This window comes from Silene latifolia, chromosome 7 (assembly GCF_048544455.1).
Source record: "Silene latifolia isolate original U9 population chromosome 7, ASM4854445v1, whole genome shotgun sequence".
Classification (NCBI taxonomy): domain Eukaryota; kingdom Viridiplantae; phylum Streptophyta; class Magnoliopsida; order Caryophyllales; family Caryophyllaceae; genus Silene; species Silene latifolia.
Genome location: NC_133532.1, coordinates 120,178,233 through 120,299,658, shown reverse-complemented (window position 1 = coordinate 120,299,658; position 121,426 = coordinate 120,178,233). Strand labels below are relative to the sequence as shown.

The 121,426-nt window shown below is 38.8% G+C and overlaps 8 protein-coding genes across 19 annotated transcripts; 7 read left to right on the top strand and 1 right to left on the bottom strand.

The window, feature by feature from the left end:
- The first annotated feature begins 17,756 nt into the window (after positions 1-17,756).
- LOC141591317 (PKS-NRPS hybrid synthetase cheA-like) lies at positions 17,757-21,184 on the top strand. The gene is made up of 2 exons (XM_074411640.1): positions 17,757-17,928; positions 18,536-21,184. Exons 1-2 carry the CDS (start codon positions 17,908-17,910, stop codon positions 20,972-20,974), a joined length of 2,460 nt encoding a protein of 819 aa, XP_074267741.1. The 5' UTR covers positions 17,757-17,907; the 3' UTR covers positions 20,975-21,184.
- A 32,221-nt stretch (positions 21,185-53,405) lies between these two features.
- LOC141592775 (phosphatidylinositol 3-kinase, nodule isoform-like) lies at positions 53,406-63,349 on the top strand. Of its 11 annotated transcripts, none has more exons than XR_012521219.1 (10): positions 53,408-53,719; positions 56,489-56,581; positions 56,697-56,775; positions 57,860-58,031; positions 58,143-58,948; positions 59,513-59,623; positions 60,085-60,167; positions 61,408-61,484; positions 62,246-62,408; positions 62,759-63,349. XR_012521219.1 is itself a non-coding variant. In XM_074413594.1 (10 exons), exons 3-5 carry the CDS (start codon positions 56,734-56,736, stop codon positions 58,157-58,159), a joined length of 231 nt encoding a protein of 76 aa, XP_074269695.1. In that variant the 5' UTR covers positions 53,414-53,719; positions 56,489-56,581; positions 56,697-56,733; the 3' UTR covers positions 58,160-58,568; positions 58,853-58,948; positions 60,085-60,167; positions 61,408-61,484; positions 62,759-62,895; positions 62,993-63,349. The 11 variants fall into 11 exon arrangements, 6 of the variants coding, with proteins under 6 accessions (XP_074269692.1, XP_074269691.1, XP_074269696.1 ...); XR_012521220.1 differs by lacking the exon at positions 59,513-59,623 and having other exon boundaries at positions 53,409-53,719; positions 58,143-58,327; positions 58,428-58,948; XR_012521217.1 differs by lacking the exon at positions 59,513-59,623 and having other exon boundaries at positions 53,410-53,719; positions 58,143-58,568; positions 58,853-58,948.
- Positions 63,350-78,858: 15,509 nt separating this feature from the next.
- On the top strand, positions 78,859-79,336 carry LOC141592774 (uncharacterized). The gene has a single exon (XM_074413589.1). The coding sequence runs from the start codon at positions 78,906-78,908 to the stop codon at positions 79,143-79,145; it is 240 nt and encodes a 79-aa protein (XP_074269690.1). The 5' UTR covers positions 78,859-78,905; the 3' UTR covers positions 79,146-79,336.
- A 39-nt stretch (positions 79,337-79,375) lies between these two features.
- On the top strand, positions 79,376-83,841 carry LOC141592773 (DEAD-box ATP-dependent RNA helicase 35-like). Of its 2 annotated transcripts, none has more exons than XM_074413587.1 (3): positions 79,376-80,098; positions 80,280-81,230; positions 82,775-83,841. In XM_074413587.1, exons 2-3 carry the CDS (start codon positions 80,293-80,295, stop codon positions 83,637-83,639), a joined length of 1,803 nt encoding a protein of 600 aa, XP_074269688.1. In that variant the 5' UTR covers positions 79,376-80,098; positions 80,280-80,292; the 3' UTR covers positions 83,640-83,841. The 2 variants fall into 2 exon arrangements, with proteins under 2 accessions (XP_074269688.1, XP_074269689.1); XM_074413588.1 differs by having other exon boundaries at positions 79,985-80,098; positions 80,288-81,230.
- Positions 83,842-85,348: 1,507 nt separating this feature from the next.
- Positions 85,349-90,032, top strand: LOC141592772 (3-oxoacyl-[acyl-carrier-protein] synthase I, chloroplastic-like). Its single transcript, XM_074413586.1, has 7 exons — positions 85,349-86,698; positions 87,469-87,900; positions 88,277-88,450; positions 88,913-89,026; positions 89,120-89,221; positions 89,472-89,538; positions 89,650-90,032. Exons 1-7 carry the CDS (start codon positions 86,258-86,260, stop codon positions 89,715-89,717), a joined length of 1,398 nt encoding a protein of 465 aa, XP_074269687.1. The 5' UTR covers positions 85,349-86,257; the 3' UTR covers positions 89,718-90,032.
- An 828-nt stretch (positions 90,033-90,860) lies between these two features.
- Positions 90,861-99,433, top strand: LOC141592771 (DNA replication licensing factor MCM3 homolog 2-like). The gene is made up of 17 exons (XM_074413585.1): positions 90,861-91,010; positions 91,109-91,224; positions 91,859-92,067; positions 93,577-93,707; positions 93,788-94,026; positions 94,125-94,361; positions 94,591-94,745; positions 94,827-95,035; positions 95,309-95,474; positions 95,587-95,783; positions 96,012-96,071; positions 96,156-96,254; positions 97,128-97,339; positions 97,904-97,972; positions 98,066-98,207; positions 98,325-98,426; positions 99,111-99,433. Exons 1-16 carry the CDS (start codon positions 90,945-90,947, stop codon positions 98,379-98,381), a joined length of 2,364 nt encoding a protein of 787 aa, XP_074269686.1. The 5' UTR covers positions 90,861-90,944; the 3' UTR covers positions 98,382-98,426; positions 99,111-99,433.
- Positions 99,434-105,366: 5,933 nt separating this feature from the next.
- LOC141592770 (vacuolar protein-sorting-associated protein 37 homolog 1) lies at positions 105,367-110,830 on the top strand. The gene is made up of 7 exons (XM_074413584.1): positions 105,367-105,580; positions 107,389-107,619; positions 108,141-108,228; positions 109,121-109,160; positions 109,239-109,285; positions 109,401-109,521; positions 110,454-110,830. The coding sequence occupies exons 1-7, from the start codon at positions 105,567-105,569 to the stop codon at positions 110,615-110,617; spliced, it is 705 nt and encodes a 234-aa protein (XP_074269685.1). The 5' UTR covers positions 105,367-105,566; the 3' UTR covers positions 110,618-110,830.
- Positions 110,831-111,103: 273 nt separating this feature from the next.
- LOC141592769 (malate dehydrogenase, chloroplastic) lies at positions 111,104-114,980 on the bottom strand. Its single transcript, XM_074413582.1, has 2 exons — positions 114,794-114,980; positions 111,104-112,669 (listed from the first exon to the last, which is right to left on the bottom strand). Exon 2 carries the CDS (start codon positions 112,626-112,628, stop codon positions 111,414-111,416), a length of 1,215 nt encoding a protein of 404 aa, XP_074269683.1. The 5' UTR covers positions 112,629-112,669; positions 114,794-114,980; the 3' UTR covers positions 111,104-111,413.
- Between the last annotated feature and the right edge of the window lie 6,446 nt (positions 114,981-121,426).

The following is a 121,426-nucleotide window of genomic DNA, read 5'->3' as shown; positions in this document are numbered from 1 at the left end:
AATGTGTTCAAATATTATAATATCGTAACAAAATTAGAATATCATTCTACAAGGAGAACATAGAGTACCCCATGTAAACGAAAGTAACAAAAAAACAACATAAAAAAAAAAGTGTATTGAAGAGGGAGAAAAACAAAACGAAAAAATAAAGACCATCAAATAACAGCTTTCACCATTCCCCTTTTTATGTTCATTTCAGAAAGTCACTTCATCATGTTTTATTTAAAAAAGAAAAAGTTGGAAATATATCATTAATTAAAGCACAATAAATATTAAATTTTGCTTCTTTTCCCCCCTTAAAAAAAATAAATAACAATTAAATATCAAAGTATGTACAAGTATGTACTCTTCAATACATTTTTTTAGGTCGTATATACAAGTATGTACTTATGATTCTATATAAGAGAACACAAGTCAGTCATGAAAATGAGTTTCACATGTATCGATTATTCAATTGACATGATTAATTTTGCATCACAATTCTGAATGTTCAATTACGTAGTTTCAAGTTAAATTATTACACCACTACATTACTTACCCGTTTAATTTCTTAATTCATGTGAAATTGTGGAATTTAATATGTTGTTCTGTTTCTCACCAAAATAAATAAACTACTTCATGTGCAACAATTTTGCTTGTTATCGTATTTAACAAGTTGTCAACATATTTGAAATGAAAAAAATTACAAAATGTATGAACTTACACAGTTAAACTCAAACGCACCCCGAAATTTCATGGGCACAAAAACTAGTTGTGTACTTGTGTTTTAAATGTTTTGATTGAATTGTGTTGTTTTAAAGAGTCACACTCCTATTCACTATTTTCTTCCCTATTTTCTAAAATGGATTATTTAGGTTTTCTTCCTCTTTCTTATTTTAGAAACTTTTACTCATATTTTATTCATCCCTCTCTCCTATCGCCAAATCCCACTCAATTATCTTACTCCTATTTTATTTCTTTTTTTAATGTTTTGGCCCCACAATTTCTTATTTAACTCATAATTATTCATTCTCTCTTCTATCACCAAACACCACTCAACTTTTTTACTCTTATTTTATTGTTCGCCTTAATATTCGTGCCCACATACAATGGGAAGAAAATAGAGACTAGGAGAGAGTATTAATGATGAAGTATGTATAATGAGGTTTTTTTTTCAACAGTAAGAAGTACTCTCTGTTATTCAATATGATCTTTCACATTGGTTTTGGACCAATATTTAGTAGGGTAGTAATATGTGGAGGAAAATGAAAGTAGATGAGAAAATGTGAGATTACATGTTATATTAATCACAAATGAATAAATGATAGACAAATAAGAAAAGTGGAAGATCTTTGTGACTTTTTCATTCTAAGAAATGTGGAAAATGTTAGTGAATATAAGGGAATAGTAATTTACATTGTACATATCAGACTCTTAGGAGTATGTATAATGAGTTAAACTAGAGAATGAGTGAGTATATAGAGATTGAAAGTTGTTCTCACGTAATATGTTGCTTTTAGTTCTTTACTACAACTACCATTTACCATTGAGTCCACTTAAAAAAAGAAGTCTCTAAGTCCTATTCTAAGCCATTAGATCTTTGAAAATTAATGGTTGAGATTTAAAGCAAAATCACACTCACCCACTAGTAATTAATGATAAACTAGTGTAGATCCCGCACATGTGCGGTATATATAGAGATTTTATTTTTGGTTATTATTTGCGGTATATATAGAGATTTTATTTTTAGTTATTATTTATATTTTGAATTGACTCATCAGTAATTTGCCATACACCTCACGTTCATTTATATGCTCCCGTATCCAATAATAGCGCCTGCAGTTACGACCCGTGCATTTTTTGCACGGGTTTAAAACTAGTCAATAAGATTAAAGTTATAAAATGTATATTCACTGGAAAAAAATCTATTTTTTCTTTACCATAAAACTAATGATTACAATTTATAATTTTTCTCAATTTATTTTAATGATCTTTTTTTTTACGAAACTAATAATATCCGTGTTAGGTAATTCTCTTATATATAATAATAACAATAAAAACTTAGAAATTTATAGTTTATAAAATTATAGCAAATTTATCTTAGTTTAATTAAAATATTATAATTTAGATTTTAATGAAAATATTATGGGATATTCTACATGGTACCCCTCAACTTTTCGACTTTCTATATGATACCCTACATTTTTTAAAACATATATGGTACCCCTAATTGTTGTCATTATCACTAAATATACCCCTAAACTTTATTTTCCGCCAATTAAAATCAGTTTTAGGCGTTAAGTGATTACTTGGACGCGTAACCAAGCTTATCATTTATCATCCCATGACATAAGGACTCTATTAGGCTTAATATCCATCTTTGGACGTGATAATTTGGCATGGGATCAATAAATTTCCCGTCAAAAATTTTGTAGCCCATATTTATCAATAAATACTAGGATCGAGATGGATATTGAGCCTAATAAAGTCCATATGTCATGGGATAATAAATGACAAGCTTGGTTACGCACCCAAGTCATCACTTAACGCCTAAAACTGGGTTTAATTGGCGGAAAATAAAGTTTAGGGGTGCACTTAGTGATAATGACAACAATTAGGGGTACCGTGTATGTTTTAAAAAGTGTAGGGGTACCACGTAGAAAGTCGAAAAGTTGAGGGGTACCATGTAGAATATCCCAAATATTATTATTTGATTAAAAGATTATTTTTTAATGAAATGCTAATAATGTAATGAATAGTCTTTTCGTTTTCTTATTTAACTTGATGCTTTTGGAGGAGAATCTTGCAGAATTTTATTCTCTTAGTATATAGGGGGATGAGATAATTTAATTATAGCAATGATTGATGATTCATCGAGTTTACATTATTTTTTTATTTTATTTTTTGAGCTTGCAGATTTGGCCCATAATGTGCTTAGAAGAATGCAAAATTAAAGGCCCAAATAAAAGATAATATAGTTAGGCGGGAAAAAACGTAGAATCACCTATTCATTTAGTAAATAGGGGATTAATTCCTCTTTTTCATACATACAATTCCCAATTATCCATTAATTACACTTTCTTTCACATCAACTCACTTTATTATGTAATTTTCAATTCAAATATAAAAATAATGTTTCTAAAATCTGAATTTTTATTCCCGCGTAAAATTGAAGCGGTTTTTTAAAAAGGTTCGAAAATCTTCATAAGACTCCGATTAAGGCGAAATAAAAACCTAAATTTATTATTTTTTTCGAGCTCGTCGCAATGGTAGAATTTTCGTATACCATTGCTTTTTCGAAATTTTCAGTACTGCTCGGTGAATTGGAAGTTACGTCATATCCCATTGAAGTTCCAAAATAACCACTTGAAGTTACACCCAATTTACATCATATCTATTTTAAGTTAATTAAATAATCTACTCATATACTTGAATTTACACCTTATCAATTAAAGTTACACCATATTTACTTGAAGTTACACATATTTGCTTGAAGTTACGACATGTGAGCTTTAAGTGACACCATATCTATTTTACATTATATCTACTCAAAGTTAATTAATTAATTTGCTCATAAACTTAAATTACACATTATCAATTGAAGTTGTACCATATTTTCAAACATATCCGCTTAAAGTTACACACAATTTAAACCACATCTACTTGAAATTAATTAATTAATTTACTCATATACTTGATTTACATATTATCAAGTGAAATTACACCATGTCAAATTAAAGTTGCTTCATATATACTTAAAGTTACACTATTTCTGATTAAAGTTACACCAAATTTAGTTCAAGTTATACAATATCTGATTAAAGTTTCACCATATCTACTTAAAGTTACACTATTTCTGATTAAAGTGACATCATATATGATTAAAGTTACACCATTTCTACTTAAAGTTACACCATATCTACTTAAAGTTACACTATTTTTGATTAAAGTTACGCCATATATGATTAAAGTTATACAATTTCTGATTAAAGTTTCACCATATTTACTTAAAGATACACTAATTTTGATTAAAATTACATCATATATTATTAAAGTTACACCAAATTTATTTCAAATTATATGATATCTGATTAAAGTTCACCATATCTACTTAAAGTTACACTATTTCTGATTAAAGTTACGCCATATATGATTAAAGTTATACAATATTGATTAAAGTTTCACCATATCTACTTAAAGTTACGCTAATTCTGATTAAAGTTACATCATATATGATTAAAGTTAAACCAAATTTACTTCAAGTTATATAATATACACTATTTCTGATTAAAATTATACCATATATGATAAAAGTTATATCATATCTACTTCAAGTTACACAATACCTAATTAAAGTTATAACATATTTATTTAAAGTTACATTATTTCTGATCAAAATTACACCTTATATACATTAGTACAAAATATTTTACAATGCGAACAGTCTATTATCTATTATTCAATTCAATGGAATATAATCGTGTCATAACCCCACTCAAAGCTATCAAATAATTGCTGCGTTGAAGCTTCGCATTCTTGTTGAAACATGGTGCTCCAGTCACGTAGTCATGCTTGGCTTTTGTATCATAACCCCACTCAAATCCATAAATCTTCTTGAATCCATGAGCATATTTAGACAAGTAAGGAAGAACAAGCAGCTTCTTAGGTACACATCCACGGACAAGACTATTGGAATCACCAGACATTATAAAAACTGATTAGAAAAAAATGATACACGGTTACGAAAACACAAAACACAATTAAAATTAATATAAATTATTCAAGCATCTCAATACGTCAATACAAATTCTAAGATGGAAAAGTAAAAGGCAAGCTTAAAACAATGAAGGATCGTATGAGTTCCATGAGATAGACATTTTAAAGTTACATAACATTTACTAAAACATTGAGGATAGACATTGTAGATTTAAAGTTACTCACTTTGAGCATTGAAGTTACACACTTTGAACATTTAAATTATAAACTGTACAATTTTATATAAAAAAAAATCAATTTGAAAATGCACAATCTAACAATTAAACATAGTTTGCGTACAATGTATAATACATCAAACCATAATAACAAGGACATAGAATATATACAAATTCATTTAAAAAAACTTGTAGGTTTGGACGAGGACTCAACTTTCAGCCATAATCAAACCCCACTTCAAAACAAATTATAAAAAAACTTATAGATTAAAACTGGATTTGTATATAGCAAAGAATACTAGGTTTGTAATTATGAAGATAGTTGATAAAATAATGTTAATCAACCTTGAATCCATAAATCAGCAAGACAAGAGCTACCGAAAAAAAAAAGTGGTGTTAATAAGCTTGTCACGTATTAACAAACTAACCAAATTTGGAAAAATATGAACGAGAATGTTAATAAGCTTACCGAAATAATGTGGTGAAGGTGACAGGAGATGAGAAAGAGAACCATTTATTAGGTAACATGAAAAGGAAATTGAATATGTGTATGTGACGATGTGAGTGAATAGAAAATGAGAAAAATATTGGGATATAAACATAAACAGGGGCATTGGGATTTGGGAAGTACTCGGCATTGGGAAATGAATAAGAGATCGGTAATTGGAAAAAAGAATTAATGAAATGGGGCTGAGTGTGTTTTTTAATTTTAATCTCAATCATTTATTAGGTAACAATTCAAGGGTTTAGATGAGGATTTATGGACTCATTTAAACTAAGTGGACTTAGTTGAACCTATTTCTACCATTATATTCAATTACTTTTAAATAACTTTAATATTTTGACCATTTTATATGACAACTAGTTTTTATACACGTGCAAAAACACAAAATTGTTTAAATTTCACATAATTCCGAGAAATCTTTAATTTGTAAAAATTAAGCTTCATTATACAATTGAGTTGAATTTGGTAAAAAAAAAAAGTTTAATCGCTTTTGTATGAATTAAATTACACATAAATTTTCTGAAAGTCTTAATTCTTCCTATTTTGAAATCTCTAAACAAACTAACTAGTCTACATTGGGCGAAAACAAATAGTGAAGATGTTCCAATTTGAAATAATGACTCAAATATTCAAAAATAAATTAACTTAATGTGTATTTTATTCGCGAAAGTGGCAATTTGCCTCCTTAACTTTAGTCACTTTTGGTATTTTATACGGACATGGTCACCTGTTGATTTTTGCGTTAATTCTTCTGCTTTATCTCTCCTGACAAGAACTAAAAACATGCACATGCTTGATTTCGTTCGTGTTGCGTTCTAGAGTAATTTGAATCTTTGATCATCATCAAAAGTCTCCCGAAGTATGAAATATACTTAGCCTGCACATACTAAAGCACTGCCACGTTATGTTTTGTAACATAAATAACGGAAAATAGGTAAGATAATGGTGCAATTTCGAGCATCTTAAAAGTATTAAAGCCCACAACTACATTCATATAGCATTAACGTTTTCTAAGAAAGGCTCAGTATTAGTGGTATTTAAAACGTTTTTGTTTGTGACGGGTACATTTCGTCATAAGTTAAAGATGGGGTAAAATGTGACCAATTTTAAATGAAAATGTAACAATTTTACCTAAAAAATTACCAGAACAATTTCCTAAGCTATAATAATTTGTCATTAAAATGGTCACATTTTGTCGTTAAAATGGCGACATTTGGTCCGTCTTCAGCTTGTGACGAAAATGGTCACAAGTTGTAATTCTGTACAGAAGCTCAATAAGCATACTAGCACACCAGTTAACAGATCCTACAACCAATTGTATGGTGTAGAATCCGAGTTTTATAATAAAGTTTTCGAGTTATGTTTTAAAGAATCCAAGCTATAACATAAAATTTCTGAAATCGTCCACTTAAACATAAAAAAGTTAACTTTAAAAAGGCTCGGAAAAATTACTCATACACTAAGAGAGTGTTTGGTTCAAACACAAAAGGTATGAGGTATGAGTTTGGAATGAGCTAAACCCATAAGTTGAAGACGGGGTAAAATGTGACCAATTTAAGATGAAAATGTAACAATTTTACCTAAAAACTTACCAGAACAATTTCCTAAGCTATAATAATTTGTCATTAAAATAGTCACATTTTGTCGTTAAAATGACGATATTTGGCCCGTCTTCAGCTTGTGACGAAAATGGTCACAAGTTGTAATTCTTGTAATTCTGTACATAAGCTCAATAAGCATACTAGCGCACCAGTTAACAGATCCTACAACCAATTGTATGGTGTAGAATCCGAGCTTTATAATAAAGTTTTCGAATTTTGTTTTAAAGAATCCAAGCTATAACATAAAATTTCTGAAATCGTCCACTTAAACATAAAAAAGTTAACTTTAAAAAAGCTCGGAAAAATTACTCATACACTAAGGGAGTGTTTGGTTCAAACACAAAAGGTATGAGGTATGAGTTTGGAATGAGCTAAACCCATACCAAGTGTTTATTTGATAAATACATGAGTTTCGTACCCATACCTCAAACCCATGAGGTATAGGTTTCTCATACCCAAAGAGGGGGGTGGGTATGAGATTAATACATATGAGTATCAAATTTAAACAAACAAAAATGTGAAAATAGACATGTCAGTTTAGAGAGATTAAGAGAGAGAAAGTAGAGAGATGTTAAGAATAGGGTTTATGATTGTGGGTGATTAACAATGGTTATTCTAAAACAAAATAAATCAATAATTAATAAATCTCTACGTAAAAGCAAATTATCTAGTAAACCATCTTATTTTTCTTCTAAAACTACTACTTCTATGGAATCTACGAGTGAGCAGATCGTTGTAGCGGCGGAGGCTGTCGATACTGAAGCAGGATTGAGCCCGTTCAGCATTTCATCGGAGTTGGAATCTATTGAAGAAGAGATTGAGGATGATGACGGGGAATGGACTGAAGTGGGGAGTAAGGGGCACTCAGAATCTGGTATGCTTCAATTAACTTCCGCTGATGTTCAATCTGAGCTTGAGTATTGGTCTAATGCTGTCTATTGCTATATTTTGGGGGCAAATCCGCCTCGTAGTGTTGTGGATGCGTATGTTAAGAGAGTTTGGGATAAGGAGGCTATTGATAAAATCGCATTTAAGTCTAATGGCGTCTTTCTAGTGCGTTTTAAAACTGTGGAAAGGAAGAAGATTGTGTTGCAGGCGGGTCCTCTATTTTTTGATAATAAACCTGTAATTGTCAAAGAATGGACCCCAACTGCGAAATTGGTTAAGGAAGACCAGGATACTGTTCCTATATGGATTCGTCTGTATGGGTTGGACCTTAAATTCTGGGGGCTTGCACTGCTGAAGATTGCGGGTTTGGTTGGAGAACCTGTTAGGTTGGATATTGATACTCAGGAGAAAACCTTTCTGGGTTTTGCGAGGATCATGGTTAAAGTTAAAATTGGACAAGAACTGCCAGAATCTATCAGGTTTGTTGATGAATTGGATGTTACGCAGCATCAAATCATTCATTATGAATAGAGACCTATCAGATGTGATGAATGTAAGGGTTTGGGTCATGAGACCAAAAATTGCAGGAGGAAAGAGATTAGACAGGAGAGACAGGAAAGACAACAAGAAAAAAAGAAGCAAATCTGGAGGCCTAAACAAGGTACCCATGTACCTGTTCCTGTTGAAACTGGTTTCACGTTGAATCCCCAGGAATTCCCTGAGATTCCCATAGTGCAGACTGCTGGTGCTGGTGAGGTAGTAAATACTCCTGCTCATACTGGGATAGGGGTCTCTCTGGTTACTCCAAATCCAGGGGGTAATAGAGTTTTCTCTACTTCTACGAGGTTGCTCACTATTTGAATAGACAAGAGGTCACTCTTTGCTAGGGAAGGGATCTAAAACGTTTATTGCTGCACTTAAGTCTCCTGAAGATGGTGGGGGAGAGAGTTCTACTGAAGTCACATTGGATCATGGCTAACCTAAGTTTTTGGAATGTAAGGGGGTGTAGTAGCCTGAATAAGCAGAGAGACATTAGGTGGTATCTGCACAATAATAATATAGGGTTAGCTGGTTTGATGGAAACTAGAGTACGTAGTTGTTCAATCAATAAAGTTCATGAGGGACTTGGTAATAAATGGTCGTTAGTCACTAATAATAGTATTTGTGAAGGGGGGAGAATTTGGGTGATTTGGGATGACAGTTTGTTTCAGGTGGATGTTGTTAGGACTGAAGCACAGGTCATACATTGCAGAATTGGATATATGCCTAATGGGAGTTGGTGGTTTATGTCTTTTGTCTATGGTTTTAATAGAATTGGGGACAGAATTCCTCTTTGGGAATCTCTAGAGAATATGCACAGGACCATTACTGAGCCATGGATAGTTTGTGGGGACTTTAATAATGTCCTTGCCTATGATGAGAGAATTGGTTCAGTTGTGACTGAGGGAGAAGTTAGAAGATTTATGGAGTGTACTGAGCAGTGTGGGATTGCTGATATTCCTGCACAAGGGGCTTTCTATACCTGGAGTAATAAACAAGAGGAGGATGGGAGAAGATTCAGTAGAATTGATAGGGTCCTGGTAAATTTGGAATGGCTTATGGAATTTCCAGATACTAGCACTACTTTTCTGCCTGAGGGATTGTTTGATCATAACCCTTGTGTTATGGATATTTGGAGGCAGCAGAATAGGAGGAAAATGAGTTTTAAGTATTTCAATATGTGGGGGAGTGATGAGAAGTTCCTTCCTACAGTGGCACAAGTTTGGGACCAGAATATTAGTGGAATTACTATGTTTCAAGTGGCTAGGAAACTGAAGCTTTTGAAGCAGGGGTTGAAATCTATTAATAGGGAAGCTTTTGCTAATGTGGAAGCTTCTGCCAGGATTGCTAAAGTGAACCTGGAAAATATTCAGATTGCCTTGCAAAAGGATGTGACTAATAGAGAACTTTTGAGGCAAGAAAAGGAAGCTGGCCTCCTGTATCAAGCTATGGACAAGGCTAGGAATGTGTATTTAGCTCAGAAGGCCAAAACTCAGTGGATGGAAGAAGGTGATGATAATACTCACTACTTTCATAGTGCTATTAAAAGTAGAAGGATCTTAAACAAGGTCTATGCTATCAAGGACATTGATGGGAATCAGTGTGTGGATGAACGAGGGATTGAAGGGGCTTTCTTAGACTATTACAAGAAGCTCTTGGGGACTAATAAAACAGTGAAGAGGGTTCACTTTCCTACAGTGCAACGTGGGAGGGATCTCAGTGAGGTGCAGAAACAAAAAATGATGCAAGAGGTAACTGATGAGGAAATTAAAACAGCTTTGTTTTCTATACCAGCTACTAAATCCCCAGGCCCTGATGGGTACACAAGCCAGTTTTTTCGAGATGCTTATGATATTGTGGGGACTGATGTGTGTAAGGCAGTGAAGGAGGTGTTTAGGACTGGCAAGTTGCTTAGGCAAGTCAATGCTACTGTTCTAACTTTGATTCCAAAGAAGGCTAGGCCTGATTCAGTGGTGGATTTTAGACCAATAGCGTGTTGTAATGTGCTGTATAAGTGCATTACAAAACTCATTTGCAATAGAATGGCTGATGTGCTTCCTGATATAATCAGTCCTAACCAGAGTGTGTTTATTAAAGGGAGAGAAATTGTGGACAATATATTGATTTGTCAGGATCTTGTGAGGCTTTATAACAGAAAGGCATGCTCTCCTAGGTGTCTTATGAAGGTTGATTTGAGGAAAGCTTATGACTCAATAGAATGGACTTTCATTGAGCAAATGCTATGTGCTTTGGGATTTCCTGAGAAGATGGTTGTGTTAATTATGGAGTGCATTTCGACCCCTATGTATACTCTAGCACTAAATGGGAATACTTTTGGGTACTTTGAGAGTAAAAGAGGCATTAGACAGGGGGACCCTATGTCTCCTTTAATTTTCACAATCTGTATTGAGTACTACTCTCGTATTCTGGATGTGGTTGTGGATAGGAGGGAGTTCAGGTTCCATCCAATGTGCAGGCAACTCAAATTGTGTCACCTTTGTTTTGCAGATGATCTGCTGCTTTTTTGTAGGGGTGACAAGGAATCTGTGCAGGTTATTTTGAGAGCTTTTCTTACTTTTTCTGTTGCATCAGGTCTGGAGATGAACAAGGATAAATCTGAAATTTATTGTAATGGGATCAGAGGGGAGGAGTTACAGATGATTATGAAGCTGTCTGGTTTCAGGGTGGGCAATTTTCCTTTTAGGTATCTTGGCATTCCTATTTCCTATAAGAGAATTTCTATTGGGGATTGCTCCAAACTGGTGGAAAGGATGGTGGATAGAATCAGAGGTTGGGGGTCTAGGAAGCTTAGCTATGCTGGTAGGCTAGTCCTAGTCAAGTATGTCCTATCTCAGTTACACTCCTACTGGGCTAGGATCTTTATTATACCTAAGGGTATCATCAGGAAGATAGAGAGTATTTGTAGAACTTACTTATGGGAGGGTGTTGATCAGTACCATAAAACACCTGCTGTGTCTTGGGAGAAAGTTTGTCAGGATCAGAAGCAAGGAGGTCTTGGGATACTTAATTGTTTGGCTTGGAATACTGCTTTAATAGGCAAATACACCTGGTGGATGGCATGTAAAGAGGATCATCTTTGGATACGTTGGGTGCATCATGTTTATATGAAACATCAGGACTGGTTTGAGTATATTCCTAATGCTAATACCAGTTGGACTTGGAGGCAAATATGTAAAGTGAAAAAGAAGTTGAAGCCAGGTTATGAGGCAGGCATTTGGGATCCTAATGGAAATGCTTATAGGCCTGATGCAGGATATAGATGGTTGGTGGGTGTAATACCCCGTATTTTTATATAATAAAATTAATTAAACGGATATTATTTTATATTAATTATTATACATTTATATTACTAGTTATGTCGGGTTAATTGTTAGTCGAGAATTATGTTAAGTTATCGAGCTAAGTTAATTAAGACGGGTTTATAAGGATTCGAAAGGTAAACTAAATAATTAAACATCGGACCCAAAATAATTATGGGAAACCGTATTAGGGTGGTGTTTCGTGCCATGGGACAAGAAATAGGCATGCTTGATTATTCTATTCAACCCATACTCCCTTGTTCACATCAATCTCCACACCAACTCCACGCCTACATCAACACCCATACTTCATTGTTCTTCTTCTTCCTCATTAAAACCGACAATCATACCATTTTCCTACCATGATTACTCACTCAACTGTACAAGTGAGAAAGAGAGAGAGAGAGTGGCTGTTGACGGTGCGGCAGGGACGAGCTTAGGACTATTGACGACGACCTAGGGTGGCCCTGGTGGCTGTTTTGGTGGCGGTAAAGGTAAGCATTCACTTAACTCCTCTGTTTTCGCATTGATGTCGGGTAGTTGGTTGTTGTTTCGTATCTTATAGAAGTGGTTATGGTGGTTGTTGTCGGGGTATGTGGGTAGGGTGGTCAGGGTAGAATGTAGTGGTGGTTGTTAGGGTAGTTATAGGTGGTGGTATTGGCAGGTAGAGGCGACATCGACAGGGGTGTAGAAACTGGTTTATATACGGGTTTTCAGGCGAATTTAAATGGGTAGCTTTGGGTGGTGCCACCGTCGACTAGGGGGGAGGTCGACAAGGTGGTGTTGTGGTGTCTAGGCGCGTGGGTTGGCGGCGAGTAGACTGGTGTTGTTTGGGCAGAGGGTAGCTAGTGGTTGCGGTGTTGGTGCGTGGAGAAAAGGAGGTGTTTGGTGAGCCGTGGTGGTGAACCAGGCCAAATGACGGCCTGGGTTCGACTCACCGGCGGTAGTCGACCCCAGTGGGGGTGGCCGTTGGTGGCTGGGGCAGAGTGGGGGTGTGGTCTGGTGGTTGTCGTGGTGGTGTGGGTAGTGCGTGTGGTGTGTGTGTGCGTGTGAAGGGGCATGGTTGTTGATGGGTTATGATGGGTTGTGTTCGTTTTTGGGAAACGGGTTTTTCCATAGTTTAATCATTATATTCCGATTAATGGGTCGCATTCTTAATTAAATAATATAATTTCCGAGTTATTAAATAATTAAAGACGGGTTGAGTTGGTATTGCTGAGTTATTCAAATAATTAATTCGGGTTTCCCTTAATCGAATAATCCGTTTAATCCTTTAATTATCAATCGATTTAATTTCCGAGTATCTAAAATAAAATAATAATTAATAAAAGTTAAATGATTGGAGACGGGTTTTGAGACGGGATTGTTTAAGTTGTTAAGGAATTGACTCGGGTAATTATAAATCATATAATTCATTTAATTATCATATTAGTTATCCAATTTAATTCCCGAGCCGGTTAAATAATTCAAGTCGGGTTTTTGAGTCGGGTTTGTTAAAAGAGAAAAGTTACTATATCGGGAAGGTTTCCATTTTAAGAAATTATACTTTAATAACTTCTATTTTGGGAAGTTGGGTCAAATACTAATTGGGTTACTTTAACTATCAGCCGGGCATATGTTGGTGTCGGGATTGTATGTCGGGAAGACTTCTATTTGAGGGATGTCTATATTTGGTAGTTAGTAATTATAAATATTATAATTGTTTTAGGTGACGGATTCGTGAAGGATCGATAATCAAATTCATTGCTTTATTCTGGACTGCTTAATTGGATTTGCTGGCACTTGAGGTAGGGGAAATACACTTGTCTTAATATCGTTGTTGTTGAATTGTATTGGTTGGATTCGTGGTTGATTTACGTTATCATTTATATTCGGAAAGGATTGACTGAATTGATCATAGTGAGTGTGATATTACAATATCAGATAACTGGCATGATTTTATGATTCATCATTTAATTGGTTTATATGGATAATGTGTTGCATCTAGGGGTGGGCATAATCCGGTCCGGACCGGAAAAATGGACCGGTCCGGACCGGAATCAAGTGGACCGGAACCGGAATTAAAAATTCCGGTCCGGTCTCCGGTCCACCATTTTCCAAGATTCCGGTTTCCGGTCCGGTCCGGTCCGGGACCGGAATTTTCCGGTCCGGACCGGTTTGGACCGGAATGCCCGGAATTATTGTTATTTTCATTTTTTCCTTAAAGTTGTATTTTTATTCCGGTCCAATCCGGTCCAACCGGTCCGATCCGGTCCAATGGACCGGAATTTTTGGACCGGAATTTGAAAAAGTGGGTGATTCCGGTCCAACCGTCCGGTCGATCTTGGACCGAATTTTTCGTCGGTCCGGACCGAATTTTTGTAATCCGGTCCGGTCCCGGTCCATGAATTTTACCGATTCCGGTTCCGGTCCAAACCGGTTCCGGTCCGGTCCGGTCCGGTTTTGGACCGGTGCCCAGCCCTAGTTGCATCAATTTATCTTGAGCATTCATATGCGCTGGAGTTGGAGGATGGTGTGGATATTATTCAGGGTCTGTGAAATGGTGTGGAAGTATTCAGGGTCTGTGATATGGTGTGGAGATTATTCAGGGTATGTGATACAGTGTGGAGATTATTCAGGGTATGTGATACAGTGTGGAGATTATTCAGGGTATGTGATACGGTGTGGAGATTATTCAGGGTATGTGATACGGTGTGGAGATTATTCAGGGTATGTGATACGGTGTGGAGATTATTCAGGGTATGTGATACGGTGTGGAGATTATTCAGAGTATGTGATACGGTGTGGAGATTATTCAGGGTCTGTGATATGGAGAGGTGGAGGATGTGACGAATTGGAAATGGAGTTATGTATTTTGTTGTCGTACTTATTTTGTTTTCCCTACTCAACCTCGTGGTTGACCCTGTGTATTCGTGAACACCTGTGATGATCCGTTTTATGGGGAGCAGACTTGACAGGTTTAAGAGATAGGACGGGAGCTTGATGGGCGTGAGATATTGGATCAGACGACTTAGTGGCTAGATCATCATCTAGAAGACTTCCACTTTTAATTATGTCAGTTCTTGTAATTCGAGTTGAAAAGAGTATTTGTAATAATTAAGTTGAAAATATTACATAAATTGCCTTGGAGTTTAATTTGCTATTCACTACCTCGGGAAACCGAGATGGTAACAGTCCGTTTTATTAGAGAATGTCTTGACGAGGACTTCTTTTATAAACCGGGGTGTTACAGTGGGTGAGCATGAGAAGGTGGAATGGTACCCTGTTATTTGGAATAGAATGAATTGGCCTAAACACTCTTTCATTGCTTGGTTGTGTGCAAGGGGTAGGTTACTTACTAAAGACAGATTGGTTAGATTTGGTGTAATCACTGCTGGAGATTGTGAGTTGTGTGGTGAGGAATCTGAAACTGTTGACCATTTATTCTTTGAATGCAAGTATAGTCAGTTGTGTTTGGTGTTGATCAATGAGTGGCTGGATAGTGCAATACCAGTCAAGGATTGTATTCTTTGTGTGTTGCAGATCAAGTTTAGGTCTCTTTGAAGAAGAAGTTGATTCAAATGGTGGTAGTGGCTCGATATATCGGATATGGAGTATGAGAAATCGAGTGTCGAGTGGGAGCATTTGGTTTGGCATCCAAGAGTCTTGGTTAGACGGGTTCAAAGAGAGTTACGATAAGGGCAAAAAGAAGATTTGTTCTGTCCCACATAGCTTAGATAATGATTGGTGTAGTAGATTTTTGATATGTTAGTTGTTATCTGAGTGATGTTGGGAGGAGTAATGGGTTGGAGTATTTTGTAAGGTGGTCAAAATGAGTTGTAATTGTTACATTTTTAATTAATGAAATTAACATTCCACCAAAAAAAAAATGTGAAAATAAAAATTACAGCAATATTATAAATGAACTTTCATATAACTATTTGATTAAAATTATGATTTTCATGAATTTTTAATATTAAAAAAATATTATTTAGGATATTATATTTTACATATTTTAACTTTAATTATATTTCAAACCCATACCACTCGAAATTGAAACAAACACCAGGAATGAGGAATGAAGTTCTAACCCCATATCACCCAGATATGATTCCTGATTCCAAACCCATACTCATACGCGAAACAAACGCCTTCTAAGTAGATATAAGTTAATTGTACGATGTTATTGTACCAATAAATGTATAATGTTATTTGTCTTTGCCCACTTGTTATAGCACGGTTTGTGATTTTTCAAACGCATGCAATTGTAAACATACTTGTGCGTTTCTCAAGTTGCCCAAGTAAGGCCCTGTTCTTTTGGACTTAATTTCAGTTCTTATAAGTTCAGTTCAGTTCAGTTCAGCTCCATTCAGTTCAGTTCAGTTTATTTCAACATTAATATTATTATTATTATTAATATTATTATTATTATTATTATTATTATTATTATTATTATTATTATTATTATTATTATTATAATTATTATTATTATTATTATTATTATTATTATTATTATTATTATTATTATTATTATTATTATTATTATTATTATTATTATTATTATTATTATTATTATTATTATTATTATTTTTAATTAATTAATTTACTATTTTTTTAATTATTATTAAATTAATATTTTTTATATTACTATTATATTTATTATTACTATTATTATTATTATTATTATTATTGTTTATATTATTATATTTATATTTAATATGTTTATTTATTATTATATTATTATGATTAATGGCAATATTAGTAGTATTAATATTTATTATCTTTATTATTATATTGTTATATTATATTTATTATTTTATTAATATATTCATTATTATTAATATTACTAATAACATATTTATTATTATTATTATTATTATTATTATATTTTATAGGATTATATTAATAAATTATTATATTAGACCTATTATTATTATTATTACTATTATAAATTATTATTATTATTATTATTATTTATTACATTTATAATATTTATATTATTATTATATTATACGTATCATATTTATTTTTTGGTTGTTATTATTAATATGTTATATTATTAATAATAATATTATCATTTATATTGTTAATGTATTATTATTATATTTATTATTACTATATTTATTATTATATTACTATTTTATTTTTTATATATCTTATTATATTACTATTATATTATATTAATATATTATTATTGATAATGAATAATATTTTTATAATATTTATTAGTATTATTGGTATTATTGTTATTATAATATTTATTATTATTATTGGTATTATTATTATAATCCTTTTATTATTATTTCATTTTAGTTCAGTTCAGTTCATCTCTATTAAGTTCAGTTCAGTTCAGTTCAGCTCCATTAAATTCAGTTCAAAATTTCAGTCTAAAAGAAGAGGGCCTAAGTAAGAATTGCACCAACTATCGTATTATGATAGTTTTCAAATGTATATTTTGGGTGTGTTTATATTAGAATCGAGATTCGGGAAAAAATATCGTTTGTATTATTCGTAGTTCGTGATGTTCCATGAAACACACATCTCTATTTATAAATAGAGTGTCATAATGACCTAAGGAATTTAGTAGAAAATCTACTGTACTTATCGAAGTACATCGCATTCCAAATCGTACATCTATCTTCGATAGACTCGTAATTCTCCTATTAGTTTGTCATTGATTTCATAAGTCATTATGTATTTTTCCCACTATTGTGAACCGCTTTTATTAAAGTTGGAGTCTTTCTCATCACTAAAAAAAAGGTCTCAAATACAATCCCCCAAAACAAACTACAATCATTAGATCTAATTGTTAAAATTGAATCAGATACAATTTCTCAAGTGTTACAAATAATCTACGAGTATATCCGATCTGTTATAGTAAGAACTCATATTCAAATTCACACTCACTCTTAAAACACAAAATCATGAACCGAGACCATTGCCGATTTATTAATACGTTCAAATTCCGTCACATTCAATGTAGGAACTTTTCAACTTGTTTAGGGGGCTGATTTATATCGACGACGTTTTAGTAAATATCGACGACGTTTTTCATAAAAAAGACGATGAATGCCCTTTTGACTTTATCTCTCTAAAAAAAATTCTCTCAAATTCAACTAAATAAAAAACAAAAAACAACAACAACAACAACAACAATTAACAATATGTCGGATCTCGATTCAACGGTATGTAAACAACTTAATCATTTGCTTAATTTTTCAATTTTTTTTTGCGCATCGTTCATTCTATTCGATAGTTGAATTAATTGACGTATTAACTTAATAGTAGCGAATGTTAGAATTTGTTGCGTAATCTGAAAAATGTCCCCCGAAAGATGAACCATGGCCAAAGTTGGAAACCAGCGTTGGACCACGGTCCAAGCGTTGGAAACCAGCGTTTGCCACGGACCAAACATTGATTTCCAACGTTTGGCCATGGTCCAACATTGGATTTCAACGTTTGGCCATGGTCCAACGTTGGATTTCAATGTTTGGCCGTGGTCAAACGTTGGAATTCAATGTTTGGCCGTGGTCAAACGTTGGATTTCGTTGTTTGGCCGTGGTCAAATGTTGATTTTCATTGTTTGGCCGCGGATTAAAGTTGGTTTTCGTTGTTCGTCCGCGGTTGATCGATGAAAAGTAATGTTTTGTGATCGTTTATTGAGTCTCGTTGGAATTCAATGTTTTAGGCATGAATTACTCGTTTTTACATGTTTTTCTTTCGTTTTACGCAACTTATGTTGTTTATTAATCCTTTTTATTGTCTTACTATAGTCCTTATTGCTTGTAACAGGAATCGTGGGAGGATTTTGGCGAGAATCCAATTGATTACAACCCGTTGTTCGAGACTAATAAAGATTTCGAAACGCGTGACGATGCTTTCAATTGGGCTCAGAAAATCGCATTCGAGAATGGGTTTGCTTTGGTTAAAGCAAATAACGGAGCTAAAAATAGGAAAAAGAACGGGTTGTTGGCAAGTTATTTTCGATGTAAAAGACATGGTAAACCAAAAGAAACGGACGATCTTGAAAAGCCAAGGAGGTCGCAGAAGTGTTCATGCAAGTTTCGTATTCGTGCCGTTCAAAATTTCGTGTCTAAAAATGATAAAGAGACGGTGGTGTGGAACATTCTAACCTCCGAGGGTGGTGGACTACACAACCACAACGTAGCCGTTTATAAGGACGGGGATCGGCACTTTGCGGGATTGGATGCGGAAGAGAAGGCATATGTTAGGCAACAAACATTGGCCGGGGTTCAACCGAGGGATATTAAAAATGGTCTTCATTTGAGATCCCCCGATAAACCTCAACCGTCAAGCACCCAACTGTATAATGAAACAAGGAAAATTAAGAAAGAAGAAATGGGTGAAAGAAACACCGCTCAGCAAATGTTGGCTCTAGCGGTGGCAGCGAAATACGTCCACTTCTACGAGATTTCTTCCGAGGAGTCAAAAGAGTTGACTCACATTTTCATGGCTCATCCTGAAGCGATTAAGTTGTTCCGGGCTTATCCTTATGTGGTCCTCATGGATTCGACTTATAAAACCAACATTTACCAGAATCCACTCATTGAGATGGTTGGTGTGACACCCACGGGATCGTCCTTCTTAATTGCATGTGCGATGATTCCTAAGGAGAATGACGTGAATTACCAGTGGCTGTTGAGAAAGTTAGCTGCGATTTTAGATGCCACCGGAGTTGCGTCCCCCTTTGTATTTGTCACCGACCGGGAATTGGGTTTGATCAGCGCTCTTGAGCAAGTATTTCCCCGGGCTGAGCATTTGTTGTGTAGATGGCATGTGAACAAAGCCGTCAATGCAAAAGCCTTGACAACATACCAAACTGAAAGTATGAGGAAATTTGTCATCTCAAATGATGAAGATGGTTGGTTTAAGGTGATCAATTCTACCACCGAGGAATCGTTTCAGCGTGCGTGGCAGTGTTTCCAACGTAAGTGGCCAAAAATGGTGGATTATGTACGGACAGCATGGGGTCCACACGCAGGGAAGTTCGTTTTATGCTATACAAACGAGGTCTTACATTTTGGTAACACGGCAACTTCCCGTGTTGAGTCAGCACATTCTCTATTGAAGGCTTGGTTGAAGTCAAAGCATCTCACACTTGACTCCATGTGGTCCCGTATCCACGGCATGCTTGAAAGTCAACACTCGAAGATTAAGAAAGAACTCGAAGATGAAATGAGTAAACCTAGGAGAACATCTCGTACTTTCTCCTTATTGCAAGGAAACGTGTCTACTAAGGCCATAGAGTTAATGGAGAAAGAACTTACTAGAGGCCTTGGTTTGGGTATCGGATTGAATAATCGTTGCCGACACGTGATGCGAACGACTCATGGATTACCTTGTGCATGCAATTTGGTATCTTTGCACGGAAAAGGTAGGAGGGTCCATCTCGAGGATATTCATGTCTTTTGGAAGACATTGGTGTATGATATTCCTCAACAAATGCCGAAAAATGACGGTGATTTATGGGATGAATTAGCGAATGATATGAGGCAAAGTGACCCGGTTAAACTAAGGGCGGCCATAGACTTGTTGCGTGATTTCCAGCACCCGGAGGACCAAGAGATTTTGCCACCCCCTATTAATGAGCACCCGAAAGGTCGTCCAAGAGGTTCAACCACTAGAAACAGGTCGGGTTTTGAGCATGCAGAAAGGAAGTTCGGGACACCAAGTACTCACTGTTCAACAAATGCAGAGGTTCAACAAAGAATTGGTGATTTCGAATCAGGAACTCCCGGTGCTCCTTTGGGAATGAACTTTACCATTGGCTTTATATCAACATGGGTCAAACGGTGGGGTATACCTGAGGTTTTGTGGGGCCACTTCGATGGTTGGGTGGATGTTGGAGATGACGGTCATTGTGGATTCCGGGTAATATCGCACGCCCAGCGAGGCCGAGAGACAGATTATATAGTTATGCGGGAATGGTGTTCGAGGGAGATGAGGTCCGACTCTATCTACGCAGAGTTATATGGAGGTTTTCTATCACCACTCAGCGGTATGTCAGGGTTAGATTTAGCAGTTCGACGAGTTGAGTTTTTTCAGCAGATTGGTTGTGGGCAGGACCATTGGATGTGTAGCGACGATTTGCTAGTTTTTGCAACGATGTTCAACTGGACGATATGTGTGATTGGTCATACAACTGCGAGACGGGAAGAATGTTTGGGAAGGAAGTTGCAAAACTATCATGCCATTGAAGACCCGAGTTGAAGGCCGACTACCGTGTGGTATTTTGTGGTTTGTCCTACATCATAGCCATTGGATGCGGTTGCATTCTAGCGACCCCCTTGAGAGTCTCCCTATGCCGCCACTTGATCCCTCTTGGTTGACCTTCCGAGATCCCAGTGTCGTTCACCTAGAGACTTTGTACCAACATAACATTGAGATTTGGCAAGCGTTCATGTTAGAAACTCCGAGAACACGTCGTAGAAGTCAGGTGTCTGATAGTGCGTGATTATCTCGATTAGTAGTTGTTCGCATTGAAAAAACTATTAAGTTCACTTGTGTAATGTAATATATTAATGAAAATCATAACAATTACTAATTTAAATGTTACCGTTATAATTCAAATGTTACCGTTATAATTCAAATGTTACCGTTATAATTCAAATGTTACCGTTATAATTCAAAATAACCGTTATAATTCAAATGTTACCGTTATAATTCAAATGTTACCGTTATAATTCAAAATAACCGTTATAATTCAAAATAACCGTTATAATTCAAAAATAGCCGTTACAATTAATAAATAGCCGTTACAATTACTAGCTTATAAATAGGCCATTCTATTTCAATTTCAATCACAACATCCAATTCTAATCACAACATCCAATTCTATTCACAACATCCAATTCTAATCACAACATCCAATTCTATTCACAACATACAATTCTAAAATGGATCTCACAAATGCACAAAAAACCAGAGTTTATCAAATAAGAATCGACCTAATTGTTCAAAATTTACCAATTCTAATTGAGCGTCTTGAATCGGTGCTTCCCGGTGCCCATTTGTATGGCACATGCTTGAAGAGCCTCCAATTGGTAGCCTTTGTATAATTTTACAAGGAAACCGAGAAGATGTGCTAACTCCAGCAATTACAGATGAGGTTGTCTACGATGAAGCATTAACCGAGAAGATGTGGGAGTTTCGTAGGTTAAAAAGTGACATCTTAACATATTTTGAGCGCATTCTCACCGTGATCGATTACCCAAGACTATCAGACTTATGTGCTGGTAGAGTGTCGGGCCAAGGAATTCTATATCTCTACTTGAATGATTTGTTGACTGAATATATGTCTACCCAACCTGAAGAAATTGAGGTTCATGACCATGAAGAAGATAAGGAATCGTCGTCTTCATCATCGGAAGATAATTAAGTTCGATAGTTATTTAATTATGTTATGTTTTAAGTAATAATCGTTTATGGTTTGGGGTTTAGGGTTTAGGGTATGGGGTTTAGGGTTTAGGGTATGGGGTTTAGGGTTTAGGGTATGGGGTTTAGGGTTTAGGGTATGTGGTGTTGTTGTTAGTTTTAAATTTATGTTTTAAGTGATTTATGTTTTAATCATATTTTTAAGTGCTTTATGTAATGTCCTTGTATTTCAATTAATGAATGTTTTAATTAAATTATGTTTAAAGTCATTTAATTAAATATCGTTGCATTTACTTAAATACCGTCTCCAAACAATAATAAAAATAAAACATAAAAATTATCCATACAAAGACACTAAAAAAACCATAAAAACATCATCCAAACATACATAATCCAACGAAATAGAAAAACATAAGAAAATGAAAAGAAACTAGTCATCATACACGTACGCATAGTAAGGACGCAACCCCTCAAACAAATCCTCTAGAGTCTCTCTCTCGGTCTCCTCATCATCTTCTTTGGAAGACCGTCTTCAACTTACGACTAACAGCTAGGGCGACTTAGGCTCCTCATGAAACTCGACAGGCCGAAAATGGACGCGGTGTGAGGGGGGATAAAAGTAGGGGTGTGAATGCTCTACATACCAAGTCATGTATCCCTTAGTACACTCGAAAGGCATATATGCCTTCTTTGACAGGTGTCGGAGTTGTATGATGGATATCTCGGACATCCATGTCCTATCGGGCTCTTGCCCGAAATCCAGCCTGTAAGACCCGTTCGCGGGCCGAGACTCCTTCACCGCAATAGGCATCGAGGCCGGGACATCCTGACGGTACCCAAACTGACGCATGCATCGATCCGGCTGGTACGGCTCTACTATATCAAGATGTCTGATAAAACCCGAGTAAAGCGATACTCTGCAAGCTCCCTGAGGACGGTTCCCGTAAGGCAACCATCGGACATGCTCTGCCGTAAGATCGTCCAAACTATGACGATACAACTGAAAAGTACGAGACTCGCCCTTACTCCGAGGCAAGTTGGCCCAACCCTCAACAAGAGGACGGTCCTCAAAACAGAATCCAAAGACCACCGGGTCGGAACACGGGAAAGTACTCGTATATCCACGCCCGGAGTAACGGTAGACACCCACTAACACCCAAACTATCTCGGCGCGATGCCATCCCCTTTGTCGGTACAAGTAAGCCAAACAAGCCGCACCCCAAGCATATGAACCAACCCGCTCAAGACTATCAAACAAGGGCAACAACTGAGCGGACACCCTATCACCACTCTTATCCATGAAAAGAGTGTGACCCAGTAACATCAAGAGGTAAGCCCGTAACGAGTCATGCTCGTTCCCTAGGTAAACAACACGACTCAACTCCGATGTTAGTAAACCGCCATTCTTGTAGAGCGGTGGTACAACATCGGACTCAGGAACTCCATAAAACCTCGCAATCTTGCCCCGCAAACCACTGTCATCATCCTCGCCCGAACCGGCCACAAGAACCCGATCACCACTAACAGGTATCCCAAGAATATCTTTGGACATCATGGAGCATGATACTAATCTCTCCAAAAGGCATATGGAAAGTGTTAGTATCCGGGTGCCACCTCTCGATAAAAGCACTAAGGAGGTTATCATCTAGACCGGTGGTAAAACACCCCTTCAAAACCCCAAGCCCGCTCGCCTCTACCCTACCGTAACACCCTCGGTGAGAACCATGTGCCTAATCTCCCTCGCAGACTTTCGGCCTCTCGTAGAGCTTGATCCACGACCTCATATTCTCCGGGTTAGGGTCCGACCAACTGTTGAACGCAACGTGACCACCAAAACTCCGTAGGGTGCTAATGTTCCTAGGACCACCAGGAACGGGCTCTCTCAGGATCCAAGAACTATCCCTACTCGGCCTCCTCGACCTATCGGTGCTAGAGGACTCTCTAACACTCGAATAACGTCCTCTACTATCCCGGCCCAACTTCAGACTCAACACTCTCGGCGGTGCCGGGTTCGGTTGGACCACATACTCTCCAGCGTCCTCCTCCTCCTCCCAGAACCGTCATCCGACGGCTCATCCTCTCTATCATGCTGGTAACTACCAGCAACCTCCCGAGACCTCGCCTCCTCCGACTCGCTAACGACGTGACCGGGAGTAGGCATCATAACCATACCAGACGTCTCTCGAAGTGGGGGTGGCTGCTTGTGGGCACGCTTAACTCGCAGAACGACGCTCGAGCCGTAACATAACGCCCATGCGGTACGGTCGTGTATGTTAGGCGGAGCCGAGCATTCATGATTGCCTTTCCTCTCTCATTTCGATCGCCATCCGCATTAGGAAATTGGAAGTTGTTAGAAAACACGTTAATCGACTAAATATCATATAAAGTAACAAAAATCGGCAAATAATAGCATAAAACACGGTTTTTAAAAAAAAATTAATTTACCGCGGACAAACATTTTTTTTTTTTTTTTGGACCGCGGTTGAACAAAAAATCCCTTACTTGACGGTGGCTAAACATTTTTTTTTTTTTTTTTTTTACCGCGGGCAAACATTTTTTTTTTTTTTTTAACCGCGGCCAAACAACGAAAATGGATGTTTGACCACGGCCAAACCTCCAAAACCAACGTTTGACCACGGTCAAACGTGAGAATTAAACGTTTGACCGCGGCCAAACCTCCAAATCCCACGTTCCACTGCCCTTTAACGTTGGAATTCAACGTTTCACCACGGCCCAAACGTCCAATTCCATCGTTTGGCCGTGGTTTCGCCCACAAAACGCAACAAATTCACTCCCAATCCGATTAACAACAACAAATTTCGACTCAAAAATAAATCCCAATCAACTATATTTCGCAAACAACATATAACAATACCAAAATTTACATAATAACAATTAATTAACATGAATTTTAATAGAAAAACTATCAATTTCTAAACTAATTCAATTAATTTTAATAAAAACCTAACACATAACCTAATTTCAATTCTAAAACAAAATCTAATCAATTTAATCGATTAACAATAATAATAAAGGAAACAAAACAATTTAATTTCATAGTTTAATTCAATTACATTCAATTTCTAAACTAGTTTAACAAAAAAAAAAAAAAAACGGCACTTACCTTATGTAGCAGCGGCGGCAGGGGCGTGGTGGTAGCAGGGCCGTGGTGGTGGCAGTCGCGTGGTCGTAGCAGCGGCGGGGGTGTGGTAGTGGTGGTGGACGAATGGATTGAATGTTGGTGGAAGTTGAATGTTGGTGGAAGTTGAGTTTTGAGTTAGAGAGAATAGAGAGAAATGGTGAAGTGAGATAGCAGGGGCAATGACGTCTTTTTTATGAAAAACGTCGTCGACGTTTACTAAAACGTCGTCGATATTAACGAATCCGGCTTGTTTAATCATTTGCCTTTTGATGGGTGGACTTTCTAATTTTCGTAATTTAAAAACCAATATATTAGGTTGTTTATTCCGCACAAATATTATTATACAACTGGTTGTAGAAGAGCATTATGCAACCATAACAAATTTAACTTAGTTTATGTATATTTTTCTCGAGCTTTTATAATGTTTTATTTATATTATTTTATTTTTTAGTTTCATCATAATTTTGTAAGTTCAATATTTTTATAATGGAGTTCAATTTTTTTTTTAAATAAAGCTCTATAAATTTAAACTCAAGTAATGCATTATAAAACTCCGGTTATTATGTTCTATAGGCACTGTTTGGTAAATAACAGATTAATTTCGGCATAAGCAGATTGCAAAAGCAGATTATAAATGACAGATTTAAGGTTTGACTAGCATATTATAATTAGCAGAATTAATTTGAGTGTTTGGTAATTGACAGATTACGATTAGTAGATTATTAGTTTTTTCCTTGTAAAATAGAGAAAAAATTTCTATTTTACAATATGCTAACCAATGTGCTGGGGCAAACAACATATTGTAAAACAACATATTGACCCCAAATATGTTGTTTCAATATGCCGTTTACCAAACACTAAAATTAGCCTATTGATTGGTCAAACATGCTAAAACCCGTGAATATGCTAAAAATTGGCTAATATGCCAGTTTACCAAACCGCACCATAGTCTAATACAAATGTTGTATAGTTGACTTATTCGTCAGGAGACTTTACTAAATTCCCCTTTCATTTTTACTCCTCTTAGACGGTGGACACCCCGATTTACAACAAAAATTTTTTTTTACTCCTCTCACGTTCATGAAAAATTCGTCGTCGATAACTATGTCAACGCGTTTAGGTTCAATGATTTATTCTCATTAAACATTTAAACTTCTCCACCCCATTCCAGAAAGAGGAGACCTCTCTATTCACCTTGCTCACAAATCATGGATATTCTCACAATTATATCATGGCTCATCATAATAATACCGCTTCACATTGTTTACATTTTTTGTTTGATTTGGGTCACGCTTCGCCTTAAGGAATTCATACAATACCGAAGCATTTTGCATCGTTACACCACAATCTTACCGATTGCAGGAGTGCCTTGGTTATGGTCCAATATGGGTGTAGGTCTCGTTTATCTCCTTATTTTATACATTGCTACGTTTATCTGTTATAACTGTACTGGGACATGGATATGTATTGAGGGTATATGGAACCGGGAGGAAGATCGTAATGGAGAGTATTGCTGGTATATAATTTGGACGGCTGGATGCCTATTTCAATCTATTGTTGGAGTATTGTGGTTGTGGTCTCACAAGATACCGCTTCTCTATCTTACTCTCTTTCCTTTTGTTGTGCTCAGCATTGCTCTTGTCATTCTTTTTATCTGTGGTTTCATATTATCATCTCCAAGCTCTGACTCCAGCAACAACAGTTTGTCTGCTGTTCCGACCGTTAGTACAACTACAACAGGTCCTTCCTTGCAAGCAATTATCGGTCAAAATGTTAATCACGGTGGTACACAGGTAATCGAAAGCGTTAGAATTGTAGAAAAATATTTCGACCTCCAAATCACCGCAGGTCGAGATGTAATTATTAACATTATATATCGAGTGGTGAAAAAAAAATAAGTGATGAGCGATACATGTTCGATTATTCTCACTTACTAAACACAGCGGGATCATGGTAATTGATGCATTTACATTTACTAACTTGTAAAGTTGTAATTCCTGTAATTCTGTACATAATAAGCTCAATAAGAATACTTGCACACTTGTTATAGCTCCGCTCAGTTTGTGGTTTTTGAAAACGCAATTGTAAACATACTTGTGTGTTTCTCAAGTTGCCCGAGTAATTAAGAATTGCACCAACTATCGTATTATGATAGTTTTCAAATGTATATTTTGTGTGTGTTTGTATTAGAATCGAGATTCGGGAAAAATTATCGTTTGTATTATTCTTGTTCATGATGTTCCATGAGACACACATCTCAATTTATAGATAGGGTGTCATAATGATGTAAGGAAATTAGTAGAATATTTACAGTACTTTTCGAAGTACATCCATTCCTAATCGTACAATATGTCTATTGTTTTAGCCAGAAATTGACCAAACCTTATTAAATCGTTTATGGTGGGTCAAAGTGATCTACTCTATTTAGCCTCGAAACGCGGGTTTATATGTGATTTATGGTGAAATATGAATGAAAATTAAGCGAAAATAACAATGAAAACAAAGTAAGGGAATAATGACATGAGAGATTGGTGACGCGGAAAACCCAATGTGGAAACAATCGCGGGAGGAGTCGGCATCCCACCAAGTATGCACTATGATTCTTTAAGGAATTTCTAGTGAAAGTACAAGATAAAGGCTGGGAAATAAAGCTCTTTAGGAATGTTTTCTATTGAATCCTAGCTTCTGCTAGAGCCTGAAAGAATTCATGGATCCTCATGTTTAGGAAGATGAAGTTATGAGTCTAAATGATCAAAGAATGTAAGACTAGAACGAAGTGTTATGAGAAAGAGAAAGAAGAATTATTGTAAAGAGAATAGTTGAGAATTGTATTGAATGAATTGAATGAATACTGTAATTATAATTATGTATGGTAGATGCCTTATATACACAATGTACACCGACATACTTCCTTGTAACAAACTTCTAACTAATTCCTAACAGATTTCTAACTCTAGTTAGGTTAGTTTAACTGAATAAAATTCTTTATATTCCTACACCCTCCCTCAAGTTGGAGGATGTTGAAGACATACCCAACTTGGATTGAAGTAATCGGTGTTGTGGTCCACTGAGAGCTTTTGTAAACATGTCAGCAGGTTGCTCTTTAGTTGGAATGTAGGAGAGGGTTATGAGACCTTGGAGTAATTTCTCACGAACAAAGTGACAGTCAAGGTCTATATGCTTTGTCCGTTCGTGGAAAACTGGGTTTTTGGCGATGTGAATAGCTGCTTGGCTGTCACATTTGACAGGAATGCCAGAAATATTAGGGACATCCAGTTCAGTGAGCAATCTACTCAACCAGGCTAACTTGGCAGTTAATCTCCGTAGTGATCTGTACTCAGCTTCAGCTGAGGATAGAGAAACGGTTTGCTGTTTCTTAGACTTCCAGGAAAGCAAGCTTCCTCCCATGAAAATCACAAATCCACTGACTGACCTCCTAGTATGAGAACAAGCTGCCCAATCAGCATCACAAAACCCCTCTAGTTTGAAATTTGCATTATTATTGAGTAAAATTCCCTGACTTGGGTCTTTGGACAGATATTTGAGGACGTGTATAGCTGCTGTCCAGTGATTATCTCGGGGAAAAGACATGAATTGGCTCAACAATTGGACGGAGAAAGCAATGTCAGGCCTTGTGTTGGTAAGGTAGTTTAGTTTGCCCACCAATTTCCTATAGTCTGCAGGGTTGTCAATGAGATTGCCTGATTCTTTGTCAATCTTTATTGTTGGATCAAGAGGACAACTGACTGACCTACTTTCTGAACAGCCAAACTCTGAAAGTAACTCATTAGTGAATTTCCTTTGTGAGATAGCCATTCCAAACTTGGTGTTTGTAAATTCCATTCCTAAAAAATAGTGAAGTGACCCAAGGTCCTTGATCTTGAAAGACTTGTCTAAAAAGGATTTTAAAGAAGTCATTTCCTCTGTGTTGTCCCCTACCATCATGATATCATCAACGTAGACAGCCAGGAATACTACTTTGCCATTTGTCTTTTTCTTGAATAGAGAATAGTCATTGAGAGACTGTGCATAACCTCTTGAACGCAATGCAGAAACCAGCTTAGCATTCCACTGCCTTGAGGCTCGTTTCAAGCCATAAAGAGACTTTTGGAGCTTGCAAACTAGATTCTTTCCAGTCACAGACATGCCAGGAGGGATCCTCATATAGACCTCCTCATCTAACTCACCATGGAGAAAAGCATTGTTCACATCCAACTGTTGCATACTCCATTTTTTCTTAACTGCAACAGCAACAAGGCTTCTGATAGTAGTGATCTTAACTACAGGTGAGAAGGTCTCAGTGTAGTCTATACCTTCTTTTTGAGTATAACCTTTAACAACCAGCCTTGCCTTATACCTCTCTATGGAACCATCTGATTTTTGCTTTACTTTGAACACCCACTTGCAGGAAATAGCCTTCTTTCCAGTAGGTAAAGGTACCACAGTCCAGGTGTTGTTGTCAGCAAGTGCTTTAAACTCTGCTTCAATAGCTCCTTGCCATTCTGGAAATGCTGCTGCCTGTTCATAAGAAGTGGGCTCTTGGATGGGGACCAAGGCCTTGTCCACATCGGTGACATTGAAACAAACAGAGGATATATCTCTTCCAACAGACAAGTTTTCACACAAAGATGTAAGAGTATTACTGCAATAAAGATCATGAACTGTGTTGCAAGAACTTCTAGACTTAGATGGACACACATAATGTTGTAAGTATGCAGGTGGTCTGGTTGCCCTAGATGATTGCCTAGGCACATTGTTTTGTGTAGACTGTGTAACTGTACTTGGAATATTAGAATTATTATTAATAACAACAGAAGGACTTGCAGTGTTGCCAACATCAGTGACAGCAGGTTCAGTATGAACAGTAGCATTGTTAAACATATCAGGGATTGTATCATTAACTTCTTGCACAGCTACAGGTATAAAATTATGTGTAGAATCATTGATATAAGGGAAAACATCCTCATGGAATACAACATCTCTAGATATAAGAATGGAGTGATTATCCAAATTTAGCAACTTATAAGCCTTTTTACCAAAAGGATATCCCAAGAAAACACAGGGTGAGGCCCTTGGGGAAAACTTATCCCTCCCTGGCTTAGTGGTGGATGCATAAACAAGGCAACCAAAAGATCTCATATGGGTCAAATCAGGAACCTTCCCAAATAGAACTTGAAAAGGTGACACATTTTGGATGACTTTGGATGGTAGTCTATTAACAATGTAGGTAGCAGTGAGAATACAATCACCCCAATATTTAGTAGGCAAATTAGATTGAAATTTTAAAGCTCTAGCCGTCTCTAAAAGATACTTGTGTTTACGCTCTACAACTCCATTCTGTTGAGGAGTATGAAAGCAAGTAGTCTGGTGCATAATACCATTATCAGATAAAAACTTAGCAGTGACATCACTTGTACCCAACTCAAAAGCATTGTCTGATCTTATGATCTTTACCTTCTTATCAAACTGAGTCTCCACCATTTTAATAAAAGACTTGATGAAACAAAAAGCATTGCTCTTGCAAGTTAATAAATGTGTCCAAGTACAACGGGTAAAATCATCAACTATAGTGAGAAAATACTTATATCCATTATAGGTAGACGTATGGTAGAGACCCTACAAATCAATATGTATTAATTCAAATGGATGCATAGAAGTAGATACACTAGATGGAAAAGACAATCTGTGCTGTCGTGCTTTAGCACAGATAGAACAGGTTACAATTTCATGCTCAAATTCAGGAAAAATATTACAAATCTTCAGATGTTTTAGTTTGTAAACAGGAACATGTCCCAACCTATGATGCCAGGTTTTACAAGAGATTTTATTAACAACAGAATTTAGACTACTATTGCAGTCCTCTTTATTCCCTAATGTAGTTGGTTTGGTAGCATCAGACTGCAGGAGATAGAGGTCATTGTGATTTCTACCAAGGATCAAGTGCTTCCTGGAAGAGTCCTGCAGGTAGCAAAGGTCGGGGGTAAAACTCACGACAGAGTTTAACTGTTTGTTTAACTTACTGATTGAAAGAAGGTTATACTTGAAACATGGGACATAAAGTACATTGGATAGGACAAAATCAGAAGTGATATGCACAGTGCCTACTGTATCAATGGTTACTACTTCTCCATTTGGTAAGGACACAGTGTAAGGTTTCCCAAGAGAGTGAAACGAAGTGAATAAAGATTTATTAGAACAAAAGTGGTCACTGGCACCAGTGTCTAAGATCCAAGTGTTAGAGAAACTAGAACAACAAGCATTACAAGACAAGGAAGTGAGAATAGAACTCATACCAGCAAAGTTAGCAGAAGAGACTTGATTATTGGAATGCTGATTAGAAGTACTAGCACCATCATCCCTTGCTTGGCTTGATTGTCCCTGACCAGAATTAAAACCGGGTACTGCAGCAGAAACAGCACCAGAGAATTGACCATTCTCAAAACCAGCAGTTGGGTTTTCTTGATTATTGTAGTAAACATTTGCAGCTAACTTCCTTTTCCTATTCATTAAATGATAACAATCGTCAACTGTATGGCCATATTTCTTGCAATATTTGCATAAAGGTGGTTTATCTTCACCAAAAGTACCAAAACCAGGATTTTGTGCTGTGCTTTTATTGAAACCATTAACACCAGCAGGATTTGACTTGTTACTGTAATTCCCATGATTTCCATTGAAATTTCCACGATTTCCAGTGAAACTCCCATGATTTCCATAGTTTCCTGAATTATTACCAGAATTCATGTTCTTGTTACCTTGATACCCCTTGTTATTCCAGGAATTTCCCTTATTTCCAACATTTTTTGTCATCATGGCAGAAGAATCACTCTGAAACTGAGTATTGTTATGAATCTCTCTCTGCCTCTCTTCCTGTAAGAGGTTATTGTAGATAACAGACATCTTTGGTAAGGGATTTTGCATTAAAATCGTCCCTCTGATTACAGCATATGATTCATTTAATCCCATTAAAAATTGAATCACACGCTGACTTTCTTGAAACTGCAATTGTTTTTCTTGAGCTCCACAATTACAAGCACAAGAACATCTAGGATTCATACCCATGCTTGCTATCTCATCCCATACAGATTTCAGTTTGGTAAAGTAAGTGACAATATCATCATTCCCCTGAGAGAAATCACTCAATTTCTTATGGACGCCATATAATTGTGCACCGTTTGACTGTCCAAACCTTTCTTGAAGCTCGTCCCAAGCATCTTTGGCTGTGTTGTTGAAAAGAATTGAATCAGCAATAGTGGGAGACACCGAACTCAGAATCCAGGAGAACACAACATCATTGCATCTTTGCCATGCTTTGGCTGTGACAGCAGTTGCAGCAGGTCTTGGAATAGACCCATCAATAAATCCAATCTTGTTTTTAGCAAAAAGAGCAATGAGCATGGATCTGCGCCAACCACCATACCCAGTTCCTTCAAAAACATTAACAACAAGCTTTCCACCAGGTGCATCAGAAAGATGAACATAATGAGGATCATTAACATCTATATTGTTGTTTTCTACTATTTCAGGCATCTTGAATTATATTCAAAACTTCAGAGAAGAAGATAAAGTGTATGCGGAAGCGTAATGAAGACGAAGATGAAACAAGAAAAGAAAAGAAACCAGAAACGGGAGACAAAAACAGGAGCAGGATCAGAGAGCTCCTGCTCTGATACCATGAAAGAATTCATGGATCCTCATGTTTAGGAAGATGAAGTTATGAGTCTAAATGATCAAAGAATGTAAGACTAGAACGAAGTGTTATGAGAAAGAGAAAGAAGAATTATTGTAAAGAGAATAGTTGAGAATTGTATTGAATGAATTGAATGAATACTGTAATTACAATTATGTATGGTAGATGCCTTATATACACAATGTACACCGACATACTTCCTTGTAACAAACTTCTAACTAATTTCTAACAGATTTCTAACTCTAGTTAGGTTAGTTTAACTGAATAAAATTCTTTATATTCCTACAGAGCCTCCGTCAGAATTTCTGCCGGAACTATTACTGGAGCCTGAGTGTATTTTATGGATTTAAGAGTGTTGTTGTTATGTAGGTATGGATCAATGATTGTGATGGTGGTTGTACCTATGTGAGAAAAGATTATAGGAGGCTGGTGAGATGGTTATGTGGTGAGTGTAATGTTGAATGCCCCTTTCTCTTCTGGTTCTTGCTCTTTTTATAATGCATAAGCCTTACAAGCCCCTTTTGTAACTGCTTCTTGATTCACTCCAACATCCCTATTTTCATGCTAGCCGTATTGACCAATTCCCCCACCTTTTCCTCCATTTATTGCTAATCTTTATCCCATGTGTGCTTTTCCCTTTAACCATCGTACGGCCTAGACTCATCCACGTCATTGATCCTCCCAAGTCTTGATTGTCCACTCGTTGCTTGCCACGTCAGCAAGGGTAAATTATAAATTTTACCCATAACACTTGCCCCCAATTTTCCTCTTCAGCCTTAGGATGACGAGGGAAATCAATTTTTAGGTTCTGGATGTTGTCGCCATTCTGCTGGAATACTCGATTGTTATTCTGCTGGAATACTCGATTGCTATTCTGCAGGAACAACCTGCTGCTGTTATGCTGGACCCAGTACATGTCTACCTGCTCGACACATTGGATATAACTCTGAACCATTGTTCTGCACCCAGAATTTCTGCTTCTCCCTGCCTTGCTGGTCTGGAAATAAGGTCGGGGTAGAGTCCTATATCAGACTTGTAGATTCCTACTAGCAGATGCTTCGAGTAACGGACTCGAGATGAGGTAGATGATGGGATCTGGCTGATGGACGCAGACAGATCATAGGTCTAGTTGGTAGATGCCGAGAGATGCTGATGGACGCTGGGTCCAGCTGGTGGAAGTTGATGATTGTTGGGTCCAGCTGGTGTGAGCTGACGGATGCTTGGTCCAACTAGTAGATGCTGAGTCCATAGTTGGTAGAAGTTGCTGGACGCTGGGTCAAGCTGGTGAAACTGGTGGATGCAGGGTCCAGCTGGGAGCAGCCTCCTCCTGATTTTATTGTTTTGCCTCTGGTTGTGAAGGTTGATTCTGGTGGTGAGAACCTCGATCAAAACTTGCGCATGCAGTTAGTATGCACCTGGTACCTGAAAAATGTTAGTGATGCAATCTAGGTGTATGCGACGACCTTCTAATTCACGATCTAGCCTATATGGTGGTTAGGCATGTTGTGATCTTTATATGTTGTGAATGCGATATCTATCAATGTGCCGTGAGAATAATGATCGCGTTTGAGCGCGCGTTTAACGTGTGTTGCGAGCGTCTCGAGTGTTCTATCGTTTGTTTGTTTTGTATTATGCCGTTTTTGGCGTACTTTTGTTTCGTTGTGTGCATGCACTTTTTACGCTGTTTGTTGGCCGACTTTTGTTGATTGGGGGCTCTGGGATTACTTTGCCCACGCTATTCAGAGGAGCCCCGCTTGCGTGGGTGTTAAGTAGCGCATGAGGCTATTTGTCCCGGTTGTAAGTACTTAGCCATAGACACACGCTCTCTGTTTGAAAATACAAGCTCCGCCAGATCAGTTTTGCAATTTTATCCGGAACCTGGCAGAGTTGTATCTGGCAGACTATGTACCAAAATATGTCGTCTGTAGGTCATGTGCGACCTTATGAAAGATATTTCAATTATCATAAGTGCCTGCTGGTGAATTGCTAGGGAGGTCCCTGCCCCCTGCATGACTTGCACAGCTCCATTGTGGAGGGCATGCAAAGCAGCTTGACTCATGCTAGGCTGTTGCGGGCAGGTTGCACAGTGCCCTTGGTTAATGCGTAAGTCTTTCTTCCAATAGTATCATTTTATCTGCTGCTTGGAGGACTACTCGCCCTTTGATACTCTTTTTGCTTTGGTACCTTCATGCCCTGACTGATTGTAATTGTAGTGATTTTTTTTTTTTTTTTGCGAGTGAGCACCTGCGAGAATTTGGTATTGCAGCATTCTGGTTGCTGCATATCTTCTGAATTCTCAGGGTGTTTGGACCCCTTGGTGGTTCGTGATGCGTGCATTTTATATAGTCTTTTTAAGCCTTATATGCACGCATTTCTATGCAATTTCCGTAGTTTTAGGCTACGAAATGCCCCAAATAGTCTACTTTGGTTCGTTTATCTTTAGTTGCAGGAATGGACGTGAAAGAATCAGAATTGAGCCTTTTACTGTCCCTTTAGATCGCATTTAGGAGATGGAAGAATTGGAGCGAGAATACTACTGTCTTGGGATGCGTGAAGTCGTCTTGGAAGCTAAATCAAGCGTCATGTGGCTGGTTCAGTGGCATATCCTTCGATCGAGAGCTTTTGCTGACTTGTCTGCTCGATCGAGATCTTTTGTATGGTGAACAGTCCTCGATCGAATCCCTGCTGTGTTCGATCGAGAGGTGCCTTTTTGGTGGTCCTCGATCGAGTAGTTTTTATACTCGATCGAGATGTTTTTGCTGGGAGTTGTTCGATCGAGAAATATCAAAGTGCTCGATCGAACACTTTGAGATCTGACGCGGATTATCTTACGTGAACTTGTTTACTTAATATCTTAAGTTACGTATAAGATTAATAAAATATCTCTCCTATAAATAGAAGAGACTTAGTTAGGTTTTAGGGATCTTTTAATCATTCAGTTTTCCATTAACTTCAAAACTTAATTACTCTTGTCAACGTTGCTTCGCTTTCATTTTCTGGATCTCGAATTGTGTAATTTCTTTACTCTCTTCTCATTTAATTTAATTCCCTTTGCAATCCTTAATATCTTGTCCCTTTAGCCGATTTGCGTAATATCATGGTGAACCGACATCCTGGCATCTTTCTCTTTATTTGATCAATCTCTATTTGATCCTTGTTATCTTTAATTGTTATTTCTTTTATTGCTTTTGATTCGGTTCATTAGTTTAGTCAAAATAACTCAATCAATACCCCCAATTTTGTGACCGTAGACAGACTAGATAACAAGTAGATAGTGACCGCCTCCCTGTGGATACAATACCCTGCTTACCTGTACTGCATAAGTTTAGGCCGGTTAGGTTTATTTTTGATAAGGTTGCGACAGCCGTGTCAAATTTTGGCTATAGAAAATGATCACTATGCCCCACGGTGGGCGCCAAACTGTTTTAACCAAAAAATGACCAAACCTTGTTAAATCGTTTATATATGGTAGGTCAAAGCGATCTACTCTATTTAGCCTCAAAATGCGGGTTATTTTATATATGATTTATGGTGAAATATGAATGAAAATTAAGCGAGGATAACAATGAAAACAAAGTAAGGGAATAATGACACGAGAGATTGGTGGCGCGGAAAACCTAATGTGGGAACAACCGCGGGGGGAGTCGGAATCCCACCAAGTATGCACTATGATTCTTTAAGGAATATTCTAGTGAAAGTCCAAGATAAAGTCTAGGAAATAAAGCTCTTTAGGAATGTTTTCTGCTGGATCCTCTGTCAGAGCTTTTGCTAGAGCCTCCGTCAGAACTTCTGCTGGAACTATTACTGGAGCCTGAGTGTATTTTAAGGATTTAAGAGTGTTGTTGTTGTGTAGATATGGATCAATGATGGTGATGGTGGTTGTATCTATGTGAAAAAAGACTATAGGAGGTTGGTGATCGATGGTTGTGTGGTGAGTGTAATGTTGAATGCCACCTTTGTCTTCTGGTTCTTACTCTTTTTATAATGCATAAACCCTAGAAGCCCCTTTTGTAACTGCCCCTTGATTTACTCCAACATCCCTATTTTCATGCTAGCCGTTATTGACTAATTCCCCCATCTTTTCCTCCATTTATTGCTAATCTTTATTCCTCTATATAGCTGCTTCCTCTAGGGTTTTGCTTCCTCAGGCTCCTCCCGAATCTGTTTCCTGACTTTTAGGTCCAGTCACCCAAAGATAGGAAGTAGTTGAGTTGACCCCTAACTTCTTTGACTATGTTTATTTTAATATCCCATGTGTGCTTTTCCCTTGAACCATCTTACGACCTAGACTCATCGACGTCATTGATCCTCCCAATTCTTGATTGTCTACTCGTTGCTTGCCACGTCAGCAAGGGTAAATTGTAAATTTTACCCATAACATCTATCTTCGATAGACTCGTAATTCTCCTATTAGTTTGTCATTGATTTCGTAAGTCATTATGTGTTTTCTTCGATAGACTCGTAATTCTCCTATTAGTTTGTCATTGATTTCGTAAGTCATTATGTGTTTTCCCCACTACTGTGAACCGCTTTTAAGTTGTAGTTGTTAACTTCTTGAATTGTTCTCTTAACTCGTAAGTGTATATACAAGATTCCGGTGTATCTATAAGGAATTTAATGATGGGATTTTTATAATTTTTGGACTATCTATATTTTTGTAAAAATTAAGTTAAAGGGTCATGTAAAAAAAATAAAAACAAAAACAAAAGCCCAGGGGTATATTTTTCCCTTTGTTGCTAAATCAATCTCATTTTAATTTTTAAATTAAATGAATATTGTATGCAATGTTATTTTTATACAAATTTCAAATAGGCTACTCCCTCCATTCAACTCCACTTTAGAAGTATTTCTTTTTCGTCCATTCAACTCCACTTTACATGTTTCCTTATTTGGCTAAGAAAATGACCATTCTATCCTTATTGAAAATCTATGTTTACAAAAAATGTCATCTATACCACATTAATCCACCATAAAACCCCACCTTTATATTTTTTTTTAATATTTTTAACCTTTCAATTCTCCTTTCCTGTGTCCTTTTAATACTCCCTCCGTCCCGGTCATTTGTTGTCCTTTGGTTTTGGCACAAAGACCAAGAAAAGGGGAGAGGGTCAATTACTAAATGACAAGTGGAATGAATTGAGTGTGAATGATCAAATTACTCATCAAATTCATTCTTAAAATAGAAATGACAACAAATGACTGAGACACCTCAAAATGAAAAAAAAACAACAAATGACCGGGACAGATGAAGTAGTTTTTTTTTAATCCACTCCTTAATACCCGTGCAAAAAACAAACTTGCAAAATGGAGTTGAATGGAGGGAGTAGTATATAGGAGACATATGGTGATTTCTTATTTCAGCACAAAGATGGCTCAACACATGATTCATTGCTAAAAAAATACTCATTCCCATTCACTCTTTTCTTCCCTATTTCCTAAAACGGATTATTCAGGTTTTCTTCCCCTTTCCTTTTTGAGAAAGTTTTTATTAATATTATAATCTTACATCTCTCCACTCATCAAACCCTACTATATACTTTATTAATATTTAATTCTAATTATTCCTACCTCTCTCCAATAACCAAACCCCACTCATCTCCTTTATTAATATTTAATCCTAATTATTCATACCTCTCTCCAATTACTAAACTCACTCATATCTTTATCAATATTATACTCTCACCCTTAATCTCCGTGCCCACTTCAAATGGGAAGAAAAGAGTTCTAATCAGTCAAAGTTTATTACAAAGACTTTGACCGATCATATATCCGACTACAAATTCAAAAAAACAGTTGTTGTTTTTTTGTTTGTTAAAAGATCTCGTAAAGACTTATAATATGAAAAAAAAAAAAAAAAAAAAAAAAAAAAAAAAAAAGTTACTGTTTTCATTCATAGATAAATCTGTCAACGCCTTTGGATGATCAACGATTTATTCTCATAGACATTCCTCACCCAAATTCCAGAAAAAAGTTTACCTCTCAATTTACCCTGCTCAGAAATCATGAGTATTCTCACAATTATATCATGGCTAATCACAATACCACTTCACATTGTTTACATTTTTTGTTTGAGTTGGGTCACGCTTCGCCTCAAGGAATGGATACAATACGGAAGCATTTCAGAGCTGCACAACCGAATCTTACTGATTGCAGGAATGCCTTGGTTATGGTCCTACACGGGTGTAAGTCTCGTTTGTATCCTACTTATCCCACTAATTGCAGGAGTGCCTTGGTTATGGTCCAACACGGGTGTAGGTCTCGTTTATATCTTTATTTGGGCCATTGCACTATTGATCCTTTATTACCGTAGTGGGATATTGATATGTACTGAGGGTAAATGGGACCTGAAGCTGAACGAGAATGGACTGTATTACTGGAAAATCATTTGCAGGGTTGGATGGCTATTTCAATCGATTTTCGGAGTAATGTGGTTGTCGTCTCGCAATAAACTGCTTCTTTATCTTGCGCTCTTTGGTTTTCTTGTACTTGTCATTCTTTTTATCTATTGTTTCATATTATCATCTCCAAGCTCTGACTCCAGCAACAATAGTACAACTACAACACGTCGTTCCTGGCTAGCAACGGTCGGACAAAATGTTAATCACGGTGGTACACAGGTAATCGGAAGCGTTGGAATTGGAGAAAACTTTTTCGAGGTCCAAGCCACCGCAGGCCGAGATGTAATTTTTAATGCTATTGTAAATCCTGTACATAAGTTCAATAAGCATACTTGCACATTTGTTGTAGGTTTGTTTGTGGTTTTGTGTGCATATGAGTTTTTAGAGTTAAGACAGTACTATTCATTTTCATTTGGGTTATTTAATGTCATTAATCCATCCTATGCCCCTCATTCCCCATTTAATCCATCCTATTGATTATCGCATATTAATCCTATCTTTACTATCATTTAACTTAGGTTGCGCCAGGCGTGAAGGAGACTTGTTATAGCCGGTGAATGTCACTAATTAGCAGGTTTCCTTCTTAATTAATCATTTCCTCCCTATTTTAAGACCTTTAATTACATCCTTCATCTCTCTTCTTCATTTTTCTGGGTTCTTCATTTCTTCCCCTCTTCTCTGTCTCTCATTCCCACTGTAAAATTTCCGCCCCTTTCATTTGAGGAGCAAAGCAAATCAAAGATCAACCTTGACTTGAAAAACCAATTCACCAAACCATTTCAACCTCTGCTACTTTCATTGCCATTTTCTTCTACCTGCATTTACCATCAACACCAATAACCTTTCACATTCCCCATTACCCATATTCTCCTACTATAAAATACACCTCCCATGGCAGCCCTCTGTTACGACATCAACCAAAAAATTGACCGGAGTTCAACCACCACGAGTTCCACACCGAATTCCACCACAATCGCCAATCAACCACTTCGATGCGGTCTTTGAAATTGAACCCGACACCAACTACTAAATTCACCACCGGATGTGTCAATTCCTAGCATCCATGGTCGCCCATTTCATCTCATAATCCGCTCCTCGATTCCGGATCAAACCGATCTCAGACGTGGCTCAATTGAAGCCCTAATTGATAAGAATGAAGAAGGGAAAAGGAGAACCTTTCACCAAGGTCAAGGTCAAGGTTGACTTTATCCATGGTGAAGCTTGAATGTGCAGATGTCAAACCTTCAATGCGCCTTCAATATTGACGATAATGGGGATTCAGTTGAATGAAAATGAAAAAAGATGAAAAAGGAAGAGAAGAAGGGTGGTGAAAGGTTAAAAGTAAACAAAAGTGGGTGAAAGATGTGTTTAAGAAGTCTTTAATTTGGGCGTTCAAGATGAAGGGTGACCTTTGTAACAGGTTGCCCTTCCACTGTAGTAATATAAGTTAAATGATACTCCCTCCTATTCACTAACATCTTCCACATTTCCTAAACGGGTAAGTCACAATGATCTTCCACTTTCCTTATTTGTCTATCATTTGTGGTTAATATCACATGTAACCCCACCTTTTCTCTTCTACTTTCATTTTCCTCCACATGTTACCATTCCACTAAATAATTGTCTAAAACTAATGTGGAAGAAGATAGAGAATAGGAGGGAGTAGTAAAGATGGATTAATATGGGATAATCAATAGGATGGATTAAATGGAGAAGGATGGGCATATGATGGATTAATGGCATTAAATAACCCTTTTCATTTTAAGTTTAGGATGAGTCAAATATAATCATGTAAGATAAATATGACAAAAGGAGAATGCATTGGGAATAGAAAAATATTTTTCTTATCTGCCCATGTGGCCTAAGGTGGTATTTGACTTGTTTTAAGTTTAGGCACGTATTTTTGTTATTAAATAAACATCTTGAATGAAAACCAATGGTAAAACTTAGAACATAGGGTCTCCATTCCAACAGGCTATATATGATCCATTTACAGTCAGATGTGATACTAGTTGCAATATTATGTTGTTAAATAATTATATTTTACCATAAAAATGATCACATAAGGCCGTCTAAAACCTTCGGACGGAATAGTCCTGAAATGAGAATTAGTGAACTTACATTTATAAACTTTTATTATTGTACAACACATGCATTTCTCAAGACGATCCAGTAATTAAGAATTGCACCAACTATTGTATTAAAATAGTTTTTGAACGTATATTTTGGTTGTGTTTGTATTAGAATCGAGATTCGGAAAAGATTCTCCTTTGTATTCTTGGTGGGATCTTTTACTAAAATGACCATTTTCAGTAAAGTATTTCCCAAACTAACCATTTTCAAATTTTAATTCCCATTTTAACCATTGTTAAGGTTTTAACAATATATTTGATTTTGACAATGGTTAGTTTGGGAAATAATTTGGGTAAAATAGATAATTCGGTAAGAGATCTATACAATATCAAAAATTAGTTTCTCATAATGACAGTATGTACCTCGTTTATATATATCGCATGGATATTAACAGACTTATACTTTTCTTTTAAATATTTATTTTCTCTAATCTCATTTTTGCAAATGTCACACTTATGTTAAATCACTTATATAGTTATATGAGTATAATGTATGATTATATAAAAAAACATGTGACGTGAATTGTCTTCTTTCACTATTTAATAAATCAGCGTTAGTCATTTTGCGATTCTTACGAAAAGGAAAGTCAATATTTAAATTATGAGCGAAGTGATAAAGTTACAACTAAATATTAAAAACTCAAATATAACAATAATTGAAACTAAAATTATGACCATTTTACTTCTTCCTCTATTTTATAAATCACCCCATTTTAACCATTTTACTTCTTCCTCTATTTTATAAATCATCCCATATAATTTTTTTTTTCAGTAAACATATTTGTTACGAAGTATTTTTTTTACATTTAGAGTAACTTTTATATGAAAGACCAATATGCCCAATGAAAAATTATAAAAATTAGAATAATAAGTAATATAAAGATTTTAAAAAAGCACACATATTTAAATATCCATGGATTGATGAAAAGTATATACTTCATACTAACTGTGTTGAACTTGATAGTTCATCATGATTAAGATGTGATTGGACTGTTGATTTGGAAAGCTGATTAGAGAGAAAACGAGAGAGAAAGAGATTATGAGAGAAATACTTGTGTTTGTATTATGAGTAAGATTATTACAATTGATGAGATAACTCTATATTTATACTATGATTAAACCGACTTATAGAGGAATAAACAACCTCTAACTAACTCCTAACAAACCTAACAAACTTCTAACTAAGTTTGTTGGTTTATATTCCATCAAAATGCCATCATGAAAAAATAATTAATTTTGATATTATTGTATTTTTACCAAAGTAGCCATTTTGTCAAATTTATTTCCCAAACTAGCCATTATCAAGATTGATTTTGTTTCTAAAGTTTCAAAAACGGTTAGAATGGTAATTAAAATTCGAGAATGGTTAATTTGGTAAATACTTTAGGAATAATGGCCATTTTAGCAAAATACCACCCTTCTTCGTGGTTTGTGATGTTTCATTGTTTCATCTGATAGACATCTCTATTTATGGTTGTTCCGGGTGTAATTCCAGAGCAAGTATAGTTACCACCCGTGGCTTGTTGAATGATGTCTTGAGTTGGATTCTCCTTTGGTCTTAATCGTTCCTCTCGGCCTCTCCTGCAACAATGAACGAACTGAGGGCTTGGCTTTGTGCCAAGCGTACTCACTCCGACGCTCAAGTAAGTAAACTTAAGGGATAAGTTGTTACTTGGCTGAATGTATATTGTAGAGAGATAAGGAAGATATTACCAGATGAATAGTGTATTTAGGTTTAGTTGTGGATTAGTTGGATCCTTTCCTCAATGAAGGTTGAGGAGTATTTATAGACTTTCACCTTTTGTCACGTAGTGGCCAAGTGGCTAGCAGGTGGAAAGACTGATCTACCCCTCGGCCGAGGGACCTATGGCAGGCCGGCGGGCCCTGTTGACTCACCGCCGAGGGGTCTTGGATGTGAGTACGCGGGTATGCGTCCCGGTGGCGAGTTGTCATGCCGAGACCAGTGACCGGCCGATGGTCCATGTCGGCTAAGTGTCTAAGTCGTTGACTTCTTTGTGGATATCTTTGACCTTGCTCAATATGTTGACTTGGTCAGCGGTGCAGAATATGCCCCATCAATTTGCCCCCAGCGTAGTCTATGCCGTGGTATGGGCTCCGATGTATGTGAACGTATATTCTGCGCAAGTAATTTGTAAAAAATTTTTCAGATCGGCTTCTTCTTCGGCGGCTTCTTTTGCCTCGGCCTGGTCTTTCTTAGGCCGTACCATATCCCCCCTCCACATGGATGTGTAAAGGGCATCCGATGTGGAAAAGGAACTGACGCTGGCCGAGACCAGGGTTGAGAGAGCCGGTTGTTTTTGATTGCCCCCGACCGGCGCTACTTAGCTTGGTTGATCATGTTGCCGGCGGAGAGCAGATGCTTGGGAATTTGTTGAGGAAGGTGAATAGGCAAGGAGATATGAATAGGCGTGTTGAAGACGCTTGGTCACTGTTGCATTGATTGACGTCTAATCGTTGCAACAATTGACATCCCGTGGTTGCATGTCCGACACGTGTCCGCACCCCGATTGGTTGACGCTTCATGGGGTGTTCTCGATTGGTCCTACTTCATGGGCTTTTCCCTATAAATAGGGCAGTTATCCCGTGAAATTGGCCACCAATTTCATTCTCCAAAATTTTCTCTAAACTTTCAAGGGTTTCATTGTCTTCTAATTTTCAGAGTTGTTACTCCGGCGGGTGTTTTTCTTCAAGGTAAACAAACTTTCCAATTTCTTAACTCTGTAAGTTATTATTGTAAACATGTCTTCTGCTGATGCCGGGCCTAGCAAACCGACGCGAGGGGGTTCCCCGTCGCGTCTTGATAAGGAGGAGAAGTTGGATGCCCTCCTGATAAGACCTGGGGGCCCTAGGTCTCCTTCTCCTGAAGTCGATCCTCGAATTTTGGAGGAATGGGAGGATGACTCTGATGTCGATGATGACGACGACGATTTTGGTGATGATCTTTGAAGAGGCTCGTCCCAAAGAGGTGAGGCGGATGCGTTATGGATCACGGTGACGTCGCAAGGTATGCATTGACCGAGCTTGGACACATAAGTTTGCCGGTTGTTCGGTGAGAAATTTTTCGAGGGTCACTTCTTCTTTGGCGGGGATACAAGATTGTTATCCCCGAGGAGGGCAGCCGTCTGTTGCCCTCCGCCGGGCCATACCGGCGTATACATGCGACATTTGGAGTATGGGCTCCGGTTTCATTTGAATGAGTACGTCATGGCCATCATTAAAGCTATGAACGTCGCCTGTGGCCCAACTGCATCCGTTGGCCATGAGGACGATAGTCGGCTTTGTGTGGCTTTGTCTCTTCAAGGGGGAGGCCCCGACGGTAAATTTATTCCGCCGGCTTCATTATCTCCAACCGTCAATCTCCGGCCGCGTCGGTTGGTACAGTGTGCACACGGAGAAAGGTTATGTCTCTGTTGACAAACTTACTTCTTGCAAAGACTGGAGAGATCGGTGGGTGTATGTTAAGGTGCCGGATGACTATCCGCTGCCCCTCTCCTTTCAGCACCAAGTGAATTTGCGGTGTGAGACTAAGGCGGAGCATGACAGATGGGTCAGCCGGAAGAAGCTTAAAATGGATGCCAGCAAGGTCCTTCTTAAGGAGGATGAGAAGCTGGCGATGAGGCTTTTTGAGTTGGACAAGAGTGGGCTGCCGAAAAGATGGATCCCCCCAACGCAGATCATTCTTCAGGATGAGCCGCTTTGCCATGTCGGCCTCATACCGGCCCTAGCGCAGGGTGAGTGGGGTCGGTGTGAGGCCCATCACCGTTCTCATTGTGTCTCGAACTTTAATTTATTTCTTCTACTTAACTTTTGCTTTTATCTCTTTTGCAGACCACTTTGGACGGGATTTGTCTGAGGATTTCCTCCGGAGAATGGGGCTGCACAAAGACAAAACCGTTGCTAACTTGCATCCCAAGGCTCTGACCCATGACCGTAGGACGTCGCCGAATGATCTTATGGATCAGCAGCTGAAAAGCTTGAATGTGGTGGAGGCCCAGGCGAAGGTTGTTAGTAACATGCCGCGCCATACGCGAAAAACAAAACCTTCGGCGGTGATGGCATCGACGTCGGCTCCGCCTTCCATCCCCCCTGTTGAGAAGGAGACGGTGGAGGTCGTTTATATCTCCAATGGGGATGACTCCGATGAAGAGGAGGGGTCGCCCCTTGTCCGTAAAAAGAAAGCATGCCTTTACCGCGTTGATTTAGCCGCTGGCCGACGAGGAAATGCGCCCTTCGGCCAAGAAGGCCAAGCACGGTATTGATCTATCATGTGGCTCAGACTTAGCCGGTTCCTTAGGCGCTGCCGGTGACAGGCTCTCCGGCATGTCTGTGTATGTTGGTACTGATGCTTACTTTAAATTTTGTAGATCAGCCGCAGTCGTCCGCCGCTCTTGTTGGGCAGCAAGTGGAGGGAAATTCTGTGCAGACTGGTTATCACAACGTCACCGTGAACTCTTCGTCCCAGAAGGCTTCCTTCTCCCAGATACAGGCCGGTGATAAAAATGTCACCACTGTCTCTTCATCCCAGAAGGCTTCCTCTCCCGGCCTACTGGTAGGTGATCAAAATGTCACCACTTGTTTCCTCATCCCAGAAGGTTTCCGTCTCCCAGCTTATAGAGGAAGGCACGGAGCTGATCAAGGAGCTGGAGAGGTGGAACGATCTTACCGGTGCTCGTATCATAGAGCAGGAGAAAGTCGTGGCTCAATCCGCTTTTGAGCTTAATGCCACTAAGAAGGTGGCCGCGAAGGCGAAGCTGGATCTTCTCAATGAGCAGAGGCTTAGGGGAGATCTTTGAGAAGGCGCTCTTGGTGAAAGAAAACTCGGGCGGGACGCGAAAAGGAGGTCCTTCTTTGAGAGAGCCAAGGCGAGGTGCGCGGCGGCGAAGCCGCGAAGCTCTTTGGAGAAGTGTAAACTTGTTCGGAGGCACGCCGACCTCTACCTCCCAGAGGAATGAATCCGGGGACCTATTTAAGGCCGGGCGGAGGTGATTCGGAGCAAAGAGGCCGTCACCAGGCAAAAGGAGAAGGACATTGAGATGCTCCAAACCGTCATGCTCCCTAACATGTGTGCTGAATTCCGGGATTTGGCCGAAGGGGCTGCTAGGGAAGTGATTGGGGAGCTCTTCCCTCTTGATGGTTCCTTTCCGTGGGGAAGATACGACGAGCTTCTTGATGACAAGCTTGAAGCCAAGGAGAAGGCTGTGGCGGAGAAGGCCAAGGAGGCGGTGAGGGCGAAGATAGAGAAGGAGGCGGCCGCGGAGAAGGCAGCTCTTGCTGAGAAGGCTAAAGCGGCCAAGGAGGAAGCCGATCGGGCAAGGGCGGTGAGGCCGCCGAGGCTAAGGCGATCTTCTTTGAAAGCCGAGGTCGCTAAGGGAGCTGGCCGGGTTACCCATCGAAGAAGGTGCTGCTGCCGCTGCTGATGGCGAGCAACAACGGACATAGGGAGATGATATCTGTAACCTTTTGTCTTTTGGCTTATCCTTGTAATTCTTTGTAATTCGTTGAACATTTTTAATAAGAGTTCGTTTCTTCTGCCTCCGGCCTGGCCGAGGTTTCTACCTCACTTCTTTTTCTTGCGCTAGTATTTGAGCGTCTCAATTGTGCTTTAGCGTCTATGTCTTCGTCTGGGTTGTCTCTTTACGTTATTAATTGAGTGTCTCTTTTGTTTCCACCTCGGCTTGGCCGAGGCGGTCTAGAGTGCGTATCTCAATCGTGTTAACGTTTCTGAGGCATTTTGAACGCTTTGCGAGTATCACTGCTGGTCGTTACCATCGAGGTGTCGCTCTGGTGGTGATTGCGCTCTTGTCGGTGTGTGAAAGTGTGAGCCAAAGATCTGCTTCTTGTTATTGATCGCCGTGGCGTCTACCACTTGGAGTGATCTGCGACGGCGTCAACCCTCTTGGGGTGACTGCCGTGGCGTCTACTACTTGGGGTGACTGCGACGGCGCCTATTTCTTCATGGAGACTGCCGTGGCGTCTACCACTTGGAGTGACTGCGACGGCGTCAAACCTCTTGGGGTGACTGTCGTGGCGTCTACTACTTGGGGTGACTGCGACGGCGCCTATTTCTTCATGGAGACTGCCGTGGCGTCTACCACTTGGAGTGACTGCGACGGCGTCAAACCTCTTGGGGTGACTGCCGTGGCGTCTACTACTTGGGGTGACTGCGACGGCGCCTATTTCTTCATGGGGACTGCCGTGGCGTCTACCACTTGGAGTGACTGCGACGACGTCAAACCTCTTGGGGTGATCGCCGTGGCGTCTACTACTTGGGGTGATGCGACGGCGCCTATTTCTTCATGGGGGCTGCAGTGGCGTCTACCACTTGGAGTGACTGCGACGGCGTCAAACCTCTTGGGGTGATTGCCGTGGCGTCTACTACTTGGGGTGACTGCGACGGCGCCTATTTCTTCATGGAGGCTGCCGCTCTTGTCGGTATGACAGTGTGAGCCGACATCGCATCGATAAAGACTACCGCTCTTGTCGGTATGACGGTGTGGTGGCGTCTGCGCTTCCTAGTGACTAGGGGGGAATGAACATTTTGATGGAAGACTTGGACGATTTTTCATTAGGTAAAAACATGCGTCGGGGTGCCCATTTGTTTTGGACACCTCCGCCGCTACATAGAGTATTCCCGAGATTACCAGCATCCTAATGGCCTATCAAAGGCACACCGTCCTAGTCAGCCGCTAGTTATATCCATGAGGTCGCCTCTCTGTTGTAAGGATAGACTTTTCCCTTTTTTCGATTTCTTTGCCACTTTGAGGGATTGCATGTTGCATCCTCGGCGGCTATCCGGACGTTGACCACCTCGTCATTCTCGTCTTTGGAGACGAGCTTATGCGCTTCCCCCGGTCCGAGACATACATCAATGTTAGGGCCCGGATGGACATCACTGCGTCGGCCTCGCTCGGGGTGACTCGGCCTATGAGAACGTTGTAGGCGGACGAGCCATCGATGACCACGAACTCAGCTAGGACATTTTTAGCCGCATTCTTTTCGCGAATGTCACCGGAGTCTAATCGATCCCGGTGGTACGTAGGCCGGCCCCAGAGAAGCCGTATAGTGGGTTGGTGCGGGGCTCAAGTCCTTGACTTTTGGCCGAGGCCGAGGAAACATTCCCCGAACATGATGTTCGTGTACGCTTTGTGTCAATCGGGCACCTCTTGACTAGGTGGTTGGATATGTCCAAATTGACTACAAGTGGGTCATTTGTGAGGAGCGATGACTCCTTCGTAGTCCTTCCTTCCAATGGTTATATCGGGGATGTTGGAAGCGGGGATCGTTGTGTTGGGCACAAAATTGATGGCCTGATATAGCTCGTTCGGGTGCCGTTTGTGCCCATGAGCGGACCCTCCGTTCTCGTTGCCCCCGATGACAACATGGATCACTCCTATCCGTTCAAGACGGATTTCTTACCCGAACTCGTCGGCGTCGGTCTTTTGGCCTTTGGCAACGTACTTGCCGAGGCTCCCCTTCGGATCGCTCTTCAATGGCATTCTTTAGATGCGCGATCGTTGGTTAAATGGCGGTGTGGCCGTGGTACTCACGATCTTGGCTCGTGTCACCGTCACTTTTTGGCTTGGGGGTCTCTCCCACTTCTCGGCCCTCGTTTTGCTCGGGCGAAGACCTCGGCGGCTGATACGACGAGAGGGGTTTTATCACTATACCGCCTCTGGTGGTACGTTCCCGAACTCCACCCGGCGCCTGCCGAGTCCTGTTTCCTAACAAACTTGTCCGACCGTGACCTATTATTCTCACGGCGTCTTTCATCGGACCGTGACCTGTTGTTGTCACGGCGTCTTTCATCCGGGTTGTCTTCCCGGTGGCTCTTCTTTTCGGAGGGCTCGGCCTCGCTGGGGCCTACCCAGGTCTTGTGATAGTCTTCTACCTTGATGGCCTGGTCGGCCATCCTCCTGGCGGCATCCAAGCTCAGGCCTCCGCACTTGATGAGCTCATTTTTTAAGTCTCCCCTCGGGAGGCCCTTCATCATGTGAAGGCCGCCGGTTCGGGATTAATTTCCCGAATCTGCTGGACCTTTCCATCGAACCTCTTCACATAGCTTCGTAGAGACTCGCCCCCTCCTGTTTGATAGTTAGGAGGTCCGATGTCTCCACGGCCCTTCTCTTGTTGCAAGAGTACTGGGCTAGAAAGGCGTCTCTTAGGTCGGCGTAATAGTATACCGAGCCGTCGGGAAGCCCTTTGTACCAACTTTGAGCCATCTCATGCAAAGTTGTTGGGAAAACTCGGCACCAGACCTCATCGGGCTGCTCCCATACCGACATGTAAGACTCGAAAGCCTCGGCGTGGTGGCTACCGGATCACTATCTCCTTTGTATGATAGGGGTGGCAACTTGAGCTTGGTTGGCACTGGATTTCTAGGGACGAGGCGTTGAGGGGTGTCGACCACGTGTCGAACGACACGCGGCGATCGGCTCCTCGCATTCCTAATCCGGCTCCTCTCCTCGTAGCGGGAAGGACTTCTTCTTCGACTCGGACTTCTTCTCCAACTCTGCTGAGTCGGACTCCTCTGGTTCCTTTGGGGTAAGCCTCGTTCGTGTTGCGGGGACGCTGTCCTCCCATGAGTGCGGGAAGGACTTAGGTCTACCACGCCCACTTTGGGCTCCCCGCGACTTGGGGGTCGCTTCTCCCGGTGCTCGTTCAAATTTCTCGGAGTCACGTTTTGGCCCCTGGTCTCTGGGCGGTTTCTGCCGCTCTTGTCGGCGTGACGGTGTGAGCGGGCGTATTACTAATTAGGTCCAGGACCATTTTCGTTTTTGCTATGTCAACCACATGTCCCATGATGGTGAGTTGGTTGGTGGCGGCGTGTCCGTATTATTGGCATCCCGAACTCCGGTTGGATTACTCACGCCGGTGGAGGGTCGCACGACTCGAGAATTGTTGAAAGTATCATCGTGGTAGAATGCGGTTTCGTCGGTCACATTGCGTCTTGTTGTTTTGACATCTTCTTAGCTTTTTGGGTGGGTTTTGTTTTTTTTTTTTTTTTTGGGAATGAATGTGACTAGCTTCTAGTATCTTTCCCCACAGACGGCGCCAATTGTTCGGGTGTAATTCCAGAGCAAGTATAGTTACCACCCGTGGCTTGTTGAATGATGTCTTGAGTTGAATTCTCCTTTGGTCTTAATCGTTCCTCTCGGCCTCTCCTGCAACAATGAACGAGGCGAGGGGGCTTGGCTTTGTGCCAAGCGTACTCACTCCGACGCTCAAGTCGGTAAACTTAAGAGATAAGTTGTTACTTGGCTGAATGCATATTGTAGAGAGATAAGGAAGATATTACCAGATGAATAGTGTATTTAGGTTTAGTTGTGGATTAGTTGGATCCTTTCCTCAATGAAGGTTGAGGAGTATTTATAGACTTTCACCTTTTGTCACGTAGTGGCCAAGTGGCCAAGTGGCTAGCGGTGGAAAGATCGATCTACCCCTCGGCCGAGGGACCTATGGCGGCCGGCGGGCCCTGTTGACTCACCGCCGAGGGGTCTTGGATGTGAGTACGCGGGTATGCGTCCGGTGGCGAGGTTGTCATGCCGAGACCAGCCGACCGCCGATGGTCCAGTATCGGCAGTTTGTCTAAGTCGTTGACTTGCTGTGGATATCTTTGACCTTGCTCAATATGTTGACTTGGTCAGCGGTGCAGAATATGCCCCATCAATGGTAGATTGTCATAACTAGGGGGTTCAGAATAAACCGAACCGCAAAACCGAAAAACCGTCCATTTTAAAGGTTCGATTAACCGAACCGTTTCGACAAAACAGTTCATTGAACCGAACCGTTAACTTTATTATGGAAAAGGTTCGGTTAAGGTTCGCAATTTTAGATAACCGGTTAACCGCGAACCGAACCGTTTCAAAAAAAGTAAGCAAAAAATTAAAATATTATATAAAAAAACTGTTCTTTCGTTTAATTTTCTTAGTGTATCCAAATTTAAAATTTCTTAAATTGATTAATGCTAAAGTTTAGCTTATTAACTTTATTGTTGGGTATAATATATAATGAAAATTTAATTAAACTATTAGAAAAAATTAACGAAAACTGAAAAAAAAGTAATATAGAACGATTATCGGTTAACCGGTAACCGAACCGCTAATAACCGTTTAAAGTGGTTAACCGAACCGTTTATAACCGTTTCTAACGGTGCGGTTTAGGTTCGGAGTTTTGCCGAACCGAACCATGTGCGTACCGAATTAAATTAGAGGTTCGGTGAACCAAACCGCGAATAAACACCCCTAATCATAACGATATAAGGAAATTAATTTAATATAGCTACAATCCTAGACTTATCGAAAACATCGCTTATATTATATTAATGACTCCAATGTTGACGAAGTCACCTATGGACATGGTCTTACTTAAACCACCAATCGATATGGTCTTATATACTCTTATAGTAAGGATTTTGGTAAATAAAAAAAAAACCAAGATTTATTCTCATAGATAACTCTTTCAACACTCGCTTCCCCACCCATTTCATTTTGGCAACTGACTTCAGTCGCCCGAGCCTTTAATTCTTGTAGTGCGAAAACGAGATCTCCCTGATACATCAACCATGGATATTCTCACAATTGTATCATGGCTCATCACAACACCACTTCACATTGTTTACATTTTTTGTTTAATTTGGCTCACCCTTCACTTAAAGGAATGGATACAATACAAAACAATTTCAGAGCTTCCCAACATAATCCTAATGATTGCAGGAATGCCTTGGTTATGGTCCAACACGGGTGTAGGTCTCGTTTATCTCCTTATTTGGTCCATTACTATATTAATCCTTGGTCACTGTACTGGGGCATTGATATGTACTGAGGGTACATGGAACGTGACGTCAGACGCAAAGCTGCTTGAAAATGCAGATCATTACAAGAAGATAGTTTGCAGGATTGGATGCTTATTTCAATCGATTGTCGGAGTACTGTGGTTATGTTCTCAAAAGAAACTGATTCTCACAATTGGATCATGGCTCGTCACAGTACCGTTTCACATTGTTTACATTTGTTGTTTGCTTTGTGTGACGAAATACATTATTTACTGGAAACATAACGGAAGCATTTTCGAGAGTTTCAACAGAATATTAATAATGTTTGCAGGAGTGCCTTGGTTATGGTCTAACATCGGTGCAGGTCTCGTTTATCTTCTTGTTTTGAACGTTGCTATGTTTATCAGTAACAAGACATGGATATTTACAGATGAGCAGGGTATATTCACCCGGAAGGAGGACCGCAATGGAAAGTATTACGGGAGTATAATTTGTAGGGTTGGATGCGTATTTCAATGGATTGTTGGAGTATTGTGGGTGTGGTCTCACAAGAAACCGCTTCTCTATCTTGCGCTCTTCGCTTTTGTTGTATATGTCATTCTTGCTGTTATTCGTTACATGTTCAAATATTTTAGCTGTGACTCCAGCAACAACAGTTTGTCTGTGGTTTCCATTATTAGTACAACTACAACACGTCGTTTCTGGCAAGCAACGATCGGACAAAATGTTAACCACGGTGGTAGACAGGTTATCGGAAGCGTTAGAATTGGAGAGAACTTTTTCGAGCTACAAGCCACCGCAGGCCGAGATGTAATTTTTAATGCTATTATAAATCCTGTACATAGGCGCAATAAGCGTACTTGCACATTTGTTGTAGCTTTGTTTCTAGTTTTGTGGTTTCTAGGTTTAAAACGGCACTATTCGTCAAATACACACATGAGTAGTAATATTTATCCTATATATATATATATACTCGTGTGGAGTAATATTTAACCCATTTTAAGTTTAAGTCTAAGACTATTAGTGTCGTTTAGGGTTTACTGTTTAGGGAAGACTAAACTCTTCGTCAGAGAAGCACGTATCCATACTCTTTAAAAAAACCCAAACTTGGGTTACTGTTCCCAGCACAGTACTTTTGTACTCTTCTGCCCATTTTACCCTCCCTTTCATTTTCTTCTCCCACTTTACCCCCTTCCATTCTTGCCTTCTCTGCGTAGTCTGTTTTCTTTTTTTACTGTTTCCCTTTCTTTGTTTCTTTTCTTCTCTCCAACAATCACCATAATTCCTCTTTATTTGTTTCGAGGAAGCAGCTCACCTATCAGATCAGCAACAATGGCGTTAACTACTGAGGTGGATTGTTGATTTGTGAGTTATTAAGTACAACAATGGCGATCACGAATTGAATTCGTCTGATACGAACATAGTAGGTAAGATGCCTTGTTCATTCTTGTGATTTTTTTTCCATTGAGGTGGATTGTTGATTGTGAGTTTAGGATAACAATGGCGATCACGAATTGAATCCGTTGATATTGATTGTGAGTTAAATTTAGGGTTTGTTTTTGGGTTTAAATTGATTGCATGCAATAATTTGGGGTTTTTTTGTTTATAAATTGATTGCATGCAATATTTTTTTGGGGTAATTTTATTTTCTGGGTTAAGGATGAATTTGTTGAATCCGTTATTGACCAGAAAAATGGCATGGAATTGAATACCATCATAGAATAAAGTATCCACATTCTACAAGATGAATGATGTCAATCATTTGTAGAAAAAAAAGGCATTCTCAATACATCCAAGATCAACGATGTTTATGTAAGCAATATCTTGCTCAAAACCCTTATTTCCCACGGGCTAATTCTCCAAAGTCCAAACTAAATTTAGAACACCTTCGGGAAACGCCTTGACACGTCTTTTTTCTTTTGCTTGAACATGATAGTTTGACGATTGTTATCACCTATGAGAAGCTTCTGCCGTTTGTGGTGGTTCTAAGTTGTACTAGAATAAATGGGTTTAAAACTGTGTAAACTTAGTCTGAGATCTGGGCTGGATGGCTCGAGATTAGCTTGGACATAGAGCTTGAGCTTGAGCTCGAGCTCGGCAATAATAGAATGGTAGAGCATATTAATCTTAATCGTCAATATGAGACGGTGTTGGACTAAGCCCAGTACAATAATAATCCGACTCCTAATAGTATATACTCGCTTATTTCCGGTTGTTTGTTTAGGTTGACGGGGTATCTTGAAAGGTTGATTATAGTGTATTGTGATTAGGGTTCATCTATCTTCCCTCAACATCCACGGTGTAAGAAAAAAAAATTAGTTTAGGTGGTTTTACTAATCTTAGTGCACTCTATGAGAAAGTTCTAAATTATTAGGTAAAATATACTGACTAGCATTCTGAAAGCCATTTTTTTTCCTTTAAAACCTTCACAAATCGGCTTTGATATGGTGTCGTGACTAGCTTAATTTTAATACCCTCAGAAAAACCGCTAAGCTCTTGGCTACCTCTTATAATGATTTATCGCATATGTAAAGTCTCTCTATAATACTGTATGAAATTTATATTGGCGGTTTAAAAAGCAATCTTATTGTTATTTTGTATTACTGATGGATCACCTTATACGATGATGGATTTTTGGGATTGAGTGGGTTTTGTTGTGTAGAGATAGCCTTTTTTTTCTTTTTAGCTGAGGGGTGTTTAAATCAAAGGTAAACAAATTATTGAGACGGAGGGAATATGCGATAGTTACTCCATATGGACAAGAAAAGGAAGATGCAATCTTATTGACGTGAGTTTAAGATGCATAACTGTACAAGTGTATAGGTATGTTTGGGTAGATTCTCTTAGTTCTCTTCTTATACGTGTAATGCAAGCTGCCAACCTCCCAATCAGCATTGGTATACTGACTTAATGAGCAAAGACTGTCTAACTGAAGTCACTGAACTGCACGTAGACCATTTTACACTGACAAGCATGCTATATCAACCTGTTCATTTGTACGACTAATCATTTGTTTGTGTGTCGAATTAGCATGGCATTTCAAAGATTTGATAGGTTATGAGCTGCAGTTTTTCCAACTGAATTTTAAACTAACAAACATGCTATATTAATCTTTTCATTTGTGTGAAGGGTCATATATATGTGTGGATGTAGCACCAGCATTTTCGAGAACTTTTATAGGTCTAGCATTGTATTTCTTCTAACTGAATTTTTGACTAACGACCATGCTACGTCAATCTGTTCGTTTGTATTAAGAATCATTTTTGAGTATATCAATGTAACACATCATTTTCGAGAACTGATATGTTGAGGGTTGCATTTTTTCTGACTGAATTTTCCCTCCATTACTCAGTGTATGCTAGCAATAGTAGCATAAATTGTGTACATGCGATCAGAATGCTAAGCGGAAATAAGTCGGCAATATATCAATAAAAGGAGTGCGGTCCATTTTATATAAATATATTTATAGATGGTGGAACGAGCACAATTTTTTTTTACAAAACTGCCTATATTTTTCCATTCTCTTGTAAACCTTTGCATGTCTAGGAGCACAATTACAATCATGCTATTATTCCAGTTTTAATCAATTTCTAGGTTATTTTGGTGTTTCTATTATGAGTTGGTAATTTTTTTTTTTTTTTTTTTTTTTTTTTTTTTTTTTTTTTTTAGAGGTTGGTACATGAACTGGAAATTTGTAGTGGTAAAAAATTGTTACAATCTTATATTTTTGTTCGGTTTCTGATATTTCCGCTCTCTTGTACGCCTTTGCATGTCGGTTTTTGATGTTTTAAAGTGAAGTTAGTTCTTGCCTGATCTCATTACAGTTTAGGGATTTGGGCATCTGTGTTATTTTGGAATTAACAACAGTACTGTGACTAAACTCACTATAGCTCATACCTCCGTAGTAGTACGGGTAACCACCAGCTTGAGTGATTATGTTCCCAGTTTAGGCTGTGCATCTCTTGCTACCTTTTGACGTCTTACTTGTCCAAGACTGTAGGAAGTGACTGTACCAGAGATAGAGACGATGTGACTGTCACACTATCCGACAATAGGATCTGAATGTGTTTCTTCTCTTGATCATATTTTGCGTAAACTTTTAAGTTATTTTCGTTTCTTTATTCAATTCTATAGCATGTTAGGTTAAGGTGTTGACTGTAGAGTTGCTGATTGATATGCTCTTTACATATATATAGGGATAACTCAGAAGTCGGATGGGATTCAAGAATAGCCCTTTCCATATATGGTTCTTTCAACGGTGTCAAATATATCAAAGCACAGAAAATCAGGTATCAAGTGTTGGAAATACTGGTAATGCAATGGATGTGATCATTTGAATTGGTCTATTGGACATTTCTAATGTGTTAGATTCTCTCGATTGCCTTTTTATCATGGTTTAATCAGAGAAAAGCAGAAAGAGGCTACTCCTCCTATCCTTTCAATGGAGAACAACTCAGAGAAGAATATGTACTACTTGGCTGACGTATGTAAATTTTATCCTTAATCTCGTGCAACTCTACCGCTTTTCGTGCGCAAGCATTCATATCTTAGATGCACATGGTAGTGGTGGTTTTTTGTTTTCGGATCTAGAATGCAAATTCTATCTGACAAGCCTTTTTACTACAGAGAAATGCTTCTGGTAAACCATGCCTATCCCTTTTCACGCGCAAGATATCGTTTTTATTGCATTAGATTACACCGCGGCTACTTAAAATCGGAAAAAAATGTTAAAACTATCTTGAACTTCTATAATCGGTGACAATTGAACCCGTGATCAATCCTGTTGACATGATTGACTTGTCTGTGAATGTTGTCGTGTCAGCTTTTGTATCTGTGGGGACTGGGGAGAGAGGGAAGAAGGAAAGGAAAGGGAGGAGGTAGGAAGAGGATAAGAAAAAGAGTGGAATAAGAGAATGTTAAGAACACTATCAATAATTCTTCTAAGTAGATGGCACAGAAGCAGGGCAACTAAAAACCCATGGACCCCGGTTTTCTTAAGGTCTGCCCTCTTTGTCGTTATACATCCAGACTTAGCAAGTCTAATTTGACATAAACCATCCTGGTTAACCGAAAAGACAAACTTGATTATGCCACTCCAAACAAGCCCATATCAAGAAACATACCCAAAAGGCCAAACTAACCTGGACTGACCCTACTGCCAACATACCCCCAAAATTACCATAACCCGTAATGTCCCGCCTTTTTAATCTGAGTTGTAAACGATTAAATATAGCGAAATGTTACGCAAGATGGTTGTGTAAAAAAGAGTTTGAAAAGGGGAATGAAGTTACCATTGTTATCAGAGATTATGGTGAATCTAATATTTGTATGACATTTGACATAGATGCGATTTGTAACATATAATAAATGATTTAGATAGCAACAGCAGCATGCCGTTTTTTAGATTTGCATTGATCTCCCATTGTTGTTGGTTTGACAATTGTACAGAATTGCCAATTGAGATTTTGGATGTCAAATGTCCAATTTTATGCCCTAAATAAATCACTGACTTTCTAAAGAATTGTGGCATACTGATAATGACTCCTTGAACTTCATAAATGTTGCAGGTTCTTTCTCGTTTTGGTATGTTTGCTGTTGTTGGAGCTAACAAGCCACTTCCACCGGTAGACTTCAGAATCTATGTTATGGATGATGGCCTACTACTCATGAGGGTTAAAGGTCTACTCGGAACTGCTGTAGATAGCGGAATTTGCATTTACAGAGTACCCGAAATGGGAGGTAACTTGGACATGGAATTTTCAGTTTATATATTAGGTCTCAATTATCGTTTTACAAACCTATCTATTGAGCTTGATTTATCCTTATTTACACAAATTATGTTGCCTGCAGCCAGAAACTGTCATTGATGGAAAACAGCGACATAAAACAAGCTTTTTAGAGCAGGCTGATATTTTTTCCCCTATTCATTATGCTATTTTAATACTCTGATGAGATTCACGGGTTTGCCTTTCACATAAGGCGTAGATGCACATTACATGGCTATTTGCATTTTCAGTAAAAGTAGTTCCCAAAATGTACACTCTTATTCCCGAATTACTCATAGATTCTCAGCTGTCACATGAGTATCTCCGATGTAATCATTGTGCTGGTTAGACTGAACTTCCTGTCGCTCAGGTCAAGACAGATGATTGCTATCAAGCTTGGATGTCTGACTATTGTGAATAAGTAGCTGGAGGTGGTCAGGACGGAACTTGACAGAAAATCTAATTTGATTACCAAATGCAATCTAATTTCACCCGACCGTGTGAAATATGGGTAATTTATATGGTTATACAAGTATGGTATCATGTTCATTTTGTTTTTAGACCACCGACTGTGAGGTTTTAACCCACAATCTATATTATATAGACTCATCTATGAGCATTCTAAATAGATAAATAAAAGTGTCTATATATTATGAGAAGTACCTTATATGAGAGTTCTGAATGTCAAATACGGCCATATTTAGTTAATTGAATACAAGATTTGCTGCTATTTTCGACAGTATATTTAGTTAATTTGGTTAAGAGTGATTATTTGTAACTATTTCGAATCTGCAGACTTATAAACCTTCAATTTTTTGGAGGGCACCCCCTTTTTACCCTTAAAGAAAGACCTTATGTTGAGGATCTCTCTTGCCTTTGCTGAGCTTTCAGGTTAGTCATCCTACCCTCTCTTTTTCTTTTACACTTAATATTTCAGTATCTTCGCCTGATCAAATCATGCTAATTCATGCATTAGTATTAGCTTAGTAAATATGAAATCATTGTTAGGTGTGGAGGAAGGGGAAAGATGAGAGAAGGAGGAGGAGGAGGAGGAGGAGCCGCCGCCATGTTTAATGCCCAACCTTATAGAGTTTAACCATTTTTAAAATAGATTCACACTAAGTTTTAAGACCTTCCATGGAGTAGAAATTAATTTGGTCATAAATAAAATGAACGTCAGGGATGGGCACCATGCCTTTATGGTACTCTTATTTAAAGCGTCAGTGTTATGTTAATCTGAATTACGGAACAAGGTAGGGTAAAACATTGGCCTTTGCTCTAGAGTTAGCATGTGTACTTCATTACAGTCCGTTCTTGGTAGTGGGTGAAAAGGTGACAATCTTGGAAAAAAAAGTACAAGTTATTCTTTATATGTTAATTTAGTCTTATGCAATTATGCGATATACAAAGCTTTTTAACTTTGCTTTAATAGTTAGCTTGTGTACTCGATTACAGTCTGTTTTTGATAGTGAACGAAAAGGAAATTATCTTGGAAAAAAATATGCAAATCCAATAAGTAACAAAAGCACCTGTTCAGGGGAGATGGACAAGGAAAGGGAAAAGGAGGTAGAGTGTTTGCGTTTGGTTTAATACTGTAGTATTTTTAAGTGGCATGATATAGATTGGACCCATGTAGTAATGTCTCTTTTTTTTTTATCATATGCGACACTCAGTGGTGCCTTCCATTTTCTAAAACATGTAGCTAGGTCAAGTAAACAACTCCACTTGACAACCTTTATAGTTTATATAAGGGCTTAGAGTTAATGGCTGCCTCCAGTTCCTTTTTGTAAGACAAGATTATAGAAATGAGATAACCATATTTTAAATACACCAAGATTTTGGGCTTCTCTTATATGAGAGACAGTCTCATCCAAGCCTCGTTAATAATTCAATTGATGTCTGTTCATTAAACAAGAAAAGAATAGCTAGCTGCTTGTTTCTGTTTCCGCGTCTTAAGTAAGCTAATTTCCGTCATGACTATATTTGTTTATAAACCTTGTGATTTTTGTGTTTGGTTGCAATTTCAGAATTCTTATTTCAAGACCTGGCTCGCCCTAATTGGAAAGGCTCAAAAATGGCTTTCTGGATAAATATATTATATATGGAAAATGTAAGTATTTACAATGTTGTACACCTATTTTTTCATTGTTCTGATGTTATATGAAAAGAAGTGGCTATAGTTCCACATATATGTGAGTTGTCCTAAGTTTAGTACTTCGGTTAATACAATTCTTGCCAGAAACTCCGGGAGTGTCGTTGCATTGATGTAAAAGGTATTACTTGGATATTAATATACTTTTCTAGAGTGAAATAGAGGTAGCTCATATTGTCTTTAGATGACCAGGGCCATATTCCATGCCCGCATTCTAATATGAATCGTCCTAATGTAAATTTACTAGACTTACTTTCCAAACAACAATAAATGTTGAGGACACCAACTTTGTTGCTTAGCAATTGAACATTTTACACCGAGGTCACTTTACCACTGAAACTATGTAAGTGAAGTTTGTTGGAACTAAACAAATCGATTTTATCTCTGATACAATACTTGCCTTTTGTTTTGTCGAGAACTTTGGGATTGGTTTCTTCAGCATCTTAATGGTAGTCACTGTGTCTTTTCGTTATAGAGGTCAGTTTTAATGTGCTGGATTGTGATGAAAGATGTAAAATTGAGAACTACAATGAATTTAATTCTCCTATATATTTCTACTCTTTTGTACTTCATGGTGACGTTATGAACCCTCGAACGGATGATTAATGTAAAATTATCGAACATTTGTTAGTTTAAGAACATGATACCAGTTAAATTTGAGGTGTTTTCTTTTTAATTCCCATACTCTTTGAGGTGATTCTGGCCCATAATATGATGGGTCAGCACAGTGCGATGCATGTTTAGTTTCATTTGGGAAATTACCAAAAAATTTAGGGATAGTTGTAAGCATAATAATGGTAAAATGGGTATATACGAAATGAACAGCTCAAAACGGTGCATTTCGTGAATTACAGCTCTATCTCTTCGCTTAACCCTCTGGCTGTTACTTCTGGTTTCTTAAGCTTTTGTAGTAAGCAATAGATTGAGAATATATCCCTCTAGAGCAGTTTGGACTCTAAAAGGATGAAAGTGAAAAGCCGTTTTAAGTTTAAAAATTATAATGGAAGTGAAAGTGGTCTTCATTAACAAATGGGATTGGCGGTCTTCAGCAACTAACGTTGGCCTATGTTTCTTTGTTCACTTCCAATCAACTCTATCAATTCATTGATCTTTCTCATTTTCTTTATTTATGATTTTTAATAACTTTCATTTGTTATTTAAGAGGTTAAAGATTTGGAATTTTGGTATGTGATGCCAGTTGTTGGTGCTGAAGGTGGAGGATATCGGACTCCAGTTCAGGTTTCATTGCTGAAAGCACTCAAAGCAGTCGATCAGGTATTTCTTTATGGTATAACTTGAAATCTAATAATGATTTTTATGAATGGGACTATGTGAGCGTATAGCTACGACATTGGGTTGTAGCCTGTAGGTAATAATATGCAAGTCGGTTTTCTTTAGACCTTTCAATTTTGGAGTTGATTCAATTATTTTTATCTGTAGTTGATTATCCAGCTCTGGTCCTCCTCGAATTCAAGTGATGAGTCTGTAAGAGGATCGATTATATTATATAGTAGAGAGAATATTCTCTAAATAGAGTCTAATTAACTGCTTACTCTTCGTAATTTGTTGTGAATTGAAATTACAGGGTTATAATAATCTGCAAGTAATTGTAAAATCCTCTATTTTTGCATAGATGTTTAAGGTTTTCTTAACCATAATTTTCCAAGATTTGTACTTGAATCTTGACACCATTCTTCTATTTAACAGCAAAAAACAACTTAGAACTAAAAAGCAGAAACTTAGACTATGGGTAGGGAAAAAGCTGACAGATCACTTCATTCATCTGCTCCTGGGAAGGTGATTAAATGTTCTTTAACTCCATAATACGAAGTGGTAGATCTGTCATAAGGTTTCAATGGTCCAAGGTTTATATTCTTATTGAAATATCTAACCAGCTTTTACGTCCCTAGATTCGAGTGAGGGGAGTTGCGACGTGTAAGCTATTTGTTACTTGTCGTGTATTATGGCAAAATGGTTATTTCACGAACCCTATTTAGACGGATTTATTTACTTGAATGCTCTGGCCCTGTGTGTAGGCTATTTCCGTACCATCCCCAATCGATGCAATGAACTTGTTACTATCTAGGATCCAGAGGTGGGAAAGATAAATCCTTCAGAGCATAAGCGGATAAAGCTTAATAGGAGCTTTAGTCGTGCTATTATTGATCGGGAGTTGAAGCCAAGCTCTAATGAAAGGAAGTGAGTTTGAAATCTAATAACTTCTGCGTACTTTGCGTTTGGGCTACTATCACGAAGTAATCTGTGGAAGTTGTAACTGTCATCTTTATAAATGCAGAGTCAAATAGTTTCCTGTGGCCAGCTATCCAATGGTTTTTAATTGCAATCTTCTGTTAAATATGCTTCATACAATCAATACCTTTTACTAATAAGCTTTACATGAACCACCTTCCACATCTTGTTTATGCCTTCTTATATTGGTTCACACGGAATGGTTGCATGGAGTTCACTATTCTTTTCTGCAGAGTGTTACAAATCACGCCCTTCAAGATAATTGAATTATTTATGTCTCTATTTCTACAACAATACAGAGAATTATGAAATACCCGCCAACAAGGACCTAAGTAAAGATGCAAATCAGCATTTGTGGAAATTCAGATTCTTTCTTATGTCGGGGAAAAAAGCTCTAACCAAGTTTCTCCGGCGTATTGAATGGAGTGATGTTCAGGTGAGGATTTTGGTGTCTTGTGCCTTTTGTTCCTCTTTTTGCCACCTTCTGATGTACCGCATTGATGTGATCAATGCATTTTTGGGAAGCGAAGCAGGCAATTGAATTGACAGGTAAGTGGGTGATGGTTGCTGTCAGTGATGCGCTGGAGAGGTAGGGTCTGTTCATACTCGGACTCGGGTAGAGTTTTGGACATAGTTAAATAGATATTCAAGTGCCAATCTCAGCTTGACTCATTTGTGTTTTATTTTAGATATGGGTACTGTCTTAGACTATTTCTCATTAACTGAACTCATTTTTTGTCTATTCACGGAGGATTCATGAGACCAAAGCTTAACAAGTGTATTATGTATTAGTTCATCAGCGTTTGTATAACTGTTTCGTATTGTAATCTCATTTTTAAGTCTGTTTGTATAAAAAGGCCTCCTATGCTATAATTATTTTGCACTAGCAATTGCGTTTTCAAGCATTTACGCAGTTTTGTAAAAGTTTTGTGCTTGTTCTACCACGCTCCTTTCTATTGATAAATTGCCAACTTACTTCCGCTTGGCATTCAACCAAATTGGGGCACCGCCCCGATAGGGCGCGGTGCAACAACTAGTTGTTATTAAAAAAACATCTTGAATGAAAACCAATTGTAAAACTTTTATTACTCCGTAGTCCGTAGTACAACTGTGCAACACATGCTTGTGCATTTCTCAAGATGCTCCAGTAATTAAGAATTGCACCAACTATTGTATTAAAATAGTTTCTGAATGTATATTTTGGCTGTATTTGTATTAGAATCGAGATTCGGAAAAGATTCTCCTTTGTATTTTTCGTTGTTAGTTCTTGATGTTTCATTGTTTCATCAGATCGGCATTGCATTCCTAATCGCTCAATATCTATCTTCGATAAACTTCTAATTCTCCTATTAGTTTGTCATTGATTTCTTAGGTCATTTATTTGCCTTTTCATTAAAATACTGCTCCTAAAAAATATAAAACATAAACAAATAAATAAAATCGAGGAAATATATAAGAATAAATGAAATCACAATAGGAAGTTTAGTAGGTTAATTGTGGGTCCAATCAATAGGAAGTTTAGGCTCCGTTTGGCACGACACTTCAGGTAGCTTATTTGACCAAAGTAGCTTATTTGACCAAAATTTATTCATGATTTCCGATTTTTTTGCAAGTGTTTGGCAAGTAGCTTATTTGGTCAAATAAGGACACGAAATGAAATCTTACCTCAAGTAGCATTTGAGAAATCAGTCACTGAAATGACTTATTTTCCATTTTGTACCCTTTATTCTATAATATTAAATAATTTCCATATCCTTTTACGTCATTTTACCAAAATCAATTCCTTTTCAAATTTAGTTTGCCAAACACATTTTTATATAATCGATTCTTATCGGTTTTAATTTTGATTACCTTATCGATAAACTTTTCGAGTTTTGATTGTTTTTCGGTTTTATTTACCTTTTCAGGTTTTAGCTACATTTTCAGGTAGTTTTGCCAAACAGAGCCTTAGTAGGTTAATTGTGGGTCCAATCAAGCTAGTGAATAATTAAGCTAAACCCTTGGAATACATTACTAGCTCAAACATTTTGTTGCTTAAAATGTGAGGTGTTAAAGGTAAGCTAGTAGAAACTAGCTTACAATTGGACTTGCTCTTACTACTCGTAGTTGAACAACTATGCTTCATAATCATGAAATTCATAATAGGTGTTGACACGATCAAAGGTAACAATTTGACAAATCAATAAAGTTGATTACATTTTTTAATGTTTTATTAATTGACCTTTGGGGCTTAATATAAGATAAAGGAATGTTTAGGTTGAGCTGCTGGACATTACACCGTTTTATGCCAATTTACGTGTGGTCTTTTGTCCCTCAGCCAAGCATAACATTTCTTAATTGAGCACCCATATTGATTATGCAAGTGTTATCTTTAAACCCGTTATGTATGTGATTACGTATCTAATAAATTTTCCTCCAATGTCAACTAACATTAGACTATGAGAGGTTGGTGTGTATTCATGCCAAGTTTTGCCTTTTTGACATGATGAACCCATTGAACCACAACTTATCAGGCTTCTCTGCAAGCCACCAGACAAGTTAACCTACAATTGCCTTATTTCAAATCTGCCTTTGTTTAATACTTAAACCACCTTCCCTTTTAGGGACACAAACTTTAGTCCAGGCAAGTAAAGCGGCTCTGATCTATTATGCTCTGTGCTTACCTTCTATAAAAAACAGCGACATATGTTGTTCACTCTATTCATCACCCCTTTATGGAGGACAAATGTAATTGCCCAATACTATTCATGGTAGCTAAAACTGAACCCACCCTACCTGTATAAGACAACCTTTTTGCCCCTAAACTTCTGACCCTCTCTACAATTTTGTCAATGAGCATTGCTCAATCACTCTTCTTCAATCTCCCTATAGTGATAGGAACACCTAAGTATTTAAAAGGTAATTTACCTTTAGTAAACCCAGAAATAGCGAGAATGTCTTTTTTTTTTTTAATGTAGGATTACAACCATTAAAATAAGCAAAGGATTTGTTTGCATTCATGTTGAGCCCTAAAGCAATTGAGAAAGAAGAAAATGCCTTCAATAAGACCATTATGTATTAAGCATCATCCTTGCAAAAAAGAAGTAGATCATCTGCAAATATTAGGTGTGTGAGTTTCAGATGCTTGCACAGAGGGTGATTATTTAAACTTCGTCTTCTCAGTAGCACACTGGATGATCATACTGAGATACTTCATGCACAGTGTAAAAATTAGGGGAGACATTTGGTCTCCCTTCCTTAGTCCCCTTTTACCATGGAAGAATCCAAATGGTTCTCCGTTAAGAGCAATAGAGATAGGCACTACCTATACATTCCATGATGAGACTGCTAAAAGAGGGAGGAAAATTGAAAGCAGATCGAATCTCCCCCACAAACTATCAGCTTACTGAATCATAAGCTTTCATCAAGTCCATCTTAAACATGCATCTTGGAGAGCTATCTTGCCTGTTATACATTCTGACTAAGTCTTGACACACCAGTATGTTTTTTATAATACTTCTTCCTTGATTAAACCTCCTTGATTTTTACTAACTAAATCAAGTAAAATCTTAGGTAGTCTAGCATAAATAAGCTTAGACACACACTTGTAAATGACATTGCAGCATGCTATGGGCTTGAACTGAGTCACCTGTGTAGGCATCCTACATTTGGGGGTTTTAGGGATAAGAGTCAGTGTAGTAATATTCAATAGTTTAAGTAGTTTGTCAGTCATGAATACATCCATCACAACTGCACATACCTTATCCCCAATCATTTTCCAAGAATTTTTAAAGAAGGCACTAGAAAACCCATCTTGTCCAAGTACTTTAATTTATTCTCAGGAATTGAGAATATAGCAGCCTTAATCTCTTGATATGTAACTGGTTTAAGTAAAATTTCCCTTGCATATCAGTACAAGTAATGCCTTTTTAATTATGTGATGATTCACATGCTCAGTCAGCTTCTTAGTCCCCGACAAGTGCTTATAATATAGCAGAAAAGCGTCTTGTATTTCTTGAGGATCATCATGTTCATTACCATTCATATCTTTTCTGGAAAGTACCTAATTTTTTATAAATTTGCTCTTGATAACTCCATGAAAATATTTAGTATTGCAATAACCATCTTTTATCTATTCTGCTTTTGCTCTATTTCTTAAAAAGGATTCACAGGCTGTTTGTAGTTCATTATATTAAACTATGGCTTCTCTTTCTTTTTTTATCCAAATAGCATTCCCAGGGTTGATTGCACTTTGAGCTTGAATGTATTCCAGGTTCTTCAAGGACAAAATTAAATTATATTCTCAATATCAGTAAAATGCTCCTTGTTGTAGTTCATAAAATGTCTTTAAATTTTTTAATTTCTTGACAGGGCAATACATTTTTGTCCCATGAAAAGCAGCCTGCCACCAACCTTGAAGATAATCAATATAGATGGAAGCCTTTTCTCATATGTTAAAGTATTTGAAAGGTTTTTTATACCCCATATGTTGACCAACACTCTTCAATATGCAAGGTGTGTGATCAAAATCCCCTTCAGACAAAAAACGAGCATAAGTATCATGCATCTTGACACTCCACTCTCCATTAATCAAAGGTCTATCCAACCTGATATATACTTTAGTGCTAGCATCATGTTTATTGTTCCAAGTGAAGAAAGAGCTCCTAGCAGGATTATCAACTAAACCACATCTATTTAGACATATTTGGAAATCATCAATTTCATTATCAGTACTAGAGCACCCTAAACTTTCTGTATGAGATAGTACACACTTGAAGTCTCCACAAACTAAATATAAAAGGTAAAATTAGACAGTTGTTCTCAAAGAGATGATCTGGCCTGTATTTCATTGAAAGCACATACCATTTAAAGACTAAAAGATTTTTGAGTAGCTACTCTTTAACCCTTATATTAATTCATTTAGCTGAATAGTCAATAAACCCTACATCAAAGATAGTTGGATTCCACAAAATCCATATCCTGCCACCTTTGTGTATGCTGTTATTAGTAGATATACTCTAACCATCCATAAGGATACCTTTTAAACTATTTAGAGCTAAGTTTTAACCTTAGTTTCCAGGAGACCAAACAAACCAACCTTATTCATATGAATAAACCATTTAACATGCCTTTGTTTGGTTGAATTGTTAAGCCCCTTTACATTCCAAAACCCAAAGTTATACATTCCCTACCACTTGGTGAGGAACACTACCACTTGTCTCAATGCCTACCTTGGGTGGAGATCAATTCAGAGCTTTTAAGAATGATTGTTGTCCAAACTTATGCACATTATATACCTTATCAGTAACTTTATGCCTACTCATTCTCATAATGGGTTTGGCATAAGATGGTCTCATGGAATATGTCCTATTTCTATGTCATACAACAGGTGTTTTGAGTGAATGCTCAACATAATAAGAAGGTTGTTGCACCACCACAGGGGTTTGGGTCACAACCTCTTTACACTTGTCCTGGGGATTGTTGGTTTGCACCACAGGCTTTGGCGACCATGTCTTAGTAACAACCTTTTTGGGTGGTGGAGCCTGATTGGGTTGTTTCTTAGTTTTCTTACATTCAATAGCATCATGACCAATACCCTTACAGATTGTACACACTAAAGATTTTCACTCATACTCCACTTCAACCTCCACAATTTGACCATGTTCATCAAAGATTTTAACCTTATCTTGTAAAGATTCCCAAATTCTACTTCTATCATGACTCTAGCATAACAAATTATGGTTTTCTCATCAGTAGTAGGGTCACATTTGATAAACTTTCCCAAATGCCCTGAAATTCGAGGTATACCTTTTCAAAATTTTAGCGAAAGCTTATGCAATTTGACCTATACCGGCACTGTTTTCGCATTATGTACACAAAGTTCAACTTCAGAAGTCCATGACATAACTATAAGTGCCTTATTGTCAAACAGAAAGTAACCTTGTTTCAACACAGCTGCACGAGCAGCCTGACTCTTAAACTGAACTAGAAAAACTTCATCAGGAAAGAAGGATAGTTTATCTACCTGATGATTAATCTATAGCCTTCTGATGAAACCTTCCATGATCTCCCATGAAGGATTTGCTCTGAGAATGAAATACACTGAATTTTGCCAGTAATCCAATTCAAGTTTGACCTCCTATTCAATAAATTGCAGTAATCTTTCAGGCTCCTCCTATATGACATCCAAAATAGTAGGATGGACAAAGGTATCCACCTCCTCCTCAGAAATGGTCTCTACAACGAGAGTCTCCAAATTCAAAGAAGGAATGCCCACAATCTCCCTCATACTCTTCTCTTTCTATTTATCCACGCTTGAAGGTCAAACATTTCTAGACAAAACAGGGAATTCTTCTATATTGGTAGACGAAAGCAGATTAAATTTATTACTATTTGTTTGGTTTTTGGGGATAATTGGTGAAGAAATCGAAGATTTAGATTTGGTGACTGTTATATTTTTTGTGCTTAAACGGATCCCTAGGATTTCTCTCTCTTTTTTTTTCTTTTGCTCTATTTTACTCTCGTTTTCTCTTTCTCTCTCTACCTTTCAAATAGGCTAATAAAAAGCACAACGGTGATTTTATCTTTTGCACCTAAAAATAGAAATCATAACTAGTCAACAATATTTATGTTTATAATATGGTGCGTAGTCAAATATTCTAGCCGGGGCGGGTCGGACTGACCCAGGCCGGGTCAGGCTTGGCTAGGAGGGCCATAAGCGACCCGTTTAGTTGGTGGGTCAACACGGGCTGGGTCTTGTGGAGTTGGACCCGGAAGCAGCCTGTGATAGGGCCGAGAGGCAAGTCTAGGATAGGGCGGGCGGAATTTGCTCGACTCAAGTCGCGCCTTAGTATTTGACGGGTCGATTAGGGCTCAACACGGATCATGCGAGCCTAGCATAAGTTGACTTGAGGGACGGGTTGGGTCGATCTGAATGTTTGACCATCCCTTAGCATGTTTATAATCGTGTTTTTATTGTGCTAGCCGAGTAAATTTACTTAATCAAGAAAAACATATATGAGCATGATGAAATGTGATTTTTATATATGATGCACGCTCACATTACTTAATACGATGTACTAGAACAATAACATTGATTGTAAACATATTACTCCCTTTAGGTCAAAATAATTTTTCAATTCTCATGTACACGGAACCTAATAAAATTTATACAATTGAATAATAAAAAGTAGAGAGAAGTGGTACAAACTACAAAGTTAAAAGCAACTAATATTTTTTGTATTGACATATAAAAGTTAAAAAACTAATTTTGAGAAAATTGTGGAGATAAAGGGTAATATCGATATTAAGAACAACATCAGGAGCATCTAACACCCCGTGCAACTACGGGCGGAGGAACCGGGCCTCCGGTTTTGAACACCGAATTTATAAGTCTTATTGATTAAATTCAATACAAAAATCGAAGTATTCTTCCCTTGTGCATTCATATTTGGGGCCTCATTTTTTCTCGGTGCACCACCGGGCCTCCATTTGTTTTAAGATGCCATGAAAGAACGTCACTGACAACAAAAACGAACGTCATTGACCAAGGAAACAACCACGACAACCACAACAACAACAACAACAACAACAACAACAACAACAACAACAACAACAACAACAACAACAACAACAACAACAACAACAAAAGTGTTTAGATAACTTTGAAATAACAAAGTAATATTAATATTGATAAAGTCAACAACAACAACAACAACAACAACAACAACAACAACAACAACAACAACAACAACAACAACAACAACAAAAACAAAAACAACAACAACAACAACAACAACAACAACAACAATAAACTACTAAATTGAAACTACATGAATTCATGAAACATAGGTTCGTTGTTTTCAATTTTTAATTATATAAAATGCAGATATCCATGTTCTAAAATAGAACTATTAATTTTCATTTTTAGGAACGATGTGCTAAAATCAATAACGATTTTGATGCTTCATGTTCACTCTCACGTAACTTCAAATCTTGACACAAATCTTGAATATTCTTCTCCAATTCAGCGAGTTCCTCAATATTGAGCTCTTCTATTTTCTCAAATTGGCAACTTTCTGCCTTTTTGTCACTTCCTTCACTTAACTTTTTTTGCAACTCTATTTGGGCTTCTAAATTAGTAATTTCTTTATTGAGTTTTTTAACTCTTGCCTTGTGAATTATAGGATTGACCGATGACGTATATTCATCATCGTCAGATTCTTGTGATTTCAAAGTTCGATTTTGAAATCGATGCAAAACTTTCTCAAGATTTGGTTGTCCGAAGGAAAATGGTTTACCACCAGGAGAAAATACAATAATAGCAATTTCAGCAGCACATAATGTAGAAATTTCATTTGCTTTCTTAAAAAGCCCCGAACGACGTTTAGAAAACGTGACTAACCGAGACGAACTATTGGTTATTCTTTTCATTTCAACTTTCCGGCGACCCATTTTTTTTATTGAAGATAGAATGATGAAACATGTTTTCCTCTTATTATATTTAAATAAAAGGATTTTGAAGTGAGATATAAACGTGTTTGATATATTTCATTAATATGAGTGAGTATCCATTTCTATTCTGGGCATATATCCGATTAGATTTCCTTGTATGCATTGTAAATTAGTGGTAAGTACTTGAAAAGGTTCTTGTATCCTAATTTACAATGAGATCTACTTTTTAAGTAAGTAATTGTACTCTACCTTATGTGATTTTAGTACTCAAAAACAACATATTTCATTCAAAATTGTAGCCATAATTTAATTTTATATTTAATTATGTATTATATCCACTAAGTAAACAATTTATGTCACAATTTCATTAATTTTTATTCTCAGAAAATTAAATTAAATTTTAGACCCTGTTTGGCAAACTGTAGAAGCAGATTTATAATAGTGAATAACGTTAGAAAATTAAGATTAGCAGATTTTAGTAGTAAATTTGACTGTTAAATTAGTGAATTATATATGAAAAGGCATTTGGTAAATAGCAGATATAGGACAAATAAATTGTTTTCACTTTTCAGGTATAAACAGAATATGTTGTTACGATATATTTCAATTAACATCATATTCAAAAATAGTTGATTTCGACAAATATGTTATCATGATATCTCATTTACCACACACATGAAATTAGTAGTTTCGTTGATATGATTGGTCAATTTGCTATTTAGGGCAAAGTTCACTAATTTTACCCAATATATTATCGTAGTTTTACTTTCATGGACGGGTTTTACTCAATCACGGACATTTTTCCATATTTTTTCCATTCATTACCCTTTCCATAAAAAAACCTAAAAAATCTCTATTTTTTCTTTTCTCCTTTCATACTTAATAATCAAATTGATCCAAATTCTCCAATGAAGAATCTTAATCCACTCATCAAAGTCAATATTCGATTTTGTTGAACAGATTACATAAATTAGTGTTTCTATTTACTCAATTAAGTTGTTTTTCAATTAGGGTTTTTTGCTCAAATTCTGTTTTATATATTTTTTTTCAATCATGGGGGTTGAGGGATAGGTCGTGGTGGGGGGATGATAATTGCAGGGGACAGACACGGACGTGCGGTGATGGTTGACGGTGGTGGGTCAATCATGGTGGACGCGCAGGATTTGGTGAAGGGAGAACGTGGCGGTGATGGGTGGTGGAATGGGCGAGTTTTGGCAGGTCTAGACGGGTGGGGTAGGGGTGGCTCTGGGCAGCGGCCGCACTGGAGGAGGCTGTGGAGATAGGGGTGATGGCAGGGTTGTGGGCTGGTGGCAGGAGAGGGTGGTTAGGGACTTAGGGATGGAGAGAGTAAGTTGAAATTGAATGTATGTGTGTTGTAGTGAGAAGGGTAAATTGGTCATTTACATTCATAAAAGAGTAAAAGTTATTCATGAATACGCACCAACCTACAATATTTACCATACAAGACCAAATAATAATATATTAGTAGACTGATAAACAAAATAAGGTCGATAACGGTTCATTTACTCCAATTTTTAATCTATTAGTTTTATCTTTAGTCCACTATTACATACTTAGTTGAGTAACATAAATATTTAGCTTTGTTAGCTGGGAGTGGTTATGGTCTTGTGAATTAGGATGTCAATGGGTGGGATATGGATGGAATGAAGTCATATGAATATCCATATCTATTAAATTTATGGTCATTCATATCCCACCTTCATCCATTTAATATTCTTTCATCCATCCATATTTATATCAATAAAGGCAATATATCGTAAAATATTAAGACCATAAAATTAAAAGGCGTATACCATCAAACAAATCATCTTACATATTCGAGTACAAGTACACCAATTTTAATATAAATACAAATGTCATAAAAAACAATTTTCTTTGGTTCGTTAGGGTTACGGCCGTCTTAGGGATGTGAATCGGACTGCGCATAAAGGAGATAATTTGGGATAAAAATTGAGATTTGGGATTTGTGTATCGGTAATTAGTCCTTCCTCCATTTTATTTTTATCTTCCTATTTCAATATAATACGTCTCACACATAATAGGGAAATGGGAAGATAAAATAAAAAAAATCGAGGCCATGTCATATCAGAAACTCAGAGTAGGTTTGTTCCGGGACGTCAAATAACTGATAATATAGTCGTCTTTCAAGAGGTCATTCACTCTATGAGGAAAAAGAAAGGTTGTAAAGGTTTATGGCAATCAAAATTGATCTGGAGAAAGCTTATGACCGTCTTCGATGGAGTTTTATTCACGATACTCTTAAGGATATGTGATTTCTTAGTCTTTTAATAGATGTGGTAATGGAATGCGTCTCGTCTACTAAGATGCAAATTCTTTGGAACGGGGAGCCTACCGAGCAATTCACTCCATCTAGAGGGGTTCAACAAGGGGACCCATTATCATCGTATTTATTTGTTATGTATTTAGAGAAACTACAACATGCTATCGATCTTGAGGTACGTAACAATAATTGGAGACCGTTCAAATTATGTCGAAATGGTCCAAGCATTACGAATTTGTCTTTTGCGGATGACATGGTCTTATTTGCTGAAGCAACTGAGGAGCAGGCCTTAGTACTTAGGTTCGTTCTAGATAATTTTTGTAACGCGTCGGGTGAGAAATTTAGTGAAGCTAAGTCCCGAGTTTTTTTCTCTAGTAACACGGACCAAGCTACGAGGGATATAATTTGTAGCTCCCTAAAATACGAAGAGACTGATGATTTGGGAATTTATTTGGGTAGGCCTACTATTAACGGAAGGGTGACTCGACATACCTTTGCTCATCTAGAAGAGAAGATAAATAAAAGACTTGCTGGACGGTCCACTAAACGTCTTTCTTTAGCGGGACGAACTACTTTGGTTCAATCAACACTAAGTACGATTGCAAATTATAGCATGCAAACTGTCAAAATTCCACGGTCTGTATGTGATACTATTGATCGAAAATCTCTTCGATTCTTGTGGGGTGGAGATGATAATAAGAAATCGATTCACCTTATTCCTTGGGAAAATATTCAGAAACCAAAATCGATGGGAGGCCTTGGCATATTATCAGCAAGACAAGCTAATGCGGCTTTTCTTACTAAATTAGGTTGGAGAGTTTTAGCGGAACCGACAAGACTTTGGTCACGAGTGCTACGAGCGAAATATTGAAACAACCATTATAATATTGACATATTTCAACCAAAAGCTAATATGTCTAATGTGTGGGCCGGAATTACGGAGCAATAAAAAACGATAACCGGAGGTAAACATCCGCGGTTGGTAATGGCAGACGAACTTCCTTTTGGGAACACGCATGGGTTGACGGCATCTGTCTTTCTGACCATATCCTAGCACCAATTCTGGATGACATTCACGATGCAGCTTTGAGCGAGATGTGGTGTGAGAATAACGGTTGGAAGTGGATATCTTCTCTAATTTCCTACCGCAAAATATACCTCAACAAATTGCTTTTATCTACCTTGTGCAAGATCCTGACCTCGAGGATATGTTGTATTGGAAGGGTTCGTCTTCCGGTAAGTTTTATATCAAATCCACTTTGGATTACTTAAAGGGCTTTGATGCGTCTTCATCACCTGAACTCCCAGTATGACGCACGATATGGCGTCTTCCAGTCCAACAACGTATTCGAATGTTTCTTTGGCTAGCAGCTCACGACCGCCTCATGGTAAACGTTAATCGAGTCATTAGGAATATGGGTGATAATCATATGTGCCCCCGCTGTGAGGAAACCGAAGAAACTACGGAACATTTACTCCGGTCTTGTCCCATTTCCCGACAAATTTGGAGCTTGATTGGTGTTCAAGATTCGCACACCCCCTTTTACAACTTGTCCTTTTCGCTTTGGTTGTCCAAAAATGCTGGTAACGATGTTCTCACCTCAGTCGCAGATTGGCCGATGCAGTTTGCCATTACTTGTTGGTGGATTTGGAGATGGAGGAATAACATAGTGTTTGGGAGAGAGAATGAAAACCCAATTGAACCTCAAGCTTTTTTGTTTCAACAATTTGAAAATTCGAAGAGAGCTTTCGATGCGCACGATATTTTCATACCTCAGCCAAGGAATTCTAATGTAGAAAGTTTCGTCCGTTGGCTTCCACCACCACATGGATGGACACAACTAAATACAGATGGAGCTTCCAAAGGGAATCCGAGGCCAGCGGGAGGAGGTGGTATCTTTCGGGATGAGACAGGTAACTTTATCACTGCCTACTATTTCTCTTGCGGTATTTGTTCATCTATGAAAGCGGAACTCTTAGCCCTTCTTGGCGGTTTAGAGAGAGCAAAATCGCTCCATATTACGAAGATGATAGTTCATATGGATAATTCACCCTATGTTAAAATTATTCTCGAAGATCAACTCGTCAGTAATAACCTCAAGTTTATAGTCCAAAGGTGTAAAGAACTGATAGAGGAATCTCATTGGACGGTTAAAATTGACCATACTTATCGGGAAGCCAATAGAGCCGCAGATCTCCTAGCCAATCGAGGAGTCCATTCTAGCACACTAGTCCAGCATTTGGATCATCCATATAACGCACTCCATTCCACTCTTAGAGAGAATATCTTTGGGGTAGCTATTCCCCGTGTAATAGCGAATAATTAAGGTTTTTCGGGGCTTTGCCCCTCCTACGTACCAAGAAAAAAAGCAAGTCGTGGAGCGGAGTGGAGTAGTGGTGTAGAATCTTAATGAGCTAAAGATTATTTTGGCAATAAAAGTCTAATATAGTTTAAAATGTTTTTTTAAAAGAAACTTTAAGGTATTATTTTTTTAATCAAAATAATTATTAATCTTTGTAAAAACTTAGTTATAAACTTTAATTAGGATATCAACCGGGTGCATGGTTAAGCAGGTGATAGACTATGATCCATATCACACCCTAAATTCACCCATATTCATATATCCCACCATAAATTTTTTTAAAAAAAAATATCGTCATCCATATTCTGCCTATTCGGGTGGATGGATATCCACAGAGTCAGGGTGACATTCTCATCACTACTTGTGAAGAAACCCATATAAATACCGACATGTGAGTGTCCCACATTGATAAAAATAAGAGATAGTTTACCACTTTATGTTAAGTTCGACCATTGTGTGAACACATATTGTAATACTCCATTGAACCGAAGACGTTATTCGGATGGAGTAACCCCTTAAAGAGGTTCATTGATAAGCTTAAATGACTAGTGCTTAATGGATTGAAAGTACTACTCATATCAACAAAGTGCACTTTCTTTTCTGGTTATTCATGCAAAAGAACTTCACGGGTTAAGCGTGCTTGGTTGAGAGTAGTCATAGGACGGGTGACCTCCCGAGAAGGTTCCTGGGATGCGCAGGATTGAGGACAAAATGCACTGAAAAGGACCCGTGTTGATATGTGGTCCATGTACACAACCTAACGAGCTACCGTGAATGACCGCTTCCGGCCCTATGTTTGGACCGGGGTGTTACACCTATACTTAAGTTAAAATCAGTTTTTTTAGGCCTATAAATTAAGTTCGATTCAACGAAATACGGTCTAGAAAAATGGAATAATTTTCAAAGGCACGGTCTCACATCAAAACGGCTTAGACAAGGACTGGTGTTTTGTTGGTATTGATAATTGAGACCATCTCCAACCATGCTTTAATCTCCTGTTCATCCCTCTCTCTCGTCCTTTCTCACTTATCCAACACACTATTCCTCAAGTTTTTAATTTACAATAAAAACACTCATACAACCATGATTTATTTATATTTCCCATCAATAATTTCTCTAACTTCAAATTTTATCTGAATATTATCAACATTGGTCTCTAATTGTAAAGAAAAATGAAATAGACATTTTAATATAATTTTCATAATTTTTTATTAATAATTAAATAACAAAAAATGTAAAAAAGAAGATGGAAAAAGCTCACATTATCTCTCTTCCGCATCTTTCTCTCCTCTCTCTTCTTACTCTCTTTTCTCTACACTCAGATGCACAATATTTTATTTGGTCTTCACTGCGCGTTTCCTTCCGCTATTTGTAGCGCAGTGCTCTCTTCCTTGGATTATCAAGGAAGACAAATCATTGTTGAACCACTCTTATTTCTCTTCCTCCGTTTTTCGATTAGAGCATTCCGCATGGTTGTGGATGGTCTGAGTGTATTGCTATTTTTAAACGAGTGTTTTTCATATAAATACCAAATCTTGTTTTATAATAATAGATCTCGTACTATATAACAAATCTGTTAGTATTGATCACTCTCTCCTTTTTTATCACTTTGGAACACTCACATGTAGGTATCTGTATAAGTTTTCTTATCGTTGATGTGAAACCGTGCCTTTGAAAATGTATGCCATTTTTTTAGACTGCATTTCTTTGAACTGAACTTAATATATAGACCTAAATAAAATTGGTTTAAACTTAAGTATAGGTGTTCACACAGTGGTCGAACTAAAGACTGGACCGGATCGTATTTTATTTAGTCAAGTCCATGATACATATATTTAATCTAATTTGGTCTTTAGTCCAAGCCTGGACCAAACTGAATGGACCGCGAACCAGATCATGGATGAACTTATATAACAAAATAATCTTTAAATTTGTAACCTTATTCATTTTATTTCCAACTTTATTTACACGTATTATAAGATATGTACTAATGTATTTAATTCAGTAAGAAGATAACGTTATTTATTTTGAATTTACGAACTTCTTAAGTTCTAATTTTATATACTACACCATGTCGATGACAACCATACTTGGTCTATCTATTCTGGTCTGATCTGCGCGTTTTTATGGTCCAAATCGAACCAAACCAGACCAGGCCAATATTAAAAATGGTTTGATCCCGAGACATTGTCTAACCCTTATCTAGTCTTCAGTTCTGAAAATTTGGCTTGATCTGATCCGATGTTGAACCAATAAACAATCCTAAAATTTAAGTGAAGAAAAAAAAGTTGGGACTTGGGATTTGAGAGCCTTACTACTTACTAGTAGACCTGACAAAATGAATCTAAGGCTCCGTTTGGCAAGACATTTTAGCTACCTGTTTTGACTAAAGTAGCTTTTTTGAGAAAAATTTTAGGTAGCTTATTTTTCTGGAAGTGTTTGGCAAGTAGCTTATTTGCCCAAATAAATTTATGAAATGAAATGCTACATAGAGTAGCATTTCACATTTCAGGTACCTGATTCTTGGTAATATTATTTTTTTACCCTTCAATTTATAATATATTAAATAATTATTATATCCTTTTACGTCATTTTACCAAAATAAGTTACATTTTCAGTTAGTTTGTCAAACGATTTTTTATATAAGCAGTCACCTTATCAGCTCCTAATTTTCAGTTACCTTATCAGCTACATTTTCAGGTTTCAGGTAGCTTTTCAGTTTCCAGGTACCTTTTCAGGTTTCAGCTAACTTTTCAGGTCGTTTTGCCAAACAGAGCCTAACTCGAATGATCTGACTCTAACCCGACCCGACACCCGAACTCAAGACCGAACCGAAATCGACTCAACCCAATACAACTCGACCATAATGTTTATTGTTACTAACTGATTATTATCCACAAATAACTTAATAATAGTTGACCCAAAAAAGACCTATCCCGAAATAACTCGACCTGACCCGACCCGACCGATCCGAAATCTGAAAATCTGAAATAACCTGATCAGGTTCACCCGTTTGCGAGATCCTACTTACTAAATACTCCCAACAAAATTGACCAAATTGAAAAATAAATAAACAAAATTACTTGGAAATTGTCTCTTGCCTGGTCAACGTCAAACTCAAGTCACTAACCTGGTAACTACGTAAGTCATTCATGCGCGTACCATGACTAGTAGTAGTTGACTCCCACCAACATTGTCACTTACATTTTCTTTCCCAAAATACCCTCTTCAATTAACCAAAATTCCGAAAATACCCCTCTTCAACAACCGTCGTCCCATGCTATAAAACCATAACTCGAAAACGTCATTCACATAAAAACTCAAACTTAAACATTTAAGTATTTAACAATGGCGACGAATTCAACGACGAAGAAGAGTTGTTTTGCGAAGAAACTGATGAACATAGAAGCATGGAGATGGAAAGTTTTAAGTTCTCGAGGAATTTTTAGGTTTAAATGGAAGCGATTAAACGCGATGAAATTCTCATTTTTTCATGATATTTACTTCAAGATTGTGTCGATTTTTGAAGCAATTTTTCTTGTTTCTACTCTTTGTTTCTTCTTTCTTTGTTGCGGCTGCCATTTTTGAAGCATTATGGAGGAATTAAATTACCGATAAATGTATATAGTTTATTGATCTATGGTTACGTCATTCCAAAATTGGTTGCGCCAATACGCTATGCAAGCTATATTCTATTTCAGAGTGACGTTATTACTCTTGTAATTATGTTATTGCTTTAATTTTGGAATAATTTAGATTATTCTTGAAATTTAGCTTAATTGCCCTTTATTCTTTTCAGATTTGGTTAATTTAATCTTGATAATGTAAGAAATTCATGATTGCAAGGCGAAGTTTTCGATTGTAAGTAGGGTGATTATTTAATTGATCGAGCAATTGTATCTTAATTGTATTCTTTAATGAAATTCGTGTGAATTTGATAAAAGTATTTGGTTGTGACTTATGAGTCTAGACATATACGGAGTAATTATTTAATACTTCATACCTATTTGACTAGGTAAAGTAAGCCAGTATTTTTAATTACAAATTTGAAACGCTTTTATGCTAATTGTATAGCGAGACCTCTCACATAATAGTCCGTTACTTTTTCATTCCATCTTTTTTTTAAGGTAATTTCGATTGTGTTGTATTTTTTGTGAGACCTGCTCCTTTAATTAAATCGACTCTCTTTGACATTCGTAATTTTAAAGAAAAATTAGTTATAAATACAAAATTGATAAAAATTCGCAAGTTTAGAAATAATATAAATATATATGCATAAAGCTATACAAAAACAAATAGATGACTTGTTTAACGGAAGAGGCTACGGTTACGCTCGCTAGCACTAGTTCAACCGACTCACTGACTCTTAAAAAAAAAAAAAAAAAAAATCTTTTGCATAACTTAAAACTAAACTCACCTCTCTCTATTCACTAACCCTAAATCCTCCTTTAACGGCGACGACGGCGGCAACGGCAACGGCGAAGACCAACACCGAGAGCGACGGTGACCTGCGACTCAGCGAGGACGACGGCTTCACAAAGGTTAAATCCCTCTTTTTTTAATTATCAAACTCCTAATTTCCTTGAATACCCAAATCGTAGAATTCTGTAATTGTGAAGTTAATTACTCATTTTGTGAATTGATTTCAGTTTATTATTGTATTAATTGGATAAAGTTAGTACCTTTATTTTGTTTTGATTCTGAATTTTCTATAAAATTTAGTGTTGTAGAAAATATGGATGTTAAAAAGAGGGATTTTGATGCTATTGATGAAGATGATGATTATGTTGAGTATGTTCCTGTACATAAAAGAAGGGAAATGGAAGCCCAGAAAATTTTACAAAGAAAAGGTGGGGCATTGGGGATGAATTTGGATGAGATTGAGGCTGAGAAAGCTAAAGAACTCGAGGCGAAACCCAGTTTGCTTGTTAAGGCTACCCAATTGAAAAAAGATGTTCCTGAGGTTAGCCCCACCGAGCAAATGGTTTTACAGGAGAAGGAAATGATTGAGCATCTCTCTGACCGGAAAACCCTAATGTCGGTCCGTGAGTTGGCTAAGGGTATAACGTATACGGAACCCCTTTGGACGGGGTGGAAACCCCCCTTGCCGATTAGGAGGATGTCGAGGAAGCAGTGTGATTTGGTTAGGAAGCAGTGGCATATTATTGTTGATGGGGATGATTCCCCGCCACCTATTAAGAATTTTAGGGATATGAGGTTTCCCGACCCTATTCTCAGGAAATTGAAAGAGAAGGGGATTGTGCAGCCGACTCCAATTCAGGTTCAAGGGCTTCCTGTTGTGTTATCGGGGAGAGATATGATTGGGATTGCGTTTACTGGGTCGGGTAAGACTTTGGTGTTTGTGTTGCCGCTTATCATGGTTGCTTTGCAAGAAGAATTGATGATGCCTATTGTTTCTGGAGAAGGGCCCTTTGGGTTGATAGTTTGTCCATCTAGGGAGCTTGCTAGGCAGACTTATGAGGTTCTCGAGCAGTTCTTAGATCCTCTTAAGGAAGCAGGGTATCCAGAGTTAAGGCCGTTATTGTGCATTGGAGGAGTCGACATGCGAACCCAAGTGGATATTATCAAGAGGGGTGTACATATTGTTGTTGCCACTCCTGGTAGGCTCAAGGACTTGCTTGCCAAAAAGAGAATGAATCTTGATAATTGCAGGTATGGATCTTAATTATGCTACTATTTCCTCTCCTTTACCCTTTTTCATGCATGTCTATGGAATCGCCTCTTAAGAAAGATAGTATTTGCTGAGCATATTTTGTGGTTCCCTCCCTGTATATATGCTCCTGATGCTCTTGGTTGAAACATGTAAATATATTATTGCCTCTTGTGGAACTGTGTCAGTATATACGCTCATTTTGTATGTCTATGGCTACAAAGCAGCTTCGTTAAGCCTGGTTCCTCTCCGTAGATATATTATTGCATTGTAATTTGAACCTGGGGGAGGGGCTGTATTTTAAATTTAATTCAGATCATTTGGAGAACCACACATGTTTTCCGGGCAGGTCGATGATCTAGTTGTCCAAAAAAAATGGACACCTTCCACGCAGTTCTCCTTTTGAGGGAGTGAACGGAACAGGAGGAAACAAGATTTTGTTTGATTTGTGAACTAGGTTTGCTAATACAATTTCGTCGTTAGTGGATTTTGGCATTTTGCCATGTCGTAAAAAAAATTATGTTTTGTGAAAAATAGTACTCCCTCCATACCACACCAATGGTAACATTGAGAATTTTGACACTATTTATGATCTAGTTGTCCAAAAAAAATGGACCCCTTCCACGCAGTTCTCCTTTTGAGGGAGTGAACGGAACAGGAGGAAACAAGATTTTGTTGGATTTGTGAACTAGGTTTGCTAATACAATTTCATCATTAGTGGATTTTGGCATTTTTCCATGTTGTAAAAAAATCATGTTTTGTGAAAAATAGTAGAAAGAAACAAATGCAAATGAGATGTAAAGAGATATCATCATGTGTGTTTAGCATCTAAACTTGAAATAGGGCAGTGACGCACTGTATCGACTTTTTTACCGTGTCCAATGTCCGACCAAACATTTCTGGTTGTACGTTAACACCTTGTCACGGTGAAATACATGTGCTTAAGAATAGAATTCATTTTAAGTTTAATGTAAGCACTATCACTGAAGACTTGAAATGATGCTACTTCTGTGATCTTTGGGTATATCATGGATTTGTGATTTTGTGGTGTTAATGTGCTATTCTTTTCCTTCATTTTCAGGAAGAACTATTCATCTCTTTCGCTCGAAAACTTTAGTTATATACCTCCTTACAATTTTGTTTGTAAAAAATTTTGCCGATTTAAACTGGTAGAAAAATGTTTCACATGAACTTGGTTGATGCCCTTTTACTTGGGACAAAGTGACCTTTAGATTTTGAGTATTTGTAATTTTTTCCGTTTTATCATTGTCGCCAATAAAGGAACTCGTTTTATATCATTAGTGACCTTATATCCACTGTAGAAAAGACCATTTTATCTCTCGATGTGATATAGTTTGACACCAGGTTATGTTAAATCCTTTTTACAGGGGATCCACTTGTGTATACACAAAATTATGAACAAAATTTCCGTGCCTACACCACTGATTTTGTTTGAATGATCCAATTTTTTGGAACTAATTATTTGCCATCTTCACGGCAAGCTATGTTTCCCCAAAGTACTGACAGTTATTTATGTTATATTCAGATATCTATGCTTGGATGAGGCTGATCGATTAGTTGATCTAGGATTCGAGGATGACATCAGAGAAGTGTTTGATCATTTCAAAGCTCAGAGGCAAACAGTCCTGTTCTCTGCCACAATGCCTACCAAGATTCAGAACTTTGCTAGAAGTGCTCTGGTCAAACCTATCATCGTGAACGTCGGTAGAGCTGGGGCCGCCAATCTGGATGTCATCCAAGAAGTTGAGTATGTGAAGCAAGAAGCCAAGATCGTTTACCTCCTAGAATGCTTGCAAAAGACACCACCCCCGGTTCTAATATTTTGCGAGAACAAGGTTGATGTGGATGATATCCATGAGTATCTCCTTCTGAAAGGAGTTGAAGCAGTCGCCGTCCATGGTGGGAAAGATCAGGAGGAGAGAGAATACGCAATAAAGTCCTTCAAATCCGGGAAAAAAGACGTGTTAGTCGCTACAGATGTCGCCTCAAAAGGGCTTGATTTTCCCGACATTCAGCATGTTATCAACTATGACATGCCGGCCGAGATTGAGAATTACGTGCATCGTATCGGGCGTACTGGAAGATGTGGGAAGACCGGTATTGCCACAACATTCATAAATAGAAACCAGAGTGAAACGACACTGCTCGACTTGAAGCATCTTCTGCAAGAAGCCAAGCAGAGGATACCGCCTGTGTTGGCGGAGCTGGATGATCCATTGGAAGAAGCCGAGAACTTAGCGGTTATCAGTGGGGTCAAAGGGTGTGCTTATTGTGGCGGGTTGGGCCATAGGATCCAAGTTTGTCCCAAGTTGGAGCATCAGAAGACCCAGCAAATTGTTGACAGCAGAAGGGATTGCTTAGGAGGTGGAGGTTACAAAGGAGAAATTTGATCAACCCTCTTCTGTGTTTACTCCCTTGTTCTTTATCCATACTTGCATCTTTCTAGTAGCTTAATATGTTCCGAAATTTCTGTAGTATAACACACACATTTCTTCTTCTCCGAGTTTCGGCTATTAGAATTGTTATAGATTGTGCAATGACATTATGTTTTCTATGGATGGCAGAATTAATGTAAGTTTAAATTTTCGGTTACGATTCCTGTATGTAAATTCTCTTATGACTTATCCTATACCTCAAAGTTGTGTCAATAATTTGATGTTTAGATATTATTTGGTTTGAAACGTTATTCAATTTAATTTAATTTATTTTAATCCTCTGGCCAAGTTTGAAGATTAGCGTTCCGAGTAATCGAGTTATTTGGTTAAGCTGTCCAGAAAGGATGGTAAATTATTCTTCCTATTCCTTCCCTTCTATCTCACTCGCCTTACCGCTAGGGGTGTTCATTCGCGGTTCGGTTCACCGAACCTCTAATTTAATTCGGTTCGCACACGGTTCGGTTCGACAAAACTCCGAACCTAAACCGCACCGTTAGAAACGGTTACAAACGGTTCGGTTAACCTCTTTAAACGGTTATTAGCGGTTCGGTTACCGGTTAACCGATAATCGTTCTATATTACTTTTTTTTTTCAGTTTTCGTTAATTTTTGGGAATTTTTTCTAATTGTTTAATTAAATTTTCATTATATATTATACCCAAAAATAAAGTTAATAAGCTAAACGTTAGCATTAATCAATTTAAGAAATTTTAAATTTGGATACACTAAGAAAATTAAACGAACGAACAGTTTTTTATATAATATTTTAATTTTTTGCTTACTTTTTGTGAAACGGTTCGGTTTGCGGTTAACCGGTTATCTAAAATTGCGAACCTTAACCGAACCTTTTCCATAATAAAGTTAGCGGTTCGGTTCAAAGAACCGCTTTGTCGAAACGGTTCGGTTAATCGAACCTTAAAAATGGACGGTTTTTCGGTTTTGCGGTTCGGTTATTGCGGTTCGATTTATTTTGAACACCCCTACTTACCGCCATCACAAGTTCACAACTATAACTATATCGTGTATTCGTATTCAGTGGCGGTGCCAGGATTTGAGCTTAGAGGGGCGAAAATTTTAAATAATATAAAGCACACTCGAAAAAAATCAAAAAATTTAACTAAAAACTTCGAAAAATTCAACCGACGGGGGGCTGCTAAAACACCCCCCTTAGCTCCACCACTGTTCGTGTTATTTCCACTTCATTTACAAATATACTACATATTCTTTTATAAATACACACGGTAGCTTTTAAAGAATAGCGGGAGCTTGTAAACCAAGAACTCCAACTACAAGGAAGACGACGTAAAGAATAACTAAATTTCAAAATTCTTAATAGCCTGAGGGGGTCTTCCCGTCTTTGTTTAATGACCCAAACTTGTGCAACAATGTCTATTTGTGTAATGACTCTCTTAAGTCGTAAAACTATGAATCTTATTCTATACTCTGTAATTAACAATTTTATACAAGTAAACAAAACTAACTAAACACTAGTTATCATCTTCATAAAAATAAGGATCACTTCCTTTATTTAATGACTATGCCATATTTCATTTACCTTAAACCATGCCATAAACTTGGACAATTCAACCTCCATACTCTCATTCCAAAAACAAATAACAAATTCAATTTCAATTCATTAAGCAATTCCTATCAATTAATTATTCCATATTTGTCAACTAAAAAAACCAAAAAACCAACAAATTAGTTTAAACATTCATTAAACCCTTCCTCCCAACATTTACGCACATTTTTCTCATGGGGTCCCACATTACTCCTAATCAGGTGTGTTCAAACCTCAGGCCCGTCCCGGCCCACCCGGAACTGACCCGTCCATCGGGTCGATTTTCAACGGGGCCGCCAGATTCGTAACCGGCTCGTCCTGACTCGTTAAAAATAAGGGTTGGCCCTGGTCGAGCAAATCCCATCTGACCCGCCCTCAACCCACCCCTTGACCCTACGCCCTACCCCGAGCTTGTACCGGGCATACCTCCACCACGCTCGGCCCGACCCGTGTTTCCCCCACCCCCAGCCTATTTCGGATCCATTTCTCTCTACTTGGGTTAGACCTCTCCGGCTATACCCGAATGTTCGACCAGCCCTACTCCTAACGTTGTATTTTTTTAATTCTTGCAATAATTAATCCACAAAAAATTGTTTGACTCAGACATACATTTTGGATTATAACAGGTCAAATATGATAAATGTGACAAAAACAGAATAATTAAAAGACTGGAAAAAAAAAACTTTTCTTCCATTTATCCAAATAAAGTGTTATTTACCCGTTTTAATTTTAAATAATTGTTGTGTAACACGGTAACCCATTTTATAATAAGATACGATTTTTTATTGTTTGTCTCATTTGTATAAACTTGATTTTAAATTTCACGGTGTCCACCATCGACAACATTGAGTAATCGATTTGACAACCTCACTTTAGTCACTTCACTCCATTCCCCCAAACACTATATATACATCACTAAACCCCACAAATTTCCACAGAATTTCCCTCCACCATTTTCAGCTCCACTTTCTCTCTCTAAAAAACCTCCACCGTGACTTTCTCTCTCCACCGCAATGCCCACCTTAACCTCACCGTCAATCCGGCCAACTCCGGTGACCACCATCCGTCGTAAAACGAGTCACACCCGGGTCCGACCCGGAAAACGCTGGGTCAGTCCCCGAGCTGGAGCGGTTAAAACCACCGCGCCAAAGCGAGAAACAGACCCGAAAAGACGGGTAGTAGTTACGGGTATGGGATTGGTTTCGGTTTTCGGAAATGACCCGGATGTGTTCTATGAGAAATTACTTGAAGGGGTTTCCGGAATTATCCCTATTGATAAGTTTGATGCGTCTAAGTTTCCTACCCGATTCGCGGGGCAAATACGTAATTTTAGTTCAGAAGGGTATATTGATGGGAAGAATGATAGGAGACTTGATGATTGTTTGAGGTATTGTCTTGTTGCTGGTAAAAAAGCTCTTGAGAATGCTCATCTTGGTGGTGATATTCACTCAAAGGTTAATTTTAATTAATTTACTACAGTATTTAATTTACTTATTGAAAGACCGTCTCTCCCAGTTATAGTGTAGTTTTAGACTTTTAGTGTTGTTGGATAATCGATACCCTGAGTACAGGCGGAGCCAGGATTTTAAGCTTGGGGCGAAAGGGTAATATTGTAAGGAGACCTCGAAAAAAATTGAAAATTTTAACTAAAAATTTCGAAATTTTCAAACGCCTAGTGGGGGCGACCACCTCTGCTAGCCCCCCCCCCCTCGCTCCAGTCGGACTAAAGGGCTAGTAGGGATAATCTCATTCCCTGAAAATTTAACCTATACTTGGACATGTGCCCCGGCCCCGGCCAGCTTAACAGATGAATTTGTGATTCTTAGACAGTCTTGCTTCAGACGGGCCTTTTTGGTCTGAAATAATAAGACGGGATTTTGTAACCATTTTACAGTTAAACGTGACCATTGAAAAACCAGTTACCATAAGCTGTAACACTGCCTAAACCATTGTGGTTACATTTAGCTATAAAATGGTCACATATGTCCGTCTGAAAAATATAACGAAAAGTGTCCGTCTGAAACAAGAATTGTGATTCTCTATATGTGCCAGTGAAATTTTATATCTCAAGTTTTATTTGCATGTTAAGGTTTACAAGAAACTCGAAACAAGACAGGCTGATCGTTTTTTATTACTAGATAGTGATTATGATTACTTTGTTAGTTGTTACCCTCCCTGGGTCTTAATCATGTTCCGCAATACAATAGTTTATATAAACTTGCAGGTGGACATAAAAAGAACAGGAGTGCTTGTGGGAACTGGGATGGGTGGGATGACGGCCTATTCTGACGCGGTTGAAGCTTTGATTGACAAAGGACACAGGAGAATTTCTCCCTTTTTCATTCCTTATTCCATTACAAACATGGCTTCCGCGTTACTTGCCATTGAACTTGGCTTAATGGGTCCAAACTATTCTATCTCGACTGCTTGTGCCACCTCAAATTACTGCTTTTTTGCTGCTGCAAATCACATTCGTCGTGGAGAAGCTGATGTGATGGTTGCTGGTGGAACAGAAGCTCCGGTTATTCCTATTGGATTGGGGGGTTTTGTTGCTTGTAGAGCATTGTCGCAGAGAAATGATGATCCTCAGACAGCTTCAAGGCCATGGGACAAAGATAGAGATGGTTTTGTCATGGGAGAAGGAGCTGGTTTATTGGTAAGACGACGTTTTTTTGATTTGTTTCTTCTAGTAATCCAGAATCTATAATTGCTTGTCATTAATCAGTTTCACTATCCCCGCTGTATTTAGGACTCACGGTCTGTGTTACAGAGTATTTTCTTGTCATATGGTGAATACTCCAAAAGAAGTCGCCTAGTGCTTACCGGCGTATGCAAATTTTGATGTTTTTGTATTCCGTGGTTGCAAAATTTATTCTTGTCGCAATTTTTCTGATGGAATTGTCGTACTACTTGGATACCTAGACTGTTAGAGTAGCTTCTCTCTTTGTCACTAGTAATCTCAGAGGAATACTGGAGTATTTTGTTTCTTGATGTTTTCTTATGCAGTTAATAACCATATCTTTGATATTTAGGTAATGGAAAGCTTGGAGCATGCTATGAAAAGAGGTGCACCCGTGATTGCTGAGTACTTGGGAGGTGCAGTCAATTGTGACGCTTATCACATGACTGATCCGAGGAGTGATGGACTTGGTGTTTCTGCATGCATAGTGAAGAGCTTGCAAGATGCTGGCGTATCACCAGAAGAGGTATGCATGCTAACTTATGTTGATGACAAGGGCATCTCTCTTTATTTCCTGTAAAGACTGTTTTTCATTGTATGTTACGAAACTCAAGGCAAATTGTAAGGAATGTCGGTCTGTATTTCTTTCTGTAAGGCTTCCAACTCTCTTAAGGAACCATGTCTCTTTCGCTACCACGTGGAATGTTATCTAAATGTTGAAAAAATTATCTTGTCCTAGTCACTGTAGTCCACTAGTCTTGCGCCAGAATCTATGTTACTCAGACTCGGTTATGAACTGTTTGACGCGGGAACATATTCAAGGGTCAGACACGTCATGCCTTCAATTCTGGGGTATGGTGAACCTATCCTGAAATAAGGATACGGACATAGGGACACGTCTTCAAAGCGTAACATTAGTTTGCAATGTGATTTCGAGTGATGTCTCTGACAGTAAGACGCTAACCATCCTTTAACACCTTTTGTTCAGGTCAATTACATAAACGCTCATGCCACTTCCACGATTCTTGGAGACTTGGCTGAGGTAAACGCCATCAAAAAAGTCTTCAAAAACACGTCTGGTATCAAGTTGAATGGAACCAAGGTATTATGCCATCACTGTTTAAGCCAAAGTTTGATGTTCTGATTCTTCCCTCGTTTAAAAAAATAAGATTCCTTAATTTCATACGCTTTGTAGTCTATGATAGGGCATTGCCTTGGGGCTGCTGGAGGACTGGAAGCAATTGCGACAATAAAAGCTTGTACGACTGGCTGGGTGCATCCGACCATAAACCAATTTGTAAGTACTTCAACTAAACGAAACTTGTTTTTGTTAAACTTTGCCGAGAGTTTGTTCCCTGTGGTGATATATTTGTCGAGATTTGCAATTGGGCGGATAAGGGGCCCTGAATGAATTCAAAATACAGTTGGCTTAGTGAGTCATTTCGCAGTATTCCATCATAGTCGAGAACTACGAATGTTCTCCTCGCTGATACTGTCTGAATGCAGAGCTCTAATTTCTCCTTTCGTCTGTTCCTATGCAACTGTAGAACAAAGAGCCGGCAGTTGAATTTGACACAGTTCCTAATAAGAAGCAACAACATGAAGTGAATGTTGGTAAGATTATGAGCTTTTGTAGTGTACCCAGTGACAAGAGTCATACTCTCAATTTGCCTAATAGTTTCTTATTGCATTGCTTATAATAGTTTTTTTATTGTGATGGTGCAGCCATTTCAAATTCTTTTGGATTCGGTGGCCACAACTCAGTCGTCGTCTTCTGTCCTTTCAAGCCTTGATCATTTTCCGATTGAAATGTGGTGTGTTCTCGTTGATGGGCGCCTTAGCGTGACCCTTGTGTAGCCGTTGGAAGCATATATTTACCGATCTTTGAAATGAGGCAGACAGAAATCGAACATTTTTAAAATGTAGACCCATTTTCGTATAGAGAATAATAGTGAATTACATTGAATTACATTGTACTCCGTAGTATATAGATGTAGAAAGTTTCATTCATCTGATCACATTCTTTTTTGTGCACTCTGTATGACTGACCTTCAAAGGTTTATACCTTATAGTGGAATTTATAGATTATCTATCAATTTGAGCTCTAATCAAGTCACACGCACAAAAACAAAATCATTAAGTGGAGTACAATATGTAATATTAATTCACGGGTCCTAAATCGATGAACAATGTAGGAGTCGGGTTGGTTTTACACTTTTAGGTTAAGTTTTATTCATAGATAACTCATTATAAGCTACGGAGCACAAATTTGATATGACAATCGAAAAAAAAGCTCCATCCGTTCTTATCATGAAATTGGGGCATGAACCCTGGGCGGCTATTTGGTAAAAAGGCTAAGACTAACCAGGAGTAGTGGTTTCAGACCGAATCAGTTCGATTAACTTATCAACTTGTCTATAATTGTAGGAAAAATTTTCGAGTTTAGAGTGTATCATGTTATCGTGCACCCTAATCAATAAGAATAAGATAATTAACCCACCCCTCCACAAATAATAAATGAAAATCTATCTAAAATTAAAATTAAAAATTTTCATTGAATACAGTGTACAACAATTTTATTCCACCAAAGTTGGCTGGTGTGAGTGGTAAGGGCTCTCATCTCTTAAACAAGTGGTCAGGGGTTCGATTCCTGACTCTTGCGAATGAAAAAGCCAAACTTGGGAGGGGTCAACCCATTAAATTGCCTTCAAGATCTGCAGAGAGATTAACCGCTTGTCGGTAGGGGATCTTCAGTCAACAAAAAAAAAAAAAAAAAAAAACAATTTTATATACCAAGCTATATCGTAGAATTTTTCATAATTGTAGTTTATACAAGGAACACATGGTTCGCGCCAAAAAAAAGGCACAATATAAAACAATCAATTAATTTCCCGCCAAAACGACATAACAAAACCGCATCCTTCGTTAAACCCCCGGTCGTCAGCCACATATCGACGGTAGACACCCCGATTTAGTAAAAAACCGTCTCTCTTCTCTCGCAGCTGAGAAAACCGACGTCAATGGATATCAGCGCCGAAGCCTTCGCCGCGCACAAGCGAACATTCCTGGACTTCCTCGATCACGACGTAATTCTACTTCGCTACTTACATTCGCTATCTCATTCTGCTCTCTTTTTCATTTCAAATCGGTAACCTAATTCCTTAATTTTTGATTGATTGAGCAGGTAGGTCATGGAATCTATATGGAATTGATTCGCAAAATGATCACTAACAAAACTCGCCGTCGTCTCATCGTCAATCTCTCTGATCTCTATGATTTCAATTCCGATTTGATTCGCAGGTTTTTGCCCTAATTTATGAAGATGAAGTGTTTTTTTTATTAATTGAGTTCAATTCCGATTTGATTCGCAGTTTTTTTCTACCTAATTTATGAAGATGAAGTGACTTATTTGAGTTCAAATGAGTGATGTTAATTCGCAGTTTTTTTGGCCTAATTTATGAAGATGAAGTGAATTTTTTAGATGACATGTAATGTTAAATTCGTATGATTTTCGCCGAATTTATGAAGACGAAGTGATTTTTCTGAAATGAAATAGGATGTTAAGTTCGCCTAATTTATGAAGATGAACTGATTTTTATTATTAAGAGGAAATGTCAAGTTAAATTAGTCGGTTTCTGACCTAATTTATGAAGATGAAGTTAATTTATTTTTTAGATGAAATGTCTTGTTAAATTTACCTAATTTATGAAAATGAAGTAAGTTTTTTATTTGAGATGAAATATCATGTTAAATTTGCCTAATTATGAAGATGAAATGATTTTTTTTCAATGGAATGTGATGTTAATTTGCTTAATTATTAAGATGAAGTGATTTTTAGATGAAAAGTGATGTTAAATTCTCAAGTTTTTGCCGTAATTTATGAAGATGAAGTGTTCTTTTGTTGAGCTGAAATGTTATGTTGTGTTTCTGGTAGGATGCTGAGGAGTCCTAGTGAGTATCTGCAGCCATTTGCGGATGCGGCGACAGAGGTGACTAAGAATATTGATCCGAAATTTTTAAAGGAAGGTGAAGGTGTTTCTGTTGGATTTGATGGTCCTTTTGTTTCCAGAAGGGTTACGCCTCGTGATTTGTTATCTCAATTCATTGGTTCCATGGTTTGCGTCGAGGGAATTGTCACCAAATGTATGTTTGTTTGACTTCAACATTTGTGGTTCATGGTTGTAGTTTGCATGTTTTGGATTTTAGTTTGTGATTTTGAGTGAAGTTTTGGTTTAGTTGTTTAATTTAAAGGCTTTGGTGCTTGCTTGTTAGTGATGTTTTAGTATTATTTGAAAAATCTTTGGGAATTTTAGGTTTGTTAGTATGGAGTACTTAGGAAGTAGATGACTAGCTGCTTGTGCTTGGACTATGGGGTTGGTAACAACTAACAAGTAAAGCTGTGTTTCCGCACATTCTGAGTAGTATTAGTAATAGATTGGGGATGATTTTGATTGTCCGGTTGGCTTTTACAGTTCGGCTGACAGCAGATGACAATTGGCTCATGTGTTGTTGTCGACTCTTTTGCATGGTTTAAAAGGCTTGTAGCCTTGCAGGTGCGTTATCAAACCTTTGCTCATTTGCGATGAGCGGCTTGCCTAGCCAATATACTGACTAGTTTATGCAACAGCCAGTGCCTTAAAGGCTCTAGCCTAATGGGGGTTAAGTGGTCATATGTATGTAACATCACCAATTGCTTAAAACATTACGCTTTTGTTTCCAAATGACCCATAGCGAGAATTGGGTCAACAGCTTCTACTTGCACATTACCAGAAGCACAAGTAGTTTACCATTTCATTTTGCTTTATTCCAGTAGAATTAAAATGTTGCTTGTAGAATTTTTTTGTAGTATATTATACAAGACAGTAGCGTTCCCTTACTTTTCATGGACATTTGGAGTTGCTTATTGAATTTTTTTGATTTATCATTGCACAAAGCTCATGGGCGTTTATCATTGTTTTTACTTGCCTGATTGTGAACAAGAAATTAATGTTATCCTGTTAGAATAATTTTAGTTTAACATGATACTGCTGAAGACTTGGAGAACAGAAAAGGTCCCTAGAGGCAGAGGAAGACCGAGACAGACATGGTTGAGAGTGATAGAGCACGATATGAGAGTTCTGGGGCTTGAGGAGAGTATGGTGACGGAGAGGGCACAATGGAGGGAAAGGATACATGTGGATTTTTAGTATTTGATGTTTTTTGACAGATTTAGTGTTTTTTATTTATTTAATTTAAAGAAATTAATTTATTTGTTTTTCTCTCCTTTATTACACACTTTTTCGACAACCACTTTCTTATAGATTTTACCTGATTCATTCCGGATCCTTAACTCTATTTCGGTTTTTAAAAATCGTTTTAACCTTTTCTCTCGATTTAAATTTTAAGTTTTTATAAAAGAAAGACGGAATTCGATTTTAAAACCCCTAAGTTCACCTTAACTTTCCATTACATTTTCGTTCTCCCTTTTGTTTTTTATCTTCCCTTTTTTATTCGCTTTTTGAGGCGTGCGTTCACCCATGGTCGGTTCGAAAGGATGATTCATGTCAGCCGACCCCAAATCATTTTGGGATTAAGGCTCTGATGTTGTTGTTGTTGTATGATACTGCTGAACTTTTGTGCCACACTGCCACCTAAATTTTGCTTTGTCTTCAGGTTCTCTTGTGAGACCAAAGGTTGTGAAAAGTGTCCATTTTTGTCCCTCTAGTGGCAAATTCATGTCTCGTGAATACCGGGATATCACGTCCACAACAGGCTTGCCTACGGGATCTGTATATCCGACAAGGGTGAGCTTAGTTTGCTTTGTATGGTGTTTTCTATCGTAGTAAGTCATGGACTGTTGTTCACTATGTAAGCACAAATCCAGGATGAAAATGGAAACCTGCTCGTGACAGAATATGGTTTGTGCAAATACAAAGATCATCAAACCTTATCTATGCAAGAAGTGCCAGAAAAATCAGCCCCTGGTCAGCTTCCAAGAACCATAGATGTCATAGTTGAAGATGATTTGGTGGACGCTTGCAAACCTGGGGATCGTGTTGCCATAGTTGGGATCTACAAAGCTCTTCCTGGTAAAAGTAGTGGCAGTGTGAATGGAGTATTCAGGTTTGGTTCATTCGTGTCTCTTCTTATTCTGCTTTAACTTTACGTCATATAATATCCTTTGGGTAAAATATGTTAATATGCGTAATTTTATTTTATAGGACGGTCCTAATAGCTAATAATGTGACCCTGCTCAATAAAGAGGCAAATGCACCAATTTATGCCACTGAAGACCTAAAAAACATCAAGAAGATGGCTGAAAGAGAGGATACATTCGACCTACTTGCAAATTCCCTTGCACCTTCTATATATGGACACCTGTGGATCAAGAAGGCAGTTATTTTACTTATGCTTGGTGGAATTGAGAAGAATCTGAAGAATGGGACACACTTAAGAGGGTGGGATTCTGTCATGTCCAACTCTTATGCTCTATTGTTTTCTTCTTTATTTCATCTTTTCACCTTTATATGATGTCTTCAGTGAGTCTGCTGTGACATGGTTGTATGCTTGCAAGTTGCAACCAAGTCATCATTTTCGTTATCAAATGAGTCATATAAGTTTTAGTATTGTTTTCATATCCTTGTGTATCATGCTAGTTTGCCTAATATTAGAGATAACTATTTTCAGTGACATTAACATGATGATGGTTGGTGATCCTTCTGTTGCCAAATCTCAACTGCTTCGAGCAATCATGAACATTGCTCCCTTGGCCATTTCAACTACAGGCCGGGGATCTTCTGGTGTTGGTCTGACAGCAGCAGTAACTTCGGATCAAGAGACAGGTACTACCCTTTGTAATTCCCCTATGGGCTATTGCTTTCTTGATTGATTGCAATTAGGCTAAACTTTTTCCGTGTTATCAGGTGAAAGAAGGCTGGAAGCTGGCGCTATGGTTCTTGCTGACCGTGGTGTCATATGCATTGATGAATTCGACAAGATGAATGATCAGGATCGTGTTGCTATACATGAAGTAATGGAGCAGCAAACAGTGACCATTGCCAAGGCTGGTATCCATGCGTCTCTGAATGCTCGATGCAGTGTTGTTGCAGCTGCAAATCCCATCTATGGAACTGTAAGTCAAGCCAAAGACGGATACATATACATGAATTTGTGTCCCCTGACACAGGAAATTTTTAAAATTTTTGTGCACTTTCCTGAAACATTTAAAATCTACGTAAACTTTGTATAAAAAATAGCTTTAAACAGGATAATGGAAACGGAAATTTCTAATCTGACACTTAATTATTGAGCTGCCAATTTGTCTTATGGATGCTTTTATTTTGGCTTCCATCTACTTTCCCTTCCTTACTAAGCATGATTTTGATGGCTTTATTCCTTATTACAGTATGATCGATCATTGACACCAACAAAGAATATCGGTTTGCCAGATTCCTTGCTTTCTCGGTTTGATCTCTTGTTCATTGTGTTGGATCAAATGGATCCTGAGATTGATGGTCATATATCTGAGCATGTCTTGCGTATGCATCAGTATCGTTCTGCACTAGATGGAGGTATTTATTCTTTCTTCAGTGCGCCTTGCATTTGACAATCTGAAAACTCATTTGACCTCTTTATTCCACTTAACATAGTTAAGACTTGCTCAAAAGGAGTAATATATTTCAGGTTATGGAATACTTGATGGGAGTTACGGAAGAGAAGAAGAGATGGATGCCGGTTCGTCTGTCTTTGTCAAGTTCAACAGGAAGCTTCATGGCAAGAAGGTTCACAAGGGTAGGAAGCAAGATACGCTTACGATCAATTTTCTTAAGAAGTACATTCATTACGCAAAGCACAGAGTTCAGCCCGAGCTGAGTGATGAGGTACTCACTTTTTTCTTCTACAATTTACGCCCCTCTATCACTCAAAAACTTACATGAGGCGATTTGATGTTTGAGACCAACCCGTTTACCCTATAACTATATAAGGAATTCAGTAGGATTTAGGTTTGTCAGATATGTGAGACCGTCTCGTGTAAAGGTATCTGTTTGAATCACAATACAGACCACTGAATTAATTTTTTCTTTTCTGATTCTAAACTATGAGTGCAGGCATCGGAGCAAATTGCAAATGCATATGCAGAACTAAGGAATGCCAACTCAAACGCGAAGGTATATGCATATTGCATACTTAACAGAGTTCAATTATATTAGAATGAACTCAGCTTATTTATCTTACACTATTTACTTCTGTAGGTTGGGGGTGGGGGTGGCACTCTTCCTATTACTGCTAGAACATTAGAAACAATCATACGACTGTCTACTGCACATGCCAAGCTGAAGCTGAGCAGAACGGTAACTTACTACAACCGTCTCCTTCCAGTCTCTTTTGTTTTGTTATGTCCTTTTCAGTTTTTAATAAGCTCTTTTGCCATATGCTTTGTGATTAGTTTCCAAACTTCAGCAGACTGAAGAGGTGATATTGTTATTAGCTGTTTTATAGCCACATTTTTTTGTAATGCCTTCTGAAGGGATGATTGTTGGATAATATGATTATTGCACTCACCACAGAGCTGTATTTTATAGTGGAACGGTTTTAGGGGAGTCTAAATTGATTAAGTATATGTCACTGTCCATTCAGACTTGGGAAGATTGGATTGCTGATTTCTTGAGTCTGATATCTGCAACAGTGAACTAATGTTGTTATTTGCCTTCAAAAGGCATAACTGATTTGATTAGATTTGTTATTGATTATTCACAAGTAGTAACGCATAAATTGATTAAAAGATGGAGATTATTGGCATAAAGAAACAATGTATTTAGGTTCTCCTGCTAAATTCTCGGAACGAAATTCTGTCCTTGTGCATGTTTTATACTGGAATGGTTTTAGGGAGTCTAAATTGATTAATAGTATATGTCACTGTCCATTCACACTTGGGAAGATTGGATTGCTGATTTCTTGAGTCTGTTATCTGCATTCTGCAACAGTGAACTAATATTGTTTTTTTGCCTTCGAAAAGCATAAATGGTTTGATTAAGATCTGTTATTGATTATTCACAAGTAACGCATAAATTGGTTTAAAGATGGAGTTTATTGGCATAAAGAAACAACGTATCTATATTCTCCTGCTAAATTCTCAGAACAAAATTGTCTGTAAGAGTCTAATTTTTGTTGTCGATTAATCGATTATGATTGAATATAATGTTAATATTAGTTTAATTTAACAGGTGTCAAAGTCTGATGTTGACGCGGCTCTGAAAGTTTTGAACTTTGCCATATATCATAAGGAGTTGACCGATATGGAAGAACGTGAGCAAGAAAGGGAAAAAGAAAATGAGAGGAAACGCAAAGCTGAGAATGACAGCACCAACAGTGAACGTGCACGCCGCACTCGTCGTGACAACAATAGCTCAGCTGGCGATGGAACAGCCACAGAAGGGTATGCCAAAAATATTCATATTTTTAATGTGTTTCTCTTCTCATCTTGTACTGATGGACATTTACAGTTTGGTTTACTGAATGCATTAGTCAGGAATTTAGTTCCACTTTCTTATTTTCTGTTTTTGAAATATGATGAAATCAAGCAAAACGGCTCACTAAATTGCGTAAGCTTTTGGAATAGTGAAGTTGCAGTCAGTCGATTCAATTTATGAAGCAATTTTCATTGGGAGTTATTACTAGGAACACCTTCTATGTGGTCTACACATGGGCGAAGCTACCACCCCCACAGTTCGCAATGCTCTGGAGCCTTTTAAGGCACTAGGCTTGTCTTCTTCTCTGTGCTCTAGACATTAGTCAGGATATCCTTCATGTCTTTCATTTGTTTCTCTGCCCTATCTTGGTACAACATCTCGATTGTGCTGGCCTTTTGCCTCCTTTCACGCTCGCAAAAAATCTACTCCCTATATCTTTCAGTTGAATTAGTAATGTTAATTCAAGCTAAATGACAAATTTATGGATTTCTGGTACAATATTCTGAGTGTTTGACCTTTTGTTCAATTAGTGGAGCAACTGAAGCTATGGAAGAAGACGAGACTCCTGCAAATTCAGGAATCAGCTTATCCCCTGAGAGGTGTGCATTTCAACTGCCCGTACTCTTTATTTACTGCGTTTCTTAATGAAATTGGCTTCTTATGTTGTTCCCTTTTGCTTTCTGAGCTGACAGAATTGAAGCATTTGATAGTACATTAGGTCAGCACATGAGAGCGAACCACTTGGATACGATAGCCATCTCAGATATAGACAGCTTAGTGAATGCAGGACAAGCTAATAATTACACAAGGCCAGAGATCATGACTCTTCTAGAGGTAGCGATCATTGAAATCAAATTGACCTCATTAATAAGTATCCTGACAACTAAATTTAATTTCTGCATATTTAGAGGCAACGGCATTTGATTGATGACAGTTATATTGTTTGTGCAGAGATTACATGCGGATAACAGACTGATGATCGTAGATGACATGGTACACATGATGTAGCACTTTCTGATCAGAAACTTCAACCAGTCAAGTGAACATTTGATGGTATGGCTTCCGAGTTCCAACTCGTAGATTCACAATCTTGCCAAATGTATTTATACTTGGTACAAACAGCTGAATCAAGGTAATGCTGACATTGGATTGAGACTTAGTTCACCGGCAAACTGATCCCATTTGACTCTTGAGAGCTGAATTAGGCCTGAGGAGAGCAACTCATTTTCTGAAACTGGAATTGGTTTATACTAAGCCCAAGCTTTTTTAGACCATATACCAACCTGTTCCGCAATTATTTGACCCAAAGCCACTCGCAAGTGATGCGATTTAATAGTATTGATAATTTGAAGCTTTAGATGACTAATCTACATGACCTGGGGTCCTGGGCCATAACCACCCAATATGCAACAACCTGGCCCAAACTGACATGTATTCTGAATGACCTGAACCTGATGATGTTGAACCCTAAGTAGACATGGCCTGATCTGCAGTGCATGATATACCCAAAATGACCTGATTACCTGATCCAAATTGCCTGTTTGCTAGGTCTACCAGGGAAGGATCCATAAACTTGCTGCGGTGCCCCTTTAAATATTTTGACGAATTTGTAGCATAAAATCCAATTTTTTTCAAAGAAAAGCCAAAGTAGCAATAGAACAGAGATTGCATATTTGCCACTGATTCGTTTCATTACCTATTTAACCGTTTTGCCGACTATCAATTTGCTGATGGCAGGCTAAGGAGATCACTGAGAGCAGGATGTAATGATGTTTTTCCAAGATATAGTGCTTAGGGCAAGTTGACTGCATCTAGATATGTTGAACAAGAGTTGTATATTCACACTTTGGCGGAAGCTACTGTAATTTAAATGCTTAACTTGATAGGGTAATTTACTGTAGTTCTTTATGTTAATCAAGTTTGTGGTTTAAATGCTTAACTTGATAGGGTAATTATTTTCAATTTCTTACATATTCCGGATATCAAGCTGTTTGTAAACGTCCTGCCTGATATGTTTGTCATGAAAATACAATTCATCAGCTATGGCTGTTTCAAATTTCTCCAAGATGTCGAAAATACATTCAAACACGTAAGAATAAAAAGAATTCTCATTGATTAGAAACCGAAGAATACAGACTATCAGATTAAAGGAAATAACATGAACATGCAACAAATAACTCAACACAGTAACTGAATTAACTACGAAAATGACAAGTAAAAAAGTGAATTTCAGAATAAGAAAGCTGCCAAAGAAGCAACAACAGCAAACAAGCCTGAAACTTGAATGCTGACACCAGCACTCTGCATAACTGGAGATGGTGCACTGGCATCTTCGGTGACTGCATTACCGAAAGTGGCGAATATGGTGATGATCATAAAGATCGCGAGAACAAATGATGTGAATTTGTATGCTTCCATTTTTCTTTAACAGAATAGTGTGGTTATTTTTTCTTTAAGCTTGTGCTTGTTTGGTTTTGGTGTGAAAGATGAAAAATGGGGAGGTATATTTATAGTAAAATTTCGCGAATAATAAAGTAATTAGCCAACTAATGATTGATTAATTTGCATATAATTAAGAAGAACAGAATTATTGGGAAGATTATGGGTTTATGAGTGTAATGACTAATGAAGTTTTGTTTATAAGAACACTTACTCTGAACAGGCTGTATAGTTGTTAAGGGTTCATGTTAGACTCATAATTAGACGTTTTTCTTTCCAGATGGGGTGCTTTGTCTGTATTACTACTGTATTAATACTTTTGTACTCCCTCCTAATAACCACCAGTTGTGTATTTTTGTGCTTGTGTGCTTTAGTTAGTGTCATTTCTTGGCGTGCAATTTTTTATGTGAAACAACATTAATTTTCATCAAACCTACCTGAGATTCGTAAATCACTTTTATAAAAAAACTATTCCGTAAAATAAATAAAAGATATGGAAAGTGCTATGCATTTAGCATTGGTTGATGTTGTTTTAAGAAAAGTCATTTTGTTCGACCTTTACAAATTTGTAGTCTGCTTGTGTTAAATCACTTGATGTTGTACAACAGTAATAGTATCGATAGTAAGAGTAAGGCCTTCAATGTCTTTGCCATAGTGTCACGATCCGGTACTTTAACCGGATCGTGGTGCGCACCCTTATCCGTCTCTAGGGCAAGAATGCCAGCAACAAGGGTCATGTACTAGTGAGGGATCGCCCACTAGCACGTTTCTTAGGACTCGGGGGGTGTGTCGGGAATCCTAGACACGATTATTAAAGTCCGACACACGAAAGCAATAAAAGTAGGTAAGAGAAGAGCAATATCAAACTTAAAGATGAGAAACGGTTTTGATTGACTAGCACCTCTCAAATAGGCTTATTTGATAGTTTGGTTCCTATAGCAGGATACATTGAGTGTGCAGAATAGCGATACGTTTTGCAAACACCTAAAAACGTATCTTAAACTAAAAACGAGACTCCAAGATTCGACACGCAGAAAATAGTCTTGGAGTACTAAATGAAACTAAAAACAGAAATGAAAATACATGAGTACAAATTAGAAATCTAATGGCTCGAAGTGAAAGGACCATGCGCGCAATTCTCAGGGATTATGCGCCTAAATGTGCGGCTCCTTACACTCTCTCCCACCTAATCTGTTGCCGCCTTCGGCGACACAAAAATCTCGAACGACGCTTCAGTGAGACATCCTCGGTGAGCTGTGGCCGTCCATGCTGCATTGAGGTTTGGCTTTCTCTTTGCTTCGGCTCGTAGATACTTTTTGGTCCACACCATGATCGGATTCATCGTCCCTTCAAGGATAGAGTGCAACTCCTTGTGGGTGAGACTACCTAACATCATGTCCTCCAAGTTTATCACTCGCTTCTAGTCATTCTGGAAATTCCATGTCCTCGTTCCTCGAGCGAAAACTTCACGAGATCGTTCCAGGTGCTTGCTCCAGCGCACCATCACCTTGTCCATCACCACTTCAGCACCTGCATTCAAAGGTAAGTGAGTTCTCCAGGACGCCGAATCAGCATTTCGACGCGGCCCTCTAATGGTACGAGGCCTTCTCATTTGGGTCGGCTAACCCTCACACAAGGACGTCGAGTTATTACATCGACGCAACCCCCCTAATGTCACAAGGCCTTCTTCCTTGGGTCTTTCGCCTCCCGTTGTCTACCTCCCTTATAGGTAGTAGATACTTGTTCTGTCTCTCAAGCCACTTAGCAGCGTAGTTAACCTAGGTCTTGTTCGCCTTCGGTTCTATTGAACCTTTGGCCATTCTCCAAGTTGGCGCCCCTCGTCTCGGCATTGGTATCACCCTCATTGCCGAGATTTAGGGGTTCCCCTGATGCTCGTCTGCATCTATGGTCTTCACTACGAAAGACCCCCTCAACAGCATTCATTCGTCACTCGGCTTCAACACCATCATTGCTCTCTGAAAGAACTGCATCCCGAGTACTAATTTGAAGTCATCAAATGGAACGGTGGTGAAGTCGAGCTCCCCTTCCCACTCACCCACTTGGATCGCGCGATCCTCTTAGCCACTCTTTGGATATATCTCATTTTCCCATTAACAGACTTCAAGCTGTTGTTATCATTGCTTAGAACCAGTCCCAGCCAATCGGCTTCTTCTTTTGTCACGAAATCGTGGGTGGCGCCCGAGTCGATCATTTCCCGTGCCTGCCTCCTATTCACCATCATGTCCACGTACATCAGCCCCGTGGATTTCTTGGCGAGGGGTTCATCCAGCTTCCCCATCGCACTCAGGGGCGAAGCTAGTAGGTGGCAAAGGGTAGTCGCCGCTACCCCAAACAAAAAAAAACAATTTGAACGATGATTCTTTGCTACCCCAAATCTTAGTAATTAGGAATAAATAGAACAGAACACATAAAATTGACAATGAAACTGGTGTGTCTCAGTAGTGGGATGAGTGGTACTCCAGCTAGTTGGCAAGGGTTCGAGCCTTAGGACACAAATAATGGTGTTTTTTTTTTTCATTTTCAATACCTCATCAAATGATTCTTTTAATGGATCGGCGAGTAATCTCAAATAAATTTCGTTAAACCCTCCCAACTTTACGGTAACAATTCAATAATTAACTTTTCGCCTTTTGATTAATTTATTATTTGTTGCAATATCGCTGATGTCCAGTCTATTTGTGTAATCGGGACTTTGTTTTCTATTTTACTTAAAGACTAAATCGTAAAGTATCAAAATTATATAAAAAATAAAATGAAGATAAGCTGTCAATTATATGATGAAGATTTGAAGTCATTATGTAGCAATGGTTACACGTTTTATGCGTCGGAAAACTATATAATCCAAATTATAAGCGAACAATAAAGTATTTTAAAAAATTTAATGTTATGCAACAATTTTTTTTGGTAAATCCCATTTTTTCTTAACAATATTTTTTTGCTACCCCATACATAAAATCCTAGCTTCGCCCCTGATCGCACTTATCCTCCGAAGTGAGCCCATTCGTGGCTAGCCCTCGTCATCACTCGAGTCTTCGTTGTACTCTTGGTGATAGTCGGCCAACGCCCCATTAATGTGCTCCTGAGCTCCTTTCGGCATGTTTTGTAACATCGCATTAAACTCGGCCTTGTTAAGACAATCGGCCATCTTGTGGGGACTTTTGCACAAAAAACACACAAACGACTTCTTCGTTGTAGATGCGGTAGAGTACCCCCCCGGAGGACGAGCTTGCGGTTGAGTTCTCATTACTCCCTGATCGAGCTTGACTCCCTTGTGAGTAAAACCGACTGCTCCCAACCGAAATCGAAGTAACTTGCGGCCTCTTCCAATTAGGCCCATACTGAGGTGCACTAGTATTCTCTGCGGGTGCTACATCATGAGGCTCTTCTCGCTCCCTGAAGAAGTCGAGGAGCCGGTCTGCAGCTGATATGGCTGAAGACAGAGTCTTAGAGCTATGTCTCATTACCTCTTGTTGGCCCACCTCTTCAATCCGTTGATGAACTCGAAGGTTCTGTCTGTCTCGGTCATTTCGGAAATCTCAAGCATGCACGCTAAGAACTCCCTCACATAATCTCGGATTGATTTGGTGTGCTTCACCTCCTTCAACTTTCCCCGAGCGACAAACTCTGCGTTCTCGGGATAGAAGTGATCCTTCAAAATCCTCTTGAAGTCGGCCCATGATGTCACTGTGATCGTGCCTGCTTCCATTTCCTTGTACTTCGCCCTCAACCACATCTTGGCATTGTCCGTTAAGTACATACTTGTCGTGTCGACCTTTTCTCCTTCGTCGAGCCCACTTACTCGGAAGTACTGCTCCATATCGAAGACAAAGTTATCGACCGTTTTTGAATCCCTCGCCCCATTGTAGGTATGAAGTTGGGGCGCCTTCACCTTTCGGCCCTCTAAAGATTTATTGTCGTTGGCCACGGCTTTAATAAGCGTGGCGCAAATGTTCTCTAGCTCCTCGATCTTTCGATGGAGGTGCGCGATTTCTTCCTCTCGATTCTCGGGGATTGCGTTACTGATAGCTTGGATCCGTGCATCCATCCCGATCATTCCCGATTCTTAGCCACTAACTGTCTTTTCCAACTCCTCGAGGCTCTCCCCCATTCGGATCACGATAGCCTCGAGTTTTGGAAGTCTATTATCGAACGCGTCTTCTAAGTATCCCACTCGTTCCTCCATCTTGTTGCCCATTTTCTCGATTTCGATGAACAAATGCGGCTTGCAGAAACCCGTCTGAAGATCGCGCTCAGATACCAAATGTCACGGTCCGGTACTTTAGCCAGATCGTGGTGCGCACCCTTGCCCTTCGTTCTCTAGGGCAAGAATGTCAGCAACAAGGGTCACGTACTAGTGAGGGATCGCTGACTAGCACGCTTCTCGGGACTCAGGATGTGTGTCGGGAATCCTAGTCACGATTATCAAAGTCCGGCACACGAAAGAAATAAAAGTAAGCAATACGATTATTGAAAGCAAAAGACAAGCAATATCAAGCTTAAAGATGAGAAGCAGTTTTGTTTGACTAGCACCTCTCAAATAGGCTTATTTGATAGTTTGGTTCCTTTAGCAGGATATATTAAGTGTGCAGAATAACGATACGTTTTGTAAACACCTAAACACGTATCTTAAATTAAAAACGAGACTCCAAGATTCGACACGCAAGAAGTGGTCTTGGAGTACTAAATGAAACTAAAAACAGAAATGAAAATATATGAGTACAAATAAGAAATCTAAGGGCTCGAAATGAAAGGACCGCGCGCGCAATTCTTGGGATTATGCGGTTAAATGTGCGGCTCTTTACACATAGTCAGTCTTGTACACATAAACTAAGTAGTGATAGAAGAAGTATCCACTAGCTTATAAACAAGTCTCTTAACTCTAATCCCTCTAATGTGAAACAGTGCCTAAATCCCAAACACACATGTGGAAATGTGGAATGAGACCTCAACCTTTATAACAAATACAAATAAACACAACGCTCATTATCACATACGAACCTTAAAAAATATGGAGTACTAATTTTACATACTTTCATATTGCCTTTTCTTACTTCTGTATTTAAGTTAATGCATTTTTAATTCATACATAATAAAAAAAATTGGTCCTTCATCAAATGATATTGCTAAGAGTTGTTTTACTCTCACGTTTATCAAAATTTGATACACCTAGAGACTAGAGGTGGACAACAGTGAGGGTAGGCCAGGCCCACCCCATCGGGCCTCCCTTCACACGCGCCCGCTGACCCGATCTTCTAGCCCGCACAACCCGCTCTCCATTACGGGTTGGTCCTGGGCTCACTCTTTCTCAGCCTACACTGCCCAGCCCGCCTGGCCCACTTCCAACCTGCATTGTGGGCTCAGGCTCCCCACACCCAACCCAGCCCGGTTCCAGCGCCCGGCCCAGGCCGTGCTGAACCGACCCAAAGTCCACCTCAAGACCTCTAAATACACCCGATGTAAATAAGAATTCATCGAACTATAATCACCTAGTCTAGTCCGTATTAGTTTCAAGTTTAAGTAATTCTGTTAAACTAAACGCGTATTGCAAAACCAAGAAATTAGTCGACTCTTAAGAACCAAGTAATACGAGTATAACTAATAAAAAAGCTTAAAAAGGATAAAATAGGAAGACCGCATTCAAGATCCTCGCGTAATTCATCGATATCGCTCTTCTCCACAAATTTGATTTCGATTTCATTCAGTTTTTGATCCGAATCCTTCAACTATTCCTCCATGTTTAGATTCTGGTACCTCTTTTAATCCATCTTTGATCAATCATTGTTTAATTTTTATGCTTAATTTTGATATTTTCCGCTTGTTTAATTTTTCTGTATTTCTAGGGTTTCGTTGATTTGTATGTTTTAGATTATCGTTGTTGCAATTTATCGTTGCGAACTGCGGAACTGGATTTTGATTAATTACTTTAAATTGCTGTTGTGATCGTTATACCTAAATTGGTGGATGATTCATTGATTTGTAAATGAATGAATATTAAAGTTGTAAATTTAGATTGAGCTAAAGAGGTATTGATTGAAGTAGAAAAGCGAAAATCGATTGGAATTCGATTGTTTATTGCAATCAGAAGTGTGATCTCTCTTGAAAATGGCGGTGGCATGTGTTATACAGATTGTTAGATTACTTCGGAGAAAAGTGAGCTTTTTCTGTGTATGTAACATTATGTCGCTTGAAAATTTAGGTATTTTGATTGTAGTGTGGTCTTACAAGAGACTTGGGGGTCGTTTGGTTCAAAGTGTTGGAATGGCGTGTAATACAATGGAGGTATGGAGTCAGAACCCCATTCTTGTTTGTAGTTGTTTGGTTCGACCTTGGAATGGAGACTAATAACAATATTGGATGGAATGGAATTAGAAACTTTGGGGGAGAGGTGGGTATGGGATTCCAAAGAGTTGGAATGGAAAATCCAACCAAACACTAGATAGAATTGAATCCATTCCAAAAACTCCAACCAAGCACCCCCTTAGTTACGCCTTCATGGGTTAAGTGTCATTGTTGACGATGGTAACTTGATTGTAGTGGTTGCCCTGGCAATATGAGGAATCTTTATTTGCTTCCTTGATAGTTTGTGGATTGTGTTTGCTACTTAGGCGATAGTTTATGAACCATGTGTTGTATGGTTGGCTTGAGAAGTTATGAAAAAGGAGACTTGTAACATATAGTGTTTTCACAAATCAGGTAGTTTTGTGACACCTGAGGTAGTTGGTATCGTTATCCTCAGTGTGAAATATACTTAACTGTTTTTCTGACTAAAAGTAGGACAACACTTATACGTAGATTGAAGAGATTGACATTTCTATGTTGGATACTTGTTTGACTTTCAGTCTGATTATTTGAATTGTCGGGATGTCATAGCGGTGACACTCGAGTAGACCCCAATTCCTTCTCTGGTGAAAATCTTGAAGGGTCAGTTGTGTGCAAATTTAGTTGCAATGCAAGTGTGATTAGCGTTTAGTTGAACCGAGGCTTTATTTTCATGAACCAGTTGTCACTGTCCTTGTGGTGTTTTGTATAATGCAAAGTAACATCTTCCTTAAGCTCATGCGTGAAATTTGAAGGAAATTGAGATTTTTCGAATCATGGATTTTGTTTTATGCATTTCGCTTTTGTTTGTTGTTTTGTTATCAGTATTAGATAACTAGAGTGTGTGCTATGGTGTAAATGGTTTTGCGTCAGCTCATCTAGTCATTCGCTGTTGTGTGTAGTCTCTGTTGAAATGCTTATGCTAGTAGGAATATTTCTGATTGTTAGATGTGTTAGTGGATTTGAAACGTGTATTTGTGGTAGTGGCAAATTCCTTGTTCGTGTATGTATATGAGTTTTGGTTTTATAGGTCTCTTAGTACAGTTGTCAATGACAGCCTTCTGTTAAGTGAGTGTTCATCAAACATTAAGGTCAGCATTCTTAATAAAAGCTAGAAGTGACTCAAGTGACTACGTGCAGAGAAGTGTCATAATATCGCAGTACTTGTCTACAACCATGTATTGTGTTTTAGAATGATGCATGTCAATCTTCTTGCATTAACAATGGCTGCTTGCAGGGGGTCTCAAGACCAAGAACCACAACCTCGTCCACAAGATTCAACAGGACAGTCATGGTACCCTCCATCTGTAGTTAACTCTCCAAGTAATTCTCGACCCACAACCGCTTCTGGTAGTTCATCTAACAGCTATAATCCTCAGAGGCCATATGAGAGACATGATTCTGCTTCACATGTGTCAGTGTCACCTGCTGAAGCCGCTGGAATAATTTCTGTTCTAAAAGATAAAAGGTTAGCTATGGACTTCCTCCTGCTAGCTAGTACTACTATTTCCTTTGAACTTGTATGACTTTGTCGGCATTCACTAATTAGATGTATAAGTGTTCATTTTCCTTCATCTAAACAAATGGTCTAGTCAATTGAATGAAGGTTAATATTCCTTACAGTATTTTTAAATGGGTACATGCTTAAGATTCAACTGTATTTCCCAAGTTTATTTTTGGATAGAATATGATTGGCAAATGTCAACTATTGTTACCATTAGGTTGAAGACGACTTGTGAATTGAGTTCAAAAGTGCATGGCAACTTCTCACGTCTGTAGTCATGTTCTTATTTGTGTTTCAATATCCTTTGTCTGGTTGATTATATGTCCTTAATTTTGGGATAAAACATTTGAGGGCTGATGAAAATTCAGAGATAGAAAACCTCGCGTTTTTAATGATCAATGTTATGAAAATAAAGTTACCTTTCTTTATTAAGTTTATGATCACTTTGATCTACCTCACCGTTAATTTTCTTTGAAATCTTACAGCGTTGATGATTTGCGGAAGCTTTTGACAGACAAAGAGGCCTACAATCAGTTTCTGCTCTCTCTTGATCAAGTAAAGACGCAAAACAATGTGAGTTTTCTAATATGCAGATATACCCTCTATCTCTCAATTTTACACTTTGATTCTATCCTTTGAAATAATAAAGTGCTGTGAATGGTTTTAAACCCATCAACTGTTAATAATAGAGATTTGGGATTGCATAAGTTGGTGTTGTTAATTAGGAATGTAGAATTTCTTAGATGACAAACTTTCAACGGCTTGTTGATTTGCATCATTGGTTCTGCCTTGGTGCATCATTTGTTCATTATATACTGTGAGAAATTACTATTTTCCTTTACACAATCGAAGCAAGATGGGTGGTAGGTGGAATCAACCCTTAGATAAGGGGATGAGCTATGTAGATTCTTATTTTATTGAACTTGGTGGTGGCTAGATTGCTTAATTCGTACTATGCCCTATATAAACAATTGACCGGGACGAAGGGAGTACTAATTTATCTTCTCCCTTATCCTTACTTTACCACTTCTCTCTAATTATCATTATAACTTGAGGTGGAGGCCTTGGAGGGAGTATTATGGATATGTGGTACACACCTTACTAAACCCACTTTCCCTTTCCTTTCATTAAATAGCTGATGGTCGTCCCATTTTCGGATAAGAGTCGCTTGGAAAGAGTGTCTGTGACTCTGTGTTACTGCATTGGAAATGCTTTGTACCCCCTACCCATGAGCGTGTAATTATGATTGATGATGATGTTGCTGCAATAATGCAACTATTTTTATCTGTTTCCTCTGTTCAGAGTTCCAAACTGAGTACACTCATATATACAAGAAAGTTTTTTTCCCTACATTTTTTTTTTGTCAAACTATTTTAGAGAAACACCACTTTTATCATTAAAGCAATAGATTGTGCTTATGTTACTTTCAAGCATCTGACAATTTTTCAACATTTTCTGTGCTTAGGTCAGGGATGAATTGCAGAAGGCAACTCTTCAACTTGCTAGTGAGTTTTTTATTTGGTTTTCCTTGCTGTTAGTCCAATAAATGGTGAGTCAACACTTATTGTATTTTATATTGGCAGGGGAAAATTTGGAGAAGGAACCACAGATAATGGAACTGAGAAATCAGGTGAGTTGGAAATGTCTACGGAAATGAAGGTGGATTTGTTTGATGGATGTTTGGAGAGTGGGGACATGAGAGAAATTTTCCCTTACATTTCCTTGTGTTGTTGCCATTGTCACAGTGCATGATCATTCGTACAAGTGAGTTAGCCGATGCACAGGAGAAATTGAACAACTTAGAGAGACAGAAAGACGAAATCATGAAGTGCTATTCTCTTGCATCGCTTCTGGAGAAGTTGCAAGGTAATTTACAATGTTCATCTTACTATTATGAGTAACAGACGACACTCAATTAAGCGCCTGTAAAAATCGAGCTTTCAGAAACCCTGCAGAATAATGTTTGTGTACTTATTAGTTTATATAGACTAAAGAATTACTTGTAGTAAGTTGCTTCACTTTTAGGAAGTTGAAATTCCCAACAGGCAACAACGAAGCCTATATCCAGAATATCATTTATTTAGGACCGGCTAACATGTAAAGCAAGTTGAAATCCTATGGACATAAATTTCCACAGCGCGTCTTGCTTCAGACGGCTGTTTCCCGTCTGAAATAAGACGGACAACATATTGCCATTTTACAATAAAATGTTGTTATTTTCTGATAACATGTGACCATTATTTTTCACATCATTTTCAGGGTAAAAAATGACAACTCTAGTTATAACATTGTCATTAAATGGTTACATTCTCTTAAAAAATGGCAACATTTTGTCCGTCTTATTTCAGACGGGAAAACAGCCCATCTGAAATAAGAATGCGCGAAATTTCCAATACTTGGAAATCCATGGCAATTACCCAAAACTGTTTGGTTAACACAAGTTGAAATTGCCAGTAGGATGTATACAATTCAGAGTCCTACTCCCACTCGTTTTGTTAAAAAAAAAAGTGCTTAGTTATCTACTCACTGAGTTGTTTGATTGTCAACCAAACAAGTAATACAATTACGATTTTGTTGAGCCCAGAAAGGATGTCACGGTGATGTGCACGTATTGCTGGCCGTTTTTCCTGTCTCCTTGCATATACTCTTTTTTTTGCTCAAGTTCAGGATTTACTCTCAAATAAGAATTAGACGCAATTAACTAAGGGAAACTGTTGCGTACAGTCTATCTTTTCAAAATATTGACTTCCACCTATTCTTATGCGACTATAATAACCAAACTTACTGGGATTCTGCAGATTCAATGAACAAAGTAGATGAGGATTCTGAAGCTCTAAACCGGCAGTTCCTGGAGAAGGAAATAGAGGTGGGACCATTTGTCCAGAAATACAAGAAGCTACGTTATTTGTACCACCGTCGAGCTCTTACCCACCTTGCTGCCAAGACTTCTTCTGTTGGATGAACATATATTTAATCTCTCGCAGTTATTGTCTGCATTTCCGACTTGCATTCTGATAAGCTGATAATTTTGGGTCGCTTACATGTGTAAATTTGTGTTTGTATGGTCGTAGTTATTTGCCCCTTCCCTCTCCGAATGTTATAAGTTTTCTGATGTAATCTCAGTGATCATATGTTCAATACTCTTGTGAAATTGAGCTTCATTTTTTCATGGTAATCCCTCGTTCCTCGACTTCTATACTCAGTTGAACATGAAAAATGTAACATGTACAATAGTCCACTCTATACACTCTTTGAGCAACGCTTCTGGTCGATACACCCCTTTAAATTCGTTAACGTCTGTGCGAGTAGTTTGGTCTCCCGTCTGTTTTTTAATTTTTTTCCCAAAATTTAAGTAGTTCCGACTCACTAAAATAAGGACTGGTCGGTCAAGACTATCAATCGCGTCTTTGATTTTCTTGCAGAAACGAAAATTTGTTCCAATGTCAACTGAAATACAACTGCTGAAATTTAATGCATTAAAGTGAAATTCGTCCGACTCCAAACTTTTAGACATTATGCTCGAAATTTTCAAAGAAAAAACCCTCTCCCTAAAAATGAAGCATCAAAGCCTCAGAGGATCACAAGACTTACAGTCCAAAGAAGACTCAAATACAAGGGTTCGTGTCTAACACGAACTTTTTATCAGTGGGCGTCAACCCGTTTTAAAGCTACAAAATCGAGTTCATCAATCAAGTATATCAAAACAGCGTCCCATGCATTCCTCATATCAAATTGGATACGTAAAGAAGCATCCAGTCTCAAGCATTAACTGGTTGTTTGTTAGCAAAAGCAATTCCCTTCTCAATACTTGCTTTCAGCTCTGGTTTAAGAGCTTCAAGAGCTGCGGCTTCGTAGTCAGTTAGCCCTTGTACGTCGGACTTCACAAAAGCCTCGACCCCGTTCCTTCCTAGCTTAATTCTGGATGCAAAGAACGGGAGCTCGGTCAGCTCTGATTGTACGAACGAGCATTCGTACACATCTGAGTCCCCGTCGAGGGCCCGTAAAGAGGACTCGACAAATCTAGCAGCAGCATATGCCATTGACAATGTCGCAGACCCTGCCCCGGCTTTGGCTTCCACAACTTCAGTCCCGGCATTTTGAATTCTTACAGTCAATTCCTCCACCTCCCCATCGGTGAAGCTGACAGATGGTTTTGTCTTGGACAATAGGGGCAAAATGGTGATTCCGGCATGTCCACCGATCACGGGCACATCTACATCAATGAGTTTCAAATTCTTCTTTTGAGCAACAAATGTGTTTGCCCTAACAACATCAAGAGTAGTCACACCAAAAAGCTTCTTAGGGTTATAAACACCCTTCTGTTTAAGGACCTCGGCCGCAATTGGGACAGTTGAGTTCACTGGGTTGCTGATTATGTGAATGAAAGCGTCTGGGCAGTTATCGGCAACAGCCTCAACCAATGACTTGACTATGCCAGCATTGATATTGAAAAGGTCATCTCGAGTCATTCCAGGCTTTCTTGGGACTCCTGCCGGGATGACCACGACATCTACACCTCTTAGGGCATCGGCTAACTGCTCAGGCCCAGTAAAAGCTACAGTCTCGGAGGGTGTATTACAGTGGCTGAGGTCAGCAGCAACTCCCTTGACGTTTGCTATGTCATAAAGGTGGAGCTTTGAGACTAGTGGGGACATCTTAACAAGGAGGGCCAATGGCTGACCAATACCGCCAGCTGCTCCGAGAACAGCCACTTTGAAAGATGCGGAAATCTTTGGCTGCATATTAGTTAAAGATTCTTTGGGTTGTTTCACTGCTTTGCTTTTGAAAGAACTTTGTAGGGAAACAACACCGTGTTCTCCGAGGAAAGACGAGTTGAGGCCACTGAAACTGCTTAAATCATGGGTGGATTTCATTTGAAGACTAGATGGTTTCATTTTCGAAACCATGCCTGCCTTCACGTTGCTGTGTGAGATTGATCCAAGGGACACATTTGCAGCAGTTGTAGCGGCCATCGTGTATTATGAGCGATAACTTCACAACTAACCGAACTCACCTAGAAGCATGCAGCAATAATGGGTGAAGAAGTATAGAAAGGGAAAAAAACCAATGATCAATGCTAAAGCTACTCAGCAAATTCCTGGTAAATAAGAAAACAAAATAGCACCAACCAATGTGAGTGCCAATTATGAAGCAGTGGTAAGGCTGCTATACCTATCCACCTTTACCCTGCAACCTACAAGAGTTCTCGAGGCACTAGAGTAATGCAATTGTCGTTGTAAAATGTCTAGATATCAGTGTTCACTAAAAGTGTCACAGAGTACAGTAAAATATGTGCAATATCAGCTAAAGCCCTATATCATAGATCATAGAATAACGAACTTCCAGTTTTACTATGTTCCATACTGCAGACTTTAGCTTCATTTCTTAAATGGTTCCCCAGACACTAGGCACCCATTTTTCGAGTCATCTTTCAACCAAAATCAGTCGACTTACATAAAAAGGCTGACTACTCTAAATAAACAATTAAACATATCAGACACACATGCCTCCATAACATAACAATCGTTTCTCATTACCACAATGTTGGTGATCCCAAGTTCATCACGACATCCATAATCCAAAGACAATGTCATATTATACTTAGCATACAATCTTCTCTCGTGACCACGATGTTGGTCATTCCAAGTTAATGATCAAATGAGTAAGTTAAGCCAGATGCACAAATAAGCTAAGATCTTCCACCAACACCCAAAATCCAAGGCGGCATCTTCTTATAATTAGCTCCAACAAAAAACATTAAATATGGAAAGACTTATTACTAGTATAACATTGGACGTCACATCATCATGGTTTTATCAGAAAATTTGCCAGACCTACTATGTAGAAACATACCCACATATCCCACTTGGCTAAAACTATTGACAAGCATAGCTGAATGAATCAAACAAAATGACATGCCCTGAATCAAGTGGTTCAACCCAGAGCAATAAGAGTTGTTTTAGATAAATGTAAAGGTATGTGTTGAAGGCAACATGTATTCAGGAGAGAAATCAAAGGAAGAACAGCAAAAGAGATAGGTAAGTAAATAACTTCATCGTGTAAAACAGTAGCCCAATTGGAAAAATCAATTAAAACTTGAAAGGTCACAAGTCACCAACATCTCAATTGCATATTTGCATATGAACCGACTTCTTATTCGACACACAGACGACTAATGTCCCCACACTGATTTTATTACCAAAAATTGAGCGTGAAAAAGGACAACGCATTATCTTTTCATCAAATTAAGAAAGGGCAACAAGGACATCAAGAAAGAGAAAACGGAGTCTAGGGTATAAGAATCAAGATCTGAGGATCCAGAACTAGAGAACCCCAATGCAGCAAACATTCAGACTTTCATTTAATAACTCAGACTCGATGAATGACAAATCTAAAAAACGTCGCAATGCTAAATGAGCAAAACAATGGATAATGACTGACCCATGAGCATCACGTCCAATCTAAATTCTAATCAACATGAAAATTGAAAATTCAAGGCTCACATACCACATGACATATGAGTTGGCTACCCCATTGTCTCAAGTTAACTTATACAAATCCCCCCAAGCTTGAAAATAATCAACCATGCTAAATTAACGACTTACCCCGAAAAACAAAAACATCATGTATACAAAAACGGAGGGAGTAGTAACAAAAATCAAGAAATCACAACATACCCACATTAAAAATCTAATCTTTAACCAAACCAAATCCTCCTAAACACAAAATATTCCAAGAAATTATGCTCTACTTGTACAAAAGATTAATCAAGAAAAAATCACAACATACCCACAATAAAAATCTAAACTTTAGCCCAAACCCAATCCTAAACCCAACATATACCCAAGAAAAATTGCTACTTGTACAACTAAATGGTAAATTTACATCAAACTAAAAAATACATTATCCTAGAACTAGTTGAACAAGTTAAATGAGAAATACCCTTATAAATCAAACAATTAATTGACCAAAAACCCACATCAGATCTACAACAAAATCGAACAATTTAAGATAAACCCACCAAATAACAATCAAAATCTTTAAAACCCAAGTAACAAAAAAACACTTCACATCATATCAAAACTGTAAATATTCAATTCGATAGAATTTAAAGTAAATGAATGAATGAAAGGAGTACCTGAGAAATGCGGGGAGTTCAGAGAAGTAGGTGAATGGAATGGTAGTGTTAGACTGTTAGCTGCCAATTTCGTCAAAAAATGTAGGGGAATTTTGGAAAAAGTGCAGGTGTGGAATATATATAGAAATAGTACGGAGTATATAAAAGAAGCAACTTTGATTTGTTACTCAAGCATTCATAGCCGTCCGATTTCTTTTGGGGTTGTATCCTTTTGTTGACAAAATTTTTTGGCACAATAAATGGACGGTTTTATGGGGTGAGACGGTATTTTTATTTTTTTGGGGTTGTATCATTTTGTTGACTCAAGTCATGAGGACTATCACTTATACATTATTAGGTGTGTTAAGGAGCCGAGCCGAGCTAGAGCTTGGTCTTGCTCGGCTTGTGCTCAAGAACCAAAACTCGAGTTCAAGCCGATCTCGAGCTTACCCGAGCCTGAAAAAAATGTGCTCGTTATATCAGCCTTTAACGCGAAACTGAAAGCCTCAAATCCAAACCTATATAAAATTGTTTATTTTTCAATTTTTTTGTTCCGATATCTTCAATAATAAGGTTCGAAAGTTATATGTAATATGTAAAAATGTTTGGCAAATCAGCGAGATATTTGATACGTGTGATACAAAGATATAATCATGATAAAATATTTTTATAAAATATGACCAATATCTTATGTAATCATACAAATTCAAGCCGCTCGCGAGCTTTTCGAATCGAGCCAGCCGCTTCTTGACTCGTGCTTTCTCGTTAAGCTTTGACCGAGCCTTTGATCTCAAATCAGTGCCATGAAATTGCCTCGTCTCATTAAGACACCTATACTTTACTAGCTAAATTAAGTAACATGGAAAAAAAAGTCGAAAAATAACCGTCTCATGTTATAAAACACAGGTATATGTAATGTCGACGCAATATTTTGGACCTCTAGGGTGGCCTCTTGAGTGATATGAAATGGGAGGTCACCTCGTTTTTATCGGATGTGTTGTGTATGAGTTAGGTATCTTGGTGATTCTCTACTCTTTTTCCTTTTTTTTTTTTTTGGCGTGATTGGAAGCGTCACCATTAGGACTTTCGGATGGCTTCATCCAATCATTTTCATTTCCTAATATATGTATGTAGTATAATAAGTATACAACTAGCTCGATTAAAAACACTAACTTCTTATATATGATATATTTTCGTAAATTTTCCTTTAATTAGTTGGTTAATGTGTGTTCTAAGTAGGGGTGTTTGTTGGGGTTTTAGTAGATGATGGGATATTCTCGCATCAATGCCAACTGTCAACATATCGAAGAAGGTCAAAGATATCCACAAAGAAGTCAACGACTTAGATAGCCTAGCCGCCGTCTGACCCATCGGCCGGTCACTGGTCTCGGCATGACAACTGTCGGTAGGGACACATACCCGCAGACTCACATCCAAGACCCGGCGGTGGGTCAACAAGGCCCGCCGGCCGCCATAGTCCCTCGGTAGGAGGTAGATCGATCTTTCCACCTGCTTAGCCACTTGGCCACTTGGCTACCACGTGACAAAAGGTGAAAGCCTATAAATACTCCTCAACCTTCATTGAGGAAGGGATCCAACAAATACACAACTAAACCTAAATACACTATTCATCTGGTAACATCTTCCTTATCTCTCTACAATATACATTCAGCCAAGTAACAACTTATCCTTTAAGTTTACTGACTTGAGCGTCGGAGTGAGTACGATTGGCACAAAGCCAAGCCCTCAGTTCGTTCATTGTTGCAGGAGAGGCCGAGAGGAACGACTAAGACCAAAAGAGGAATCCAACTCAAGACATCATTCAACAAGCCACGGGTGGTAACTATACATGCTCTGGAATTACACCCGGAACAATTGGCGCCGTCTGTGGGGAAGATACTAGAAGCTAGTCACATTCATTCCCAAACAAAAAAAAAAAAAAACAACAAAAACCCACCCAAAAAAGCTAAGATGTCAAAACAACAAGACGCAATCGTGACCGACGAAACCGCATTCTACCACGATGATACTTTCAACAACTCGAGTTCAGGAGTCTCCCTCACCGGCGTGAGTAATCCAACCGGAGTTCGGGATGCCAATAATGCCGGACACGCCGCCACCCAACCAGGTCACCATCATGGGACACGTGGTTGACATAAGAAACCGAAAATGGTCCTGGACCTAATTAATAATACGCCCGCTCACACACCGTCACGCCCGACAAGAGCGGCGGAAAACGCCAGAGACCAGGGCCCAAAACGTGACTCGAGAAATTTGAACGGAGCACTGGGAGAAGCCGACCCAGCCAAGTCGCCGGGGGAGCCCAAAGTGGGCGTGGTAGACCTAAGTCCTTCCCGCACTCATGGGAGGACAGCGTCCCCGCAACACGAACGAGGCTTACCCCAAAGGAACCAGAGGAGTCCGACTCAGCAGAGTTGGAGAAGAAGTCCGAGTCGAAGAAGAAGTCCTTCCCGCTACGAGGAGAGGAGCCGGATTAGGAATGCGAGGAGCCGATCGCCGCGTGTCGTTCGGCACGTGGTCGGACGACCCCTCAACGCCACGTCCTAGAAGTCCAATGCCAACTAAGCTCAAGTTGCCACCCCTATCATACAAAGGAGATAGTGATCCAGCCGACCACGCTGAGGCTTTCGAGTCTTACATGTCGGTATGGGAGCAGCCCGATGAGGTCTGGTGCCGAGTCTTCCCAACAACTTTGCATGGGATGGCTCAAAGTTGGTACAAAGGGCTTCCCGACGGCTCGGTATACTACTACGCCGACCTAAGAGACGCCTTTCTAGCCCAAAGACTCTTGCAACAAGAGAAGGGCCGTGGAGACATCGGACCTCCTAACTATCAAACAGAAGGGGGGCGAGTCTCTACGAAGCTATGTGAAGAGGTTCGATGGAAAGGTCCAACAGATTCGAGAAATTAATCCCGAATCGGCGGCCTTCGACGGCCGATGAAGGGCCTCCCAAGGGGAGACTTAAAAATGAGCTCATCAAGTGCGGAGGCCCGAGCTTGGATGCCGCCAGGAGGATGGCCGACTGTGCCATCAAGGTAGAAGACTATCACAAGACATGGGTCGGCCCCAGTGAGGCCGAGCCCTCCGAAAAGAAGAGCCACCGGGAGGACAACCCGGATGAAAGACGCCGTGGCAACAATGGGTCACGGTCCGACGAAAGACGCCGTGAGAATAATAGGTCACGGTCGGACAAATCTGCCAGGAAACAGAACTCGGCGGATGCCGGGGGGAGCTCGGGAACGATTACAAAAACGGTACGATGATCACACCCCCTAGTCGTATCGGGCCGAGGTCTTCGCGTTGAGCAAAAACGAGGGCCGAAGTGGGAAAGACCCCTAGGCCGAGGAGTGACGGTGACACGAGCGATCAAGATCGTGAGTACCACGGCCACACCGGTCACTTAACAACGATCGCCGACATCCAAGAATGCCATTGAGGAATCGATCCGAAGGGGAGTCTCGGCAAATATGTTGCCGGAGGCCAAAAACCAGATGCCGGCGGGTCGCATAGCAAGTCCGTCTTTGAACGGATAGGAGTAATCCATGCTATCATCGAGGGCAACGATAATGGTGGGTCCGCTCATGGGCACAAACGGCACCTGAATGAACCGTGCTGGACCATCAACTTTGTGCCCAACACACCACCCCGCTTCCAATATCCCCGATATGACCATTGGGAAGAAGGACTACGAGGGAGTCGTCGCTCTTCACAGCGACCCACTTACGGTCCACCTGGACATAGCCAACCACTTGGTGAAGAGGTGCCCGATTGACACAGCGCCTACACAAACATTATGTACAGAGAATGCTTTCTCGGCCTCGGCCCGAGAGTCGAAGATTTGAGCCCCGCACCAACCCGTTTGATGCCTTTTCCTGGGTCGGCCTGGTACCCTGGGTCGGTCGGTCGGGATCCGGTGAGGTTCGGCGAGGGAACCATGCCGGGGAATGTTATGTCTCGAATTTATAGTTATCGACGGCACATCCGTCCACAACGTGCTCATAGGCCGGGTCACTTTGAGTGAAACCGACGCCGTAATTTCCATCCGGGCCTTGACATTGATATACGTCTCGGACCGGGGGGAAGCACATAAGCTCGCCTCGAAGAACGAGAAGGAACCCGGCGTATGGGAGATACACACCAACGGCCCTTCCACGACGGATAGCTCGAAGGCCAAAGATCGTTATTCTTAGCCCAAACGGAGACGTGTTCGAGCACGCCTTGAAGCTTACCTCCTTGACCTCAAACAACGAATCCAAGTACGAGGCGTTGATAACCGGAGTCGCTAGCTGAACCGCCGGGGCGGAGCATGTCGTGGTGAAAACAGATTCGCTCTTATTGACCAACCGGATCAAAGGAGAGTACAAGGCTCGGGACTATAGGACGACAAGGTATCTAGAGAGGGTGAGAGCCGGCGCTTCAAAATTAAAATCCTTCCGATACAAAGACACTCCCGTGTCCGAGAACGACCGAACCATCGCATGGTTGAAGGAGCAGAGACAGAGGAGGTGGAGATTGACCCAGGCCGCACCGTGACCGTCGGTGTCAACCTGGAACCAAAATTCAGAGCCGAACTCCTGGACTCGCGCTAAGGAAAAATAAGGACGTCTTCGCCTACTCGGCCGAGATGCCGGGCGTGAGCCGGGAGGTAATTATTCACAAGTCGAACGTACTCCCCACCGCCGCCTGTCAAGCAAAGGATGAGGAACTCCTCGGTCGAGAAAGATGAGGCCATCAAAGCCGAGGTAGATAAACTACTTACGGCGGGCTTTATTATGCCTTGCACTTACCCTGAGTGGTTAGCCAATGTTGTGATGGTAAAGAAATCATCGGGGGCATGGAGAATGTGTGTAGACTTTACCCAACTTAATAAAGCATGCCCCAAAGATTGTTACCCTTTGCCTCGAATAGATAGCTTGATCGACGCCACGGCAGGATACACCATGTTGAGCCTACTAGACGCCTTCTCGGGGTATCACCAGGTATTCATGGCTGAGGAAGACATGCCTAAATGCGCATTCATCACCGCTAACGGCACATACATGTACAAAATGATGCCGTTTGGTTTGAAAAACGCCGGCGCAACGTATACAAGGCTGGTGGACAAAGTGTTTCAAAATCAAAAAGGGCGAAACATTGAGGCCTACGTCGACGATGCTATTGTGAAAAGCAAGTCCGACAATGAGCACTGGCCGATTTACACGAAACATTTTGTTCACTAAGGAAATACAAGATGAAGCTCAACCCAATGAAATGCAACTTCGGTGTCCGGGCAGGTAAATTCCTCGGTGTACTTGTCAGTGCCAGGGGCATTGATGCCAATCCAGACAAAATCCAAGCAATCCTAGACCTGCCGGAACCAAGGAATCGAAAAGAGGTTATGATGCTAACCGGGAGAATGGCGGCTCTCGCCCGTTTCATCTCTCGGTCAGCCGACAAGAGCACCCCATTCTTCAAAGTATTGAAGGGGAATAAAGACTTGGTGGGGGAGGAACAGAGCACGCCTTTCGTGCAATCGAAAGCTCACCTTCGACTCTCCCAACTCGTCCAGCCGACATCTGGGGAGACGCTATACCTATACATAGCAAGATTACCTCGGCCACAAGTCGCCGTGATCGTCGAGAAGAGGACAAGCAACAAAGACCCAATCTACTTTGTCACCATACTGTTACCCGCCGAGAGAAATTATCCACTAATTGAAAAAGCACCTCGCGTCGCCGTCGTTGCCACGAGGAAGTTAAAACCCTACTTTGACGCACACCCCGTGACGGCCCTAACCGATCGCCCATTAGAGAAAGCTTTGGAAAAATTCGAACAATCCGGCAGGCTCATCAAATGGGCGGTGGAACTCTCTCGCTTCGGCATTCAAGACAAACCAAGACCTTCGATAAAGGGGCAAGCACTTGCAGATTTCCTGGCCGAATGCACATATCAAGAAAAGCCAAACCGGTGCGTATGGGAGGTTTACACCGACGCGGCTCCTCCACGATTTAAATGCTCGGGAGCCGGCATCCTTATCATCAGCCCAAACGGGACGAGTTTGAGTATGCCTTGAAATTCACCTTCTCGGCCTCGAACAACGAATCCGAATACGAGGCGGTGATAACCGGAGTCGAGCTAGCTAGGGTCGAGAGCGGAACACATTGTGTTGAAGACAGACTCACCGTTGGTTACTAACCAAATCGAGGGGAGTTTGAGGCTCGGGACGACGGAATGGTAAGGTACCTAGAGAGGGTAAAGGCCGACATAGCGAAATTGAAATCTTTCCAAATCCAATGCGTTCCCAGATCCGAGAACAACCGGGCCGACGCTCTCTCCAAACTTGCCAACTCAACCATCAAGAATGTCACCAACGTGCTTTGGTAGATATCAGGAATGCGAAGAGCATCACTGAGACCGTCGGCATGGTGGGAAACATAGAGGCCGAGACAACGTGGATGACTCCGATAATGAAATACAAACTTACAGAAGAATTGCTATCGAGCCATAACCCCGATTACCTCGGTCTTAGCCGAGAGCGACGGGGACACAATGACCGGTACGCTAGAAGAATTGCTATCGAGCCATAACCCCGATTACCTCGGTCTTAGCCGAGAGCGACGGGGACACAATGACCGGTACGCTAGAAGAATTGC

Bases quoted from the DNA above. Each gene is read 5' to 3' on its own strand.
- LOC141591317 (XM_074411640.1), top strand. From the start codon at position 17,908: ATGTCGGATCTCGATTCAACG. The intron at 17,929-18,535 runs GTATGTAAACAA...TGCTTGTAACAG, and splicing joins TGTCGGATCTCGATTCAACG to GAATCGTGGGAGGATTTTGG.
- LOC141592775 (XM_074413590.1), top strand. The intron at 61,485-62,758 runs GTATTTCTTTAT...ACAACAATACAG, and splicing joins CACTCAAAGCAGTCGATCAG to AGAATTATGAAATACCCGCC. The intron at 62,896-62,989 runs GTGAGGATTTTG...TGGGAAGCGAAG, and splicing joins TTGAATGGAGTGATGTTCAG to CAGGCAATTGAATTGACAGG.
- LOC141592774 (XM_074413589.1), top strand. From the start codon at position 78,906: ATGGCGACGAATTCAACGACGAAGAAGAGTTGTTTTGCGAAGAAACTG.
- LOC141592773 (XM_074413587.1), top strand. From the start codon at position 80,293: ATGGATGTTAAAAAGAGGGATTTTGATGCTATTGATGAAGATGATGAT. The intron at 81,231-82,774 runs GTATGGATCTTA...TGTTATATTCAG, and splicing joins ATGAATCTTGATAATTGCAG to ATATCTATGCTTGGATGAGG.
- LOC141592772 (XM_074413586.1), top strand. From the start codon at position 86,258: ATGCCCACCTTAACCTCACCGTCAATCCGGCCAACTCCGGTGACCACC. The intron at 88,451-88,912 runs GTATGCATGCTA...CCTTTTGTTCAG, and splicing joins CTGGCGTATCACCAGAAGAG to GTCAATTACATAAACGCTCA. The intron at 89,027-89,119 runs GTATTATGCCAT...TACGCTTTGTAG, and splicing joins TCAAGTTGAATGGAACCAAG to TCTATGATAGGGCATTGCCT.
- LOC141592771 (XM_074413585.1), top strand. From the start codon at position 90,945: ATGGATATCAGCGCCGAAGCCTTCGCCGCGCACAAGCGAACATTCCTG. The intron at 96,072-96,155 runs GTATATGCATAT...TTACTTCTGTAG, and splicing joins ATGCCAACTCAAACGCGAAG to GTTGGGGGTGGGGGTGGCAC. The intron at 96,255-97,127 runs GTAACTTACTAC...TTAATTTAACAG, and splicing joins AGCTGAAGCTGAGCAGAACG to GTGTCAAAGTCTGATGTTGA.
- LOC141592770 (XM_074413584.1), top strand. The intron at 107,620-108,140 runs GTTAGCTATGGA...GAAATCTTACAG, and splicing joins TCTGTTCTAAAAGATAAAAG to CGTTGATGATTTGCGGAAGC. The intron at 109,522-110,453 runs GTAATTTACAAT...GGGATTCTGCAG, and splicing joins GCTTCTGGAGAAGTTGCAAG to ATTCAATGAACAAAGTAGAT.
- LOC141592769 (XM_074413582.1), bottom strand. From the start codon at position 112,628: ATGGCCGCTACAACTGCTGCAAATGTGTCCCTTGGATCAATCTCACAC.